The sequence below is a fragment of the Eucyclogobius newberryi genome, unplaced genomic scaffold (assembly GCF_026437365.1).
Source record: "Eucyclogobius newberryi isolate DKJ021-1_F unplaced genomic scaffold, fEucNew1.0.hap1 SCAF_5, whole genome shotgun sequence".
NCBI lineage: Eukaryota > Metazoa > Chordata > Actinopteri > Gobiiformes > Gobiidae > Eucyclogobius > Eucyclogobius newberryi.
In genome coordinates this window covers 444,423-586,727 of record NW_027316167.1, presented here as the reverse complement: position 1 = coordinate 586,727, position 142,305 = coordinate 444,423, and the positions used below count along the sequence as shown (strand labels likewise).

At 51.7% G+C, this 142,305-nt stretch overlaps 3 protein-coding genes and 1 long non-coding RNA gene across 6 annotated transcripts in view; 1 reads left to right on the top strand and 3 right to left on the bottom strand.

Annotated features, from left to right (window-relative positions):
* The window catches only part of tubgcp4 (tubulin gamma complex component 4), a 35,054-nt gene extending 6,483 nt beyond the window's left edge, over nt 1-28,571 (top strand). The window contains exons 6-19 of the mRNA XM_072464861.1: nt 6,828-6,907; nt 7,348-7,549; nt 10,538-10,703; nt 10,848-10,972; nt 11,062-11,112; nt 13,527-13,632; nt 13,770-13,874; nt 16,375-16,504; nt 16,914-16,989; nt 17,083-17,184; nt 21,933-22,067; nt 22,686-22,799; nt 24,416-24,555; nt 28,507-28,571. Coding sequence (XP_072320962.1) covers nt 6,828-6,907; nt 7,348-7,549; nt 10,538-10,703; nt 10,848-10,972; nt 11,062-11,112; nt 13,527-13,632; nt 13,770-13,874; nt 16,375-16,504; nt 16,914-16,989; nt 17,083-17,184; nt 21,933-22,067; nt 22,686-22,799; nt 24,416-24,555; nt 28,507-28,513 — 1,539 coding nt within the window. The 3' untranslated portion in view covers nt 28,514-28,571. The remainder of the gene's footprint in view (nt 1-6,827; nt 6,908-7,347; nt 7,550-10,537; nt 10,704-10,847; nt 10,973-11,061; nt 11,113-13,526; nt 13,633-13,769; nt 13,875-16,374; nt 16,505-16,913; nt 16,990-17,082; nt 17,185-21,932; nt 22,068-22,685; nt 22,800-24,415; nt 24,556-28,506) is intronic.
* Nucleotides 28,572-31,468: 2,897 nt separating this feature from the next.
* tp53bp1 (tumor protein p53 binding protein, 1) lies at nt 31,469-96,581 on the bottom strand. Its single transcript, XM_072465595.1, has 31 exons — nt 96,519-96,581; nt 96,347-96,439; nt 95,500-95,560; nt 95,267-95,460; nt 94,839-94,911; nt 94,712-94,763; nt 94,598-94,647; nt 94,000-94,110; nt 93,608-93,757; nt 89,671-89,767; nt 86,153-86,265; nt 85,622-85,740; nt 81,024-81,215; nt 79,013-80,165; nt 78,308-78,424; nt 78,184-78,267; nt 78,020-78,100; nt 74,488-74,542; nt 74,311-74,418; nt 68,584-68,737; nt 68,344-68,493; nt 68,038-68,243; nt 67,204-67,365; nt 66,409-66,956; nt 66,122-66,313; nt 65,850-66,041; nt 48,919-49,113; nt 48,531-48,625; nt 38,236-38,432; nt 33,639-33,769; nt 31,469-31,697 (listed from the first exon to the last, which is right to left on the bottom strand). The coding sequence occupies exons 1-31, from the start codon at nt 96,579-96,581 to the stop codon at nt 31,522-31,524; spliced, it is 5,364 nt and encodes a 1,787-aa protein (XP_072321696.1). The 3' UTR covers nt 31,469-31,521.
* A 5,424-nt stretch (nt 96,582-102,005) lies between these two features.
* Nucleotides 102,006-103,737, bottom strand: LOC140381691 (uncharacterized). The gene is made up of 2 exons (XR_011931257.1): nt 103,142-103,737; nt 102,006-103,066 (listed from the first exon to the last, which is right to left on the bottom strand). It is a non-coding gene; the product is annotated as an uncharacterized lncRNA (long non-coding RNA).
* Nucleotides 103,738-104,881: 1,144 nt separating this feature from the next.
* On the bottom strand, nt 104,882-124,160 carry map1aa (microtubule-associated protein 1Aa). Of its 3 annotated transcripts, XM_072465789.1 has the most exons (7): nt 124,082-124,160; nt 122,995-123,132; nt 112,728-119,342; nt 110,379-110,642; nt 110,029-110,218; nt 106,742-106,986; nt 104,882-105,132 (listed from the first exon to the last, which is right to left on the bottom strand). In XM_072465789.1, the coding sequence occupies exons 3-7, from the start codon at nt 119,178-119,180 to the stop codon at nt 104,977-104,979; spliced, it is 7,308 nt and encodes a 2,435-aa protein (XP_072321890.1). In that variant the 5' UTR covers nt 119,181-119,342; nt 122,995-123,132; nt 124,082-124,160; the 3' UTR covers nt 104,882-104,976. The 3 variants fall into 3 exon arrangements, 2 of the variants coding, with proteins under 2 accessions (XP_072321890.1, XP_072321891.1); XR_011931256.1 differs by lacking the exons at nt 104,882-105,132; nt 106,742-106,986; nt 124,082-124,160 and adding an exon at nt 107,586-107,662 and having other exon boundaries at nt 109,949-110,218; nt 122,995-123,124; XM_072465790.1 differs by lacking the exons at nt 104,882-105,132; nt 106,742-106,986; nt 124,082-124,160 and adding an exon at nt 107,586-107,662 and having other exon boundaries at nt 109,982-110,218; nt 122,995-123,124.
* Nucleotides 124,161-142,305: the final 18,145 nt, after the last annotated feature.

Sequence of the window (142,305 nt, the reverse complement as noted above, 5' to 3'; positions counted from 1 at the left end):
CAACACTGTCATACCCATGTGCAACACTGTCATACCCATGTGCAACACTGTCATACCCATGTGCAACACTGTCATACCCATGTGCAACACTGTCATACCCATGTGCAACACTGTCATACCCATGTGCAACACTGTCATATCCATGTGCAACACTGTCATACCCATGTGCAACACTGTCATACCCATGTGCAACACTGTCATACCCATGTGCAACACTGTCATACCCATGTGCAACACTGTCATACCCATGTGCAACACTGTCATACCCATGTGCAACACTGTCATACCCATGTGAAACACTGTCATACCCATGTGCAATACTGTCATACCCATATGCATACCCATGTGCAACACTGTCATACCCATGTGCAACACTGTCATACCCATGTGCAACACTGTCATACCCATGTGCAACACTGTCATACCCATGTGCAATACTGTCATACCCATATGCATACCCATGTGCAACACTGTCATACCCATGTGCAACACTGTCATACCCATGTGCAACACTGTCATACCCATGTGCAACACTGTCATACCCATGTGCAACACTGTCATACCCATGTGCAACACTGTCATACCCATGTGCAACACTGTCATACCCATGTGCAACACTGTCATACCCATGTGCAACACTGTCATACCCATGTGCAACACTGTCATACCCATGTGCAATACTGTCATACCCATGTGCAACACTGTCATACCCATGTGCAATACTGTCATACCCATATGCATACCCATGTGCAACACTGTCATACCCATGTGCAACACTGTCATACCCATGTGCAACACTGTCATACCCATGTGCAACACTGTCATACCCATGTGCAACACTGTCATACCCATGTGCAGTACTGACATACCCATGTGCAACACTGTCATATCCATGTGCAACACTGTCATACCCATGTGCAACACTGTCATACCCATGTGCAACACTGTCATACCCATGTGCAACACTGTCATACCCATGTGCAACACTGTCATACCCATGTGCAATACTGTCATACCCATATGCATACCCATGTGCAATACTGTCATACCCATATGCATACCCATGTGCAACACTGTCATACCCATGTGCAACACTGTCATACCCATGTGCAACACTGTCATACCCATGTGCAACACCGTCATACCCATGTGCAACACCGTCATACCCATGTGCAACACCGTCATACCCATGTGCAACACCGTCATACCCATGTGCAGCACCGTCATACCCATGTGCAGCACCGTCATACCCATGTGCAGCACCGTCATACCCATGTGCAGCACCGTCATACCCATGTGCAGCACCGTCATACCCCATATGCAGCACCGTCATACCCCATGTGCAGCACCGTCATACCCCATGTGCAACACCGTCATACCCCATGTGCAACACCGTCATACCCCATGTGCAACACCGTCATACCCCATGTGCAACACCGTCATACCCCATGTGCAACACCGTCATACCCCATATGCAACACTGTTATAATGTCAATCATCCCTGGAGCAATATTTTTTTGTTCATATAACGGCTGTAAATAAGAGTGTTATTATTATTTTTATTAAGAGTAATGTTGTTTGTGCTTCCGAAGAGTGCACACGCTTTTTTGCTCGCTCCGCTTGCTATCGCTGCTTTCCTTATTTATTTTGCTTTTTAATCAGTTTTTGTCTTCCAAACATTTTTGCTTTAGACTTTTTCAAGTAAACCAAGGATTTTAAGAACATTTTTCCAGTTTTAACGACATATCTGACGCCAGCGACATGTCCGGGAGAAGAAGGGAGAAAGACTGTGAACGCTGTCGGAAATATCAACAAGAAATGAATGAGCTGAAAACACAGATATTTGTTTTGGAATCTGAAAAAGTTCTTCACGATACCATTCCTGTGTCAACCGACGGTAAGAAGAGCACACTTTTTACAAGAAAAACTGCTACTTTCAACCTAAACCGCAGTGACTCTGTGTCGTTTCCAAAACTGTCTAAAAAACAGAAAGACCAGGCTGTTTCTTGGAACAAACTTGGAGCAAAGCCTAAACGATATAAAGATAACGTGAAGTCACCTAAAATACAGCTCACAAACAGATTTTTACCACTTTCAGAGATGGAATTAAATGAAAAAAGGAAAGCTGACATGGCCAAAATACAGCGAGGAGGATCTGTGCCAGGAGCCAAGATCACGCAGATTGTTTTAGTTGGGGACGGCGCGATAAGTCACGTGACGCATGAAAAGATAAACACACATTCTTTTCCAAGCGCCACTGTTTCTGAGATAACGTCACTCCTTCCAAATATTATGGCTTAGCATGGAGGAGCTAAACAGCTCCTCCATGCTAGCTGAACAGACTGAAGTTTTGAAAAAAGACTTCTTGAAGTTATTCGACGTGCTTGATAAAATGGAAATCAAAACATTCATAAGTGTACCTCTTCCAAACATCGACAGGAGGATAAACAAGTTTAGCCGGCTTTTTCAGCTGAACACATGGCTGTCCAAAGAGTGTTCCCCGAGAGGACTACACTACATTGAGAACTTCTATCTATTCTGGAAACGAGAGGACCTGTTTAAGAGAAATAGCCCCCACCTATGCAGAGGTGGAGTGAGGGTGCTGACAGAGAACCTGCTCCACGCTCTGAGGCATTGGACTGGGCCTGGACAGGGTCCTGAGCAGATAGTTAGAGAAGAGAGGAATGAGAGAAGAATTCCTGCTCCATCAGCCAGAGACCGAGCCAATGTTTCAACATCAAAAGCACCACAACCTCAGCCTCCACCAAAGGATTCATCAGCAGCTGCTCCACCACCACCAGCAAAGGATTCAGCTCCAGCTGCTCCACATTCACCTCCACCGCCTCCAGCAAAGGAACAATCTTCAAAGGCCTTGGACCCATCTGTGACAAGCCCAACAACATCCCTGTCATCGCCCCTGCCTTCACACTAGCCCTGGGTTCCCCCTGCAACATCTACTCCCACTAAAGATTCATCATTCTCCTTCTCATCTCCACTCTCACCCATGGGCCTTCCCAGCCATTTTGAAAGTCTGATCAAATCAGGCATTAAGATGCCTCCACTCACGCCCAATATAGCAAGGGCTATGTCAATACTTATCAACTCTTCCCTGCACAAGCCGACTACACCAACAAAGGCCCCACCACCCATCCCCCCTCGCCTTTCACCAGGTATCTCCCATAGCTAGGATGCACTGGGTCTCAGCGTTGCCGGGACTTATTGTCACATTAAAAATCAAACCAACCCGGGGCCCTATGTAAAAAGAGCCCCCCCTAGTGCTATTTCTGTAGTCACATCATCACACAGATGGAAAAACAAAATGCGAGTCAGGCCCAATCTGAGAAATATGATTCATATTCCCTGTGAAAAGATAAAGCCCAGTCCCACTGAAACTAGTCTGAAACTTGCTGTGCTAAATGTCAGATCCTTATGTAACAAATCACTCTTAATTAATAATTTTATTTCTTCTTATAATCTTGATTTTATGTTTTTAACTGAAACATGGCTTGACAAAAACACAGGAAATGTAGTTCTGATAGAATCTGCTCCACCCAACTTTAAGTTTGAATCTGAAACACGAGAAAACAAAAAAGGGGGTGGAGTCTGTGCCGTCTTTAGAGATGAAATAATTACCCGCAGGTTGTCTTTTGGGGTGTTTTCATCATTTGAGTATGTATCCTTTAAAATGGAGCTAAAACGGTCTCCATCCATTCTCTTCATTGTTTTATACAAGCCTTCCCAGCACTGCCAAAGTTTTATTGATGATTTTACTGAGATGCTTTCAGTCATATGCACAGACTTTGATGGTTTGGTCATTACAGGTGATTTCAATGTGCATGTTGATAATATTTGTGACAGAAACGCTAAAGAGCTTGATGCTGTCCTTGAAACCTTCAGTCTTACTCAGCATGTGAGAGGCCCCACCCACAGCAAAGGACATAATTACAAAGGGGGTAAATATTTCAAATGTTAATGTGATCGATGTTGCTCTGTCTGATCATTTCTGTGTCTTCTTTGACCTGTCTGTTTCTCCCAAACCTCCGGTTGGTCCTGCAGCTGTTCAGAGGAGACACATAAGTGATGGCACAGGTGCACTGTTTATGGAAATGATAAACTTTGAAAATGTCTCATGTTCTAATGTAAATGATTTGTTGAACTCTGTTACATCTAGTGTTTTGAATGTTCTGGACACCATCGCCCTTATAAAGGCAAAAATAGTTAAAAATAAGCAGAAGGCGCCGTGGAGAAATGATGATTGGGTCAGGGCACAGAAAAGGGAGTGCCACAGGGCCGAACGGAAATGGCGCAAGTCAAAGCTCCAGGTTCAAAAAGAGATTTACAAAGAGAAGCTGAACATGTACAACCTAATCTTATGTAGAACTAGGGAAAGATATTTTTCTGAAATAATTGGAAGCTGCTGTAACAACTCGCGTGTCCTGTTTGCCACAGTAAACAGATTAACAAACCCTCCAGCTCAGCTGCCGTTAGAACTCATTTCCACATCAAGTGTAATGAGTTTGCATTATTCTTTAATGACAAAGTTCAGGGCATTAAAAATGCTATAAATCCCACAATGCAAAAAATTACCCTAAAACCACCAAGACACTTGGAGCTAACTCACTTTGCACCAGTAACTGACAAAACTGTCCATGAGATCAACACCAGTCTGAGTTCATCTACATGCTGCCTCGATGTGTGAGCCTCCAGATTTCTAAAGTCTGTGCTGAACAGTTTGTTAGCACCATTCACTCACATAGTTAACATGTCGCTTCAATCTGGAACATTCTCAATGTCTTTGAAAACTGCGGTCATAAAGCCTCTCCTAAAGAAGAGCAGTCTTGATGCCGCAGTACTGAGTCATTACCGGCCCATCTCTAATCTGACATTTTGGGGCAAAGTCCTTGAAAAGGTTGTTTACCAACAGCTCACAGATTTCCTCTTAATAAACAACTCATTTGATGTTTTTCAGTCAGGTTTTAGACCTCATCACAGCTCTGAGACTGCTCTTGTCAAGGTGACAAATGACATCCGCCTGAACACTGACACGGGTTAGATCTGAGTGCTGCTTTTGACACTGTCGATCATGGGATCCTCTTACAGAGACTAGAGGACAGGGTGGGACCCTCTTACAGAGACTAGAGGACTGGGTGGGCATCACTGGCACTGCCCTAAACTGGTTAAGGTCCTATCTGGAAGACAGGAAGTACTTTGTTGAAATTGGTAGCTGTGTCTCAGACCACATGACCCTGACCTGTGGAGTGCCCCAAGGGTCAGTCCTGGGTCCCCTTCTGTTCAACCTCTACATGCTGCCGTTAGGTCAGCTGATACGCAGTGAAAATGTGTCCTATCACAATTATGCAGATGACACTCAGATCTATGTTTCACTATCGGCAGGTGACTATGGACCAGTAGATTCACTCTGTCACTGCATCCAACAGATCAGTTTGTGGATGCAAAACAACTTTCTCCAGCTGAACTCAGACAAGACTGAAATAATCGTTTTTGGCCACAGAAACAAAGAGAAAGTGTTAGCGGTCACCTCCCAGAGTCTCGCTCTAAAACCTACAAACCAAGTTAGAATTCTGGGGGTAATAATGGACTCAGACTTGAACTTTAATAGCCACGTCAAATCAATAACATCAGCAGCTTTTTACCATCTAAAAAACATTGCCAAAATCAAAAATATAGTGTCAAAACCAGATTTAGAGAGACTTATCCATGCGTTTGTCTCCAGTAGATTAGACTGTAACGGCCTGCTCACTGGCCTCTCCAAACGAGCTGTAAAACAGCTGCAGTACATCCAGAACGCTGCTGCTCGGGTCCTGACTAGAACCAGGAAGTACCATCACATTAGTCCTGTTCTCAGGTCTCTGCACTGCCCCCTGTGGCTCTGAGAAGAGACTTTAAAGCAGCTCTGCTTGTGTACAAGTCTCTCCATGGCCTAGCACCAAAGTACATCTTGGATATGTTAGTGCCATATGAACCATCTCAGACTCTGAGGACCTCAGGGACCGGCCTCCTGCTGGTGCCAGAGTCAGGACTAAACATGGACCGGCCTCCTGCTGATGCCAGAGTCAGGACTAAACATGGACCGGCCTCCTGCTGGTGCCAGAGTCAGGACTAAACATGGACCGGCCTCCTGCTGGTGCCAGAGTCAGGACTAAACATGGACCGGCCTCCTGCTGGTGCCAGAGTCAGGACTAAACATGGACCGGCCTCCTGCTGGTGCCAGAGTCAGGACAAAACATGGGGAATCTGTGTTTCAGTTTTATGCAGCTAAAATCTGGAACATTCTTCCTGAAGATGTGAGACAGGTTCTACTCTGACAATGTTCAAATCTAAGCTAAAAACAGTTTTGTTTAGCTGGTCATGTGACTGAAAGGATTTTTATCTTTGCACTCTTCTCTTTTGTTTGTGATTTTATTAGTTTAGAAAATCAGTTGGATTGATAATTTTTAATTTAGTTAATTTTATTGTATTTCTGTTTCTGTAATTTCTTTGTGATTTGAATGCATTTTTCCTGCTGTGAAGCACTTTGAATTGCCTCGTGTATGAAATGTGCTCTACAAATAAACTTGCCTTGCCTAAGAGTAAACAAGTTTTTTCTACGGTGTTTTTATAAGTCTGTTTATCATTTACTTCAGTACCTATCTGTGTTGCAACATTGGAATTTCCCAATGTTGGGACAAATAAAGGTGATCTTTATCTTATTAAGAAGTCACGATATATCACAATCTGTACTGTGCTGTACGGTGCTGTACTGTGTTCAGACCGTGTTCGGTACTGAACACGGTGCTGAACACGGTACTGAACACTGTCTTTTTCAGATTCACGGCTGTCAGATCCTGGAGACGGTTCACAAACACAGCTGTGGAGGACTTCCAACTGTCCGCACAGCACTGGAGAAGTACGACAACCACACACACATTACACACACACTTTACACACTTCACGCACGCTCAGTTGGTGTAAATGTGTAGTTTGTGCAGCTGTGATCACACATTGTGTTCAGCTGCTGCGCTCTGATTGGTTCTGACCTCTGACCTGACTCTGACCTGTCTCTGACCTGTCTCTGACCTCTGACCTGACTCTGACCCGTCTCTGACCTCTGACCTGTCTCTGACCTCTGACCTGTCTCTGACCTATGACCTGTCTCTGACCTCTGACCTGACTCTGACCCGTCTCTGACCTCTGACCTGTCTCTGACCTCTGACCTGACTCTGACCCGTCTCTGACCTCTGACCTGTCTCTGACCTCTGACCTGTCTCTGACCTGACCTCTGACCTGTCTCTGACCTCTGACCTGACTCTGACCCGTCTCTGACCTCTGACCTGTCTCTGTCCTCAGGATCCTGTGTGTGTGTCATGGCGTCCTGTACAAACAGTTGGCTGCTTGGATGCTTCACGGTTTGTTACTGGATCAACATGAGGAGTTTTTCATTCGTCAGGGCCCCAGCGCCGCCGGCAGCTCCACCAATCAGGACGAAGAAGAGGACGACCTGGGCCTGGGCGGACTCAGCGGCAAACAGCTGAGGGAGCTGCAGGACCTGGTGAGACCGGTGTGAGAGACCCCGGTGTGAGAGACCCCGGTGTGAGAGACCCCGGTGTGAGAGACACCGGTGTGAGAGACACCGGTGTGAGAGACCCCGGTGTGAGAGACCCCGGTGTGAGAGACCCCGGTGTGAGAGACCCCGGTGTGAGAGACACCGGTGTGAGAGACACCGGTGTGAGAGACCCCGGTGTGAGAGACCCCGGTGTGAGAGTGAGAGACCCCGGTGTGAGAGACCCCGGTGTGAGAGACCCCGGTGTGAGAGACCCCGGTGTGAGAGACCCCGGTGTGAGAGACCCCGGTGTGAGTGTGAGAGACCCCGGTGTGAGTGTGAGAGACCCCGGTGTGAGTGTGAGAGACCCCGGAGTGAGAGACCCCGGTGTGAGTGTGAGAGACCCCGGTGTGAGTGTGAGAGACCCCGGTGTGAGTGTGAGAGACCCCGGTGTGAAAGACCCCGGTGTGAGTGTGAGAGACCCCGGAGTGAGAGACCCCGGAGTGAGAGACCCCGGAGTGAGAGACCCCGGAGTGAGAGACCCCGGAGTGAGAGACCCCGGAGTGAGAGACCCCGGAGTGAGTGTGAGAGACCCCGGTGTGAGTGTGAGAGACCCCGGTGTGAGTGTGAGAGACCCCGGTGTGAGTGTGAGAGACCCCGGTGTGAGAGACCCCGGAGTGAGAGACCCCGGTGTGAGAGACCCCGGTGTGAGAGACCCCGGTGTGAGAGACCCCGGTGTGAGAGACCCCGGTGTGAGTGTGAGAGACCCCGGAGTGAGAGACCCCGGAGTGAGAGACCCCGGAGTGAGAGACCCCGGTGTGAGTGTGAGAGATCCCGGTGTGAGGGAGTGAGAGATCCCGGTGTGAGTGTGAGAGACCCCGGTGTGAGAGACCCCGGTGTGAGAGACCCCGGTGTGAGTGTGAGAGACCCCGGAGTGAGAGACCCCGGAGTGAGAGACCCCGGAGTGAGAGACCCCGGTGTGAGTGTGAGAGACCCCGGAGTGAGAGACCCCGGAGTGAGAGACCCCGGAGTGAGAGACCCCGGTGTGAGAGACCCCGGAGTGAGAGACCCCGGAGTGAGAGACCCCGGAGCGAGAGACCCCGGAGCGAGAGACCCCGGAGCGAGAGACCCCGGAGCGAGAGACCCCGGAGCGAGAGACCCCGGTGTGAGTGTGAGAGACCCCGGTGTGAGTGTGAGAGACCCCGGTGTGAGTGTGAGAGACCCCGGAGTGAGAGACCCCGGAGTGAGTGTGAGAGACCCCGGTGTGAGTGTGAGAGACCCCGGTGTGAAAGACCCCGGTGTGAGTGTGAGAGACCCCGGTGTGAGAGACCCCGGAGTGAGAGACCCCGGAGTGAGAGACCCCGGAGTGAGAGACCCCGGAGTGAGAGACCCCGGAGTGAGAGACCCCGGTGTGAGTGTGAGAGACCCCGGTGTGAGTGTGAGAGACCCCGGTGTGAGAGACCCCGGTGTGAGTGTGAGAGACCCCGGAGTGAGAGACCCCGGAGTGAGAGACCCCGGTGTGAGAGACCCCGGTGTGAGAGACCCCGGTGTGAGAGACCCCGGTGTGAGAGACCCCGGAGTGAGAGACCCCGGTGTGAGTGTGAGAGACCCCGGAGTGAGAGACCCCGGAGTGAGAGACCCCGGAGTGAGAGACCCCGGAGTGAGAGACCCCGGTGTGAGTGTGAGAGATCCCGGTGTGAGGGAGTGAGAGATCCCGGTGTGAGTGTGAGAGACCCCGGTGTGAGAGACCCCGGTGTGAGAGACCCCGGTGTGAGAGACCCCGGTGTGAGAGACCCCGGTGTGAGTGTGAGAGACCCCGGAGTGAGAGACCCCGGAGTGAGAGACCCCGGTGTGAGTGTGAGAGACCCCGGAGTGAGAGACCCCGGAGTGAGAGACCCCGGAGTGAGAGACCCCGGAGTGAGAGACCCCGGAGTGAGAGACCCCGGTGTGAGAGACCCCGGTGTGAGAGACCCCGGAGTGAGAGACCCCGGAGTGAGAGACCCCGGAGTGAGAGACCCCGGAGTGAGAGACCCCGGAGTGAGAGACCCCGGAGTGAGAGACCCCGGAGCGAGAGACCCCGGAGCGAGAGACCCCGGAGCGAGAGACCCCGGAGCGAGAGACCCCGGAGCGAGAGACCCCGGAGCGAGAGACCCCGGTGTGAGTGTGAGAGACCCCGGTGTGAGTGTGAGAGACCCCGGTGTGAGAGACCCCGGTGTGAGTGTGAGAGACCCCGGAGTGAGAGACCCCGGTGTGAGAGACCCCGGTGTGAGAGACCCCGGTGTGAGAGACCCCGGTGTGAGAGACCCCGGAGTGAGAGACCCCGGTGTGAGTGTGAGAGACCCCGGAGTGAGAGACCCCGGAGTGAGAGACCCCGGAGTGAGAGACCCCGGAGTGAGAGACCCCGGTGTGAGTGTGAGAGATCCCGGTGTGAGGGAGTGAGAGATCCCGGTGTGAGTGTGAGAGACCCCGGTGTGAGAGACCCCGGTGTGAGAGACCCCGGTGTGAGAGACCCCGGTGTGAGTGTGAGAGACCCCGGAGTGAGAGACCCCGGAGTGAGAGACCCCGGTGTGAGTGTGAGAGACCCCGGAGTGAGAGACCCCGGAGTGAGAGACCCCGGAGTGAGAGACCCCGGTGTGAGAGACCCCGGTGTGAGAGACCCCGGAGTGAGAGACCCCGGAGTGAGAGACCCCGGAGTGAGAGACCCCGGAGCGAGAGACCCCGGAGCGAGAGACCCCGGAGCGAGAGACCCCGGAGCGAGAGACCCCGGAGCGAGAGACCCCGGAGTGAGAGACCCCGGTGTGAGTGTGAGAGACCCCGGTGTGAGTGTGAGAGACCCCGGTGTGAGAGACCCCGGTGTGAGTGTGAGAGACCCCGGTGTGAGAGACCCCGGTGTGAGTGTGAGAGACCCCGGTGTGAGAGACCCCGGTGTGAGTGTGAGAGACCCCGGAGTGAGAGAACCGAGAGGCTGTTTCTGACCCGGTCCTGGTTCTGTTTCAGAGGCTAGTGGAGGAGGAGAACATGCTGGCTCCGTCGCTGCAGCAGTTCTCACTTCGCACTGAGATGTTGCCTTCATACGTTCCCGTGCGAGTCGCAGAGAAGATCCTTTTTGTGGGAGAATCGGTCCAAATGTTCGAGAACCACAACCACAGCCCGTCCAGAGCCGGTCAGTACAACCACAGCCCGTCCAGAGCCCGTCCAGAGCCCGTCCAGAGCCCGTCCAGAGCCCGTCCAGAGCCCGTCCAGAGCATCCTGACCGGCTCTGGGCTCTGCTCTCCTGCTGCCCTTGGACTGTTCCTTGTCGTTGCAGGTTCCATTCTCAAACACAGAGAGGATGTCTTCGCTTCAGAGCTTCACCGACTCAAGCAGCAGCCGCTCTTCAGTCTAGTGGACTTTGAGAACCTCATCGACCACATCAGGAGCACTGTGGCTGAGGTACCCTCCCCAGACGCTTCCTCCACCCCCCTCTCCCCAGACGCTTCCCTGATATCTCTGATCTTCTGTTTTTCTGTTTCTTGCTGCAGCATCTCTGGACTCTGATGGTGGAAGAGGCCGACCTGATCGAGCAGCTCAAGGTTTAGCTCTTCTACAAAATACTGCTTTAGACCTGGTTCAGTCCTGGTTCAGTCCTGGTTTAGACCTGGTTCAGTCCTGGTTTAGTCCTGGTTCAGACCTGCTTTAGACCTGGTTCAGTCCTGGTTTAGTCCTGGTTCAGACCTGCTTTAGACCTGGTTCAGTCCTGGTTCAGTCCTGGTTTAGACCTGGTTCAGTCCTGGTTTAGTCCTGGTTCAGACCTGCTTTAGACCTGGTTCAGTCCTGGTTTAGTCCTGGTTTAGACCTGGTTCAGTCCTGGTTTAGTCCTGGTTCAGACCTGCTTTAGACCTGGTTCAGTCCTGGTTCAGTCCTGGTTTAGACCTGGTTCAGTCCTGGTTTAGTCCTGGTTCAGACCTGCTTTAGACCTGGTTCAGTCCTGGTTTAGTCCTGGTTTAGACCTGGTTTAGACCTGGTTTAGTCCTGGTTTAGTCCTGGTTTAGTCCCGGTTCAGACCCGGTTTAGTCCCTGTTTAGGCCTGGTTTAGTCCCGGTTCAGACCTGGTTCAGACCTGGTTCAGACCTGGTTTAGACCTGGTTTAGACCTGGTTTAGACCTGATTTAGACCTGGTTTAGACCTGATTTAGTCCTGGTTTAGTCCTGGTTCAGTCCTGGTTTAGTCCTGGTTCAGACCTGCTTTAGACCTGGTTCAGTCCTGGTTTAGTCCTGGTTTAGTCCTGGTTTAGTCCTGGTTCAGTCCTGGTTCAGACCCGGTTTAGTCCCTGTTTAGGCCTGGTTTAGTCCCGGTTCAGACCTGGTTCAGACCTGGTTCAGACCTGGTTCAGACCTGGTTTAGACCTGGTTTAGACCTGATTTAGACCTGGTTTAGTCCTGGTTTAGTCCTGGTTTAGTCCTGGTTTAGACCTGGTTTAGTCCTGGTTTAGTCCCGGTTCAGACCTGGTTCAGACCTGGTTCAGACCTGGTTTAGACCTGATTTAGACCTGGTTTAGTCCTGGTTTAGTCCTGGTTTAGTCCTGGTTTAGTCCTGGTTTAGTCCTGGTTTAGACCTGGTTTAGTCCTGGTTCAGTCCTGGTTCAGTCCTGGTTCAGACCTGGTTTAGTCCTGGTTCAGTCCTGGTTTAGACCTGGTTTAGTCCTGGTTCAGTCCTGGTTTAGTCCTGGTTTGGACCTGGTTTAGTCCTGGTTCAGTCCTGGTTTAGACCTGGTTTAGTCCTGGTTCAGACCTGGTTTAGTCCTGGTTTGGACCTGGTTTAGTCCTGGTTTAGTCCTGGTTCAGACCTGGTTTAGTCCTGGTTTAGACCTGGTTTAGTCCTGGTTCAGACCTGATTTAGACCTGGTTTAGTCCTGGTTCAGTCCTGGTTTAGACCTGGTTTGGACCTGGTTTAGTCCTGGTTCAGTCCTGGTTTAGACCTGGTTTAGTCCTGGTTCAGACCTGGTTTAGTCCTGGTTTGGACCTGGTTTAGTCCTGGTTTAGTCCTGGTTCAGACCTGGTTTAGTCCTGGTTTAGACCTGGTTTAGTCCTGGTTCAGACCTGATTTAGACCTGGTTTAGTCCTGGTTTAGTCCTGGTTTAGTCCTGGTTTAGTCCTGGTTTAGTCCTGGTTTAGACCTGGTTTAGTCCTGGTTCAGTCCTGGTTCAGTCCTGGTTTAGACCTGGTTTAGTCCTGGTTCAGACATGGTTTAGTCCTGGTTTAGTCCTGGTTTAGTCCTGGTTTAGACCTGGTTTAGTCCTGGTTTAGACCTGGTTTAGTCCTGGTTCAGTCCTGGTTCAGTCCTGGTTTAGACCTGGTTTAGTCCTGGTTTAGTCCTGGTTTAGACCTGGTTTAGTCCTGGGGTAGACCTGGTTTAGACCTGGTTCGGACCTGGTTTAGTCCTGGTTTGGACCTGGTTTAGTCCTGGTTTAGTCCTGGTTTAGTCCTGGTTTAGTCCTGGTTTAGTCCTGGTTTAGACCTGGTTTAGTCCTGGTTCAGACATGGTTTAGTCCTGGTTTAGTCCTGGTTTAGTCCTGGTTTAGACCTGGTTTAGTCCTGGTTTAGACCTGGTTTAGTCCTGGTTCAGACCTGGTTTAGTCCTGGTTCAGACCTGGTTTAGTCCTGGTTCGGACCTGGTTTAGTCCTGGTTTAGTCCTGGTTTAGACCTGGTTTAGACCTGGTTCAGACCTGGTTTAGTCCTGGTTTGGACCTGGTTTAGTCCTGGTTTAGTCCTGGTTTAGTCCTGGTTTAGACCTGGTTCAGACCTGGTTCAGACCTGGTTTAGTCCTGGTTCGGACCTGGTTTAGTCCTGGTTTAGTCCTGGTTTAGTCCTGGTTTAGACCTGGTTTAGACCTGGTTCAGACCTGGTTTAGTCCTGGTTTGGACCTGGTTTAGTCCTGGTTTAGTCCTGGTTTAGTCCTGGTTTAGACCTGGTTCGGACCTGGTTCAGACCCGTTTTCTGTTCTCAGATCATTAAAGACTTCTTTCTTCTGGGTCGTGGAGAATTGTATCAGGTCTTTATAGATCTGGCTCAGCACATGTTAAAGGCTCCGCCCACTGCCGTCACTGAACACGGTAAGAACATGCTAAATACACAGCAAGAACACAGCAAGAAGACGCTGTTTGGGGCCTAAACTCTTGTTTTAAACAAAGAATTACACCTGTTTCTGTAGAAAAACTGCACCTTTTGTAGAACAGTGTTTGTGTTTCAGATGTGAACGTAGCGTTCCAGCAGGCGGCTCACAAAGTTCTGCTGGACGACGACAACCTTCTGCCTCTGCTGCACCTCACTGTGGACTATCAGAGCAAGGACAAGGGTAAGACTGCTTTAGTCCTGCTTTAGACCTGCTTTAGTCCTGCTTTAGTCCTGCTTTAGTCCTGCTTTAGACCTGCTTTAGTCCTGCTTTAGTCCAGCTTTAGTCCTGCTTTAGTCCTGCTTTAGACCTGCTTTAGTCCTGCTTTAGTCCAGCTTTAGTCCTGCTTTAGTCCTGCTTTAGACCTGCTTTAGTCCTGCTTTAGACCTGCTTTAGTCCTGCTTTAGTCCTGCTTTAGTCCTGCTTTAGACCTGCTTTAGTCCTGCTTTAGTCCAGCTTTAGTCCTGCTTTAGTCCTGCTTTAGACCTGCTTTAGTCCTGCTTTAGTCCAGCTTTAGTCCTGCTTTAGTCCTGCTTTAGTCCTGCTTTAGACCTGCTTTAGTCCTGCTTTAGACCTGCTTTAGTCCTGCTTTAGTCCTGCTTTAGTCCTGCTTTAGTCCTGCTGTAGTCCTGCTTTAGACCTGCTGTAGTCCTGCTTTAGTCCTGCTTTAGTCCTGCTGTAGTCCTGCTGTAGTCCTGCTTTAGACCTGCTTTAGTCCTGCTTTAGACCTGCTTTAGTCCTGCTTTAGTCCTGCTTTAGTCCTGCTTTAGTCCTGCTGTAGTCCTGCTGTAGTCCTGCTTTAGACCTGCTTTAGTCCTGCTTTAGACCTGCTTTAGTCCTGCTTTAGTCCTGCTTTAGTCCTGCTTTAGTCCTGCTGTAGTCCTGCTGTAGTCCTGCTTTAGACCTGCTTTAGTCCTGCTTTAGTCCTGCTTTAGTCCTGCTTTAGTCCTGCTTTAGTCCTGCTGTAGTCCTGCTGTAGTCCTGCTTTAGACCTGCTTTAGTCCTGCTGTAGTCCTGCTTTAGTCCTGCTTTAGACCTGCTTTAGTCCTGCTTTAGTCCTGCTTTAGTCCTGCTTTAGACCTGCTTTAGTCCAGCTTTAGTCCTGCTTTAGTCCTGCTTTAGTCCTGCTTTAGTCCTGCTTTAGACCTGCTTTAGTCCTGCTTTAGTCCTGCTGTAGTCCTGCTTTAGTCCTGCTTTAGTCCTGCTTTAGTCCTGCTGTAGTCCTGCTTTAGACCTGCTTTAGTCCTGCTTTAGTCCTGCTTTAGTCCTGCTTTAGTCCTGCTTTAGTCCTGCTTTAGACCTGCTTTAGTCCTGCTTTAGACCTGCTTTAGACCTGCTTTAGACCTGCTTTAGACCTGCTTTAGTCCTGCTTTAGACCTGCTTTAGTCCTGCTTTAGACCTGCTTTAGACCTGCTTTAGTCCTGCTTTAGTCCTGCTTTAGTCCTGCTGTAGTCCTGCTGTAGTCCTGCTTTAGACCTGCTTTAGTCCTGCTTTAGTCCTGCTGTAGTCCTGCTTTAGACCTGCTTTAGTCCTGCTTTAGTCCTGCTTTAGTCCTGCTTTAGACCTGCTTTAGTCCAGCTTTAGTCCTGCTTTAGTCCTGCTTTAGAACTGCTTTAGTCCTGCTTTAGACCTGCTTTAGACCTGCTTTAGTCCTGCTTTAGACCTGCTTTAGTCCTGCTGTAGTCCTGCTGTAGTCCTGCTTTAGACCTGCTTTAGTCCTGCTTTAGACCTGCTTTAGACCTGCTTTAGACCTGCTTTAGTCCTGCTTTAGTCCTGCTTTAGACCTGCTTTAGTCCTGCTTTAGTCCTGCTGTAGTCCTGCTTTAGACCTGCTTTAGACCTGCTTTAGTCCTGCTTTAGTCCTGCTGTAGTCCTGCTTTAGTCCTGCTGTAGTCCTGCTTTAGACCTGCTTTAGTCCTGCTTTAGTCCTGCTTTAGTCCTGCTTTAGTCCTGCTTTAGTCCTGCTTTAGTCCTGCTTTAGTCCTGCTTTAGACCTGCTTTAGTCCTGCTTTAGTCCTGCTTTAGTCCTGCTTTAGTCCTGCTTTAGTCCTGGTTTAGTCCTGCTTTAGTCCTGCTGTAGTCCTGCTTTAGTCCTGCTTTAGACCTGCTTTAGTCCTGCTTTAGTCCTGCTTTAGTCCTGCTTTAGTCCTGCTTTAGTCCTGCTGTAGTCCTGCTTTAGACCTGCTTTAGTCCTGCTTTAGACCTGCTGTAGTCCTGCTTTAGACCTGCTTTAGTCCTGCTTTAGACCTGCTTTAGTCCTGCTTTAGTCCTGCTTTAGTCCTGCTTTAGTCCTGCTTTAGACCTGCTTTAGTCCTGCTGTAGTCCTGCTGTAGTCCTGCTTTAGTCCTGGTTTAGTCCTGGTTTAGTCCTGCTTTAGTCCTGCTTTAGTCCTGCTTTAGTCCTGCTGTAGTCCTGCTGTAGTCCTGCTTTAGTCCTGCTGTAGTCCTGCTTTAGACCTGCTTTAGTCCTGCTTTAGTCCTGCTTTAGTCCTGCTTTAGACCTGCTTTAGTCCTGCTTTAGTCCTGCTTTAGTCCAGCTTTAGTCCTGCTTTAGTCCTGCTGTAGTCCTGCTTTAGTCCTGCTGTAGTCCTGCTTTAGACCTGCTTTAGACCTGCTTTAGTCCTGCTTTAGTCCTGCTTTAGTCCTGCTGTAGTCCTGCTTTAGTCCTGCTTTCTCTCGTCTCAGATCCAGGCCTGGTCCCGGTTCAGGACTCTTCTCCTCGGGATCCTCCTCAGACTGGTTGGGCCGCTCTGGGTCTGTCCTACAGAGTCCAGTGGCCCCTGCACATCCTGTTCACCCCCGCCGTGCTCGAGAAGTGAGTCAAAGCACTGCGGCGCCCTCCGGTGGTGAGTCAAAGCACTGCGGTGCCCTCCGGTGGTGAGTCAAAGCACTGCGGCGCCCTCCGGTGGTGAGTCAAAGCACTGCGGCGCCCTCCGGTGGTGAGTCAAAGCACTGCGGCGCCCTCCGGTGGTGAGTCAAAGCACTGCGGTGCCCTCCGGTGGTGAGTCAAAGCACTGCGGCGCCCTCCGGTGGTGAGTCAAAGCACTGCGGTGCCCTCCGGTGGTGAGTCAAAGCACTGCGGCGCCCTCCGGTGGTGAGTCAAAGCACTATAGAATCAGAACTGTTTTCTTCATAAATCCTCCTGATACTTCGACCTGAGCAAGTCACAAAGTAAAAGTACACAGAGTATTCCATTGATTCTAACAGTGTTGTGTGTATTTCAGGTATAATGTAGTATTCCGGTACTTACTGAGTTTGAGGAGGGTTCAGTCTCAGCTGCAGCATCTGTGGGCGCTTCAGGTGAGACACAGTACTTCACATACTGCAGTACTTCACATACTGCAGTACTTAACATACTTCAGTACTCAGACTAAAGTATTGTCTCTGTTCCAGATGCAGAGGAAACACCTCAAGTCCAGTCAGACCGACGCCCCCCAGTGGAGACTCCGGAACCACATGGCCTTCCTCATCGACAACCTGCAGTACTATCTACAGGTACTACTACTATAGTACTATCTACAGGTACTACTACTATAGTACTATCTACAGGTACTACTACTATAGTACTATCTGCAGGTACTACTACTATAGTACTATCTGCAGGTACTACTACTATAGTACTATCTGCAGGTACTACTACTATAGTACTATCTGCAGGTACTACTACTATAGTACTATCTACAGGTACTACTACTATAGTACTATCTACAGGTACTACTACTATAGTACTATCTACAGGTACTACTACTATAGTACTATCTAGTACTATGTACAAGTACTACTACTATAGTACTATGTACAGCGTTGGCTTTAGCTTGAGCATAAGCAGGTATCAGTGGTGCCTCTAGTGACCGGAGCACTTGGGGCAATGACCTTCAAACTGGAGGAGTGACCCTCAAACTGGAGGAGTGACCCTCAAACTGGAGGAATGACCTTCAAACTGGAGGAGTGACCCTCAAACTGGAGGAGTGACCCTCAAACTGGAGGAATGACCCCCAAACTGGAGGAGTGACCCCCAAACTGGAGGAATGACCCTCAAACTGGAGGAATGACCCCCAAACTGGAGGAGTGACCCCCAAACTGGAGGAATGACCCTCAAACTGGAGGAATGACCCCCAAACTGGAGGAGTGACCCCCAAACTGGAGGAGTGACCCCCAAACTGGAGGAATGACCCCCAAACTGGAGGAATGACCCCCAAACTGGAGGAATGACCCTCAAACTGGAGGAATGACCCTCAAACTGGAGGAATGACCCTCAAACTGGAGGAATGACCCCCAAACTGGAGGAATGACCCTCAAACTGGAGGAATGACCCTCAAACTGGAGGAATGACCCTCAAACTGAGGAATGACCCCCAAACTGGAGGAATGACCCCCAAACTGGAGGAATGACCCCCAAACCGGAGGAATGACCCTCAAACCGGAGGAATGACCCCCAAACTGGAGGAATGACCCCCAAACTGGAGGAATGACCCCCAAACTGGAGGAATGACCCCCAAACCGGAGGAATGACCCTCAAACTGGAGGAATGACCCTCAAACTGGAGGAATGACCCTCAAACTGAGGAATGACCCCCAAACCGGAGGAATGACCCCCAAACCGGAGGAATGACCCCCAAACCGGAGGAATGACCCCCAAACCGGAGGAATGACCCCCAAACCGGAGGAGTGACCCCCAAACTGGAGGAGTGACCCTCAAACTGGAGGAATGACCCCCAAACTGGAGGAGTGACCCTCAAACTGGAGGAATGACCTTCAAACTGGAGGAGTGACCCTCAAACTGGAGGAGTGACCCTCAAACTGAGGAATGGCCCCCAAACTGGAGGAGTGACCCTCAAACTGGAGGAGTGACCCTCAAACTGGAGGAGTGACCCCCAAACTGGAGGAATGACCCCCAAACCGGAGGAATGACCCTCAAACTGGAGGAGTGACCCTCAAACTGAGGAATGACCCCCAAACTGGAGGAGTGACCCTCAAACTGGAGGAGTGACCCTCAAACTGGAGGAGTGACCCCCAAACTGGAGGAATGACCCTCAAACTGGAGGAATGACCCTCAAACTGGAGGAATGACCCCCAAACTGGAGGAATGACCCTCAAACTGGAGGAATGACCCTCAAACTGGAGGAATGACCCCCAAACTGGAGGAATGACCCTCAAACTGGAGGAATGACCCTCAAACTGGAGGAATGACCCTCAAACTGGAGGAATGACCCCCAAACTGGAGGAATGACCCTCAAACTGGAGGAATGACCCTCAAACTGGAGGAATGACCCCCAAACTGGAGGAGTGACCCCCAAACTGGAGGAATGACCCCCAAACTGGAGGAATGACCCCCAAACCGGAGGAATGACCCTCAAACCGGAGGAGTGACCCCCAAACTGAGGAATGACCCCCAAACTGGAGGAATGACCCTCAAACTGGAGGAATGACCCTCAAACTGGAGGAATGACCCCCAAACTGGAGGAATGACCCTCAAACTGGAGGAATGACCCCCAAACTGGAGGAATGACCCCCAAACTGGAGGAATGACCCTCAAACTGGAGGAATGACCCTCAAACTGGAGGAATGACCCCCAAACTGGAGGAATGACCCTCAAACTGAGGAATGACCCCCAAACTGGAGGAATGACCCCCAAACCGGAGGAATGACCCCCAAACCGGAGGAGTGACCCTCAAACTGAGGAATGACCCCCAAACTGGAGGAGTGACCCCCAAACCGGAGGAGTGACCCCCAAACCGGAGGAGTGACCCTCAAACTGAGGAATGACCCCCAAACTGGAGGAGTGACCCCCAAACTGGAGGAATGACCCCCAAACTGGAGGAGTGACCCTCAAACTGAGGAATGACCCCCAAACTGGAGGAGTGACCCCCAAACTGGAGGAATGACCGCTGTTGTGGAAACTATTCTATAACAAATGACAGAGAAAATGAGGCAAAATATAACCAAGTTGTCTTGTTCAAAAGTGGTTCTTTATTTTAGCTGTGCACAGCCAAAAAAGCTCTCCCTGACATCTGCCGTTCTGTCCCTCCTGATCTGACCAGAGCAAACATTGAGTTCAGCTTATTAAGGCACAACAGGTGCCACATGTGCACAAAACCAGTCTAAACATATTGCAGAGACACACACTCAATGTTGTACCTCATGTGAGACATCCTTGGATCTGCAGCTGTCAGTCTGTTTACCCAGGGACGTCTGCAGACAGAGTCATAATAAGTGTGACCCAGATGTTACACATATGTGACCTAAGTTCTATGGCATCAGGCAAAGACATGACATTTTTACACCACACCCCCAAATGACCCTCAAGGAGGAAGAGCCCAGCTTGATCTTGTAGGTCATAGGTCATTGTATGTATTCTTTTGGGGAATCATTGATCCAGTATTGTGTGTGTGTCTCACCTGACGGGAAAGACAGGTCAATTGGAATGACTGCTTTTATAGTACTAATACTGTAGTACTAATACTGTAGTACTAATACTACAAAGTTTGCACATAAATGTTAGATTGTTCCCATCACCGACCGCATCATAAAAGTCATGTAACTGGTCGTAGGGCGACTTCACGTTGCGGTCGCGTCAATGCTGCTTTTTGTTGTGCTGCACGTGCAGTTTGGTGCGACACGCCACATCTGTCTCTGCATCTATGACCTGCACAACTGCAGCTCTCACACTTCACACTCAGGCTCTTTTTGGGAAACTTAACAGTGTTTTTCACCTGGAAGTCTCTAGAAATCGGACATTTTATTGAAGGAAAATAAAAAGAACGATTTTGCCGTTCGGACACCAGAACGAACGCGTTCACAGTATCGTTCTTCAGCAGTAAAACCGTTCGTTCAGTTCACGTTCAGGCACAACACTGTGTAGTACTATGTGGGTGTAATCCCTCATTGGTCCAGGCGTGTTCCATAGTAGAAAAAGCTTCAGTTGTTTCATCTGGACTCAGTTTGAAAAAATAGACGTTTCGACTCTCATCCAAGAGTCATTGTCAATAAAAGAATTTAGATCGAGAACTCCGATATTAATACTGTTCTGTGGTAAGACCCGCCCATTGGGCGGAGCCTTCCTGAAGTAGAAAGAGTTGTTTGTTTCAACAGAAACTCCCCCTTGTATCTACCGAGCCTATTCAGAATCTTAATGGTCTATTAGAATCCTCTTTGTCTTTGTGAGACCCTGGCTCAACCACCCTGAGGACCTGATTAGCATCTAAATGTCCTTGTCCTGGTCCTCTACCTTTCCAGGGGTTCAGTAACCCATTATAAATAACAGGAAGATTAAACCTTAGCCCTCCATTCCTGTTTAAAGAAGGTCTTTCTTTTTTAACAAAAATAGCTTCCTTGACTCCTCTTTCAAACCATCTTTTCTCCTGCTTAAAACCTTCACCTCACCGTCTTCAAACGAGTGATTAGAGGCTTCAAGATGGAGATGCACGGCGCTCTGAGGTCCTGAACTCCAGTGTCTTCTGTGCTGATAAAGCCTCTTGTGTAGAGGCTGTTTCGTCTCACCTATGTACTGTTCTTTACAGCTTTCTTCACTGCATTGGATCGAATAAACTACATTGCTCTGTTTTTGAGTCGGCAACTTGTCCTTAGGGTGAACCAGTTTTTGTCTTAAAGTGTTTCATGGTTTAAAATAAACAGGGACTTCGTGTTGTCTAAAAATTCTCTGCAGTTTTTCCGAGAGGCCAGACACATAAGGGATAGATAGGGATGTCTGGCCTGTCGGAAATGGAGGGCTAAGGTTTAATCTTCCTGTTATTTATAATGGGTTACTGAACCCCTGGAAAGGCAGAGGACCAGGACAAAGACATTTAGATGCTAATCAGGTCCTCAGGGTGGTTGAGCCAGGGTCTCACAAAGACAAAGAGGTTTCTAATAGCCCATTAAGATTCTGAATAGGCTCGGTAGATACAAGGGGGAGTTTCTGTTGAAACCAACAACTCTTTCTACTTCAGGAAGGCTCCGCCCAATGGGCGGGTCTTACCACAGAACAGTATTAATATCGGAGTTCTCGATCTAAATTCTGTTATTGACAATGACTCTTGGATGAAGTCGAAACGTCTAATTTTTCAAACTGAGTCCAGATGAAACAACTGAAGCTTTTTCTACTGTGTAGTACTAATACTGTAGCACTAATACTGCAGTACTACTGCGGTGTGTGAGTCCTGAAGACCTCTGACCTTCAGTACTACAGTCCTACTCATGTATGCAGTATATGATGCAGTATTTGATGCAGTACTTGTACTTTCAGGTGGACGTGTTGGAGTCTCAGTTTTCTCAGCTTTTGGCTCAGATTAACTCCACTCGAGACTTCGAGAGCATCAGACTGGCCCACGACCACTTTATCAGCAACCTACTGGCCCAGTCCTTCATCCTGCTCAAACCGGTACTAAAGCGGGTCTAAAACAGGATTAAAGCGGGTCTAAAGCGGGTCTAAGGCGGGTCTAAGGCGGGTCTAAGGCGGGTCTAAGGCGGGTCTGAGGCGGGTCTGAGGCGGGTCTGAGGCGGGTCTGAGGCGGGTCTGAGGCGGGTCTAAAGCGGGTCTAAGGCGGGTCTAAGGCGGGTCTAAAGCGGGTCTAAGGCGGGTCTAAGGCGGGTCTAAGGCGGGTCTAAAGCGGGTCTAAGGCGGGTCTAAGGCGGGTCTAAAGCGGGTCTAAGGCGGGTTTAAGGCGGGTCTAAAGCGGGTCTAAAGCGGGTCTAAGGCGGGTCTAAAGCGGGTCTAAGGCGGGTCTAAGGCGGGTCTAAAGCGGGTCTAAAGCGGGTCTAAGGCGGGTCTAAGGCGGGTCTAAAGCGGGTCTAAAGCGGGTCTAAGGCGGGTCTAAGGCGGGTCTAAAGCGGGTCTAAGGCGGGTCTAAGGCGGGTCTAAGGCGGGTCTAAAGCGGGTCTAAGGCGGGTCTAAGGCGGGTCTAAGGCGGGTCTAAAGCGGGTCTAAGGCGGGTCTAAGGCGGGTCTAAGGCGGGTCTAAAGCGGGTCTAAAGCGGGTCTTGTGCTCCTCATGTTTCAGGTGTTCCACTGCCTCAGTGAGATCCTGGAGCTGTGTCACTCCTTTTGTTCTTTAGTGGGACAAAACTCGGCTTTGGACGAACGAGGAGCAGCTCAGCTCGACCTGCTCATCAAGGTAATGACTACTACTACATGTACTACTACTACATGTACTACTACTACATGTACTTCTACTACATGTACTACTACATGTACTACTACTACATGTACTACTACTACATGTACTACTACTACATGTACTACTACTACATGTACTTCTACTACATGTACTACTACATGTACTACTACTACATGTACTACTACTACATGTACTACTACTACATGTACTACTACTACATGTACTTCTACTACATGTACTACTACATGTACTACTACTACATGTACTACTACTACATGTACTTCTACTACATGTACTACTACATGTACTACTACTACATGTACTACTACTACATGTACTACTACTACATGTACTACTACTACATGTACTACTACTACATGTACTACTACTACATGTACTACTACTACATGTACTACTACTACATGTACTACTACTACATGTACTTCTACTACATGTACTTCTACTACATGTACTACTACTACATGTACTACTACTACATGTACTACTACTACATGTACTACTACTACATGTACTACTACATGTACTACTACTACATGTACTACTACTACATGTACTACTACTACATGTACTACTACTACATGTACTTCTACTACATGTACTACTACATGTACTACTACTACATGTACTACTACATGTACTACTACTACATGTACTACTACTACATGTACTTCTACTACATGTACTACTACATGTACTACTACTACATGTACTACTACTACATGTACTACTACTACATGTACTACTACTACATGTACTTCTACTACATGTACTACTACATGTACTACTACTACATGTACTACTACTACATGTACTACTACTACATGTACTTCTACTACATGTACTACTACTACATGTACTACTACTACATGTACTACTACTACATGTACTACTACTACATGTACTTCTACTACATGTACTACTACTACATGTACTACTACTACATGTACTACTACTACATGTACTACTACTACATGTACTACTACATGTACTACTACTACATGTACTACTACTACATGTACTACTACTACATGTACTACTACTACATGTACTTCTACTACATGTACTACTACTACATGTACTACTACTACATGTACTACTACTACATGTACTTCTACTACATGTACTACTACTACATGTACTACTACTACATGTACTACTACTACATGTACTACTACTACATGTACTACTACTACATGTACTACTACTACATGTACTTCTACTACATGTACTTCTACTACATGCACTACTACTACATGCACTACTACTACATGCACTACTACTACATGCACTACTACTACATGTACTTCTACTACATGTACTACTACTACATGCACTACTACTACATGCACTACTACTACATGCACTACTACTACATGTACTACTACTACATGCACTACTACTACATGCACTACTACTACATGTACAACCAAGTAAAGGCTTCTAGAGAGAATATTTATGAATAAATTACAACATTTTAGATTGAATTATATCTGTTATAAAAGCATGTTTAGTCCAGACAAACACGACGACAGGGTTTTAGTCTACGTACTTTGTCCTTCACGTACTTTGTCCTTCACGTACTTTGTCCTCAGGGTTTCCGGAGACAGTCGTCCCTTCTTTTCAAAATCCTGTCGAGCGTCAGAAACCACCAGATAAACTCTGACCTCGCTCAACTTTTACTGCGTTTGGACTACAACAAGTACTACACCTGCAGCGGGGGCACTCTGGGCAGGTAAAAGTACTACAACAAGTACTACACCTGCAGCGGGGGCACTCTGGGCAGGTAAAAGTACTACAACAAGTACTACACCTGCAGCGGGGGCACTCTGGGCAGGTAAAAGTACTACAACAAGTACTACACCTGCAGCGGGGGCACTCTGGGCAGGTAAAAGTACTACAACAAGTACTACACCTGCAGCGGGGGCACTCTGGGCAGGTAAAAGTACTACAACAAGTACTACACCTGCAGCGGGGGCACTCTGGGCAGGTAAAAGTACTACAACAAGTACTACACCTGCAGCGGAGGCACTCTGGGCAGGTAAAAGTACTACAACAAGTACTACACCTGCAGCGGGGGCACTCTGGGCAGGTAAAAGTACTACAACAAGTACTACACCTGCAGCGGAGGCACTCTGGGCAGGTAAAAGTACTACAACAAGTACTACACCTGCAGCGGGGGCACTCTGGGCAGGTAAAAGTACTACAACAAGTACTACACCTGCAGCGGGGGCACTCTGGGCAGGTAAAAGTACTACAACAAGTACTACACCTGCAGCGGGGGCACTCTGGGCAGGTAAAAGTACTACAACAAGTACTACACCTGCAGCGGGGGCACTCTGGGCAGGTAAAAGTACTACAACAAGTACTACACCTGCAGCGGGGGCACTCTGGGCAGGTAAAAGTACTACAACAAGTACTACACCTGCAGCGGGGGCACTCTGGGCAGGTAAAAGTACTACAACAAGTACTACACCTGCAGCGGGGGCACTCTGGGCAGGTAAAAGTACTACAACAAGTACTACACCTGCAGCGGGGGCACTCTGGGCAGGTAAAAGTACTACAACAAGTACTACACCTGCAGCGGAGGCACTCTGGGCAGGTAAAAGTACTACAACAAGTACTACACCTGCAGCGGGGGCACTCTGGGCAGGTAAAAGTACTACAACAAGTACTACACCTGCAGCGGAGGCACTCTGGGCAGGTAAAAGTACTACAACAAGTACTACACCTGCAGCGGGGGCACTCTGGGCAGGTAAAAGTACTACAACAAGTACTACACCTGCAGCGGGGGCACTCTGGACAGGTAAAAGTACTACAACAAGTACTACACCTGCAGCGGAGGCACTCTGGGCAGGTAAAAGTACTACAACAAGTACTACACCTGCAGCGGGGGCACTCTGGGCAGGTAAAAGTACTACAACAAGTAATACACCTGCAGCGGGGGCACTCTGGGCAGGTAAAAGTACTACAACAAGTACTACACCTGCAGCGGAGGCACTCTGGGCAGGTAAAAGTACTACAACAAGTACTACACCTGCAGCGGGGGCACGTAATAATAAGATATAATCACGTGTATAAATATATTTTTATTAGGCCGCCCCAAATCGTCTGTTTGCTGTGACCCGACATGTAACATTTTCAAGTGGGTCGGGCTTCAACAGTCCAGGGGCCAGAGGCTTCAACAGTCCAGGGGCCAGAGGCTTCAACAGTCCAGGGGCCAGAGGCTTCAACAGTCCAGGGGCCAGAGGCTTCAACAGTCCAGGGGCCAGAGGCTTCAACAGTCCAGGGGCCAGAGGCTTCAACAGTCCAGGGGCCAGAGGCTTCAACAGTCCAGGGGTCAGAGGCTTCAACAGTCCAGGGGCCAGAGGCTTCAACAGTCCAGGGGCCAGAGGCTTCAACAGTCCAGGGGTCAGAGGCTTCAACAGTCCAGGGGTCAGAGGCTTCAACAGTCCAGGGGTCAGAGGCTTCAACAGTCCAGGGGTCAGGCTTCAACAGTCCAGGGGTCAGAGGCTTCAACAGTCTAGGGGTCAGAGGCTTCAACAGTCCAGGGGTCAGAGGCTTCAACAGTCTAGGGGTCAGAGGCTTCAACAGTCCAGGGGTCAGGCTTCAACAGTCCAGGGGTCAGGCTTCAACAGTCCAGGGGTCAGAGGCTTCAACAGTCCAGGGGTCAGAGGCTTCAACAGTCCAGGGGTCAGAGGCTTCAACAGTCCAGGGGTCAGAGGCTTCAACAGTCCAGGGGTCAGAGGCTTCAACAGTCCAGGGGTCAGGCTTCAACAGTCCAGGGGTCAGGCTGGGGACACCGGCGCCGCCATGTTTGTTGTGATGACGCTGCTGGGCGTGTTTCCCTCCCAGAATGCAATGCACAAGTCAAATTAAAATGAAGCCACACCATGATAGAGAACGGCATGATCGATGGCGAGGGCAGTGACGCCAACAGTGGCAAATCATCATGTTAAAGGTCCCATAACATGCTAAATCAACTTTTCAGAGCTTTTAACCTTCTTACATTGGACATATATGAAGCACAAATAGCAGAGTGTTTTTTGATTGATTCCCGCAGATTTTAGCTACAGTACAGACTATCTCCTTTCCTCCAATCTCCAAACTGACGGGCGGTGGGGCAAGACTGCGTCATAAGGACAAGCATGCGTCACCATCCCCCCTCTCCACCCCCCTCCCGCCTCCCGCCTGACTCCTGTGTCTCCCTACAAGCCCATTCTGCTTCGATTTACGAGGAAACACGGCTCAAAGAGGCCCAAAACGTCATTGATATCGCACTCTTTACTATTATCACAATGGTGAAGGTTTATGTGGCAGTTGATGCAGCAACCGGGACAATAAACGGAGAGAAGTTCTATCAGATACCGAAAAACCAGGAAATAAGAGCGCGATGGACATAAGACTTTTATATATATAGATATATAGATCAAGATCTATATCTATAATATAGATATAGATAGAGATCGAGAGATCTAGATCGAGAGATCGAGAGATATAGATCGAGAGATCGAGATAGAGATCGAGAGATCGAGATAGAGATCGAGATAGAGATCGAGAGATCGAGAGATCGAGATAGAGATCGAGATAGAGATCGAGATATAGATCGAGATATAGATCGAGAGATCGAGAGATCGAGATAGAGATCGAGATAGAGATCGAGATATAGATCGAGAGAGATATAGATCGAGAGATAGAGATCGAGAGAGATATAGATCGAGAGATAGAGATCGAGAGATAGAGATCGAGAGATATAGATATAGATCGAGAGAGATCGAGATCGAGATCGAGATATAGATCGAGAGATCGAGATATAGTTCAAGATCGAGAGAGATCGAGATAGAGAGATCTAGAGATATATCTATATATATATATATATATATATATATATATATATATATATATATATATATATATATATATATATATATATATATATATATATATATATATATATATATATATATATATATATATATATATATAGATCTATAGATATATCTGTTCTGCGCACGCTGTAGAATTAACACCAGTTTTATTTAGTCTCAAAGTAGACTCTTTCTCACTCACTCGCGCTGAGCGGCGCACGGCGGAACAGACAGCTGTGGGGGACACACGGGTGGGCGGGGCACACACGCTCTGAGACTACGTCACGGGTTGGGCGGGGGAGCCAGATGGCTCTTCACAAGGGTGGGGGCGAATATCAAACCAAGCCGTCTGCATTTCTGGGTTGGTGAGGGGGTCCAAGGTCTGGGTGATATTTCTGAACTCTTATGTTAAGGGTGTTGCACAACACTTATTATTATCAATGATACACTTAGGATAGACTACGAAACGTGAAAAAAAGCATGTTATGGCACCTTTAAAGGACATTATTGGTTTCCTCCTGCTTGATCTGTTTGATACAGCCGCATGTGCGATGTTTGTCCTGTGGGAGGACGGACATGGTTATCAGCGTTATAAAAGATTGTACACCACGCTTTAGGAAAGACCGGGTCGGTGAGTCGGCGAAATATTTGAAAAATCAAAGAATTTTGCGTTTTTTTAAAAACAACATGCTGTTTTATACCGGGTCGGTCGGGTCACAGCAAACAGACATATTATTTAGCTCAGCCTAATACTGACAAACACGAGTTAAACCTGGTTTATCTTCTTTGTGATCATCCATCTCTATATTGTGTTACAGTGTCTGAGGATGGACCAATCACAGCCCAGCGTCTGCACCATGTTCTGTGAATAATAAACACATGAAAACTTCACTCAAATTGAGACTTTGTAGTTTTTACATAAAGAATTGTAGAAAAAGAGTCATTTTCAATCTGTGGCTCTAGAGACCTGCTGACCTCGACTGAGGAGGTCGTGGGACTGAGGAAGTCGTGGGACTGAGGAGGTCGTGGGACTGAGGAAGTCGTGGGACTGAGGAAGTCGTGGGACTGAGGAAGTCGTGGGACTGAGGAGGTCGTGGGACTGAGGAGGTCGTGGGACTGAGGAAGTCGTGGGACTGAGGAGGTCGTGGGACTGAGGAGGTCGTGGGACTGAGGAAGTCGTGGGACTGAGGAGGTCGTGGGACTGAGGAGGTCGTGGGACTGAGGAGGTCGTGGGACTGAGGAGGTCGTGGGACTGAGGAGGTCGTGGGACTGAGGAGGTCGTGGGACTGAGGAGGTCGTGGGACGTGGAAGGACTTTGAGGACTTGGCCCCTCGGTGGCCCCTCGGTGGCCCCTCGGTGGCGTGTGCATGGATGTGTTATGAGCGTGTGCCACTAGTGCCAGAGCGGCGCACACAGAGCTCACATTACGCACAAATCGCATTTATTTGTAATGACAATCTGGCTCCAAGACACCAAACCTGCTCTGATTGGTCAACTTCATTGTGCGCGAGGAAAAGGGCCAAAGACAACATGAGGTGGTCGTGTCCAGAGGCCGGACTCTGTCCAGCTGCTGAACTTATGGCACAAAGAGACGCTTAATGCTGCTGTTCCACACTTCATGAGCCACAGCAGCTCAATGTGTCTGAATGAAAGATCATGAGCTTCACATTTACGCCGCTGGTGTGAGCTGCGGGTCACGAAGAGGCGGAGACGGGGCCCCGGGCCCCTGAGCAGCCTCAGTCAGAGATGAGCGGGTTTTAAGAAATTGTTTCAATTTAACTATCGAATTTGCGTCTTCTCTATCTCTCTCCCCCTCCCTCTCTCTCTCCCTCTCCCCCTCCCTCTCTCCCTCTCTCCCTCCCTCTCTCTCTCTCGATGATGTGGAGGACAGAGGACAGAGGACTGGAGCAGGACTTTGTGGAACCTCCTCCTCATCAACGCAGAAGACCAAGGAGAGGCCACGCCCCCCTCACCAGTGAACATCCAGGGACGGGACAGGCCACGCCCCCCTCACCAGTGAACATCCAGGGACGGGACAGGCCACGCCCCCCTCACCAGTGAACATCCAGGGACGGGACAGGCCACGCCCCCCTCACCAGTGAACATCCAGGGACGGGACAGGCCACGCCCCCCTCACCAGTGAACATCCAGGGACGGGACAGGCCACGCCCCCCTCACCAGTGAACATCCAGGGACGGGACAGGCCACGCCCCCCTCACCAGTGAACATCCAGGGACGGGACAGGCCACGCCCCCCTCACCAGTGAACATCCAGGGACGGGACAGGCCACGCCCCCCTCACCAGTGAACATCCAGAGACGGGACATTGAGAGAGTGACTCACACAAGGACCTGATGTTCATCTGAACCACAAACTGGACTCATAACACAGACTGAACAGGACGAGCCAGAGTCGGCTCCACCTCCTGAGGAGACTCAGGTCTTTTGGAGTGACAGGGCCACTCCTGACAGGGCCATTCCTGACAGGGCCACTCCTGACAGGGCCACTCCTGACAGGGCCACTCCTGACAGGGCCACTTCTGACAGGGCCACTCCTGACAGGGCCATTCCTGACAGGGCCACTCCTGACAGGGCCGCTCCTGACAGGGCCACTCCTGACAGGGCCACTCCTGACAGGGCCACTCCTGACAGGGCCGCTCCTGACAGGGCCGCTCCTGACAGGGCCACTCCTGACAGGGCCACTCCTGACAGGGTCGCTCCTGAAGACCTTCTCCTCCTCTGTGGTGCATCAGCTCCTGTAGGTGTGGTCATCACAGAGGAAGAAGCTGGACACAGCTCTGTCCTGGACTGTCCTCTGGACTCGGTGCAGGAGGTGGGGGACAGGAGGGTCCTGGCTAAACTCACATCTATGCTGGACCATGAGTGTCGCCCCCTGCAGGACACTCTGTCCCCTGCAGGACACTCTGTCACCCCTGCAGGACACTCTGTCCCCTGCAGGACACTCTGTCACCCCTGCAGGACACTCTGTCACCCCTGCAGGACACTCTGTCCCCTGCAGGACTCTGTCCCCTGCAGGACACTCTGTCCCCTGCAGGACTCTGTCCCCTGCAGGACACTCTGTCCCCTGCAGGACTCTGTCCCCTGCAGGACACTCTGTCCCCTGCAGGACACTCTGTCCCCTGCAGGACTCTGTCCCCTGCAGGACACTCTGTCCCCTGCAGGACACTCTGTCCCCTGCAGGACTCTGTCCCCTGCAGGACACTCTGTCCCCTGCAGGACTCTGTCCCCTGCAGGACACTCTGTCCCCTGCAGGACTCTGTCCCCTGCAGGACACTCTGTCCCCTGCAGGACACTCTGTCCCCTGCAGGACTCTGTCCCCTGCAGGACTCTGTCCCCTGCAGGACACTCTGTCCCCTGCAGGAGACTCTGTCCCCTGCAGGACACTCTGTCCCCTGCAGGACTCTGTCCGCTCTGGAGAGCAGCTTCAGTGACTGATCCACCCTCGCTGAAGGAGACGTTTCACACGTCTTTCCTTCTGCTGATGTCAGACTTTAGAACAAACACTGTTCGTCCTGAACACTCACAATTCTGTCATATGTGTAATTACTGTTGTGATTCATGTGAAATGGTATTTATTTATTTATTTATTTGTCATTGGGAGTTTTTATTTATTTATAGGAGATCTTCTACTGAGAGTGTTTTTCAGACTTCCTATAAGTGATCTGTTCTTTTCTTCTGGATCTTCCTGCGTTGCAACAATGAAATTTCCCCATGTGGGTCAATAAAGGAATATCTTATCTTAAAAAAAAGAAAAGGCAGAGTTTGAGTTTAAAACAGGTTTATTCAAATATTTACAGCCACTTCATGCTCCGGTTTAAGACGATGACGACAAAGACGACGAATCGAGTCCAAACCAAGACCCAGAGAAGTCCAGAGTCTCTCCACAGACCACACAGTCAATGATCCAGTCCACTGAGACCTGAGGCAAGTCCAGACCAGAGACCGGACCAGAGTCCAACACCAACACGTCAGCAGAGTCAGCGTCGAGTTCTGATGAAACAAGAGGAACAGATCCACTTTCATAATATCTTTGAAGAGCATTTTAATAACTTCCTTTGGGTCATTAATCTCACACTTTGTCTTTTTAATTTCCTGTTGCATTTGAGTTCTTTATTTTCAGCATGTTTAGTTTGTTGTAAATCATTTCAGTTTTTCCGCCTTTATTTCTTTTTGGCGACAGCAATAACTCTGCCCCTCAAACCTGCTTTAGCTGCATCCCAGAGAATGGGAGGAGAAACTTCACATTGTCACACGTAAATGTCAGTGCTGTCCCCAGAATTTTCCTCCAAGGACAATTTGATGTACATTCATTATTTCCAAAGGTACAAGCACCATAAACACACTATTACATGAGTCCTCTGGACACTCACACTGACCCTCTGGACTCTCACACTGACCCTCTGGACTCTCACACTGACCCTCTGGACACTCACACTGACCCTCTGGACACTCACACTGACCCTCTGGACACTCACACTGACCCTCTGGACTCTCACACTGACCCTCTGGACTCTCACACTGACCCTCTGGACTCTCACACTGACCCTCTGGACTCTCACACTGACCCTCTGGACACTCACACTGACCCTCTGGACTCTCACACTGACCCTCTGGACACTCACACTGACCCTCTGGACTCTCACACTGACCCTCTGGACACTCACACTGACCCTCTGGACACTCACACTGACCCTCTGGACTCTCACACTGACCCTCTGGACTCTCACACTGACCCTCTGGACACTCACACTGACCCTCTGGACACTCACACTGACCCTCTGGACACTCACACTGACCCTCTGGACACTCACACTGACCCTCTGGACTCACACACTGACCCTCTGGACTCTCACACTGACCCTCTGGACTCTCACACTGACCCTCTGGACACTCACACTGACCCTCTGGACTCTCACACTGACCCTCTGGACTCACACACTGACCCTCTGGACTCTCACACTGACCCTCTGGACACTCACACTGACCCTCTGGACACTCACACTGACCCTCTGGACACTCACACTGACCCTCTGGACTCTCACACTGACCCTCTGGACACTCACACTGACCCTCTGGACACTCACACTGACCCTCTGGACACTCACACTGACCCTCTGGACTCACACACTGACCCTCTGGACTCTCACACTGACCCTCTGGACTCACACACTGACCCTCTGGACTCTCACACTGACCCTCTGGACTCACACACTGACCCTCTGGACACTCACACTGACCCTCTGGACTCACACTGACCCTCTGGACTCACACACTGACCCTCTGGACTCTCACACTGACCCTCTGGACTCACACACTGACCCTCTGGACACTCACACTGACCCTCTGGACTCACACTGACCCTCTGGACTCACACACTGACCCTCTGGACACTCACACTGACCCTCTGGACTCACACTGACCCTCTGGACTCTCACACTGACCCTCTGGACACTCACACTGACCCTCTGGACTCACACACTGACCCTCTGGACTCTCACACTGACCCTCTGGACTCACACACTGACCCTCTGGACACTCACACTGACCCTCTGGACTCACACTGACCCTCTGGACTCTCACACTGACCCTCTGGACACTCACACTGACCCTCTGGACTCACACACTGACCCTCTGGACTCTCACACTGACCCTCTGGACTCTCACACTGACCCTCTGGACTCACACACTGACCCTCTGGACACTCACACTGACCCTCTGGACTCACACTGACCCTCTGGACTCACACACTGACCCTCTGGACACTCACACTGACCCTCTGGACACTCACACTGACCCTCTGGACTCACACTGACCCTCTGGACACTCACACTGACCCTCTGGACTCTCACACTGACCCTCTGGACTCACACACTGACCCTCTGGACACTCACACTGACCCTCTGGACACTCACACTGACCCTCTGGACTCACCGGTCAGGTCATCAGGGGCCTGGGTCAGGGCGGTGCCTCCTCCCAGTTGGACCAGTTGAGACCAGAAGTCGACCTGGTCTTTGAGGAGCAGCAGCACTCGCAGCGACTTGAACGGCGAGCAACGGGAGCGCCTGAAACACACGAGAGTCTGGTGGGAGGGAGGACGCCCGAGAGTCTGGTGGGAGGGAGGGAGGACGCCCGAGAGTGGTGGGAGTACGCCCGAGAGTCTGGAGGGAGGACGCCCGAGAGTCTGGTGGGAGGGAGGACGCCCGAGAGTCTGGTGGGAGGGAGGACGCCCGAGAGTCTGGTGGAAGGGAGGACGCCCGAGAGTCTGGTGGGAGGGAGGACGCCCGAGAGTCTGGTGGGAGGGAGGACGCCCGAGAGTCTGGTGGGAGGGAGGACGCCCGAGAGTCTGGTGGGAGGAGGACGCCCGAGAGTCTGGTGGGAGGACGCCCGAGAGTCTGGTGGAAGGACGCCCGAGAGTCTGGAGGGAGGACGCCCGAGAGTCTGGTGGGAGGGAGGACGCCCGAGAGTCTGGTGGGAGGGAGGACGCCCGAGAGTCTGGTGGGAGGGAGGACGCCCGAGAGTCTGGTGGGAGGGAGGGAGGACGCCCGAGAGTGGTGGGAGTACGCCCGAGAGTCTGGAGGGAGGACGCCCGAGAGTCTGGTGGGAGGACGCCCGAGAGTCTGGTGGGAGGGAGGACGCCCGAGAGTCTGGAGGGAGGACGCCCGAGAGTCTGGTGGGAGGACGCCCGAGAGTCTGGTGGGAGGGAGGACGCCCGAGAGTCTGGTGGGAGGGAGGACGCCCGAGAGTCTGGTGGAAGGGAGGACGCCCGAGAGTCTGGTGGGAGGGAGGACGCCCGAGAGTCTGGTGGGAGGGAGGACGCCCGAGAGTCTGGTGGGAGGGAGGACGCCCGAGAGTCTGGTGGGAGGAGGACGCCCGAGAGTCTGGTGGGAGGACGCCCGAGAGTCTGGTGGAAGGACGCCCGAGAGTCTGGAGGGAGGACGCCCGAGAGTCTGGTGGGAGGGAGGACGCCCGAGAGTCTGGTGGGAGGGAGGACGCCCGAGAGTCTGGTGGGAGGGAGGACGCCAGAGAGTCTGGTGGGAGGGAGGACGCCAGAGAGTCAGGTGGGAGGGAGGACGCCCGAGAGTCTGGTGGGAGGACGCCCGAGAGTCTGGTGGGAGGGAGGACGCCAGAGAGTCAGGTGGGAGGGAGGACGCCCGAGAGTCTGGTGGGAGGACGCCCGAGAGTCTGGTGGGAGGGAGGACGCCAGAGAGTCAGGTGGGAGGGAGGACGCCAGAGAGTCAGGTGGGAGGGAGGACGCCCGAGAGTCTGGTGGGAGGACGCCCGAGAGTCTGGTGGGAGGACGCCCGAGAGTCTGGTGGGAGGGAGGACGCCCGAGAGTCTGGTGGGAGGGAGGACGCCCGAGAGTCTGGTGGGAGGGAGGACGCCAGAGAGTCAGGTGGGAGGGAGGACGCCCGAGAGTCTGGTGGGAGGGAGGGCGCCCGAGAGTCTGGTGGGAGGGAGGACGCCCGAGAGTCTGGTGGGAGGGAGGATGCCCGAGAGTCTGGTGGGAGGGAGGGCGCCCGAGAGTCTGGAGGGAGGGAGGGAGGACGCCCGAGAGTGGTGGGAGGACGCCCGAGAGTCTGGAGGGAGGACGCCCGAGTCTGGTGGGAGGACGCCCGAGAGTCTGGTGGGAGGGAGGACGCCCGAGAGTCTGGTGGGAGGGAGGACGCCCGAGAGTCTGGTGGGAGGGAGGACGCCCGAGAGTCTGGTGGGAGGGAGGACGCCCGAGAGTCTGGTGGGAGGGAGGACGCCAGAGAGTCAGGTGGGAGGGAGGACGCCCGAGAGTCTGGTGGGAGGGAGGACGCCCGAGAGTCTGGTGGGAGGGAGGACGCCCGAGAGTCTGGTGGGAGGGAGGACGCCCGAGAGTCTGGTGGGAGGGAGGGAGGACGCCCGAGAGTGGTGGGAGTACGCCCGAGAGTCTGGAGGGAGGACGCCCGAGAGTCTGGTGGGAGGACGCCCGAGAGTCTGGTGGGAGGGAGGACGCCCGAGAGTCTGGTGGGAGGGAGGACGCCCGAGAGTCTGGTGGAAGGGAGGACGCCCGAGAGTCTGGTGGGAGGGAGGACGCCCGAGAGTCTGGTGGGAGGGAGGACGCCCGAGAGTCTGGTGGGAGGGAGGACGCCCGAGAGTCTGGTGGGAGGGAGGGCGCCCGAGAGTCTGGAGGGAGGGAGGACGCCCGAGAGTCTGGTGGGAGGGAGGACGCCCGAGAGTCTGGTGGGAGGGAGGACGCCCGAGAGTCTGGTGGGAGGGAGGACGCCAGAGAGTCAGGTGGGAGGGAGGACGCCCGAGAGTCTGGTGGGAGGACGCCCGAGAGTCTGGTGGGAGGGAGGACGCCAGAGAGTCAGGTGGGAGGGAGGACGCCCGAGAGTCAGGTGGGAGGGAGGACGCCCGAGAGTCAGGTGGGAGGGAGGACGCCCGAGAGTCTGGTGGGAGGACGCCCGAGAGTCTGGTGGGAGGACGCCCGAGAGTCTGGTGGGAGGGAGGACGCCCGAGAGTCTGGTGGGAGGGAGGACGCCCGAGAGTCTGGTGGGAGGGAGGACGCCAGAGAGTCTGGTGGGAGGGAGGACGCCAGAGAGTCAGGTGGGAGGGAGGACGCCCGAGAGTCTGGTGGGAGGACGCCCGAGAGTCTGGTGGGAGGGAGGACGCCAGAGAGTCAGGTGGGAGGGAGGACGCCCGAGAGTCAGGTGGGAGGGAGGACGCCCGAGAGTCTGGTGGGAGGACGCCCGAGAGTCTGGTGGGAGGGAGGACGCCCGAGAGTCTGGTGGGAGGGAGGACGCCCGAGAGTCTGGTGGGAGGGAGGACGCCCGAGAGTCTGGTGGGAGGGAGGACGCCAGAGAGTCAGGTGGGAGGGAGGACGCCCGAGAGTCTGGTGGGAGGGAGGGCGCCCGAGAGTCTGGTGGGAGGGAGGACGCCCGAGAGTCTGGTGGGAGGGAGGACGCCCGAGAGTCTGGTGGGAGGGAGGGCGCCCGAGAGTCTGGAGGGAGGGAGGGAGGACGCCCGAGAGTGGTGGGAGGACGCCCGAGAGTCTGGAGGGAGGACGCCCGAGTCTGGTGGGAGGACGCCCGAGAGTCTGGTGGGAGGGAGGACGCCCGAGAGTCTGGTGGGAGGGAGGACGCCCGAGAGTCTGGTGGGAGGGAGGACGCCCGAGAGTCTGGTGGGAGGGAGGACGCCAGAGAGTCAGGTGGGAGGGAGGACGCCCGAGAGTCTGGTGGGAGGGAGGGCGCCCGAGAGTCTGGTGGGAGGGAGGACGCCCGAGAGTCTGGTGGGAGGGAGGACGCCCGAGAGTCTGGTGGGAGGGAGGACGCCCGAGAGTCTGGTGGGAGGGAGGGAGGACGCCCGAGAGTCTGGAGGGAGGACGCCCGAGAGTCTGGTGGGAGGACGCCCGAGAGTCTGGTGGGAGGGAGGACGCCCGAGAGTCTGGTGGGAGGGAGGACGCCCGAGAGTCTGGTGGAAGGGAGGACGCCCGAGAGTCTGGTGGGAGGGAGGACGCCCGAGAGTCTGGTGGGAGGGAGGACGCCCGAGAGTCTGGTGGGAGGGAGGACGCCCGAGAGTCTGGTGGGAGGGAGGGCGCCCGAGAGTCTGGAGGGAGGGAGGGAGGACGCCCGAGAGTCTGGAGGGAGGGAGGACGCCCGAGAGTCTGGTGGGAGGGAGGACGCTTGAGAGTCTGGTGGGAGGGAGGACGCCCGAGAGTCTGGTGGGAGGGAGGATGCCCGAGAGTCTGGTGGGAGGGAGGGCGCCCGAGAGTCTGGTGGGAGGGAGGACGCCCGAGAGTCTGGTGGGAGGGAGGACGCCCGAGAGTCTGGTGGGAGGGAGGACGCCCGAGAGTCTGGAGGGAGGGAGGGAGGACGCCCGAGAGTCTGGAGGGAGGGAGGACGCCCGAGAGTCTGGTGGGAGGGAGGACGCTTGAGAGTCTGGTGGGAGGGAGGACGCCCGAGAGTCTGGTGGGAGGGAGGATGCCCGAGAGTCTGGTGGGAGGGAGGGCGCCCGAGAGTCTGGTGGGAGGGAGGACGCCCGAGAGTCTGGTGGGAGGGAGGACGCCCGAGAGTCTGGTGGGAGGGAGGACGCCCGAGAGTCTGGTGGGAGGGCGCCCGAGAGTCTGGTGGGAGGGAGGATGCCCGAGAGTCTGGTGGGAGGGAGGGCGCCCGAGAGTCTGGTGGGAGGGAGGACGCCCGAGAGTCTGGTGGAAGGGAGGACGCCCGAGAGTCTGGTGGGAGGGAGGACGCCCGAGAGTCTGGAGGGAATACTCTCACATTCATGTGCATATCACTGATGTAAATAGTGTTCATTTTACCATTATTATTAGTATTATCTTGTCTTACGCTGTTTTTATTTTATTTTATCTTTGTTTTCCCTCCATTCCTTATTAAGACAATAAGAGTTTGTGTTTCTAAGAGTTTTCTGTCCTTTTCCTCTGAATCTACTTGTTTTGCAACAATGAAATTTCCCCATGTGTGGACAATAAAGGAATATCTTATCTTATAAATATATAATATGGATCCAAAACAAGAGGTGAGTGTTACAGGTGTGCACTGACCACTCCCTGACTCCGCCCTCTGGCCCCGCCCCCGCTGGCAGCAGGTAGTTCCTGTAGTTGAGGAGCTGGTCGTCTCTGCAGCAGTCTCTGACCCACAGATGAGACACACAGGGCACAGCGCTGACCACACACAGCAGGTACGTGCGGTTACAGCAGTGTTGGTCAGCGATGAGGAGAGACTGGTACGCCGCCTCGCACTGGACAGAGGAGAGACGCTGTTGTGACCAACTGATGGTCGTGAGGCGGTTGTGAGGCGGTCGTGAGGGGCGGTTGTGAGGGGCGGTCGTGAGGGAGGCGGTCATGAGGCGGTCGTGAGGGGCGGTTGTGAGGGAGGCGGTCGTGGGGCGGTCGTGAGGGGCGGTCGTGAGGGAGGCGGTCGTGGGGCGGTCGTGAGGGAGGCGGTCGTGGGGCGGTCGTGGGGCAATCGTGGGGCGGTCGTGGGGCGGTCGTGAGGGGCGGTCGTGAGGGGCGGTCGTGAGGGAGGCGGTCGTGAGGGGCGGTCGTGAGGGAGGCGGTCGTGAGGGAGGCGGTCGTGAGGGGCGGTCGTGAGGGGCGGTCGTGAGGGAGGCGGTCGTGAGGGGCGGTCGTGAGGGGCGGTCGTGGGGCGGTCGTGAGGGGCGGTCGTGGGGCGGTCGTGAGGGGCGGTCGTGAGGGAGGCGGTCGTGAGGGACGGTCGTGAGGGGCGGTCGTGAGGGGCGGTCGTGAGGGGCGGTCGTGAGGGGCGGTCGTGAGGGGCGGTCGTGAGGGAGGCGGTCGTGAGGGAGGCGGTCGTGAGGGAGGCGGTCGTGAGGGGCGGTCATGAGGCGGTCGTGAGGGAGGCGGTCGTGAGGGAGGCGGTCGTGGGGCGGTCGTGAGGGGCGGTCGTGAGGGGCGGTCGTGAGGGGCGGTCGTGAGGGGCGGTCGTGGGGCGGTCGTGAGGGGCGGTCGTGAGGGAGGCGGTCGTGAGGGAGGCGGTCATGAGGGGCGGTCGTGAGGGAGGCGGTCGTGAGGGAGGCGGTCGTGAGGGGCGGTCGTGAGGGGCGGTCATGAGGCGGTCGTGAGGGAGGCGGTCGTGGGGCGGTCGTGGGGCGGTCGTGAAGGGCGGTCGTAAGGGGCGGTCGTGGGGCGGTCGTGAGGGGCGGTCGTGAGGGGGCGGTCGTGAGGGGCGGTCGTGAGGGAGGCGGTCGTGAGGGAGGCGGTCGTGATGACCGGTCGTGAGGGCCGGTCATGAGGGGCGGTCGTGAGGGGCGGTCGTGGGGCGGTCGTGAGGGAGGCGGTCGTGGGGCGGTCGTGAGGGGCGGTCGTGAGGGAGGCGGTCGTGAGGGGCGGTCGTGAGGGGCGGTCGTGAGGGGCGGTCGTGGGGCGGTCGTGAGGGGCGGTCGTGAGGGAGGCGGTCGTGAGGGAGGCGGTCGTGAGGGGCGGTCGTGAGGGGCGGTCGTGAGGGGCGGTCGTGAGGGAGGCGGTCGTGAGGGAGGCGGCCATGAGGGTCGGTCGTGAGGCGGTCGTGAGGGGCGGTCGTGAGGGGCAGTCGTGGGGCGGTCGTGAGGGGCAGTAGTGAGGGAGGCGGTCGTGAGGGGCGGTCGTGTGGGGCGGTCGTGAGGGGCGGTCGTGAGGGAGGCGGTTGTGGGGCGGTCGTGAGGGGCGGTCGTGAGGGGCGGTCGTGAGGGGCGGTCGTGAGGGAGGCGGTCGTGAGGGGCGGTCGTGAGGGGCGGTCATGAGGGGCGGTCATGAGGCGGTCGTGAGGGGCGGTCGTGAGGGAGGTGGTCGTGGGGCGGTCGTGAGGGGCAGTCGTGAGGGAGGCGGTCGTGAGGGGCGGTCGTGAGGGGCGGTCGTGAGGGGCGGTCGTGAGGGAGGCGGTCGTGGGGCGGTCGTGAGGGGCGGTCGTGAGGGAGGCGGTCGTGGGGCGGTCGTGAGGGGCGGTCGTGAGGGAGGCGGTCGTGAGGGACGGTCGTGAGGGACGGTCGTGAGGGGCGGTCGTGAGGGAGGCGGTCGTGAGGGAGGCGGTCGTGAGGGTCGGTCGTGAGGCGGTCGTGAGGGGCGGTCGTGAGGGGCGGTCGTCAGGGGCGGTCGTCAGGGGCGGTCGTGAGGGGCGGTCGTGAGGCGGTCGTGAGGGGCGGTCGTGAGGGGCAGTCGTGGGGCGGTCGTGAGGGGCAGTAGTGAGGGAGGCGGTCGTGAGGGGCGGTCGTAAGGGGCGGTCGTGAGGGAGGCGGTCGTGAGGGAGGCGGTCGTGAGGGAGGCGGTCGTGAGGGGCGGTCGTGAGGGGCGGTCGTGAGGGAGGCGGTCGTGAGGGAGGCGGTCGTGAGGGGCGGTCGTGAGGGGCGGTCATGAGGCGGTCGTGAGGGGCGGTCGTGAGGGAGGCGGTCGTGGGGCGGTCGTGAGGGGCGGTCGTGAGGGAGGCGGTCGTGGGGCGGTCGTGAGGGGCGGTCGTGAGGGGCGGTCGTGGGGCGGTCGTGAGGGGCGGTCGTGAGGGAGGCGGTCGTGGGGCGGTCATGAGGGGCGGTCGTGAGGGAGGCGGTCGTGGGGCGGTCGTGAGGGGCCGTCGTGGCCGTCAGTAGTGAGGGAGGCGGTCGTGAGGGGCAGTCGTGAGGGGCGGTCATGAGGCGGTCGTGAGGGGCGGTTGTGAGGGAGGCGGTCGTGGGGCGGTCGTGAGGGGCGGTCGTGAGGGAGGCGGTCGTGAGGGGCGGTCGTGAGGGGCGGTCGTGAGGGGCAGTAGTGAGGGAGGCGGTCGTGAGGGGCAGTCGTAAGGGAGGCGGTCGTGAGGTGAGGGAGGCGGTCGTGGGGCGGTCGTGAGGGGCGGTCGTGAGGGAGGCGGTCGTGGGGCGGTCGTGAGGGGCGGTCGTGAGGCGGTCGTGAGGGGCGGTCGTGAGGGGCGGTCGTGAGGGAGGCGGTCGTGAGGGGCGGTCGTGAGGGAGGCGGTCGTGAGGGAGGCGGTCGTGAGGGGCGGTCGTGAGGGGCAGTTGTGAGGGAGGCGGTCGTGAGGGGCGGTCGTGAGGGGCGGTCGTGAGGGAGGCGGTCGTGGGGCGGTCGTGAGGGGCGGTCGTGGGGCGGTCGTGAGGGGCGGTCGTGGGGCGGTCGTGGGGCGGTCGTGAGGGGCGGTCGTGAGGGGCGGTCGTGAGGGGCGGTCGTGAGGGTGAGGGGCGGTCGTGAGGGGCGGTCGTGAGGGACGGTCGTGAGGGGCGGTCGTGAGGGGCGGTCGTGAGGGGCGGTCGTGAGGGAGGCGGTCGTGAGGGTCGGTCGTGAGGCGGTCGTGAGGGGCGGTCGTGAGGGAGGCGGTCGTGAGGGAGGCGGTCGTGAGGGGCGGTCGTGAGGGGCGGTCGTGAGGGAGGCGGTCGTGAGGGAGGCGGTCGTGAGGGGCGGTCATGAGGCGGTCGTGAGGGAGGCGGTCGTGAGGGGCGGTCATGAGGCGGTCGTGAGGGAGGCGGTCGTGGGGCGGTCGTGAGGGGCAGTAGTGAGGGTCAGTCATGAGGGGCGGTCGTGAGGGGCGGTTGTGAGGGAGGCGGTCGTGGGGCGGTCGTGAGGGGCGGTCGTGAGGGGCAGTAGTGAGGGAGGCGGTCGTGAGGGGCAGTCGTGGGGCGGTCGTGAGGGGCAGTCGTGAGGGAGGCGGTCGTGAGGGGCGGTCGTGAGGGGCGGTCGTGAGGGGCGGTCGTGAGGGAGGCGGTCGTGGGGCGGTCGTGAGGGGCGGTCGTGAGGGAGGCGGTCGTGGGGCGGTCGTGAGGGGCGGTCGTGAGGGAGGCGGTCGTGAGGGACGGTCGTGAGGGACGGTCGTGAGGGGCGGTCGTGAGGGAGGCGGTCGTGGGGCGGTCGTGATGACCGGTCGTGAGGGCCGGTCATGAGGGGCGGTCGTGAGGGGCGGTCGTGAGGGCCGGTCATGAGGGGCGGTCGTGAGGGGCGGTCGTGGGGCGGTCGTGAGGGAGGCGGTTGTGGGGCGGTCGTGAGGGGCGGTCGTGAGGGAGGCGGTCGTGGGGCGGTCGTGAGGGGCGGTCGTGAGGGGCGGTCGTGAGGGGCGGTCGTGAGGGGCGGTCGTGGGGCGGTCGTGAGGGGCGGTCGTGAGGGACGGTCGTGAGGGGCGGTCGTGAGGGGCGGTCGTGAGGGGCGGTCGTGAGGGAGGCGGTCGTGAGGGTCGGTCGTGAGGCGGTCGTGAGGGGCGGTCGTGAGGGAGGCGGTCGTGAGGGAGGCGGTCGTGAGGGGCGGTCGTGAGGGGCGGTCGTGAGGGAGGCGGTCGTGAGGGAGGCGGTCGTGAGGGGCGGTCATGAGGCGGTCGTGAGGGAGGCGGTCGTGAGGGGCGGTCATGAGGCGGTCGTGAGGGAGGCGGTCGTGGGGCGGTCGTGAGGGGCAGTAGTGAGGGTCAGTCATGAGGGGCGGTCGTGAGGGGCGGTTGTGAGGGAGGCGGTCGTGGGGCGGTCGTGAGGGGCGGTCGTGAGGGGCAGTAGTGAGGGAGGCGGTCGTGAGGGGCAGTCGTGGGGCGGTCGTGAGGGGCAGTCGTGAGGGAGGCGGTCGTGAGGGGCGGTCGTGAGGGGCGGTCGTGAGGGGCGGTCGTGAGGGAGGCGGTCGTGGGGCGGTCGTGAGGGGCGGTCGTGAGGGAGGCGGTCGTGGGGCGGTCGTGAGGGGCGGTCGTGAGGGAGGCGGTCGTGAGGGACGGTCGTGAGGGACGGTCGTGAGGGGCGGTCGTGAGGGAGGCGGTCGTGGGGCGGTCGTGATGACCGGTCGTGAGGGCCGGTCATGAGGGGCGGTCGTGAGGGGCGGTCGTGAGGGCCGGTCATGAGGGGCGGTCGTGAGGGGCGGTCGTGGGGCGGTCGTGAGGGAGGCGGTTGTGGGGCGGTCGTGAGGGGCGGTCGTGAGGGAGGCGGTCGTGGGGCGGTCGTGAGGGGCGGTCGTGAGGGGCGGTCGTGAGGGGCGGTCGTGAGGGAGGCGGTCGTGAGGGGCGGTCGTGAGGGGCGGTCGTGAGGGGCGGACGTGAGGGAGGCGGTCGTGAGGGGCGGTCATGAGGCGGTCGTGAGGGAGGCGGTCGTGGGGCGGTCGTGAGGGGCAGTAGTGAGGGTCAGTCATGAGGGGCGGTCGTGAGGGGCGGTTGTGAGGGAGGCGGTCGTGGGGCGGTCGTGAGGGGCGGTCGTGAGGGGCAGTAGTGAGGGGCAGTAGTGAGGGAGGCGGTCGTGAGGGGCAGTCGTGAGGGGCGGTCGTGAGGGAGGCGGTCATGAGGGAGGCGGTCATGAGGGGCGGTCATGAGGGGCGGTCGTGAGAGGCGGTCGTGAGAGGCGGTCGTGAGGGAGGCGGTCGTGAGGGGCGGTCGTGAGGGGCGGTCATGAGGCGGTTGTGAGGGAGGTGGTCGTGGGGCGGTCGTGAGGGGCGGTCGTGAGGGGCGGTCGTGAGGGAGGCGGTCATGAGGGAGGCGGTCATGAGGGGCGGTCGTGAGAGGCGGTCGTGAGAGGCGGTCGTGAGGGGCGGTCGTGAGGGAGGCGGTCGTGGGGCGGTCGTGAGGGGCGGTCGTGAGGGGCGGTCGTGAGGGGCGGTCGTGAGGGAGGCGGTCGTGAGGGGCGGTCGTGAGGGGCGGTCGTGAGGGGCGGACGTGAGGGAGGCGGTCGTGAGGGGCGGTCATGAGGCGGTCGTGAGGGAGGCGGTCGTGGGGCGGTCGTGAGGGGCAGTAGTGAGGGTCAGTCATGAGGGGCGGTCGTGAGGGGCGGTTGTGAGGGAGGCGGTCGTGGGGCGGTCGTGAGGGGCGGTCGTGAGGGGCAGTAGTGAGGGGCAGTAGTGAGGGAGGCGGTCGTGAGGGGCAGTCGTGAGGGGCGGTCGTGAGGGAGGCGGTCATGAGTGAGGCGGTCATGAGGGGCGGTCATGAGGGGCGGTCGTGAGAGGCGGTCGTGAGAGGCGGTCGTGAGGGAGGCGGTCGTGAGGGGCGGTCGTGAGGGGCGGTCATGAGGCGGTTGTGAGGGAGGTGGTCGTGGGGCGGTCGTGAGGGGCGGTCGTGAGGGGCGGTCGTGAGGGAGGCGGTCATGAGGGAGGCGGTCATGAGGGGCGGTCGTGAGAGGCGGTCGTGAGAGGCGGTCGTGAGGGAGGCGGTCGTGAGGGGCGGTCGTGAGGGGCGGTCGTGAGGGGCGGTCATGAGGCGGTCGTGAGGGGCGGTCGTGAGGGAGGCGGTCATGAGGGAGGCGGTCATGAGGGGCGGTCGTGAGAGGCGGTCGTGAGAGGCGGTCGTGAGGGGCGGTCGTGAGGGGCGGTCATGAGACGGTCGTGAGGGGCGATTGTGAGGGAGGCGGTCGTGGGGCGGTCGTGAGGGGCGGTCGTGAGGGAGGCGGTCGTGGGGCGGTCATGAGGGGCGGTCGTGAGGGAGGCGGTCGTGGGGCGGTCGTGAGGGGCCGTCGTGACCGGCAGTCGTAAGGGAGGCGGTCGTGAGGGAGGCGGTCGTGAGGGAGGCGGTCGTGGGGCGGTCGTGAGGGGCGGTCGTGAGGGAGGCGGTCGTGGGGCGGTCGTGAGGGGCGGTCGTGAGGCGGTCGTGAGGGGCGGTCGTGAGGGAGGCGGTCATGAGGGAGGCGGTCATGAGGGGCGGTCGTGAGAGGCGGTCGTGAGAGGCGGTCGTGAGGGAGGCGGTCGTGAGGGGCGGTCGTGAGGGGCGGTCATGAGGCGGTCGTGAGGGGCGGTCGTGAGGGAGGCGGTCATGGGGCGGTCGTGAGGGGCAGTAGTGAGGGAGGTGGTCGTGAGGGGCAGTCGTGAGGGGCGGTCGTGAGGGGCGGTCGTGAGGGGCGGTCGTGAGGGAGGCGGTCGTGAGGGAGGCGGTCGTGAGGGGCGGTCGTGAGGGGCGGTCGTGAGGGGCGGTCGTGAGGGAGGCGGTCGTGAGGGAGAAGGTCGTGAGGGGCGGTCGTGAGGGGCGGTCGTGAGGGGCGGTCGTGAGGGAGGCGGTCGTGAGGGAGGCGGTCGTGAGGGGCGGTCGTGAGGGGCAGTCGTGGGGCGGTCGTGAGGGGCAGTAGTGAGGGAGGCGGTCGTGAGGGGCGGTCGTGAGGGGCGGTCGTGAGGGAAGCGGTCGTGTGGCGGTCGTGAGGGAGGCGGTCGTGGGGCGGTCGTGAGGGGCGGTCGTGAGGGGCAGTCGTGAGGGGCGGTCGTGAGGCGGTCGTGAGGGGCGGTCGTGAGGGGCGGTCGAGAGGGGCGGTCGTGAGGGGCGGTCGTGAGGGAGGCGGTCGTGAGGGAGGCGGTCGTGAGGGGCAGTCATGAGGCGGTCGTGAGGGGCGGTCGTGAGGGAGGCGGTCGTGGGGCGGTCGTGGGGCGGTCGTGAGGGGCGGTCGTGAGGGAGGCGGTCGTGGGGCGGTCATGAGGGGCGGTCGTGAGGGGCGGTCGTGAGGGGCGGTCGTGAGGGGCGGTCGTGGGGCGGTCGTGAGGGGCGGTCGTGAGGGGCGGTCGTGAGGGAGGCGGTCGTGAGGGAGGCGGTCGTGAGGGAGGCGGTCGTGATGACCGGTCGTGAGGGCCGGTCATGAGGGGCGGTCGTGAGGGGCGGTCGTGAGGGAGGCGGTCGTGGGGCGGTCGTGAGGGGCGGTCGTGAGGGAGGCGGTCGTGGGGCGGTCGTGAGGGGCGGTCGTGAGGGGCGGTCGTGAGGGGCGGTCGTGGGGCGGTCGTGAGGGGCGGTCGTGAGGGAGGCGGTCGTGAGGGGCGGTCGTGAGGGGCGGTCGTGAGGGAGGCGGTCGTGAGGGAGAAGGTCGTGAGGGGCGGTCGTGAGGGGCGGTCGTGAGGGAGGCGGTCGTGAGGGAGGCGGTCGTGAGGGGCGGTCGTGAGGGGCAGTCGTGGGGCGGTCGTGAGGGGCAGTAGTGAGGGAGGCGGTCGTGAGGGGCGGTCGTGAGGGGCGGTCGTGAGGGAAGCGGTCGTGTGGCGGTCGTGAGGGAGGCGGTCGTGGGGCGGTCGTGAGGGGCGGTCGTGAGGGGCAGTCGTGAGGGGCGGTCGTGAGGGGCGGTCGTGAGGCGGTCGTGAGGGGCGTTCGTGAGGGGCGGTCGAGAGGGGCGGTCGTGAGGGGCGGTCCTGAGGGAGGCGGTCGTGAGGGGCAGTCATGAGGCGGTCGTGAGGGGCGGTCGTGAGGGAGGCGGTCGTGGGGCGGTCGTGGGGCGGTCGTGAGGGGCGGTCGTGAGGGACGGTCCTGAGGGAGGCGGTCGTGAGGGAGGCGGTCGTGATGACCGGTCGTGAGGGCCGGTCATGAGGGGCGGTCGTGAGGGGCGGTCGTGGGGCGGTCGTGAGGGAGGCGGTCGTGGGGCGGTCGTGAGGGGCGGTCGTGAGGGGCGGTCGTGAGGGGCGGTCGTGAGGGAGGCGGTCGTGAGGGAGGCGGTCGTGAGGGGCGGTCGTGAGGGGCGGTCGTGAGGGAGGCGGTCGTGAGGGAGAAGGTCGTGAGGGGCGGTCGTGAGGGGCGGTCGTGAGGGGCGGTCGTGAGGGAGGCGGTCGTGAGGGAGGCGGTCGTGAGGGGCGGTCGTGAGGGGCAGTCGTGGGGCGGTCGTGAGGGGCAGTAGTGAGGGAGGCGGTCGTGAGGGGCGGTCGTGAGGGAAGCGGTCGTGAGGGAGGCGGTCGTGGGGCGGTCGTGAGGGGCGGTCGTGAGGGGCAGTCGTGAGGGGCGGTCGTGAGGGGCGGTCGTGAGGCGGTCGTGAGGGGCGGTCGTGAGGGGCGGTCGAGAGGGGCGGTCGTGAGGGGCGGTCGTGAGGGAGGCGGTCGTGAGGGAGGCGGTCGTGAGGGGCAGTCATGAGGCGGTCGTGAGGGGCGGTCGTGAGGGAGGCGGTCGTGGGGCGGTCGTGAGGGGCGGTCGTGAGGGAGGCGGTCGTGAGGGAGGCGGTCGTGAGGGAGGCGGTCGTGATGACCGGTCGTGAGGGCCGGTCATGAGGGGCGGTCGTGAGGGGCAGTCGTGAGGGAGGCGGTCGTGAGGGGCGGTCGTGAGGGGCGGTCGTGAGGGGCGGTCGTGAGGGAGGCGGTCGTGGGGCGGTCGTGAGGGGCGGTCGTGAGGGAGGCGGTCGTGGGGCGGTCGTGAGGGGCGGTCGTGAGGGAGGCGGTCGTGAGGGGCGGTCGTGAGGGAGGCGGTCGTGAGGGGCGTTCGTCAGGGGCGGTCGTCAGGGGCGGTCGTGAGGGGCGGTCGTGAGGGGCGGTCGTGAGGCGGTCGTGAGGCGGTCGTGAGGGGCGGTCGTGAGGGGCAGTCGTGGGGCGGTCGTGAGGGGCAGTAGTGAGGGAGGCGGTCGTGAGGGGCGGTCGTGAGGGGCGGTCGTGAGGGAGGCGGTCGTGGGGGAGGCGGTCGTGAGGGAGGCGGTCGTGAGGGGCGGTCGTGAGGGGCGGTCGTGAGGGAGGTGGTCGTGAGGGAGGCGGTCGTGAGGGGCGGTCGTGAGGGGCGGTCGTGAGGGGCGGTCGTGAGGGAGGCGGTCGTGGGGCGGTCGTGAGGGGCGGTCGTGAGGGAGGCGGTCGTGGGGCGGTCGTGAGGGGCGGTCGTGGGGCGGTCGTGGGGCGGTCGTGAAGGGCGGTCGTGAGGCGGTCGTGAGGCGGTCGTGAGGGGCGGTCGTGGGGCGGTCGTGAGGGAGGCGGTCGTGGGGCGGTCGTGAGGAAGGCGGTCGTGGGGCGGTCGTGAGGGGCGGTCATGAGGGGCGGTCATGAGGCGGTCGTGAGGGGCGGTCGTGAGGGAGGTGGTCGTGGGGCGGTCGTGAGGGGCAGTCGTGAGGGAATCGGTCGTGAGGGGCGGTCGTGAGGGGCGGTCGTGAGGGGCGGTCGTGAGGGAGGCGGTCGTGGGGCGGTCGTGAGGGGCGGTCGTGAGGGAGGCGGTCGTGGGGCGGTCGTGAGGGGCGGTCGTGAGGGAGGCGGTCGTGAGGGGCGGTCGTGAGGGAGGCGGTCGTGAGGGGCGGTCGTCAGGGGCGGTCGTCAGGGGCGGTCGTGAGGGGCGGTCGTGAGGGGCGGTCGTGAGGCGGTCGTGAGGCGGTCGTGAGGGGCGGTCGTGAGGGGCAGTCGTGGGGCGGTCGTGAGGGGCAGTAGTGAGGGAGGCGGTCGTGAGGGGCGGTCGTGAGGGGCGGTCGTGAGGGAGGCGGTCGTGAGGGAGGCGGTCGTGAGGGAGGCGGTCGTGAGGGAGGCGGTCGTGAGGGAGGCGGTCGTGAGGGGCGGTCGTGAGGGGCGGTCGTGAGGGAGGCGGTCGTGAGGGAGGCGGTCGTGAGGGGCGGTCGTGAGGGGCGGTCGTGAGGGAGGCGGTCGTGGGGCGGTCGTGAGGGGCGGTCGTGAGGGAGGCGGTCGTGGGGCGGTCGTGAGGGGCGGTCGTGGGGCGGTCGTGGGGCGGTCGTGAAGGGCGGTCGTGAGGCGGTCGTGAGGCGGTCGTGAGGGGCGGTCGGCACCTGCTGGTGGTTGAACTCCTTCAGGACGATTCCTCCTCCGCTCTGCAGCTGAGACTCAGTGTAGTGTTTATTATATGGTCCAGTCTGAACCAGCTCTGAAACGAGGGTGAGAGAGAAGGGAGCGACATTCAGCACTCGCCACACTGAGCTGCACGTGACACTTATGACATCACAGCTGAAGTAACCGTGGTGATCGTGTGACTTCCTCGCTTTTCTTTGTCTTGAGTTTTTAATACATGAGCAACACAAAAACTCCCAAATTCCTAAAATATTTCAAATTGAATTGGCTCCATCGTCGTCAACGACACGTCGTCGTTGCGTCGTCATCATCATCATGGCGTCATCGTGGTCGTCATGGCGTCATCGTGGTCGTCATGGCGTCTCTTACCTTCGTCCTCTTGGCGGTTGCTGAGTCGATCTCGCTCTGACGACGCCGTCAGCAGGAACACAAAGCCCTCAAACAGCGCTGCGTTTTGTGGGCGTGGCCCATGGGTGGTGCTAAGGTCACATGATCTAGGGCCGTGGTCAAATGAGGCATGGGATGGGTCGCTGTCCGAGGTGTTGAGCGCTGACACCTGCTGGACTGAAGAGAGAACAGAGTTATGAGCTGAACACTGGAGTTTAGAGTTTCATCTGGAAACATCGAGTCTGGTTTAATATCCTACTCTGAGTAAGCCCCGCCCACAGGTCATGTCATGTCATTCTAATGTTGTTTTAGGCCATGACATGTCACGGAATTAATATCTTTGTTGTTCTCCTGTGCAGATGGGATAAGAATATGAGGTCCTGATTATACTGAATATCTACTGTCCGGCGCCTCTTAATCATCAATTAATGCGTCAGGACCGGATTCAGTGTGGAAATGGTCTTTGATTAAACCTCTGAAGAGATGGAACCGTCACAGACGTGATAGTCTGGTCTATCTCTTTTTGAGCTGATTTGGGTTGTGATTATGTTATGTTTGTTACCACCTATAAAAGGTGTACTTTGTAACTTGTAAAGTTAGGTAGGGACAGAACGAACTTGTCTTAGGGAAAGTGAGGGTGTTTATCCACTGTGCACGTGAATAAACTTCCACCTTTTGAGAGAGACCGAGAGACTCTGTTTCTGCTTCAAGTTATTGTCTGGTTACTCTTTACTTGATCATTGTTTACAGGAAACTGCCGTAACAACCATCAGCCTCCTATTGTAACCTGACTGTCGCTCCCTCCTCACTGAGTACCAGGATGCTCCGGCCGTCCGCTCCAGGGTTTCAAGACACTGTTATAATATAACAGTGTCTTTAAACCCTATGATCAACCTTGATCATATGTGTTTAAAGAGGATTCTCTCTGAACAAAGATCATCTCTTGAACTCTTTCTCACCTCACTGTCTTTGAGTGGTTTGTGTGTTTATCAAAGCCAGACGCGTCATGAGCAACAAACTCTAAGTTTTAAGTGTTTCACAAGATCAAATACAGTCTTAAGAGTTCAAATGACAAACAGAAAACTAGAAGTCTTTAAGATGAAGCTGCACGACGCTCTGTGGTCCTGAACTCCAGTGTCTGACGTGTGAGACAGTCTCACTATGTGGCTCTTTAGTCTCACTATGTGGCTCTCTTTAGTCTCACTATGTGGCTCTTTAGTCTCACTATGTGGCTCTCTTTAGTCTCACTATGTGGCTCTTTAGTCTCACTATGTGGCTCTTTAGTCTCACTATGTGGCTCTTTAGTCTCACTATGTGGCTCTTTAGTCTCACTATGTGGCTCTTTAGTCTCACTATGTGGCTCTCTTTAGTCTCACTATGTGGCTCTCTTTAGTCTCACTATGTGGCTCTTTAGTCTCACTTTGTGGCTCTCTTTAGTCTCACTATGTGGCTCTTTAGTCTCACTATGTGGCTCTTTAGTCTCACTATGTGGCTCTCTTTAGTCTCACTATGTGGCTCTTTAGTCTCACTATGTGGCTCTTTAGTCTCACTATGTGGCTCTTTAGTCTCACTATGTGGCTCTCTTTAGTCTCACTATGTGGCTCTTTAGTCTCACTATGTGGCTCTTTAGTCTCACTATGTGGCTCTTTAGTCTCACTATGTGGCTCTCTTTAGTCGCACTATGTGGCTCTTTAGTCTCACTTTGTGGCTCTTTAGTCTCACTATGTGGCTCTTTAGTCTCACTATGTGGCTCTTTAGTCTCACTATGTGGCTCTCTTTAGTCTCACTATGTGGCTCTTTAGTCTCACTATGTGGCTCTTTAGTCTCACTATGTGGCTCTTTAGTCTCACTATGTGGCTCTTTAGTCTCACTATGTGGCTCTTTAGTCTCACTATGTGGCTCTCTTTAGTCTCACTATGTGGCTCTTTAGTCTCACTATGTGGCTCTTTAGTCTCACTATGTGGCTCTTTAGTCTCACTATGTGGCTCTTTAGTCTCACTATGTGGCTCTCTTTAGTCTCACTATGTGGCTCTCTTTAGTCTCACTATGTGGCTCTCTTTAGTCTCACTATGTGGCTCTTTAGTCTCACTATGTGGCTCTTTAGTCTCACTATGTGGCTCTTTAGTCTCACTATGTGGCTCTTTAGTCTCACTATGTGGCTCTTTAGTCTCACTATGTGGCTCTCTTTAGTCTCACTATGTGGCTCTCTTTAGTCTCACTATGTGGCTCTTTAGTCTCACTATGTGGCTCTTTAGTCTCACTATGTGGCTCTTTAGTCTCACTATGTGGCTCTTTAGTCTCACTATGTGGCTCTTTAGTCTCACTATGTGGCTCTTTAGTCTCACTATGTGGCTCTTTAGTCTCACTATGTGGCTCTCTTTAGTCTCACTATGTGGCTCTCTTTAGTCTCACTATGTGGCTCTCTTTAGTCTCACTATGTGGCTCTCTTTAGTCTCACTATGTGGCTCTTTAGTCTCACTATGTGGCTCTCTTTAGTCTCACTATGTGGCTCTTTAGTCTTACTATGTGGCTCTCTTTAGTCTTACTATGTGGCTCTTTAGTCTCACTATGTGGCTCTTTAGTCTCACTATGTGGCTCTTTAGTCTCACTATGTGGCTCTTTAGTCTCACTATGTGGCTCTCTTTAGTCTCACTATGTGGCTCTCTTTAGTCTCACTATGTGGCTCTTTAGTCTCACTATGTGGCTCTCTTTAGTCTCACTTTGTGGCTCTTTAGTCTCACTATGTGGCTCTTTAGTCTCACTATGTGGCTCTTTAGTCTCACTTTGTGGCTCTTTAGTCTCACTTTGTGGCTCTTTAGTCTCACTATGTGGCTCTCTTTAGTCTCACTATGTGGCTCTCTTTAGTCTCACTATGTGGCTCTCTTTAGTCTCACTTTGTGGCTCTTTAGTCTCACTTTGTGGCTCTTTAGTCTCACTATGTGGCTCTCTTTAGTCTCACTATGTGGCTCTTTAGTCTCACTATGTGGCTCTTTAGTCTCACTATGTGGCTCTTTAGTCTCACTATGTGGCTCTTTAGTCTCACTATGTGGCTCTTTAGTCTCACTATGTGGCTCTTTAGTCTCACTATGTGGCTCTTTAGTCTCACTATGTGGCTCTTTAGTCTCACTATGTGGCTCTTTAGTCTCACTATGTGGCTCTTTAGTCTCACTATGTGGCTCTTTAGTCTCACTATGTGGCTCTTTAGTCTCACTATGTGGCTCTTTAGTCTCACTATGTGGCTCTTTAGTCTCACTATGTGGCTCTTTAGTCTCACTATGTGGCTCTCTTTAGTCTCACTATGTGGCTCTTTAGTCTCACTATGTGGCTCTCTTTAGTCTCACTATGTGGCTCTCTTTAGTCTCACTTTGTGGCTCTTTAGTCTCACTTTGTGGCTCTTTAGTCTCACTATGTGGCTCTCTTTAGTCTCACTATGTGGCTCTCTTTAGTCTCACTATGTGGCTCTTTAGTCTCACTTTGTGGCTCTTTAGTCTCACTATGTGGCTCTCTTTAGTCTCACTATGTGGCTCTTTAGTCTCACTATGTGGCTCTTTAGTCTCACTATGTGGCTCTCTTTAGTCTCACTATGTGGCTCTCTTTAGTCTCACTATGTGGCTCTCTTTAGTCTCACTATGTGGCTCTTTAGTCTCACTATGTGGCTCTCTTTAGTCTCACTATGTGGCTCTCTTTAGTCTCACTATGTGGCTCTTTAGTCTCACTATGTGGCTCTTTAGTCTCACTATGTGGCTCTTTAGTCTCACTATGTGGCTCTTTAGTCTCACTATGTGGCTCTTTAGTCTCACTATGTGGCTCTTTAGTCTCACTATGTGGCTCTTTAGTCTCACTATGTGGCTCTTTAGTCTCACTATGTGGCTCTTTAGTCTCACTATGTGGCTCTTTAGTCTCACTATGTGGCTCTCTTTAGTCTCACTATGTGGCTCTCTTTAGTCTCACTTTGTGGCTCTTTAGTCTCACTTTGTGGCTCTTTAGTCTCACTATGTGGCTCTCTTTAGTCTCACTATGTGGCTCTTTAGTCTCACTATGTGGCTCTTTAGTCTCACTATGTGGCTCTTTAGTCTCACTATGTGGCTCTTTAGTCTCACTATGTGGCTCTTTAGTCTCACTATGTGGCTCTTTAGTCTCACTATGTGGCTCTTTAGTCTCACTATGTGGCTCTTTAGTCTCACTATGTGGCTCTTTAGTCTCACTATGTGGCTCTTTAGTCTCACTATGTGGCTCTTTAGTCTCACTATGTGGCTCTTTAGTCTCACTATGTGGCTCTTTAGTCTCACTATGTGGCTCTTTAGTCTCACTATGTGGCTCTTTTTAGTCTCACTATGTGGCTCTCTTTAGTCTCACTATGTGGCTCTCTTTAGTCTCACTATGTGGCTCTCTAGTCTCACTTTGTGGCTCTTTAGTCTCACTTTGTGGCTCTTTAGTCTCACTATGTGGCTCTCTTTAGTCTCACTATGTGGCTCTCTTTAGTCTCACTATGTGGCTCTTTAGTCTCACTTTGTGGCTCTTTAGTCTCACTATGTGGCTCTTTAGTCTCACTATGTGGCTCTCTTTAGTCTCACTATGTGGCTCTCTTTAGTCTCACTATGTGGCTCTTTAGTCTCACTATGTGGCTCTTTAGTCTCACTATGTGGCTCTTTAGTCTCACTATGTGGCTCTTTAGTCTCACTATGTGGCTCTTTAGTCTCACTATGTGGCTCTTTAGTCTCACTATGTGGCTCTTTAGTCTCACTATGTGGCTCTTTAGTCTCACTATGTGGCTCTCTTTAGTCTCACTATGTGGCTCTTTAGTCTCACTATGTGGCTCTCTTTAGTCTCACTTTGTGGCTCTTTAGTCTCACTATGTGGCTCTTTAGTCTCACTATGTGGCTCTTTAGTCTCACTATGTGGCTCTTTAGTCTCACTATGTGGCTCTTTAGTCTCACTATGTGGCTCTCTTTAGTCAAACTATGTGGCTCTCTTTAGTCAAACTATGTGGCTCTTTAGTCTCACTATGTGGCTCTCTTTAGTCTCACTATGTGGCTCTTTAGTCTCACTATGTGGCTCTTTAGTCTCACTATGTGGCTCTTTAGTCTCACTATGTGGCTCTCTTTAGTCTCACTATGTGGCTCTCTTTAGTCTCACTATGTGGCTCTTTAGTCTCACTATGTGGCTCTTTAGTCTCACTATGTGGCTCTTTAGTCTCACTATGTGGCTCTTTAGTCTCACTATGTGGCTCTTTAGTCTCACTATGTGGCTCTTTAGTCTCACTTTGTGGCTCTTTAGTCTCACTATGTGGCTCTCTTTAGTCTCACTATGTGGCTCTTTTGTCTCACTATGTGGCTCTTTAGTCTCACTATGTGGCTCTTTAGTCTCACTATGTGGCTCTCTTTAGTCTCACTATGTGGCTCTTTAGTCTCACTATGTGGCTCTCTTTAGTCTCACTATGTGGCTCTTTAGTCTCACTATGTGGCTCTTTAGTCTCACTATGTGGCTCTCTTTAGTCTCACTATGTGGCTCTTTAGTCTCACTATGTGGCTCTTTAGTCTCACTATGTGGCTCTCTTTAGTCTCACTATGTGGCTCTTTAGTCTCACTATGTGGCTCTTTAGTCTCACTATGTGGCTCTCTTTAGTCTCACTATGTGGCTCTTTAGTCTCACTATGTGGCTCTTTAGTCTCACTATGTGGCTCTTTAGTCTCACTATGTGGCTCTCTTTAGTCTCACTATGTGGCTCTTTAGTCTCACTATGTGGCTCTCTTTAGTCTCACTATGTGGCTCTCTTTAGTCTCACTATGTGGCTCTTTAGTCTCACTATGTGGCTCTTTAGTCTCACTATGTGGCTCTTTAGTCTCACTATGTGGCTCTTTAGTCTCACTATGTGGCTCTCTTTAGTCTCACTATGTGGCTCTCTTTAGTCTCACTATGTGGCTCTCTTTAGTCTCACTATGTGGCTCTCTTTAGTCTCACTATGTGGCTCTCTTTAGTCTCACTATGTGGCTCTCTTTAGTCTCACTTTGTGGCTCTTTAGTCTCACTTTGTGGCTCTTTAGTCTCACTATGTGGCTCTCTTTAGTCTCACTATGTGGCTCTCTTTAGTCTCACTTTGTGGCTCTTTAGTCTCACTTTGTGGCTCTTTAGTCTCACTATGTGGCTCTTTAGTCTCACTATGTGGCTCTTTAGTCTCACTATGTGGCTCTTTAGTCTCACTATGTGGCTCTTTAGTCTCACTATGTGGCTCTTTAGTCTCACTATGTGGCTCTTTAGTCTCACTATGTGGCTCTTTAGTCTCACTATGTGGCTCTTTAGTCTCACTATGTGGCTCTTTAGTCTCACTATGTGGCTCTTTAGTCTCACTATGTGGCTCTTTAGTCTCACTATGTGGCTCTTTAGTCTCACTATGTGGCTCTTTAGTCTCACTATGTGGCTCTCTTTAGTCTCACTATGTGGCTCTTTAGTCTCACTATGTGGCTCTCTTTAGTCTCACTTTGTGGCTCTTTAGTCTCACTATGTGGCTCTCTAGTCTCACTATGTGGCTCTTTAGTCTCACTATGTGGCTCTTTAGTCTCACTATGTGGCTCTCTTTAGTCTCACTATGTGGCTCTTTAGTCTCACTATGTGGCTCTTTACAACTTTTCTTCACTGCATGATAAATATCTGAGAATGACTCAAAAACATATTCTACAATGGAACCGTGCTGGACGAATTGACAGACGGGGAGAGACACAGAGACAGAGACAGAGACAGAGACCTGCACCAGTGAAACACATTTTCACTGAAACTAAAGAGATTTACCACTAACCCAACTACTTCACTCTGGAGACACAACACAAAGAGTTCAAGAGTTCAAGAGTTCAAGAGTCCTGGTCCTGGTCCTGGTGCTGGTGCTGGTGCTGGTGCTGGTGCTGGTGCTGGTCCTGGTCCTGGTCCTGGTCCTGGTGCTGGTGCTGGTCCTGGTCCAGTTTAGTTATTTTGTTGAAGTTTGATAATTCAATGTAAAAATGTATCATCGTTTCATCTGAACTCTGTTTTCGACTCTGATCCAAGAGTAAGTGCACAAAGGTCAGACCCAAAGTCATTGCTTCTTAAAGAGGATGTTACGTTCCACATGTGAGTGTGATGCATCATGGGAAAGCTTAGGCCTTCTAGTTTCTGCAGATGTGCACATGTCACACTGTCAGGGCTTCAGAACTCACACTACAGAAGCACAAACATGAACAAAACATCCTTTTTTTAGTCTCGTCTGAATATTGTCCATTTGTAAAGGTCCTAAAGACAGACTTCATTGTGTTTATGCTGTTCACTGCACATGCTGTTGTCATGACAACAACTGTGTACAGTTTCACATCTCTAGAACAGAAGCATTTTGGTGCTTTGACCTTTTTGTATCAAAAAGTATATTCAAGTGATCCAAATATGGGCCAAACTGTTTTATTACAGTTTTAGCTCCTTTATGATCATAAAACATACATGTTGATGTTTTGTAGAACCACTAATACTATTATAACTGCTAAAAATAGAATAGGGACAATTCTGTGTGAATAAACCCTTAAGCTGAACAAATCTGAACACGTTGCTCCAGCCGCTTTGGGCGCCTCGGGCGCTCAAAGCGTCGAGAGCGTATGAAAACGCACCAATCGCACCGCAAAAACGAAGAAATGGCGCCGCGGGAAACGCACTACGCGCTCGACGCGCGTTTACATAGACTTTGAATGTAAACTGGACACTTCGGCCGCCGCGGCGTGGAGGCCCCTTTAGTCCTGTCTGCTACGCCACTGTTAGCAGTAGCTAAGGACTAAAAACAAAGATGTATGCGCGGGTCGGAAGCGGCGCATTTTTTTACTCCGGAGGCTGTAAAAAACAAACCCGTGGACAGAAAAAATCGTGGATGGTCTCATTCTGTAGGAAACAGTCTGAGGAAGAGATCGATGCCAAACACCATCTTATAAGTCAAACAGGTCATTTGTTATAAATATCTGGAAATGTGAAAACTTCAGTAAAAATACAAGTGTATATTGTTGTTCATGTTCTTTATGGACAAACTGAGACAAGAATGAACAGAATTAAAGCCGTTTCCTCCGTCATAAACACAAACAGGACATGAGTTTGTCAAAGTTGAGACTTTCTCACAAACTATTGGCAATTGCTTCTTGGGGCAAATTATTCAATGTAAATCAATGACATATTTGTTTTGTTGAGAAAATAATCTTTAAAATGATGTATAACTTATGGTATTGACCAGGAAATAAAAGTGATGATGTAAGAGAATATTTCAGATATAGAAACTGCACTGGCCTCAAGAGGATGTGACAGGAGCATGTGACAGGAGCATGTGACAGGAGCATGTGACAGGAGCATGTGACAGGAGCATGTGACAGGAGCATGTGACAGGAGCATGTGACAGGTGGAGCATGTGACAGGTGGAGGATGTGACAGGTGGAGGATGTGACAGGTGGAGGATGTGACAGGAGCATGTGACAGGTGGAGGATGTGACAGGAGCATGTGACAGGTGGAGGATGTGACAGGAGCATGTGACAGGTGGAGGATGTGACAGGAGCATGTGACAGGTGGAGGATGTGACAGGAGCATGTGACAGGTGGAGGATGTGACAGGAGCATGTGACAGGTGGAGGATGTGACAGGAGCATGTGACAGGTGGAGGATGTGACAGGAGCATGTGACAGGTGGAGGATGTGACAGGAGCATGTGACAGGAGGAGCATGTGACAGGAGGAGCATGTGACAGGAGGAGCATGTGACAGGTGGAGGATGTGACAGGAGCATGTGACAGGAGCATGTGACAGGAGCATGTGACAGGAGCATGTGACAGGTGGAGGATGTGACAGGTGGAGCATGTGACAGGTGGAGCATGTGACAGGTGGAGCATGTGACAGGTGGAGGATGTGACAGGTGGATGTGACAGGAGCATGTGACAGGAGGAGCATGTGACAGGAGGAGCATGTGACAGGAGGAGAATGTGACAGGTGGAGCATGTGACAGGTGGAGGATGTGACAGGTGGAGCATGTGACAGGTGGAGCATGTGACAGGTGGAGGATGTGACAGGTGGAGGATGTGACAGGAGCATGTGACAGGTGGAGGATGTGACAGGAGCATGTGACAGGTGGAGGATGTGACAGGAGCATGTGACAGGTGGAGGATGTGACAGGAGCATGTGACAGGTGGAGGATGTGACAGGTGGAGGATGTGACAGGAGGATGTGACAGGTGGAGGATGTGACAGGAGCATGTGACAGGAGCATGTGACAGGAGGAGCATGTGACAGGTGGAGCATGTGACAGGTGGAGCATGTGACAGGTGGAGGATGTGACAGGTGGAGGATGTGACAGGTGGAGGATGTGACAGGAGCATGTGACAGGTGGAGGATGTGACAGGAGCATGTGACAGGTGGAGGATGTGACAGGTGGAGGATGTGACAGGTGGAGGATGTGACAGGTGGAGGATGTGACAGGTGGAGGATGTGACAGGAGCATGTGACAGGAGCATGTGACAGGTGGAGGATGTGACAGGAGCATGTGACAGGAGCATGTGACAGGAGCATGTGACAGGAGCATGTGACAGGAGCATGTGACAGGTGGAGGATGTGACAGGTGGAGGATGTGACAGGTGGAGGATGTGACAGGAGCATGTGACAGGTGGAGGATGTGACAGGAGCATGTGACAGGAGCATGTGACAGGTGGAGCATGTGACAGGAGCATGTGACAGGAGCATGTGACAGGAGCATGTGACAGGAGCATGTGACAGGAGGAGCATGTGACAGGAGGAGCATGTGACAGGAGCATGTGACAGGAGCATGTGACAGGAGCATGTGACAGGAGGAGCATGTGACAGGTGGAGCATGTGACAGGTGGAGGATGTGACAGGTGGAGCATGTGACAGGTGGAGGATGTGACAGGTGGAGCATGTGACAGGTGGAGGATGTGACAGGTGGAGGATGTGACAGGTGGAGGATGTGACAGGTGGAGGATGTGACAGGAGCATGTGACAGGTGGAGGATGTGACAGGTGGAGGATGTGACAGGTGGAGGATGTGACAGGTGGAGGATGTGACAGGTGGAGGATGTGACAGGTGGAGGATGTGACAGGTGGAGGATGTGACAGGAGCATGTGACAGGTGGAGGATGTGACAGGTGGAGGATGTGACAGGTGGAGGATGTGACAGGTGGAGGATGTGACAGGTGGAGGATGTGACAGGAGCATGTGACAGGTGGAGGATGTGACAGGTGGAGGATGTGACAGGAGCATGTGACAGGTGGAGGATGTGACAGGTGGAGGATGTGACAGGTGGAGCATGTGACAGGTGGAGGATGTGACAGGTGGAGGATGTGACAGGTGGAGGATGTGACAGGTGGAGGATGTGACAGGAGCATGTGACAGGTGGAGGATGTGACAGGAGCATGTGACAGGTGGAGGATGTGACAGGAGCATGTGACAGGAGCATGTGACAGGTTAATCTTTTGTGCTGCTCAGAATCTTCTGTCTTTGAGAGTGGTCCTCAGTGATGAGGGAGCTGCAGTCAGGTTATCAGGCGGTCCCGCCCGGTGGACCCCTCCTGGACGAATGAGGTATTACACCCACTCAATGTCAAACAATGAAAGAATAAAAACAATTGAAGCCATTTTGAAAAAGTTTAAAATTCATTCAATGAAATTCTTACAAATCATTAAAAATCTGTGACAAAAACAGAATCAGATTTTACACAATGTGAAATAATTTAAGTAATAATAAAGAAATAATTTTCTTAAAAGACAAACATTTGAAACATTAGTGTAAATCCACAGCAGCATGACCACGCCCTTCAAATATGACCACGCCCTTCAAATATGACCACGCCCTGACCACGCCCTTCAAATATGACCACGCCCTTCAAATATGACCACGCCCTGACCACGCCCTTCAAATATGACCACGCCCTGACCACGCCCTTCAAATATGACCACGCCCTTCAAATATGACCACGCCCTGACCACGCCCTTCAAATATGACCACGTCCTTCAAATATGACCACGCCCTGACCACGCCCTTCAAATATGACCACGCCCTGACCACGCCCTTCAAATATGACCACGCCCTGACCACGCCCTTCAAATATGACCACGCCCTGACCACGCGATTCAAATATGACCACGCCCTTCAAATATGACCACGCCCTTCAAATATGACCACGCCCTGACCACGCCCTTCAAATATGACCACGCCCTTCAAATATGACCACGCCCTTCAAATATGACTACGCCCTTCAAATATGACTACGCCCTTCAAATATGACCACGCCCTGACCACGCCCTTCAAATATGACCACGCCCTTCAAATATGACCACGCCCTGACCACGCCCTTCAAATATGACCACGCCCTTCAAATATGACCACGCCCTGACCACGCCCTTCAAATATGACCACGCCCTGACCACGCCCTTCAAATATGACCACGCCCTTCAAATATGACCACGCCCTGACCACGCCCTTCAAATATGACCACGTCCTTCAAATATGACCACGCCCTGACCACGCCCTTCAAATATGACCACGCCCTGACCACGCCCTTCAAATATGACCACGCCCTGACCACGCGATTCAAATATGACCACGCCCTTCAAATATGACCACGCCCTTCAAATATGACCACGCCCTTCAAATATGACCACGCCCTGACCACGCCCTTCAAATATGACCACGCCCTTCAAATATGACCACGCCCTTCAAATATGACTACGCCCTTCAAATATGACTACGCCCTTCAAATATGACTACGCCCTTCAAATATGACCACGCCCTTCAAATATGACCACGCCCTGACCACGCCCTTCAAATATGACCACGCCCTGACCACGCCCTTCAAATATGACCACGCCCTTCAAATATGACCACGCCCTGACCACGCCCTTCAAATATGACCACACCCTGACCACGCCCTTCAAATATGACCACGTCCTTCAAATATGACCACGCCCTGACCACGCCCTTCAAATATGACCACGCCCTGACCACGCCCTTCAAATATGACCACGCCCTGACCACGCGATTCAAATATGACCACGCCCTTCAAATATGACCACGCCCTTCAAATATGACCACGCCCTTCAAATATGACCGCGCCCTGACCACGCCCTTCAAATATGACCACGCCCTTCAAATATGACCACGCCCTTCAAATATGACTACGCCCTTCAAATATGACCACACCCTTCAAATATGACCACGCCCTGACCACGCCCTTCAAATATGACCACGCCCTTCAAATATGACCACGCCCTGACCACGCCCTTCAAATATGACCACGCCCTTCAAATATGACCACGCCCTGACCACGCCCTTCAAATATGACCACGCCCTGACCACGCCCTTCAAATATGACCACGCCCTTCAAATATGACCACGCCCTGACCACGCCCTTCAAATATGACCACGTCCTTCAAATATGACCACGCCCTGACCACGCCCTTCAAATATGACCACGCCCTGACCACGCCCTTCAAATATGACCACGCCCTGACCACGCGATTCAAATATGACCACGCCCTTCAAATATGACAACGCCCTTCAAATATGACCACGCCCTTCAAATATGACCACGCCCTGACCACGCCCTTCAAATATGACCACGCCCTTCAAATATGACCACGCCCTTCAAATATGACTACGCCCTTCAAATATGACTACGCCCTTCAAATATGACCACGCCCTTCAAATATGACCACGCCCTGACCACGCCCTTCAAATATGACCACGCCCTGACCACGCCCTTCAAATATGACCACGCCCTTCAAATATGACCACGCCCTGACCACGCCCTTCAAATATGACCACGCCCTGACCACGCCCTTCAAATATGACCACGCCCTGACCACGCCCTTCAAATATGACCACGCCCTGACCACGCGATTCAAATATGACCACGCCCTTCAAATATGACCACGCCCTTCAAATATGACCACGTCCTTCAAATATGACCACGCCCTGACCACGCCCTTCAAATATGACCACGCCCTGACCACGCCCTTCAAATATGACCACGCCCTGACCACGCGATTCAAATATGACCACGCCCTTCAAATATGACCACGCCCTTCAAATATGACCACGCCCTTCAAATATGACCACGCCCTTCAAATATGACTACGCCCTTCAAATATGACCACACCCTTCAAATATGACCACGCCCTGACCACGCCCTTCAAATATGACCACGCCCTTCAAATATGACCACGCCCTGACCACGCCCTTCAAATATGACCACGCCCTTCAAATATGACCACGCCCTGACCACGCCCTTCAAAAATGACCACGCCCTGACCACGCCCTTCAAATATGACCACGCCCTTCAAATATGACCACGCCCTTCAAATATGACCACGCCCTGACCACGCCCTTCAAATATGACCACGCCCTGACCACGCCCTTCAAATATGACCACGTCCTTCAAATATGACCACGCCCTGACCACGCCCTTCAAATATGACCACGTCCTTCAAATATGACCACGCCCTTCAAATATGACCACGCCCTGACCACGCCCTTCAAATATGACCACGCCCTGACCACGCGATTCAAATATGACCACGCCCTTCAAATATGACCACGCCCTTCAAATATGACCGCGCCCTGACCACGCCCTTCAAATATGACCACGCCCTTCAAATATGACTACGCCCTTCAAATATAACCACGCCCTTCAAATATGACCACGCCCTGACCACGCCCTTCAAATATGACCACGCCCTGACCACGCCCTTCAAATATGACCACGCCCTTCAAATATGACCACGCCCTGACCACGCCCTTCAAATATGACCACGCCCTTCAAATATGACCACGCCCTGACCACGCCCTTCAAATATGACCACGCCCTGACCACGCCCTTCAAATATGACCACGTCCTTCAAATATGACCACGCCCTTCAAATATGACCACGCCCTGACCACGCCCTTCAAATATGACCACGCCCTGACCACGCCCTTCAAATATGACCACGCCCTGACCACGCCCTTCAAATATGACCACGCCCTGACCACGCGATTCAAATATGACCACGCCCTTCAAATATGACCACGCCCTTCAAATATGACCACGCCCTTCAAATATGACCACGCCCTGACCACGCCCTTCAAATATGACCACGCCCTGACCACGCCCTTCAAATATGACCACGCCCTGACCACGCGATTCAAATATGACCACGCCCTTCAAATATGACCACGCCCTTCAAATATGACCACGCCCTTCAAATATGACCGCGCCCTGACCACGCCCTTCAAATATGACCACGCCCTTCAAATATGACTACGCCCTTCAAATATGACCACACCCTTCAAATATGACCACGCCCTGACCACGCCCTTCAAATATGACCACGCCCTTCAAATATGACCACGCCCTGACCACGCCCTTCAAATATGACCACGCCCTTCAAATATGACCACGCCCTGACCACGCCCTTCAAATATGACCACGCCCTGACCACGCCCTTCAAATATGACCACGCCCTTCAAATATGACCACGCCCTTCAAATATGACCACGCCCTGACCACGCCCTTCAAATATGACCACGCCCTGACCACGCCCTTCAAATATGACCACGTCCTTCAAATATGACCACGCCCTGACCACGCCCTTCAAATATGACCACGTCCTTCAAATATGACCACGCCCTTCAAATATGACCACGCCCTGACCACGCCCTTCAAATATGACCACGCCCTGACCACGCGATTCAAATATGACCACGCCCTTCAAATATGACCACGCCCTTCAAATATGACCGCGCCCTGACCACGCCCTTCAAATATGACCACGCCCTTCAAATATGACTACGCCCTTCAAATATGACCACGCCCTTCAAATATGACCACGCCCTGACCACGCCCTTCAAATATGACCACGCCCTGACCACGCCCTTCAAATATGACCACGCCCTTCAAATATGACCACGCCCTGACCACGCCCTTCAAATATGACCACGCCCTTCAAATATGACCACGCCCTGACCACGCCCTTCAAATATGACCACGCCCTGACCACGCCCTTCAAATATGACCACGTCCTTCAAATATGACCACGCCCTTCAAATATGACCACGCCCTGACCACGCCCTTCAAATATGACCACGCCCTGACCACGCCCTTCAAATATGACCACGCCCTTCAAATATGACCACGCCCTGACCACGCGATTCAAATATGACCACGCCCTTCAAATATGACCACGCCCTTCAAATATGACCACGCCCTTCAAATATGACCGCGCCCTGACCACGCCCTTCAAATATGACCACGCCCTTCAAATATGACCACGCCCTTCAAATATGACTACGCCCTTCAAATATGACTACGCCCTTCAAATATGACCACACCCTTCAAATATGACCACGCCCTGACCACGCCCTTCAAATATGACCACGCCCTTCAAATATGACCACGCCCTGACCACGCCCTTCAAATATGACCACGCCCTTCAAATATGACCACGCCCTGACCACGCCCTTCAAATATGACCACGCCCTGACCACGCCCTTCAAATATGACCACGCCCTTCAAATATGACCACGCCCTGACCACGCCCTTCAAATATGACCACGCCCTGACCACGCCCTTCAAATATGACCACGTCCTTCAAATATGACCACGCCCTGACCACGCCCTTCAAATATGACCACGTCCTTCAAATATGACCACGCCCTTCAAATATGACCACGCCCTGACCACGCCCTTCAAATATGACCACGCCCTGACCACGCGATTCAAATATGACCACGCCCTTCAAATATGACCACGCCCTTCAAATATGACCGCGCCCTGACCACGCCCTTCAAATATGACCACGCCCTTCAAATATGACTACGCCCTTCAAATATGACCACGCCCTTCAAATATGACCACGCCCTGACCACGCCCTTCAAATATGACCACGCCCTGACCACGCCCTTCAAATATGACCACGCCCTTCAAATATGACCACGCCCTGACCACGCCCTTCAAATATGACCACGCCCTTCAAATATGACCACGCCCTGACCACGCCCTTCAAATATGACCACGCCCTGACCACGCCCTTCAAATATGACCACGTCCTTCAAATATGACCACGCCCTTCAAATATGACCACGCCCTGACCACGCCCTTCAAATATGACCACGCCCTGACCACGCCCTTCAAATATGACCACGCCCTTCAAATATGACCACGCCCTTCAAATATGACCACGCCCTGACCACGCCCTTCAAATATGACCACGCCCTGACCACGCGATTCAAATATGACCACACCCTGACCACGCGATTCAAATATGACCACGCCCTTCAAATATGACCACGCCCTTCAAATATGACCACGCCCTTCAAATATGACCACGCCCTTCAAATATGACCGCGCCCTGACCACGCCCTTCAAATATGACCACGCCCTTCAAATATGACTACGCCCTTCAAATATGACCACGCCCTTCAAATATGACCACGCCCTGACCACGCCCTTCAAATATGACCACGCCCTGACCACGCCCTTCAAATATGACCACGCCCTTCAAATATGACCACGCCCTGACCACGCCCTTCAAATATGACCACGCCCTTCAAATATGACCACGCCCTGACCACGCCCTTCAAATATGACCACGCCCTGACCACGCCCTTCAAATATGACCACGTCCTTCAAATATGACCACGCCCTGACCACGCCCTTCAAATATGACCACGCCCTGACCACGCCCTTCAAATATGACCACGCCCTGACCACGCGATTCAAATATGACCACGCCCTTCAAATATGACCACGCCCTTCAAATATGACCACGCCCTTCAAATATGACCACGCCCTTCAAATATGACCACGCCCTTCAAATATGACTACGCCCTTCAAATATGACCACGCCCTTCAAACATGACCACGCCCTTCTAAAAGTCCAGTTTACCAGATCCACGGCGCCCTCTCTTGGCAGCAGGAATCCGGTCACAGCTGCTTTTCCTCTTGGAGCCGAGGTTTGGACTGAGACCGGGACCAGGACCGGGACCGGGACTGGAGCGTGGGACTCGGGGCGACCTCGTGGGCGTGGTTAGACCAGACAGAGCTGCACGACGCTTCCTCTTCCCCTCCACCAGGTTATCTACAAACAAACACAAGATTATTATTATTATGACTGACTCTCGGGGTAGGACTCGAGGTAGGACTCGGGGTAGGACTCACCCAGGCTGATGTCGGAGGCCTTGCCCAGGCCGGTGCAGGGCTGGTAAGGTCCCAGGCTGTGTCTCTCTCTGAGCCGGTTTCCCTGGTCCAGACTGAGGATGACAGAACCTCGAGGAAACCACACTCTGTGTTCTCCTCGCTCCACACAATACTGAAGCTGCAGCTCCTCCAGCTTATGGGCCTTCACCACGCCTGAGAGGACCAGGAGAGACCAGGACAGGCCTGTGTTTAGACCCGCTTTAGACCCGCTTTAGACCCGCTTTAGACCCGCTTTAGACCCGCTTCACCTGTGCAGTAGGTCTGGTCCGGGTTCAGGGCCGTCACTTCGGTCTCCAGAGGAATGGGGTCACACAGAAGAATGTCTCTCGCCCAAAGCTCACACTCGTATCCGTCGTCGAAGCGAAGTCTGAAGCGATTTTCTCCCGGTGTGACCTCCGGACTGGCCCCGGGCCCCGATGAGGAGGGCCCTCCCTGGATCCCGAAGTCCTGGATGATCCGGCCGGAGTAAAAGTACCCGTTTGAGGACCATTTGGCCACAACTCTCAGACCCACGAAACTGGAGCCAGACGAGGACTGAGGGTCAGGAGAAGACCCAGCCGAGTCCGAGCCCGGGTCCTGAGAGCCCGGGTCCTGAGAGCCCGGGTCCTGAGAGCCCGGGTCCTGAGAGCCCGGGTCCTGAGAGCCCGGGTCCCGAGAGCCCGGGTCCCGAGAGCCCGGGTCCCGAGAGCCCGGGTCCCGAGAGCCCGGGTCCCGAGAGCCCGGGTCCCGAGAGCCCGGGTCCCGAGAGCCCGGGTCCCGAGAGCCCGGGTCCTGTGCCAGACCAGCAGGGGGCGCTCTGAAGGGAGAGGGAAAAGTCTTACTTTCAACAGTTTCTCACTCGTAATTTTTACTTTTTATAAAACCAAAATCACAACGGAACAAAATGTCCCGGGTGTCCAGTCCCGTCCCCGGGGGTGTCCAGTCCAGTCCAGTTTCCGAAGAGAACCAGAGGAAACACAGCTTTAAAGATGGCAGAGGCTCCCCACTTACCTGGGGAAGGGGCGGGGCTTATCAGTTCAGGTGTGTGGAGGGGAGGGGCTTACCTGTGGGGGGAGGAGCGAGATGGAGGGCGCCCCCTTCTGGCTTTGCCTCTGGGACTGACTGAGCCAGAAGCAGAGATGCTCCGGCTGCCTCTAGCTCCGCCTCCTCCTCTAGCTCCGCCTCCTCCTCTAGCTCCGCCTCCTCCTCTAGCTCCGCCTCCTCTCCTGAGGCCAGTGTGAAAGGGAGGAAAGAGTGGAAGTGAGGAAACAAGAGAAGGAGGAAAAGCAGTGAAAAGGGACTTAGTGAAGTTTGAAAGAGTTTCAGGCAGAAAGAGGTGAAACTGTCTCCCACTGTGTCAGATGCCCTCCCTGTGGGTCAGATGCCCTCCCTGTGGGTCAGATGCCCCTCCCTGTGGGTCAGATGCCCTCCCTGTGGGTCAGATGCCCTCCCTGTGGGTCAGATGCCCTCCCTGTGGGTCAGATGCCCTCCCTGTGGGTCAGATGCCCCTCCCTGTGGGTCAGATCCCCTCCCTGTGGGTCAGATGCCCTCCCTGTGGGTCAGATGCCCTCCCTGTGGGTCAGATGCCCTCCCTGTGGGTCAGATGCCCTCCCTGTGGGTCAGATGCCCTCCCTGTGGGTCAGATGCCCTCCCTGTGGTTCAGATGCCCCTCCCTGTGTGTCAGATGCCCTCCCTGTGGGTCAGATGCCCTCCCTGTGGGTCAGATGCCCTCCCTGTGGGTCAGATGCCCCTCCCTGTGGGTCAGATGCCCCTCCCTGTGGGTCAGATGCCCTCCCTGTGGGTCAGAAGCCCTCCCTGTGTGTCAGATGCCCCTCCCTGTGTGTCAGATGCCCCTCCCTGTGTGTCAGATGCCCCTCCCTGTGGGTCAGATGCCCTACCTGCTGGCCTTGGCCCCCCTGCTGGCCGGTGCGAGGAACGCGGGCCTCTCGCCGGACGTGGTCCCTGTGGCGGAGCTGGACGTGGTCCCTGTGGTGCAGGTGGATGAACTGATGTCGGCCAAGTCTCCAGAGGTCAAAGAACTGGACCCAGTCCGACTGGGGGACACGTCCAGGACCTGGAACTGGACCATGGGCTCGTCCGATTCCTGAGAGAGAGAAGACCACTGAAGCCGGTCTGAAGCCGGTCTGAAGCCGGTCTGAAGCCGGTCTGAAGCCGGTCTGAAGCCGGTCTGAAGCCGGTCTCACCTGGGTCACAGTGCGGCTCACTTCTTTGCCGTCGTCGTAGTAAACGTCAGTGATGATGCGTGTGACCGTCGTGCGCACTTCCTGGACGGTGTGCACGTGACGGCGGAGGGCGGGGCCTACTCTCTGAGGAGGCGGAGTCTCCATGTCAGTCTGGAACAAGTGAAAGCAACAATCGACCTTTAAACGACCTTTAAACACACGTTTACAGATGAACCAAACGTTTGTGGACTTTAAATGCACCTTTTCCAGGCTGTCGGCTGCTGCAGGTGCATTCTGGGACGGATTCTTTCCTCCATTCCCACTGGCTGTAGAGTGTGACGTCACTTCCTGTATGAAGGCGTCCGATTGGCTGTTTTGAAAGGAGTTCCTCTGAGGCGACGTAAACAGAGGACTTCTGCAGGACAAAGAAAAAAAAGGATTATATATGTGCTGGAAATGTCGGCCCTTGTCGGAGAAAAAGAGCATTTTACTTTTTTTCCCCAAATTTGTGATTTTTGTTTTTTTGCATTATGTGAAAGTTGAAGATATGGACCAGCCATTCGATGTATCAGATAACAGTATTTGCAGCATTAAAGGCATAAATAAAGCCGTTTAAAGTGTGGTGTTTTCGGGCGCTCTCTGGACGTGCAGAGTGGGTGTGACCGCATTTCCATATGAACAGCTGCGCTATTGTAGTCAGCCAATGGGCTGAGCCGCCAGCCGCATGGCTACTTGATAAGCAGCAACACAGGGACACGCAACACACGCTGTGTAACATCAGTTGAAAAATGGATCCTTCTGCTATCGCTTTGGAGCTTAACCGCGGCTGTTACAGCTCCACGCTTTTGGATTATTTCTACGAAAAGTCCGCTTATCCAGATGACTATCTAAGTTCTGAAGATGAGGTCACAGATGACGAACGTGACTGCATCCAACTGGAAAACATCCCTAGTCTACGGCTGACCTTAGACCAGGAGGAAGATGAGGAAGAAGCGGCCGGACACGCCAAAGAGCTGGAGCGTGAAATAACAAACGGTAATGCAGAATAAATGGCATCACAAACACGCTTGAAAGTGCCTGTTTTGGTGTGCTGTTCTGCTCGTGTTTGTGTTGCGAGTGCCTGTTTTGGTCTAAACCTGGTCTAGACCTGGTCCAGGGCCAGGTCAAAACCTGGTCAATCTGAACTGTTCTGTGAAGCGTGTTATTCCCATATTACTGTCAACCCTAATCCTTTTTCCCCCTTTTCAGAATTGGCAGAGACACCATGACTGACATAACTAAACACTATGAGGAAAATGGAGCAGCACCACGATTGAGGAAGAAGCGTGCACAGCCACTGCCACATTCACGCAGGTTCATCAGCCATGAAGTCATCCACACCGTTGTAGAGTTTATCCAAAACTTTGCAGAAGTCCATTCCATCATGCTGCCGGGCCGACATCCTGGCCATAAGGACTGGCATGTGAAGCTCCCAACCCATGTGACTAAGGTCTCAGTTTGGCGTCTCTACGTGAAGTCTGCTAAGGAGCGTGGTAAGTGTAAAACATTATTTTGGTGATTTTCGTGTTTTAAAGTATAATTAACCATAAGCAACATCTGTTTTTTAGGTGAGCCTGCAGTTTGTAAATCAAGCTTCAGATCACTGTGGAAACAGCTTCTCCCACACATCAGAAGCTGCAGGCCACGCACAGATCTCTGTTGGCAGTGTCAGAGCAACAACGAGCAGCTGATACGAAGTGCAAATGTCCCAGATGAAAGAAAATCTGAAGTTGTCCAGAAGCAAGTGCATCATCTTGCCCTTGTGCAAAATGAGAGGACTTTTTACAACACTTTGATTGCTGCCTGCAGACTGACAACAGAATCTAATGTGCTGTCTTTGGACCCTCACCGCCAGCAAGCAAAGACATCAGGATGCATTACAGCTTCCACTTTGCACAGCAGGTACTAATAATAGTGCAAATGCAGAATAGCAATTATAGAGACATATACGTCTTAATCAAATGTCATATGTATTAATCTAATCTCTTTTATCTCTCTCTCTCTCTCTGTCTACTACAGATACACTTTCCCTCAAACCCTCTGCAGCCGGGGCCAATGTATTTCCTGACTCCACGAAAATGTGGCCTTTTTGGTGTCTCCTGTGAAGGGATGCAGAAGCAGGTCAATCCTGATCGATGAAGGCATGTCGTCAAGTAAGGGAAGCAATGAAGTCATAAGCTACATGCATCATTTCTTCAACAACTTCAGTGTGGCGAGCGTACATGAAGACATATATCTGTAACCCTTATTTCTTGTGGCTCACCAGTCTCTGAGGCAGTGGGTATTGCGGGTTACAGTTGAGTTTATAATGTTGTGGGTTTTCTGTTATTTTCCTGTGCTAAAATAGACCAACACGGCAGGACAGTGTTTGAGCAGCCGTCTCTTTATTTCAACTCGACTTCCTGTGCGTCAACAAAAAGGGTTGTACTGAAACAACATACAGAATAAATGTTCCCAAAATAAAATAAGTGCAACACACTATAATCAAATAATACATTCCCCAAGTAAATCAAACAGAAATTAATATTAAATAAAATCATATGTTACAGTCTTCCCCTGCCACAAAATGAAATGTCCCCATTTCAAATAGGACACTCATAACCTTAAGCACACAGTAGAATAATCACCAAAACACAATACGAACAGTACTATATGTGTAAAATTAGGCCGCACACATACAGCACTAGAAACATCAGGGAGTAACATATCAAGTGACAAAGTCCCTGTATCTATTTGGCCGGCAAACCCTGCGACCAGAACGGGACACAACAGGGCGTGCCATGGGGGAGGATGGAGGGGACACACTGGGCTGGGAAACAGGGGAGAATGGAGGAGAAACAGAGGGAATAGAAGAACAAGGAGAAGGCGGAGCACCTGGAGTAGCCTCTCCTGCAGGTGCAACTTCAGGCTGCCTACACCGAGCAGGCACATGAGGTGGAGTAGGAGGTAGAAAAGGTAGAGCCCCAGACAAAGCTGTAAGGTAAGGAGCTACTGAGGGTGTAATAGTCAGTCCGGATGAAAATGTCCTGTCCATATTCTCAACAGGCTGCAAAGCTCCTTTGAATGCTTTGAGTCTATCGTGGTGTACAATCCATGTCCGTGCATGTGCTTTCTTAGGATCCGTTACCTCATAAGTCACACCTGGACGACCGACTTGTGTCACATGTTTCAAAATGACAAATGGTCCTTTCCACCTGGGAGCCAGTTTATTCATTTTGTTAGCAGGGTCATCAAGAAGAACAAGGTCCCCCGGCTTATGCGGATGAAACACAACTTTCTTGTCATAGTGGAATTTTTGACGCAACTTACTGAGTGTGGAATTGTGAGTCGCATCCACAAACGCGTGTGTCAAACGTGACGTCAGGTAAGAGGCATAAGCTGCAGGCGTACCTGGTGTAGGTGAGGTCACAGAGGGACTACAGTTCAAGATGACGTCCAGTGGCAAGTTTGGTTCCCTGCCGTGCACAAGAAAGAATGGGGAAAACCCTGTGCTAGAATGTACACTGGAGTTGTATGCGAGTTCCACTTGTGGGAGAAACTGGTCCCACTCACCCCCAGTTTGAGCAATGTACTTAGAAAGTTGGTCCTTCAGAGTCCTGTTCAGTCTCTCCACCACGCCATCCGACTGGGCGTGGTGCGGGGTGGTGCGTGTTTTGGTTATCCCCAGTAACCTTCAAAGTGTTTCACAAGGTCAGATTCAAAGTGTCTACCCTGATCTGTGTGAATTGACTCGGGCAACCCGTGTTGTCTGACATAGTCCTCAAAAATGCATTTTGCTACCGTAACGGCACGTTGGTCTTTCAGTGGAAATAGATTTGCATAACGTGTAAAATAGTCTGACAACCAAAACATACCTATTGCCCTGAGATGTAATAGGTAGTTCAGTGATATCAGCAGCTACTTTTTGAAAAGGTCGGTCAGCCTGAATAGACTGCAGTGGAGCGCGTTCATGTGGTACTGGAGAACCTCGTTTTTGACAAGGGAGGCACTGAGAACAAAAAGCGTGCACATCACGTGTCATAAAAGGCCAATAACAGATACGCCTAGCTCTCTGTAGTGTGCGTTCTGCGTCCAAATGTCCACTTAACTGATTACCATGTGAAGCTGACAAGGCTTTGGGGAGAAGTACTTTTGGTAAAACCACTTGAAAGTTTACAGATGAGTGAGGACTTCGTTTTGACTTTCTGCAAAGAATCCCTTGTCTCATAGTAAGGTTAGGAAACTCATGCCATAGTTTTCTCAACAAAGGGGAGGAGTACCTCAGCCTACCAATAGGGGGCCTACACGTACTATCATTCACCCATGAAATAACTGTACTGAGACATTCATCACTCTGTTGTTGTTGTTTCAATTGTTCAGAGTCAATAGATAATGTGTCGCCAATGTCCTGAGTAATGTTGTTAGTGTTGGTGTCTGGGGCAGCCACAGTAACACACTGCTCCGCTTGGTCAAGTCTTTCTGTACTGGGGCGTCTGGACAAAGCATCAGCATTTGCGTGCTGTTTACCTTACCGGTGCACGATAGAATAGTCATAAACGTCCAACTCAAGTATCCATCGGCTGCGTCTGCCTGTGGGATCATTGTCAACGGCAGTTTTCTTTAGGCTCAGCAGAGGCTTATGGTCTGTGATCACAAAAACCCGGGGCTGGGAGGAGTTCGGGGAGGCCATGGAGGAGGACTATCGGTCGGCCCCAAAGCAATTCTGGCAAACCGTCCGGCGCCTCAGGAGGGGGAAGCAGTGCTTCACTAACACCGTTTACTGTGCAGGTAGAGACCTGCTGACCTCGACTGGGGATGTCGTCGGACGGTGAGGACCTCCTTAATCCCTCAGTCACGTCTTCTGAAGAGGAAGCAGAGACTGAGGACTCAGGGGCTGACTCGTCCATCACCCGAGCTGAAGTCACTGAGGTTGTTGGCAAGCTCCTCTGTGGCTCCTCTGTGGCTCCTCTGTGGCTCCTCTGTGGCTCCGGGATGAGTTCCTGAAGATCTTAAGTCCGGTCCCTGTCTGACAGGAGCAGGAGCTGTGGTCACTGCAGTAAGTCAGACCTGTTCCCAGTGAGGGACTCCTCAGGGCTGCGCTTTGTCACCGGTTCTGTTCATAGTTTTTAATGGACAGAATTTCTAGGCGCAGTCAAGGGTCGGAGGGTGTGGTCAGGGGTCAGAGGGTGTTGTCAGGGGTCGGAGGGTGTGGTCAGGGGTCAGAGGGTGTTGTCAGGGGTCGGAGGGTGTGGTCAGGGGTCAGAGGGTGTTGTCAGGGGTCGGAGGGTGTGGTCAGGGGTCAGAGGGTGTCCGGTTTGGGGACCACAGGATCTCATCTCTGCTGTTTGCAGACGATGTTGTCCTGATGGCTCCATCAAACCTGGACCTGCAGCTGCACTGGGACGAGAGGGAAGCGTCTGGGATGAGAATCAGCTCCAAATCAGAGGTCATGGTTCTTAACCGGAGCAAGGTGGCTTGCCCTCTCCAGGTGGGTCTCGGCGCCTCTTTGTGCCGTTTTGGGCCTCGTCGTGCCACTTGGGTCTCCTTGCCCCAAGTGGAGGAGTTCAAGTATCTCGGGGTCTTGATGGAGCGTGTGATTGACAGTTTGACTGTTGTGGTGAAGAAGGAGCTGAGTCCAAAGACAAAGGTCTGGATTTACAGGTCATTCTACGTTCTGACCTCACCTAAGGTCATGAGCTGTGGGTAATGACCCCTGGGCGCCTCCCTGGGGAGGTGTTTCAGGCATGTCCCACCGGGAAGAGGCCCCTGGGAAGACCCAGGACACGCTGGAGGGTCTATGTCTCTCGGCTGACCTGGGAACGCCTCAGGATCCCCCCGGAGGAGTTGGAGGAAGTGTCTGGGGAGGATGAAGTCTGGGAGTCCCTGCTTACACTGCTGCCCCCGCGACCCGGCCCCGGAGAAGAGGAAGAAGATGGACGTACGTGTATAGACTGAACATGAGGGTCTGACCTGAGCGCAGGGGCGTGGTCAGGAGCCGCAGGGGCGTGGTCAGGAAACGCAGGGGCGTGGTCAGGAGCCGCTCGGTGAACCTGGCGCACTCGGCTGAACACAGACGGACTTAGAGCAGAGGAACAGTTACAAACACGTCCAACAGGAAATGACACGCTTAAAGCCTTAAAGTCTGACCTGTGAGAGCTCCTGGACATGGGACGAGCAGAGGGGTCATCACTGAGAGAGGGCCCTGAGGGGGGAGAGGAGGGAGGGAGGAGAGGGGGAGGGAGGGAGGGAGGGAGGGAGGGAGGGAGGAGAGGAGAGGAGGAGGGAGGGAGGAGAGGAGAGGAGGAGGGAGGAGAGGGGGAGGAGGGGAGGGGGAGGAGAGGGGGAGGGAGGGAGGGAGGGGAGGGGGAGAGGGGGAGGAGAGGGGTAGGGAGGGAGGAGAGGGGGAGGGAGGGAGGAGAGGGGGAGGGAGGGAGGGGAGGGGGAGGGAGGAGAGGGGGAGGGAGGGAGGAGAGGGGGAGGAGAGGGGGAGGGAGGGAGGAGAGGAGAGGAGAGGGAGGAGAGGAGGGGAGGGGGAGGGAGGGAGGGAGGGAGGGAGGAGAGGAGAGGGGGAGGGAGGGAGGAGAGGAGGAGGGAGGAGAGGGGGAGGGAGGGAGGAGAGGAGGAGGGAGGAGAGGGGGAGGAGAGGGAGGGAGGGAGGGGAGGGGGAGGGAGGAGAGGGAGGGAGGGGAGGGAGGGAGGAGAGGGGGAGGGAGGGAGGGAGGGAGGGAGGGAGGGAGGGAGGGGAGGGGGAGGGAGGAGGAGAGGGGGAGGGAGGGAGGAGAGGGGGAGGGAGGAGGGAGGGAGGAGAGGGGGAGGGAGGAGAGGGGAGGGAGGGGAGGAGAGGAGAGGGGGAGGGAGGGAGGGAGGGAGGAGAGGGGAGGAGAGGGAGGGAGGAGAGGGGGAGGGAGGGAGGGAGGAGAGGGGGAGGGAGGAGAGGAGAGGAGGAGGGAGGAGAGGGAGGGAGGAGAGGGGGAGGGAGGAGAGGAGAGGGGGAGGGAGGGAGGAGAGGAGAGGGGGAGGGAGGGAGGAGAGGGGGAGGGAGGAGAGGGGGAGGGAGGGAGGAGAGGAGAGGGGGAGGGAGGGAGGGAGGAGAGGGGGAGGGAGGAGAGGAGAGGAGGAGGGAGGAGAGGGAGGGAGGAGAGGGGGAGGGAGGAGAGGAGAGGGGGAGGGAGGGAGGAGAGGAGAGGGGGAGGGAGGGAGGAGAGGGGGAGGGAGGAGAGGGGGAGGGAGGGAGGAGAGGAGGAGAGGGGGAGGGAGGGGAGGAGAGGAGGAGAGGGGGAGGGAGGAGAGGGAGGGAGGGAGGAGAGGGAGGGAGGGAGGGAGGAGAGGAGAGGGGGAGGGAGGAGAGGGGGGAGGAGAGGGGGAGGGGGAGGGAGGAGAGGGGGAGGAGAGGGGAGGGGGAGGGAGGAGAGGGGGAGGGAGGGAGGAGAGGGGGAGGGAGGAGAGGGGGAGGGAGGGAGGAGAGGAGGAGGGAGGAGAGGGAGGGAGGGAGGAGAGGGGAGGAGGGAGGGGAGGGGGAGGAGAGGGGGAGGGAGGGAGGGGAGGGAGGGAGGAGAGGGGAGGGAGGGAGGAGAGGGGGAGGGAGGGAGGAGAGGGGGAGGGAGGGAGGGAGGGGGAGGGAGGAGAGGGGGAGGGAGGGAGGGAGGGGGAGGGAGGGAGGGAGGGGAGGAGGAGGAGGGGGAGGAGAGGGGGAGGGAGGGAGGGGAGAGGGGGAGGGAGGGAGGAGAGGGGGAGGGAGGAGGGAGGGAGGGAGGGAGGAGAGGAGGAGGGAGGAGAGGGGGAGGGAGGGAGGGGGAGGGAGGAGAGGAGGAGAGGGGAGGGAGGGAGGAGAGGGGAGGGGAGGGAGGAGAGGGGAGGGAGGGAGAGAGGAGAGGGAGGGAGGGAGGGAGGAGAGGGGAGGAGAGGGAGGGAGGAGAGGGGGAGGGAGGGAGGGAGGAGAGGGGGAAGGGAGGAGAGGAGAGGAGGAGGGAGGAGAGGGAGGGAGGGGGAGGGAGGGAGGGAGGGAGGAGAGGAGAGGGGGAGGGAGGGAGGAGAGGAGAGGGGAGGGAGGAGGAGGGGGAGGGAGGAGAGGGGGAGGGAGGGAGGAGAGGAGGAGAGGGGGAGGGAGGGGAGGAGAGGAGGAGAGGGGGAGGGAGGAGAGGGAGGGAGGGAGGAGAGGAGGAGAGGGGGAGGGAGGGGAGGAGAGGAGGAGAGGGGAGGGAGGAGAGGGAGGAGGGAGGAGAGAGGAGAGGGAGGAGGGAGGGAGGAGAGGAGAGGGGGAGGGAGGGAGGAGAGGGGGAGGGAGGAGGGGGAGGAGAGGGGGAGGGGGAGGGAGGAGAGGAGGAGAGGGGAGAGGGGAGGGAGGGAGGAGGAGGAGGAGAGGGGGAGGGAGGGAGGGAGGGAGGGAGGAGAGGGAGGAGAGGGAGGGGGAGGGGAGGGGAGGAGAGGGGGAGGGAGGGAGGGGAGGGGGAGGGAGGGAGGAGAGGGGAGGGGGAGGGAGGGAGGGAGGAGGGGGAGGGAGGGGGAGGGGGAGGGAGGGAGGGAGGAGAGGGAGGAGGGAGGGAGGGGGAGGAGAGGGGGAGGGAGGGAGGGGAGGGGAGGGAGGGAGGAGAGGGGGAGGGAGGGGAGGGGAGGAGAGGGGAGGGGGAGGGAGGAGAGGGGAGGGAGGGAGGGAGGAGGAGGGAGGAGGGGGGAGGGGGAGGGAGGAGAGGGAGGAGAGGGGGAGGGAGGGAGGGAGGGAGGGGAGGGAGGAGAGGGGGAGGAGAGGAGGGAGGGAGGAGAGGGGAGGGAGGAGAGGGGGAGGGGGAGGGAGGGAGGGGGAGGGAGGGGGAGGGGGAGGGAGGGGGGAGGAGGAGGGAGGAGAGGGGGAGGGAGGGAGGAGAGGAGGAGGGAGGGAGGGAGGGAGGGAGGGAGGGGGAGGGAGGAGAGGGAGGAGAGGGAGGGAGGGAGGGGAGGGGGAGAGGGGGAGGGAGGAGGAGAGGGGAGGAGGGAGGAGAGGGGGAGGGAGGAGGGGGGAGGAGAGGGGGAGGGGGAGGGAGGAGAGGGGGAGGGAGGGAGGGAGGGAGGGGGGGGAGGGAGGAGAGGGGGAGGAGAGGGAGGGAGGGGAGGGAGGAGAGGGGGAGGGAGGGAGGAGGGGGGAGGGAGGAGGGAGGAGGAGGGAGGAGAGGGGGAGGGAGGAGGAGAGGAGGGGAGGAGAGGGGGAGGAGAGGGAGGGGGGAGGGGAGGGGGAGGGAGGAGAGGGGAGGAGGGGAGGGAGGGGAGGAGGAGAGGGGGAGGGGAGGAGGAGAGGGGGAGGGAGGGAGGGGAGGAGGAGGGAGGAGAGGGGAGGAGGGAGGAGAGGAGGAGGGAGGAGAGGGGAGGAGGGAGGGAGGGAGGGAGGGGGAGGGAGGAGAGGGGGAGGAGAGGGGAGGGAGGGGAGGGGGAGAGGGGGGAGGGAGGGAGGAGAGGGGGAGGGAGGGAGGAGAGGGGGAGGGAGGAAGGGGAGGAGAGGGGAGGGGGAGGGAGGAGAGGGGGAGGGAGGAGGAGAGGGGGAGGAGGGAGGAGAGGGGGAGGGAGGGAGGAGGAGGAGGGAGGAGAGGGGGAGGGAGGGAGGGAGGAGAGGGGGAGGGAGGGAGGGAGGGAGGAGAGGGGGGAGGGGTTGTTAACCAGGAGAACGTTGTGTTTGAAACTATGGCCCTTGACCTGGGGTTACGGCTCTTACTCTGCAGACTGAAGCGCTCGCTGCTGCCCTCTTCCACTGGAGTCACCAACTTCATCCTCAGGCTCAGTTTCCCATCAGCCCTTCTGTGACGATGTCACTGCCCTCTGTGACGATGTCACTGCCCCTCTGTGACGATGTCACTGCCCTCTGTGATGATGTCACTGCCTCTGTGATGATGTCACTGCCCTCTGTGATGATGTCACTGCTGGCCGAGTTCACCTCTGCATTTGAAAAACAAATGTTTAGCACTTTAAGGGCCGTTATCTGAGAGATGGACGTGGAACTGACCAATGGGAGTGCTGTGTCTGAGCGACTGCTTTAATTGGCTGATGATAGGGGGTGTGGCACTGACAGACGGACCAATCAGCTCGCCCTCTTTAGGCAGCGTGAAGTGGAAGGACATATCTGAAAACACAAGCAGAGCCGAGGTCCAAACAGTTTATGGAAACAGAAGTAAAGGCCCCGAGCGGCACGACGAGGCCCCTGACCGAAGCGGGCGCCGTGTCGGGTTCACACTCCAGACGTACATTTGACTTGTGAACAACACTCGGGAGGTCGCACCATGTGACCTCGGGAGGTCGCAACATGTGACCTCGGGAGGTCGCAACATGTGACCTCGGGAGGTCGCAACATGTGACCTCGGGAGGTCGCAACATGTGACCTCGGGAGGTCGCACCATGTGACCTCGGGAGGTCGCAACATGTGACCTCGGGAGGTCGCACCATGTGACCTCGGGAGGCCGCACCATGTGACCTCGGGAGGCCGCACCATGTGACCTCGGGTTTAGCGCGACAGACGCAATAAAAGCAGCTTTTGTCTTTAGCCCAATATGGATCATATTAGAATCAGGCTCATCCTGTGCAATAAAACCATCTGAAATATGAACAAATAACTTTTGTTTTGGTTTATTTTGTGGCTGTAAAGTTACATACTGTGCCTTTAAAATCAAATAAAGTAAATATTGTCACATTGATATAGATCTAAAGGTCTCACCTCCAGAACTGTCCAGACTCTTTGACGCTTCGCTCTTGTTGCCATGGGATCCTCGTCCTTTTACTTCAGGCGTCGACATCTGACTTTGGGACAATGCCAAACTCGCCTCCTTCTGCGCCTCCTTCTGCGCCTCCTTCTGCGCCTCCTTCTGCTCTCCTGCGGCTCCAGGATCCACACTTTTACCCGGGCTTGTGTTCTTTTGGCTTTGACATGAAGGCACTGTTTCCTCTGGTACGGATCCGGTGCTCCGGCTGTTAGCTTTAGCGCTTGGGCTGTTAGCTTTAGCGCTTGGGCTGTTAGCTTTAGCGCTTGGGCTGTTAGCTTTAGCGCTTGGGCTGTTAGCTTTAGCGCTTGGGCTGTTAGCTTTAGCGCTTGGGCTGTTAGCTTTAGCGCTTGGGCTGTTAGCTTTAGCGCTTTGGCTGTTAGCTTTAGCATTGTCTTGGCTTACATTTCTCGCAGTTTTCTCATGATCTACAGTTAAAACTTTAGTCTGGGATCCTGCCTCAGACTTGTGTACGGATGCGGCGCTCCGGCTGTTAGCTGTAGTGCTTTGGCTGTTAGCTTTAGCGCTCTGGCTGTTAGCTTTAGCGCTCTGGCTGTTAGCTTTAGCGCTCTGGCTGTTAGCTTTAGCGCTCTGGCTGTTAGCTTTAGCGCTCTGGCTGTTAGCTTTAGCATTGTCTTGACTCAAACTGGGCGCGCTCTTTGCATTCTTGACCTTCACGTGACATTCCGGGCTGCTCGAGTTAGACTTTGGTCCTTGTTTCGATAGGTCAGGCTGGTTTTTGGCTTCTTGGCTGAACCTGCCGTTGCTTTTTTGACTTCCCACATTTAGCTCCTCCTCCTGCGCGACCTTTTGACCCCGAGGTGAGAGTTTGAGTGAGTTCTGTGAGTTTGAAGCGGGTTTTGGGAGTGCGGTTTCGTGGTCCAGCTGCTCAATCTGCGTGGCCTCCTCGTCTTGGTCCTGGGCCTCGGTGATGCACAGGTTGAGCGAGGCTTGAGAGAAGGGTGTAGGTGCTGGTGTAGGTGCTGGTGTAGGTGCTGGTGTAGGTGCTGGTGTAGGTGCTGGTGTAGGTGCTGGTGTAGGTGCTGGTGTAGGTGCTGGTGTAGGTGTAGGTGTAGGTGTAGGTGCTGGTGTAGGTGTAGGTGTAGGTGTAGGTGTAGGTGCTGGTGTAGGTGTAGGTGCTGGTGTAGGTGCTGGTGTAGGTGCTGGTGTAGGTGCTGGTGTAGGTGTAGGTGTAGGTGCTGGTGTAGGTGCTGGTGTAGGTGCTGGTGTAGGTGCTGGTGTAGGTGTAGGTGCTGGTGTAGGTGCTGGTGTAGGTGCTGGTGTAGGTGCTGGTGTAGGTGCTGGTGTAGGTGTAGGTGTAGGTGCTGGTGTAGGTGCTGGTGTAGGTGTAGGTGTAGGTGTAGGTGTAGGTGTAGGTGCTGGTGTAGGTGCTGGTGTAGGTGCTGGTGTAGGTGCTGGTGTAGGTGTAGGTGTAGGTGCTGGTGTAGGTGCTGGTGTAGGTGCTGGTGTAGGTGCTGGTGTAGGTGCTGGTGTAGGTGTAGGTGTAGGTGCTGGTGTAGGTGCTGGTGTAGGTGCTGGTGTAGGTGTAGGTGCTGGTGTAGGTGCTGGTGTAGGTGTAGGTGCTGGTGTAGGTGCTGGTGTAGGTGTTGGTGTAGGTGTAGGTGTAGGTGTAGGTGCTGGTGTAGGTGCTGGTGTAGGTGCTGGTGTAGGTGTAGGTGTAGGTGCTGGTGTAGGTGCTGGTGTAGGTGTAGGTGTAGGTGCTGGTGTAGGTGCTGGTGTAGGTGCTGGTGTAGGTGTAGGTGTAGGTGCTGGTGTAGGTGCTGGTGTAGGTGTAGGTGTAGGTGTAGGTGCTGGTGTAGGTGCTGGTGTAGGTGCTGGTGTAGGTGTAGGTGCTGGTGTAGGTGTAGGTGCTGGTGTAGGTGTAGGTGTAGGTGTAGGTGCTGGTGTAGGTGCTGGTGTAGGTGTAGGTGTAGGTGCTGGTGTAGGTGCTGGTGTAGGTGTAGGTGTAGGTGTAGGTGCTGGTGTAGGTGCTGGTGTAGGTGCTGGTGTAGGTGTAGGTGCTGGTGTAGGTGTAGGTGCTGGTGTAGGTGTAGGTGTAGGTGTAGGTGCTGGTGTAGGTGTTGGTGTAGGTGTAGGTGTAGCGGAGGCTTTGGGAGACGACACAGACGTGTTCTGACTTTGGGTCGCGACGAACACGTCCTGAAACACAGTGTAAGTCGTATTATTAGACCAAAACTCACCAAAAACTTGAGCAAAACTGACCTCCTCCTCCTCCACCGACCTCTTCCTCCTCCACCACCGACCTCCTCCTCCTCCTCCACTGACCTCCTCCTCCACTGAGCTGCTCCTCCACCTCCACTGACCTCCACTGACCTCCTCCTCCTCCTCCTCCACTGACCTCCTCCTCCACTGACCTCCTCCACTGACCTCCTCCTCCTCCACCGACCTCCTCCTCCTCCACCAGTGACCTCCTCCTCCACCAGTGACCTCCTCCTCCTCCTCCACTGACCTCCTCCTCCACTGAGCTGCTCCTCCACCTCCACTGACCTCCACTGACCTCCTCCTCCTCCTCCTCCACTGACCTCCTCCTCCACTGACCTCCTCCACTGACCTCCTCCACTGACCTCCTCCTCCTCCACCGACCTCCTCCTCCTCCACCAGTGACCTCCTCCTCCACCAGTGACCTCCTCCTCCACCTCCACTGACCTCCTCCACTGAGCTGCTCCTCCTCCTCCACTGACCTCCTCCTCCACTGACCTCCTCCTCCACCGACCTCCTCCTCCTCCACCAGTGACCTCCTCCTCCACCAGTGACCTCCTCCTCCACCTCCACTGACCTCCTCCACTGAGCTGCTCCTCCTCCTCCACTGACCTCCTCCTCCACTGACCTCCTCCACTGAGCTGCTCCTCCTCCTCCACTGACCTCCTCCACTGAGCTGCTCCTCCACCTCCACTGACCTCCTCCTCCACCGACCTCCTCCTCCTCCACCAGTGACCTCCTCCTCCACCAGTGACCTCCTCCTCCACCTCCACTGACCTCCTCCACTGAGCTGCTCCTCCTCCTCCACTGACCTCCTCCTCCACTGACCTCCTCCACTGAGCTGCTCCTCCTCCTCCACTGACCTCCTCCACTGAGCTGCTCCTCCTCCTCCACTGACCTCCTCCTCCACTGACCTCCTCCACTGAGCTGCTCCTCCTCCTCCACTGACCTCCTCCACTGACCTCCTCCTCCTCCTTCTTGCTTCTCATGATGTTTATGAAGCTTTATAAATCAGAACTTTCAAGGGAAAAATATCTAAATTATATCTTGACATTTCCAATCTGGACAAATACTAAATATATTGGATCTTGTTTTGACAGTGGGACGTTTTTTCATAACGTGTCAATAGTTATTCATAAAGTTTGCACATGTGTAGAGTAGAAGTAAAAGAGTTTTAAAAGTCAAATAAATATGAATGATATGGATTTGAAGTGGGGCCCCTGGAGGGTCCTGAAGTGGGGCCCCTGATGAAGCAGTCCTCCACTGAACATCTGCCAGTGAGTCACAGGAAAAGCTGAATGTGTTGAACTTGGATCATCTGGAATAAGATATTAACCACATGCTCCTGTCACATGCTCCTGTCACATGCTCCTGTCACATGCTCCTGTCACATCCTCCACCTGTCACATGCTCCTGTCACATCCTCCACCTGTCACATGCTCCTGTCACATCCTCCACCTGTCACATCCTCCACCTGTCACATCCTCCACCTGTCACATGCTCCCGTCACATGCTCCTCCTGTCACATGCTCCCGTCACATCCTCCACCTGTCACATGCTCCTGTCACATCCTCCACCTGTCACATGCTCCTGTCACATCCTCCACCTGTCACATGCTCCTGTCACATCCTCCACCTGTCACATCCTCCACCTGTCACATCCTCCACCTGTCACATCCTCCACCTGTCACATGCTCCCGTCACATCCTCCACCTGTCACATGCTCCCGTCACATCCTCCACCTGTCACATGCTCCTGTCACATCCTCCACCTGTCACATGCTCCTGTCACATCCTCCACCTGTCACATCCTCCACCTGTCACATCCTCCACCTGTCACATCCTCCACCTGTCACATCCTCCACCTGTCACATGCTCCACCTGTCACATGCTCCTCCTGTCACATGCTCCTCCTGTCACATGCTCCTGTCACATGCTCCTGTCACATGCTCCTGTCACATGCTCCTGTCACATCCTCCACCTGTCACATCCTCCACCTGTCACATGCTCCTGTCACATCCTCCACCTGTCACATGCTCCTGTCACATCCTCCACCTGTCACATGCTCCTGTCACATCCTCCACCTGTCACATGCTCCTGTCACATCCTCCACCTGTCACATCCTCCACCTGTCACATCCTCCACCTGTCACATCCTCCACCTGTCACATCCTCCACCTGTCACATCCTCCACCTGTCACATGCTCCACCTGTCACATGCTCCACCTGTCACATGCTCCACCTGTCACATGCTCCTGTCACATGCTCCTGTCACATGCTCCTGTCACATGCTCCTGTCACATGCTCCTGTCACATGCTCCTGTCACATGCTCCTGTCACATCCTCCTGTCACATCCTCCACCTGTCACATGCTCCTGTCACATCCTCCACCTGTCACATCCTCCACCTGTCACATCCTCCACCTGTCACATGCTCCACCTGTCACATGCTCCACCTGTCACATGCTCCTGTCACATGCTCCTGTCACATGCTCCTGTCACATGCTCCTGTCACATGCTCCTGTCACATGCTCCTGTCACATGCTCCAGTCACATGCTCCTGTCAGTCACATGCTCCAGTCACATGCTCCTCCTGTCACATGCTCCTCCTGTCACATGCTCCTGTCACATGCTCCTGTCACATGCTCCTGTCACATGCTCCTGTCACATGCTCCTGTCACATGCTCCTCCTGTCACATGCTCCTCCTGTCACATGCTCCTCCTGTCACATGCTCCTGTCACATGCTCCTGTCACATGCTCCTGTCACATGCTCCTGTCACATGCTCCTGTCACATGCTCCTGTCACATGCTCCTGTCACATCCTCTTGAGGCCAGTGCAGTTTCTATATCTGAAATATTCTCTTACATCATCACTTTTATTTCCTGGTCAATACATAAGTTATACATCATTTTAAAGATTATTTTCTCAACAAAACAAATATGTCATTGATTTACATTGAATAATTTGCCCCAAGAAGCAATTGCCAAAAGTTTGTGAGAAAGTCTCAACTTTGACAAACTCATGTCCTGTTTGTGTTTATGACGGAGGAAACGGCTTTAATTCTGTTCATTCTTGTCTCAGTTTGTCCATAAAGAACATGAACAACAATATACACTTGTGTTTTTACTGAAGTTTTCACATTTCCAGATATTGTCAAGTAAACTAAGTTTTCTTCTCTGACGATGGTCAGGATGAAGCTCGTCCAGAACAAATGACCTGTTTGACTTATAAGATGGTGTTTGGCATCGATCTTTTCTTCAGACTGTGTCCTACAGAATGAGACCGTCCACTGTCCTCGGGTTTGTCCTCTACAGCCTCCGGGGGGAAAAATGCACCGCTTCTGATGCGCGCATCTATCTTTGTTTTTAGCCCTTAGCTAATGCTAGCGGTGACGTAGACGACTTTGATTGACATATTATTCTAGCCAATAAGAATAGCTTTCGAATGGTGGGTGGGACTTAGGGCTTCTTCACACAGACTCGTCTCTATTCACCTGCGTAATGACAGTCAGACCCAAGATTTTTCGGCAGGAGGCGACTAGATTTGACGTTTTCTTATTTTATTAGCCTTTTGGACGCGCATTTTGTTAGTTATATGTGTTATATCAATAGAAAATATAAAATAAAAATATTATAATTTTTTTTTTTTTAACATCTATATGTGAAATTCATGGTAAACTCATATTGACACATTTTCACATTCATTGTTTTTAGCAGTTATAATAGTATTAGTGGTTCTACAAAACATCAACATGTATGTTTTATGATCATAAAGGAGCTAAAACTGTAATAAAACAGTTTGGCCCATATTTGGATCACTTGAATATACTTTTTGATACAAAAAGGTCAAAGCACCAAAATGCTTCTGTTCTAGAGATGTGAAACTGTACACAGTTGTTGTCATGACAACAGCATGTGCAGTGAACAGCATAAACACAATGAAGTCTGTCTTTAGGACCTTTACAAATGGACAATATTCAGACGAGACTAAAAAAAGGATGTTTTGTTCATGTTTGTGCTTCTGTAGTGTGAGTTCTGAAGCCCTGACAGTGTGACATGTGCACATCTGCAGAAACTAGAAGGCCTAGAGTCTTACTAGAGTCTCTCATATCATAGTCTGACTAAGACGTGTTTTTGGACAAAACTTACATAAAAATAATATCCATAATGTAGATATTTTAATTCATTTTCTCTGACTTGTTCCCATTGGGGGTCGCAAGTGACTTTGGGCCTTAGGCGGGTTCAGCCTGGACAGGGACCTCAGTTTGACCTCCCACACTCATAGGGAGGCGAGAGCTCCAACTGCTCTGCCCCATATGTCATCTCGTCTAAGCACAAAAGTCACGCACTTGTGAGAGGTCGGGCTGCGACGGCACAGACAGGGGGCGCTGTGTGGAGGAGGCGGGGCCACTCTCTCTGCGCTCTGATTGGCCCGTGGGAGGAAGAGACGTGTCCATTGGCTCGTCACCTGAGACACAAAAACATGAATTCGGGTTAGAAGTGTCTTTGTGATGTTTTTGTACCAGATTTGGAAAAAAGAAACGTGTGATTTATTACAGTCTGAGTCTAATATATAAGTGAGTGTGTGTGTGTGTGAGAGAATATTATATATATATTTAATATATATATATATATATATTCTGAGATACTGTATATCTGAGATGAGTCACTTCCTCATTAGACTCAGACTGTAATAAAACATGGATCTATTATGAATAAAACCCACATCGTTTTGAAGATTAAACTAAAGTGTCTTCTCGTGTTAAAGCAGCAGCTGCACTGCCCCCTGGTGGAGGAGGATTCAAAGTGTGTGGAAAAGTAAACATTTGATTTGGATCTAGTGTTTTCAACACGATGAAGGAGAAAGAAAAGTTTTGTACCGTTTGGAGACAAATCTGTGGGTGAACTCGGGACGAGCATCGGAGTGAAGGGGTCACAGGGGTCACAGGGGTCACAGGGGTCAGGGGTCGGAGCCACCACGTCCACCGAGCCTCTGCAACACAGTGTTACACACACACACACACACACACACACACACACACACACACAGTGTTACACACACACACACACACACAGTGTTACACACACACACACACACAGTGTTACACACACACACACACAGTGTTACACACACACACACACAGTGTTACACACACACACACACAGTGTTACACACACACACACACAGTGTTACACACACACACAGTGTTACACACACACACACACACAGTGTCACACACACACACACACACACAGTGTCACACACACACACACACACACAGTGTCACACACACACACACACACACAGTGTCACACACACACACACACACAGTGTCACACACACACACACACACAGTGTCACACACACAGTGTCACACACACAGTGTCACACACACACACACACACACACAGTGTCACACACACACACACACACAGTGTCACACACACACACACACACAGTGTCACACACACACACACACACAGTGTCACACACACACACACACAGTGTCACACACACACACAGTGTCACACACACACACACACACAGTGTCACACACACACACACACACACAGTGTCACACACACACACACACACACACACACAGTGTTACACACACACACACACACACACACAGTGTTACACACACACACACAGTGTTACACACACACACACAGTGTTACACACACACACACACACACACAGTGTTACACACACACACAGTGTTACACACACACACACAGTGTTACACACACACACACAGTGTCACACACACACACACACACAGTGTCTCACACACACACACACACACAGTGTCTCACACACACACACACACACACACAGTGTTACACACACACACAGTGTTACACACACACACACAGTGTTACACACACACACACAGTGTTACACACACACACACAGTGTTACACACACACACACAGTGTTACACACACAGTGTTACACACACACACACAGTGTTACACACACACACTGTTACACACACAGTGTTACACACACACAGTGTTACACACACACACACACACACAGTGTTACACACACACACACACACACACTGTTACACACACAGTGTTACACACACACACACACACACACACACACACTGTTACACACACAGTGTTACACACACACACAGTGTTACACACACACACACACACACACACACAGTGTTACACACACACACACACACACACACTGTTACACACACACACACACAGTGTTACACACACACACACACACTGTTACACACACAGTGTTACACACTGTTACACACACACTGTTACACACACAGTGTTACACACTGTTACACACACACTGTTACACACACAGTGTTACACACTGTTACACACACACAGTGTTACACACACACAGTGTTACACACACACACACACACACAGTGTTACACACACACACACACACACACTGTTACACACACAGTGTTACACACACACACACACACACACACACACAGTGTTACACACACACACACACACACACACACACAGTGTTACACACACACACACACACACACACTGTTACACACACACACACACAGTGTTACACACACACACACACACTGTTACACACACAGTGTTACACACTGTTACACACACACTGTTACACACACAGTGTTACACACTGTTACACACAGTGTTACACACACACACACACACACAGTGTTACACACACACACACACAGTGTTACACACACACACACACAGTGTTACACACACACACACACACAGTGTTACACACACACACACACACAGTGTTACACACACACACACACACAGTGTTACACACACACACACACAGTGTTACACACACACACACACACAGTGTTACACACACACACACACACAGTGTTACACACACACACACACACACAGTGTTACACACAGTGTTACACACACACACACACACACAGTGTTACACACACACACACACAGTGTTACACACACACACACACACAGTGTTACACACACACACACACACAGTGTTACACACACACACACACACAGTGTTACACACACACACACACACACAGTGTTACACACACACACACACACACAGTGTTACACACACACACACACACACAGTGTTACACACACACACACACACACAGTGTTACACACACACACACACACACAGTGTTACACACACACACACACACACAGTGTTACACACACACACACACACACAGTGTTACACACACACACACACACACAGTGTTACACACACACACACACACACACAGTGTTACACACACACACACACACACACAGTGTTACACACACACACACACACACACAGTGTTACACACACACACACACACACACAGTGTTACACACACACACACACACACAGTGTTACACACACACACACACACACAGTGTTACACACACACACACACACACACAGTGTTACACACACACACACACACACAGTGTTACACACACACACAGTGTTACACACACACACAGTGTTACACACACACACAGTGTTACACACACACACAGTGTTACACACACACACAGTGTTACACACACACACACACACACAGTGTTACACACACACACACACACACAGTGTTACACACACACACACACAGTGTTACACACACACACACACACACACAGTGTTACACACACACACACACACACACAGTGTTACACACACACACACACACACAGTGTTACACACACACACACACACACACAGTGTTACACACACACACACACACACAGTGTTACACACACACACACACACACACACACACACACACACACACACACACACACACACACACACAGTGTTACACACACACACACACACACACAGTGTTACACACACACACACACACACACAGTGTTACACACACACACACACAGTGTTACACACACACACACACAGTGTTACACACACACACACACAGTGTTACACACACACACACACACAGTGTTACACACACACACACACACACAGTGTTACACACACACACACACACACACAGTGTTACACACACACACACACACACACAGTGTTACACACACACACACACACACACAGTGTTACACACACACACACACACACACAGTGTTACACACACACACACACAGTGTTACACACACACACACACAGTGTTACACACACACACACACAGTGTTACACACACACACACAGTGTTACACACACACACACACACACACAGTGTTACACACACACACACACACACACACAGTGTTACACACACACACACACACACAGTGTTACACACACACACACACAGTGTTACACACACACACACACACACACAGTGTTACACACACACACACACACACACACACAGTGTTACACACACACACTGACACACAGACTCACTGGGACAGGCTGTTCTGCACGAGCGTCCTCTGCACACTTCCTGACAGATGCAGCAGAGCCAGAGAGTGTGAGGGGGTGGAGCCAAGCTGCGCCGCACCTGAACAGAACAGAACTTTATTTAAACACGACAAACACGCGACGCCAGGTGAAACACGCAAAGCCAGACGAGACGCGCAACACTAGATTAAGATAAGCCTTTATTTGTCCCACAGTGGGGAAATTCCAGTGTTGCAACACAAAGTAGGTACAGAAGTAAACAACAACAAAAACAGATAACTTAAAGAAAACTTTAAAAAACACTCCTGATAGAAAAGCTCTAATAAAAAACATGGGTATGACAGTATTGCACATGGGTATGTCAGTATTGCACATGGGTATGTCAGTATTGCACATGGGTATGCAGATGCAGTCATTAAACCTCTTCTGAAAAAGCCTCATCTAGATCCCGACCTATTTCAAATCTTCCCTTCGTCTCTAAAATCCTTGAAAAAGTTGTAGTAAAACAGCTTTGTCGCCACCTGCAGGACAATAACTTATTTGAAGTTTTCCAGTCAGGGTTCAGAGCCCACCACAGCACTGAAACTGCACTAGTTAAAGTCACAAATGATTTGTTATTAGCCGCTGACGATGGACTGGTCTCAATCCTGGTTCTGTTGGACCTCAGCGCAGCGTTTGACACCATCGACCACAACATTCTACTGCAGAGGTTAGAATGTGATGTAGGTGTTGGAGGAACAGCCCTCAGCTGGTTTAAATCCTATCTATCTGATAGGTTCCAATTTGTTAATGTAAACCAGAGCTCCTCACCAAGCTCTAAAGTAATTTACGGTGTGCCACAGGGTTCGGTACTCGGTCCAATTCTGTTTACTCTTTATATGCTACCATTAGGCAACATTATCAGAAAGCATGACATTAACTTCCACTGCTCTGCAGATGACACTCAGCTGTATTTATCAATGAAACCTGATCAGAGCGATCAAGTAGACAGACTTAGTACTTGTGTGAAGGAGATAAAAACCTGGATGACACTAAACTACCTGCTTCTTAACCCTGAAAAAACCGAGGTCATTGTGCTGGTCCTAAGCATCTACGAGACGCTCTATCTGAGCAGATAGTCACACTGGACAATGTCAGTGTAGCCTCCAGTTCTACTGTAAGAAACCTCAGAGTCTTATTTGACCAGGAGCTCTCATTTAAAGCTCATATAAATCAAGCTTGTAAAACAGCCTATTTCCATTTGCGCAACAAGAGCCAAAATCAGAAGAATCCTGCCTAAAAGTGATGCCGAAAAACTTATCCATGCATTTGTAACGACTAGATTAGACTACTGTAACTCCCTGCTTGCAGCGTGTCCTAAAAGCTCCATAAAAAGCTTTCAACTGGTTCAAAATGCAGCAGCAAGATTACTAACAGGAACAAAAAGAAGAGAGCACATTACGCCAGTGCTGGAGTCTCTTCACTGGCTCCCCGTCGAGTCCAGAATCAAATTCAAAATTCTACTCTTGACCTACAAAGCCATAAATGACATGGCCCCATCCGACCTCAAAGATGCTATAGAACCATATCATCCAAACAGAGCTCTTCGCTCTCAGAATGCCGGCCTTCTGGTGGTGCCAAGAGTCTCTAAAAGTACTGTAGGAGGTAGAGCCTTCTGGTGGTGCCAAGAGTCTCTAAAAGTACTGTAGGAGGTAGAGCGTTTAGCTACCAAGCTCCTGTGTTATGGAATCAGCTCCCGACCCATGTTAAATATGCTGACACAGTCTCTTCATTTAAGTCCAGGCTTAAAACGTTCCTCTTCGAAATCACTTATGGTCAGAGTAGTTAGGAACAGAAAGATAAACCCACAGCTTCAGCTACGCTGCCCTAGGAGTAACTGTGCTGGGGGAAGTATGACAGCTTGAGCACTATCCTCTTCTTCTTCTGACTACTTATGCTATCAAACAATATTTATTTTTTGATTCCACTTGCAAACTGTTCACCGCCTTCTTTTCTTTCTCTCACTCCTGAGGACCTGTGGACCCAGATGCCCCTCTCCTGGTGAAGTGGTCCCTGCCCTGTGTGGACGGTCCCTCATCTGCCTGAAGAGTGGGTCCAGCTCCAGTCTCCTTGTGTCCGTCTGTGAGAGTGGGATCTCTCCTTCACTGGAACTCCTCCAGGTTTCTACGCTTTTTTCCCAAAGAGGTTTTTTTTGTAGTTTTTCCTGGCCGAGAAGGAGAGTCTAAGGACAGAGGACCCTGGGACATCGTCCCTCGCCACCACAGACATTGTTGATTCATTTCTCCCTGTGGCCCTCAGAGGCAACTGTTGTGATTTTGGGCATTACAAAAATAAATTGATTTGATTTGATTTGATGTCAGTATTGAACATGGGTATGTCAGTATTGAACATGGGTATGTCAGTATTGAACATGGGTATGTCAGTATTGAACATGGGTATGTCAGTATTGAACATGGGTATGTCAGTATTGAACATGGGTATGTCAGTATTGAACATGGGTATGTCAGTATTGAACATGGGTATGTCAGTATTGAACATGGGTATGTCAGTATTGAACATGGGTATGTCAGTATTGAACATGGGTATGTCAGTATTGAACATGGGTATGTCAGTATTGAACATGGGTATGTCAGTATTGAACATGGGTATGTCAGTATTGAACATGGGTATGTCAGTATTTGTTGTAGAGTCTGACAGCAGCAGAAGGACAGACCCATCCTCGCTGTGTGAAGGAGACGTTTCAGTCACTGAAGCTGCTCTCCAGAGTGAACAGAGTGTCCTGCAGGGGACAGAGTGTCCTGCAGGGGACAGAGTGTCCTGCAGGGGGGACAGAGTGTCCTGCAGGGGGGACAGAGTGTCCTGCAGGGGGGACAGAGTGTCCTGTAGGGGGCGACACTCATGGTCCAGCATAGATGTGAGTTTAGCCAGGACCCTTCTGTCCCCCACCTCCTGCACCGAGTCCAGAGGACAGCCCAGGACGGAGCTTTGTCCAGCTTCTTCCTCTCCCTCTGTGATGACCACACCTACAGGAGCTGATGCACCACAGAGGAGGAGAAGGTCTTCAGGAGTGGCCCTGTCAGGAGTGGCCCTGTCACTCGAAAAGACCCTAGTCTCCTCAGGAGGTAGAGCCACCGGTGCAGGAGAGCAGTGCTTCACAAGCATTGTCAGCATTAGCAGAGGGAGCCACATACACTGCTATCACCATCACATGTGAGAACTCCAGGGCAGATAATATGACCTCAAGCCAAAAACCAGCAGTTCAATGTCTTTGTTGCACAGCTGCTTCTTCACTGTGCAATGATCAGGTTTGCAGTAGCTCTCATTTACAAACACAGCCAGGCCGCCTCCCTCTTCTTCTCGCACTCGCTCGTTCTGTCGCCCGTAGCAGATGAAAGTTGTCCAAAACAATGATACAATCCGACATTTCTGATAACTAGCTCGGGGGGGGCCCGGGGCCAGCGCACATTGCAAACGACGAAAACACGCAGTAATCCAGCGGAATAAACTTGAATCAAAGCGGGTCCAGTGTATGTCTGCGAGCCCCGCCCGTACAAGTGAAAGTACAACAATATTTACAAAAATACAATAGAGCACAAAAAGTATGACAGAGAGCGTTGCACCGAGCAGCCGGCTCTCACCAGCGCCGGGAGTGAGTGATTATACTAGATTCCTTTAGAAAAAAAGAAAAACATTAAAGTCTTGGGAAATAAATACTTAAACTGGATTTTAATTGTTTATGTTAAAAAGCATATTACACCTAAAATACCCCAGAATACAGTAAGTTGCTTACAATTTGTTCAAAATATCTTTAAAATGCTAAATATTTGTTTGTGATAATGTATAAAAATGTCTCTTGCCCCTTGGTGTTGGCAGTTGCACATTTCTGGATTAATATCGGATTTTTTGGACAAACTGATGGTTTTATAATGAATGTTTGGACCTGGTTTATCAAAGAGGTCCTCCTGAGATGACATCATCTCCTCCTGGTCCTGGTCCTGGTCCTGGTCCTGGACTTGAGAGTGAAGGAGAGACTGGACACAGACCCGAGGACTTGGTCTGGACTGGGTTATAGGAGACTCACAGGACTGACCTAAAGCACAGGACCAGATCAGAACACAGTCCAAAACTACAGACAGATTATGCAGAAAAGTTGACCAAAGTGAATCAGATTTATTAATTTTATTACATTTAAGTCTAAAATATGAGGCTAAATTAGAATGTTTGGGCCAATTATCAGTCACATACAAAAACAGTTCCAGAGGGTAAACAATATCTAATGAACCTGCTTTCCATTTTTCAGAGTTGATCAGTTGATCATCCTGAATGACAAACCTGTTTGGACGGGGTCTGGTCCTGCTCTAGTCCTGCTCTGGTTCTGGACTGGTTCTGATCCAAAGTCCTGGCTCTGGCTCAGCTCCAGGAAGCCGAACTGAGAGGCTCCTTCTGTGGACACAACACAGGTCAGAACAGAGGCTTCACGGGCAGGGGGCGGGGCCAGGAGGCGGGGCCAGGTGTGCAGACAGCCCCACCTCTCTGTGTTTAAGGTCCATCCTGACTGGACAGTCCTCATCGTTCTATAAAGTCTAACGTGTGTCATTTATGGACATGAAGGTCGTTTCATTCTGAGGTCGTCCGTGGCGATGGTCAGACGCCAGAGCCCAGAATGCACCGCTCTCTCTGCTTCACTCCACTTCATATTTGATTACACGCTTGTTCCACGCTCTGAGCCATCAGGAAATGCAATCGACAACGCTCCCGTTAACATTAGCATCGGCGTTAGCATCGACGTTAGCATCGACGTTAGCATCGACGTTAGCATCGACGTTAGCATCGACGTTAGCATCGACGTTAGCATCGACGTTAGCATCGACGTTAGCATTAGCTCAGGGCATAAACGGCCCACAGAGTGTGATTGGGATGGTTTGGTTACCGTGGTGAGCCTGCGCTTCTTCTTGAGCGTCCATCTCTTCAGAGCGACTCCTGGACCAAGCACAAAGTGTAAGAAAAGGTTCTGCAGCGTTTAAGTGACAATAATGTTACACACTTTGTCTCCGAGACGTCCAACACTTCACTCGCCTCAAAACTGGGGTTCATTTCTGCTCAGAACACACACGTTATGTCAGAACGCAGAAAAATTATCGGGATTAAGTACAGCTCATTTGCATATTCACCGTGGATCAGAGGCTGTGATTGGCTGCTGCTCTGAGAAGTGCAGCTGCTGGAGACGGGCAACGAGATCAGCTCCTGGACACAACATAAAACATGTTACAGGTCTAAACCAGACTCCCTCTCTGGAGACACACTCTCACTCTCTGGAGACACACTCTCACTCTCTGGAGACACACTCTCACTCTCTGGAGACACACTCTCCCTCTCTGGAGACACTCTCTCCCTCTCTGGAGACACTCTCTCCCTCTCTGGAGACACTCTCTCCCTCTCTGGAGACACTCTCTCCCTCTCTGGAGACACTCTGGACACTCTCTCTGGACACTCTCTCTGGACACTCTCTCTGGACACTCTCTCTGGACACTCTCTCTGGACACTCTCTCTGGACACTCTCTCTGGACACTCTCTCTGGACACTCTCTCTGGACACTCACCAGCACGGGGCTGGGCGCTCGCAGGTTGCTCAGTCTCCTGCTCAGTAGAGCTATGTAGCTGCTCTCTGGGTCGTCCTCGATCCCGGTGCTGTCAGGCTGAGAGTCCTCCACGATCAGGCAGGGCGGGTCTGAGTGTGGCAGGCTGGACTCCAGACCGCTCAGACCTCCAGGTACTCCTCCAGGTCCAGGTACTCCTCCAGGTCCAGGTACTCCTCCAGGTCCAGGTACTCCACTGGGTACTCCACTGGGTCCAGAGGCCATAAGGCTCTGGAGGTCAGGGTGGGGTGAAGTGGGCTGAGAAGAGGAACACGCAGAGGTGGGAGATGACTCTGGAACCTTTGACATAATCGACCTTTGAACTCCTCAAACTCCTCCCATGGACGTGTGAGTGACAGATCAGATCACACTGTGGACCAGCTGCTTAAATATAATGTGCCTGGATTTGCCTTTGATGTTTTTTACTCTTCTGCTTTGTTCCTTTTGTTCTGGTCCTGTTCTGTTTATTTACTCCGTTTAAAAAACTGAAGGAAAAAGATTTTAATAAAAATAAAAAACATTAAAAATTAGCTCAAAAATAGACAGAAACATCTGGTATATATGTTATTTTGGCACATTTTATGGTCTTGCTGACTCTCATCTCATCTCCCTGACACCATCAGTCACTCACTTCTCCACGACACCGGGCGCGGAGACAAACACGGCCGAAGAAAGGGCGTCTGCGGCGGCTACAGCAGCGTTAGCCGTGCCGCTGTTAGCACGTTAGCTCTGGAGCCTCAGCTACAGCGGCTCAGTGGCACCGCGGCGCTTTAGTTCTTGTGTTCGGGCGTCAGAGGAGCAACTGCTCCGGTTCCATTTAGATCCAGAGCTCCAAAAAAATCACAGCCGAGAACAAGCACTCACAGGCGGCTGCATCTGCGTCAGCGCTCCCGGTGTTAGCACGTTAGCTGCAAGTGACGACGCACCGTAAAATATCACTGCGAACAGGTTAAAAATCAAATAAAACCTTGTCTAAACCTTGTCTAAACCTTGTCTAAACCTTGTCTAAACCTTGTCTAAACCTTGGTAATGGAGTGTTCTGACCGGGAGACACCGAGGCTCGCTCTGATCTCTGCCCGGGAAACAGCAGCTCTGGCTCGGGCTCTGCAGCGCGTCCTGCCGCTGTGAGCTCCACGGCTGAACAATAAAACAATTATTTGAAGTAAAATCCCCGCGTAAAAAGCCGTTCGGTAAATGCGGTAAAAGCCCTTCACACGGACGCGTTCTTCCCCTGGATCTCTGGTTCGGAGCCGGTAGTTCCCGGTTCTCGCGCCGCCATGACGCGCTCCTCCTCAGACACAGAACTCCCGGCAAAACTCACACCCGCCGCTCTGATTGGCCAAACGGGTTCTAGTGGGCGGCTCGGACGCTGCTGATTGGTGGAGCGGGTTGAGCCCCAGCACAAGGTCCAGTTAAAGGTCCCCCTCACTGCCCCCCCTCACTGCCCCCCTCACTACCCCCCCTCACTGCCCCCCTCACTACCCCCCCTCACTACCCCCCCCTCACTGCCCCCCTCACTACCCCCCCCTCACTACCCCCCCTCACTGCCCCCCTCACTACCCCCCCCTCACTGCCCCCCTCACTACCCCCCCTCACTACCCCCCCTCACTGCCCCCCTCACTACCCCCCCCTCACTACCCCCCCCTCACTACCCCCCCTCACTACCCCCCCCCTCACTACCCCCCCTCACTGCCCCCCTCACTACCCCCCCCTCACTACCCCCCCTCACTACCCCCCCCTCACTGCCCCCCTCACTACCCCCCCCTCACTGCCCCCCTCACTACCCCCCCCTCACTACCCCCCCTCACTACCCCCCCTCACTGCCCCCCTCACTACCCCCCCCTCACTACCCCCCCCTCACTGCCCCCCCTCACTACCCCCCCTCACTACCCCCCCCTCACTACCCCCCCTCACTGCCCCCCTCACTACCCCCCCCTCACTACCCCCCCTCACTACCCCCCCCTCACTACCCCCCCTCACTGCCCCCCTCACTACCCCCCCTCACTGCCCCCCTCACTACCCCCCCCTCACTACCCCCCCTCACTGCCCCCCTCACTACCCCCCCCTCACTGCCCCCCTCACTGCCCCCCTCACTACCCCCCCCTCACTACCCCCCCTCACTACCCCCCTCACTGCCCCCCTCACTGCCCCCCCTCACTACCCCCCCTCACTACCCCCCCTCACTGCCCCCCTCACTACCCCCCCCTCACTGCCCCCCCTCACTACCCCCCCTCACTGCCCCCCCCTCACTGCCCCCCTCACTACCCCCCCCCTCACTACCCCCCCTCACTGCCCCCCTCACTACCCCCCCCTCACTACCCCCCCTCACTGCCCCCCCCTCACTACCCCCCCTCACTACCCCCCCTCACTGCCCCCCTCACTACCCCCCTCACTGCCCCCCTCACTACCCCCCCTCACTACCCCCCCTCACTGCCCCCCCTCACTACCCCCCCTCACTACCCCCCCTCACTGCCCCCCTCACTACCCCCCCTCACTACCCCCCTCACTGCCCCCCTCACTACCCCCCCCTCACTGCCCCCCTCACTACCCCCCCCTCACTACCCCCCCCTCACTACCCCCCCTCACTACCCCCCCTCACTGCCCCCCTCACTACCCCCCCCTCACTACCCCCCCCTCACTACCCCCCCTCACTGCCCCCCTCACTACCCCCCCCTCACTACCCCCCCTCACTACCCCCCCTCACTACCCCCCCTCACTGCCCCCCCTCACTACCCCCCCTCACTACCCCCCCTCACTGCCCCCCTCACTACCCCCCCTCACTGCCCCCCTCACTACCCCCCCTCACTACCCCCCTCACTGCCCCCCTCACTACCCCCCCCTCACTGCCCCCCTCACTACCCCCCCCTCACTACCCCCCCCTCACTACCCCCCCTCACTACCCCCCCTCACTGCCCCCCTCACTACCCCCCCCTCACTACCCCCCCCTCACTACCCCCCCTCACTGCCCCCCCTCACTACCCCCCCCTCACTGCCCCCCCTCACTACCCCCCCCTCACTGCCCCCCCCTCACTACCCCCCCCTCACTACCCCCCCTCTCTTTCTTCTCTTTCTTTCTTTGTTTTTATTAAAGGAGATCCAAGCTGCAGGAGCAGCTTCACACGCTCTCTTTCAGGCACAAACTGCGCATGTGCAGGACGTGACTCTCACAAAGTCATTTTACAATCAAAGCCTCGTTTACATTTATAATAATGTTATGTTAATGAGCACAGTGCAGATATGTTAATGAGCACAGTGCAGATATGTTAATGAGCACAGTGCAGATATGTTAATGAGCACAGTGCAGATATGTTAATGAGCACAGTGCAGATATGTTAATGAGCTCAGTGCAGATATGTTAATGAGCTCAGTGCAGATATGTTAATGAGCACAGTGCAGATATGTTAATGAGCACAGTGCAGATATGTTAATGAGCACAGTGCAGATATGTTAATGAGCACAGTGCAGATATGTTAATGAGCACAGTGCAGATATGTTAATGAGCTCAGTGCAGATATGTTAATGAGCTCAGTGCAGATATGTTAATGAGCACAGTGCAGATATGTTAATGAGCTCAGTGCAGATATGTTAATGAGCACAGTGCAGATATGTTAATGAGCACAGTGCAGATATGTTAATGAGCACAGTGCAGATATGTTAATGAGCTCAGTGCAGATATGTTAATGAGCACAGTGCAGATATGTTAATGAGCACAGTGCAGATATGTTAATGAGCACAGTGCAGATATGTTAATGAGCACAGTGCAGATATGTTAATGAGCTCAGTGCAGATATGTTAATGAGCTCAGTGCAGATATGTTAATGAGCACAGTGCAGATATGTTAATGAGCTCAGTGCAGATATGTTAATGAGCACAGTGCAGATATGTTAATGAGCACAGTGCAGATATGTTAATGAGCACAGTGCAGATATGTTAATGAGCACAGTGCAGATATGTTAATGAGCACAGTGCAGATATGTTAATGAGCACAGTGCAGATATGTTAATGAGCTCAGTGCAGATATGTTAATGAGTAAGTACATCAAGGACAAGGCTCCTACAGAGGACGTGCTCAGTGAATGTCTCAGGCAATGATGAACAGAGGATGATGAGGTGCTGGAGGGACCATCATGGGAGGACACGCCCCTACATGGAAGGACACGCCCCTACATGGGAGGACACGCCCCTACATGGGAGGACACGCCCCTACATGGGAGGACACGCCCCTACATGGGAGGACACGCCCCTACATGGGATGTACCACCAGAACATAACAGCGGGTCGGTCAGAAGGACAGAGGACCTGAACACCAGATCAATAGAGGCCCAGATCTACCACACCAGACAAGACCCAAGGTGTAGGCTGTGCAAAGGGGCCCCTGAGACCATCTCGGCACTTGCCACTGGTAAACCACTGTATGTTGTATTAAAGACTAAGAACCCCTGGACCTGGGGTCCCTCACAGCGCCAGTCCTCGCCTTTTATGACATTGCTAAGCCAACTTCTGTGTCCGCTGATGCGGGTTGGGGGCGGTGCTACTTCAACTCTCTGGGGAAATGTGGAAACTAGCCTTTTGCTCCAGACGTCTCACTGAAGCTGAAACTCGTTATGCTCAGTGAAGAAAGAGTGTTTGGGCTTGTGAAAAGTTTGACAAGTACTTGTGTGGCTTAGACCAGACAAGAGACAACCACAGCAAATAACAATGATCGGCAAACCATTGTCAAGTTCATCAGGAGTGGATGGCCTGAATACAAAGACAAAGTGCCACTAAATGGCCGAGTTTACATGAAATACAAACTGTCAGAGAATAATGAGCCCGGTGATACGTGGATGCACAGAGGACACCAAGGACACAAGGTGCAGAGACAGGGCCAGGACTCTACTGAGCTCAAAGACATCGTGCCTCTGTGCCGCACCTGCCAAGAGCAGAGGCACCTGCCAGGAGCAGAGGTACCTGCCAGGAGCAGAGGTACCTGGCAGGAGCAGAGGCACCTGGCAGGAGCAGAGGCACCTGGCAGGAGCAGAGGCACCTGCCAGGAGCAGAGGCACACCCAGCAGAAGGAGCCACTCATCTCAACACCGTTGCCCGATCGACCTTGGAAAAGAATAGGACTTGATCTGTGTGAATACAACAAAAGTAACTACCTTGTAGTTTCTGACTATTCACGTTTTTTGGAAATTCTACAACTGCCTTCTACCACAAGCTTTCAGGTAATACAAAGACTGAAATGCACTTTTGCCCAATTTGGGATCCTGATGAGGTGTGCGGGACAATGGACCTCAGTTTTCCAGCGCGGAATTCAGAGAGTTATCGCGTGAAATGGACTTTAAACATATCACGTCCAGTCCTCACCAGCCTCAGGCGAACGGCCGCGCAGAAAGAGCAGTGCAAACCGCAAAGAAAATCCTCAGGCAGGAGGATCCGCTCATTGCTCTCATGTGCTACAGGTCAACACCTTGTGCCACCACCGGAGTCAGTCCAGCTGAGCTCCTCATGGGAAGGAAAATCAGAACAACTCTCCCCACACTGGAGAAGAATCTTCAACCAAAGTGGCCCAACAAAAAGACTGTTAAGCAGAAAGATGCCACAGAAAAGGCCAAACAAGCTTTCTACTTCAACCGTCGCCATGGGGCCAGACCACTTCCTCCACTGCGTCCAGGAGATGCTGTAGTTGCTAAGCTGGATCAGGAAAAGACTTGGGTGACCCCGCAGTTGTTTCAGGGGAGACCACTACTCCAAGGTCTTACCTTGTCCAACCACCACAAGGAGCAGTGTTTCGTCGTAACCGTCGCCATCTTTATGTGAATAACTCTTCACCATCTTTGCACAGCTACACCTTGGGTCTTGTCTGGTGGTAGATCAGGGCCTCTGTCCCTCAGACCAACTCTTTCTAACCATTGGTAGGATTTTGTTATATCAGCCAACAAAGAACACGAGAAACTAGAGAAATCCCAAGGCCTCAGAGAGGAGCTGGAGAAGGCCTGGAGTGTGAAGGTGTCAGTGGAGCTGTAGTGACCGGAACACTTGGGGCAGTGACCCCCAAACTGGAGGAATGACCCCCAAACTGGAGGAATGACCCCCAAACTGGAGGAATGACCCCCAAACTGGAGGAATGACCCCCAAACTGGAGGAATGACCCCCAAACTGGAGGAATGACCCCCAAACTGGAGGAATGGCTTGGGCAGATCCCAGCAAAGATGTTGGAGATCTTGGTCCAGAAAAGTGCAGTGCTAGGAACAGCAAAGATACTGCGCAGAGCCCTCAAGCTCCCAGGGGCCTCTGGGAGAGGACCCGAGCTTGAAAAAAAGGGACCACCCGCGGAGTGTGGGGTGAGAGTTTATATATACAGTGCAGAGCAAAAGTTTGGACACACTTACTATCATAATTGTAGATTCACACTGAAGCGACAAAACTATGAATTAAAACATGTGGAATTATAAACTTTAAAAAAAGTGTGAAACAACTGAAAACATGTCTTATATTCTAGGTTCTTCAAAGTATCTCCACCTTTAGCTTTGATCCTGCTTCACTCTTGAGCTTCCAGAGGTCGTCACCTGGAATGTTCTTGAAGGAGTTCCACTTCACTCTGCGGAGTGTCCAAACTTATGCTCTGCACTGAACATATGTCATATGCTCATGTCTATATGTTCCAAATAAAGACAAACTGTCATTCTACAACATGTGAAACAAATAATGACAAACACGGATTTAGTCTCATTCATGTTTTTAATATTAGATTAAGATGAAAGGCGTTCTATGATTATTACATTCTTTATATTAGGCTATAGGAGACAAGGAAGGAGGTGAGGAAAGAAAGGAGGCGAGGAAGGAAAGAAGGAAGGAGGTGAGGAAGGAAGGAAGGAGGTGAGGAAGGAAAGAAGGAAGCAACTCAAGAGTTAAGGAGTTAGGTGGGAGGAGTCAAAAAGAGTTAGGAGTTGGATGGGAGGAGTTAGGGGGAGGAGTCAGAAAGTGCAGAAGAAAAGGTGAGACTGAGACTGCGCTGACACGACACGAGTAATCCAAGTCTATGTTCACCAGAAGAGGCTCGGTCACAGGGGTCACAGGGGTCACAGGGGTCACAGGGGTCACAGGGGTCACAGGGGTCACAGGGGTCACAGGGGTCACAGGGGTCACAGAGAGTCAAACGATCGTGTTTCGAACATCTGACATACACGGGGAGGGCATCTGACACACTGCAGTATTGTTGAACCAAAAAGGCCAAACAAGAATAAATAATTTGTGATTTTAATAAATAAAGCGCTTTATTTGTAAATATTTTCTATCTTAATCTTTATTTCATATTAAATGAGGGTCAGGGCTTTTGAAACTGTGTCCTGGACTTTCCCTGTGACCGAGCGTTTTACAGACGTGCAGCCGGAGCGAGCAGAACATCTCAGAACCACACGAGCAGAACATCTCAGAACCACACGAGCAGAACATCTCAGAACCACACGAGCAGAACATCTCAGAACCACACGAGCAGAACATCTCAGAACCACACGAGCAGAACATCTCAGAACCACACGAGCAGAACATCTCAACTATAATAATTGTTATCATCATTGTAACACTATAATAATTATATTATTAATGACGTCGTCTGTTGTGCTTTTCTCAAACACCAGAAGCAAAGAAACATGAGCTAGAAAAGGTCCGCTCCAGTTTCATATTAACTAGATTCATTATCAGTATTTTAAATAAACTCTAACTATGAATTTAAACTATTATTTCAGCAAAGCTAAAGCAAAGATCATGTTTAAATCTGGGACTAAACCAGGACCAGGACCAGGACTAAACCAGGACTAAACCAGGACCAGGACCAGGACCAGGACCAGGACTAAACCAGGACCAGGACCAGGACCAGGACCAGGACCAGGACCAGGACCAGGACCAGGACCAGGACCAGGACCAGGACCAGGACCAGGACCAGGACCAGGACCAGGACCAGGACCAGACCAGGACCAGGACCAGGACCAGGACCAGGACCAGGACCAGGACCAGGACCAGGACCAGGACCAGGACCAGGACCAGGACCAGACCAGGACCAGGACCAGGACCAGGACCAGGACCAGGACCAGGACCAGGACTCAGGTCAGAGCGAGGATTAGTCCAAGACTAAATCTAAACCTATAGGGTTATGATAAATGTTATATTAAACTATTTTTGCAATATCATGTAATTTATATATTCAAATGTTCAAGTCAAGTCCAGGACTAAACCAGGACTAAACCAGGACTAAACCAGGACTAAACCAGGTCTAAACCAGGACTAAACCAGGACTAAACCAGGTCTAAACCAGGACTAAACCAGGACTAAACCAGGTCTAAACCAGGACTAAACCAGGACTAAACCAGGTCTAAACCAGGACTAAACCAGGTCTAAACCAGGTCTAAACCAGGACTAAACCAGGACTATACCAGGACTAAACCAGGACTAAACCAGGACTAAACCAGGACTAAACCAGGTCTAAACCAGGACTAAACCAGGACTAAACCAGGTCTAAACCAGGACTAAACCAGGACTAAACCAGGTCTAAACCAGGACTAAACCAGGACTAAACCAGGTCTAAACCAGGACTAAACCAGGACTAAACCAGGTCTAAACCAGGACTAAACCAGGACTATACCAGGACTAAACCAGGACTAAACCAGGTCTAAACCAGGACTAAACCAGGACTAAACCAGGACTAAACCAGGTCTAAACCAGGACTAAACCAGGTCTAAACCAGGACTAAACCAGGTCTAAACCAGGACTAAACCAGGACTAAACCAGGACTAAACCAGGACTAAACCAGGTCTAAACCAGGACTAAACCAGGTCTAAACCAGGACTAAACCAGGACTAAACCAGGACTAAACCAGGACTAAACCAGGACTAAACCAGGTCTAAACCAGGACTAAACCAGGTCTAAACCAGGACTAAACCAGGACTAAACCAGGTCTAAACCAGGACTAAACCAGGTCTAAACCAGGACTAAACCAGGACTAAACCAGGACTAAACCAGGTCTAAACCAGGACTAAACCAGGACTAAACCAGGACTAAACCAGGACTAAACCAGGTCTAAACCAGGACTAAACCAGGACTAAACCAGGACTAAACCAGGTCTAAACCAGGACTAAACCAGGACTAAACCAGGACTAAACCAGGACTAAACCAGGACTAAACCAGGACTAAACCAGGTCTAAACCAGGACTAAACCAGGACTAAACCAGGACTAAACCAGGACTAAACCAGGACTAAACCAGGACTAAACCAGGTCTAAACCAGGACTAAACCAGGACTAAACCAGGACTAAACCAGGTCTAAACCAGGACTAAACCAGGACTAAACCAGGACTAAACCAGGACTAAACCAGGACTAAACCAGGACTAAACCAGGTCTAAACCAGGACTAAACCAGGACTAAACCAGGACTAAACCAGGACTAAACCAGGACTAAACCAGGACTAAACCAGGACTAAACCAGGACTGGGACTGAAGATCTTCCACTGGGACTTCGTATGATTGAGATTCACGTCTTGTCTTTCTAACGATAGAACTTCAGATTGTTTTGTCTTATTTGAGTAGAACTTTCCACAAACTCTCTTTTAATTTCTTGGACTCTTGAGCACACGTTTGGATTGGACGAGAACCTCCTGAACTCGAGTGAAGTTCTGGCAGGTTCTGGTTGTGGATGTCTCTAGAACTCGATCTTGCAGGCGGGGAAGCTCTCGTCCTGCATGACCACAGTGGAGCTGGAGGCCAGGACCATGACGTTGAGGTCAGTCTGGAGCTGGTGGCTCTGCTGGTACCAGTCCCGGGTCACATCGGTGTCGTGGGTCGGGATCAGAGTCACCTGAGACCAAGAGAAGACCTTTAACATAAAGCTCACCAAACAAATGAAAATCAAACCAAGGTATAAACTCCAAAACAAACTTCTCGGTCCTCGGTCCAGTCCTCGGTCCTCGGTCCAGTCCTCGGTCCTCGGTCCAGTCATCGGTCCAGTCCTCAGTCCTCGGTCCTTGGTCCAGTCCTCGGTCATCTGTCCAGTCCTCGGTCCTCGGTCCAGTCCTCGGTCATCTGTCCAGTCCTCAGTCCAGTCCTCGGTCCTCGGTCCTTGGTCCAGTCCTCGGTCCTCGGTCCAGTCCTCGGTCCAGTCCTCGGTCCTCGGTCCAGTCCTCGGTCCTTGGTCCAGTCCTCGGTCCAGTCCTCGGTCATCGGTCCAGTCCTCGGTCATCGGTCCAGTCCTCAGTCCTCGGTCCTCGGTCCAGTCCTCGGTCCAGTCCTCGGTCCTCGGTCCAGTCATCAGTCCAGTCCTCGGTCATCTGTCCAGTCCTCGGTCCAGTCCTCGGTCCTCGGTCCAGTCCTCGGTCCTTGGTCCAGTCCTCGGTCCAGTCCTCGGTCCTTGGTCCAGTCATCAGTCCAGTCCTCGGTCATCGGTCCAGTCCTCGGTCATCGGTCCAGTCCTCAGTCCTCGGTCCTCGGTCCAGTCCTCGGTCCTCGGTCCAGTCCTCGGTCATCTGTCCAGTCATCAGTCCAGTCCTCGGTCATCGGTCCAGTCCTCGGTCATCGGTCCAGTCCTCGGTCATCGGTCCAGTCCTCAGTCCTCGGTCCTCGGTCCAGTCCTCAGTCCTCGGTCCTCGGTCCAGTCCTCGGTCATCGGTCCAGTCCTCAGTCCTCGGTCATCGGTCCAGTCCTCGGTCATCGGTCCAGTCCTCGGTCATCGGTCCAGTCCTCGGTCATCTGTCCAGTCATCAGTCCAGTCCTCGGTCATCGGTCCAGTCCTCCAGAATCTCTTCCAGTTTCTTTGGCTTCAATAGAAATGTGCCGTGATTATGTTTGTATTTGTTGATGTGTACTTGTTTTTTTATATTTAATTTGTTTCCAGACCCATCATCACATTGAATATGGAAATGGTTTGATCAAATACAATAAAACATCATCTGCAGCAGTTTTATGTTCTTGATTGTCTAATAAATTGGGCCAATAGTTCCAAATACAAAGGAAACATGAGGAGAGACCAGGCACAGCCCTGTCTGACCCCTCTGTCCAGAGTCAGTGGATCTGTCAAGTGACCATTGATTTTAATTCTTGATGTTGGACCATCGTAAAGAGCCTCAATATGTTTTATAATTCTATTTCCTGTGAAATCAAATCATTCATTTCTCCTCTTTTTAATTTCTTGTAGCATTTTAGGACCCCCCTTTATGACGTGATTTTCCTCCAGCAATTTTCATTTTTCCCTTTGTTTCTTTTTTTCTGAGGCTATGTCTATAATTTGTCCTCTCAAGACTGCTTTGGAAGCGTCTCAAAGGAAGCGGAGTCTCATTTTCCTCCAGATAAGTTGTACATTTTGTCCTTAAACAAAGGGTCATTAAGCAGCAGGCATTAAACCTGCTTCAGAGAGTTTAGATCTGGTCTGGGGTGTGGGGTCTCAGGTCTCGGGTCAAGCCCCTGGTCCTCACCTGCAGGTTGGAGCCCCAGCTGGCCTTGGCCTCCAGCAGATGGTCCAGAACTCGGCGGCTGGGTTCTCCACTGGCAGAGTCGTTCCCGCTCACCACGTAGTACGAGGCTCGAACACGCCTGAAGAACTCCTGGTCCACATTTTTAGCACTGCAGTGGTTTGGGATGTAGGCCAAGTCCACATAGACCGGGAACCCAGAACCAGGTCCAGATCCAAGCGAGGGACCAGAGACTGAGCGCTGAGAACCTGACAGAGGACAAGAGACAGAGGGCATTAGGACAAAGCAACAGGAAGTCTGGCCTCGTTCTTCTTCTAAAATCTCCTCCTGCCTCAACCAGAAATGAAAACTTTATGTTTTATTGTTAAAGTCACAGAAGGAAAAACAAGATCAGTCTAAAAGACAAACGCCATGGACACGGTTGAAGAAGAATAAAACAAATGCTCACGTGTTGGCATGGAAATGAAAACTGAGCCGACCCAGAACCAGAACTCTCTCTGGACCGGTCCAGAACCCTCTCTGCACCGGCCCAGAACCCTCTCTGCACCGGCCCAGAACTCTCTCTGGACCGGTCCAGAACCCTCTCTGCACCGGCCCAGAACCCTCTCTGCACCGGCCCAGAACCCTCTCTGCACCGGCCCAGAACCCTCTCTGCACCGGCCCAGAACTCTCTCTGGACCGGTCCAGAACCCTCTCTGCACCGGCCCAGAACCCTCTCTGCACCGGCCCAGAACCCTCTCTGCACCGGCCCAGAACTCTCTCTGGACCGGTCCAGAACCTTGATAGAAAAGGGGAGCGGCATCAGCTTCGGTTCATGAACTCATGTAAAACATGACACAAGAGTTCGTTCCTGCTTTAGTTCTGGTTCTTACTGGTTTTGTTCTAGTTGAGGTTCTGGTTCTTACTGGTTTTGTTCTTGTTGAGGTTCTGGTTTGTACTGGTTTTGTACAATGATGCAGAAACTAATAGTATATATATATATATAGTCCCTTTAATATAAGGGAGTGTCCACAGAGCCGCGGCGCACGGCCGAAACTGCCATGTTATTTTGTGCCGCGGCTCCTGAAACTGCTGCGCTATTTGACCGCGCCGTTTTAGACCCCGCCGGGTTAGGGTTAGGGTTAAGGTTAGCCATGAGGCAATATGGCAGTGCCCGCGGTTCCTGAAACTGCTGGGCCATTTGACCGCGCCGCGGCTCTGCAGCCACGGCCTTAATATAATTAAAATTATCATTAATATCATTCCTGTCCAGATTAACTTTCTTAGTTTTCCTTATTATTAAGTAACTGCTTACATATGTTCTATTAACATCTCTTTCAACTTAATTTACAACATTTTATATCAATTCTTAGTTACAAGGTGTGGTTGGAATTTAGGGAGAATCACTCATGAACCGTAGTGTGTTTCCTACGTGGCAAGCTTCTATGTCATGAACCGTAGTGTGTTTCCTACGTGGCAAGCTTCTATGTCATGAACCGTAGTGTGTTTCCTACGTGGCAAGCTTCTATGTCATGAACCGTAGTGTGTTTCCTACGTGGCAAGCTTCAAGGTCAAACATATTGTCTGATAAGGCCACGCACTGGGGGCTCTATCTCTGAAATACAGAACGTTTTAGACTCCTACTTCCTTCCACCTAAAGCCTTAATGAAATGGTCTCTCAATCTACTTCAAAAAACGACAAGTTTGTGGTGGTTTTGTTTTTTCGTTTATTTTGCCTTCTTAATTCTTTCCTTAATTTTTTTAGCCTCAGCACAGCATAATGCTGTAGTTTTTAATTCTTCATCTTTTTTCTTTGCCTTTTTTTAATCTTTCTTTTCAATTCAATACAGTGATCTCTCGCTATAACGTGGTTCACTTTTCGCGGTCTCGCTGCTTCGTGGATTTGCTTCATGCAGTGTGTTCTGCATTCTGATTGGCTAAACAGTCTCTCCGCGTCTTCTCTTCCTGTGTCAATAACGTTATGGATTCATATGCACACTTACGTTAAACCACTTGCCAAATTGAAGTTTGCGAGGCCGGTGAGAGCGGCGTGTGAGCTTCAATGTTTTATGGAGTATTTCATTGTATAATAACTGTAAAAAAATAAAGGTTTCTACTTCGCGGATTTCGCCCATTGCGGGTTCGTTTTGGAACGTGACCCCCGCGCTAAACGAGGGTTCACTGTAGTACTTTAAACGCTTAATTTTCTCTTTTCCCAATGTTTTAAGTAACTAATTGCTGTTATTCCATATTTAGCGTGCATACATTTTGCATCTCCCTCCAATTCTTCACCTAATTTTGAACAGCAATAACTTTTACAATTACCCATTTAAATGTTCTACATTTATTTATTTTATCTTCCGTCCTATTTTTGTTCCTCTCCGTAGACTAGGCAACACGGTTTTGGACTTCACCGGAAATGTTTTGGTCTCCCTCCACACCACCAGTACAGGTCACTATGAACCTTGGTTAGTTTTTTTGTGTCTTCTGTCAGCTTTTACAGACACAAATGGTTACCTTTAACTTCTGCATCAAAATCAAATACAGATTATTATATGTGATTTCAGGATGATACGTAACAAATTTAATACAATTACTTGTAGGCCCTTTTCCTTCAGTCATCATTAGTAACACACAAATATTCACATTCTCCTGGATAGCTGGAAACACTTTGTAGCTGGGTCTTGCCATCATACACACCACACAATCTTGATTATCAAACAGTTTCTGATGTTTAAATATCCTGATAGACTCACGGATGGTAAGCCATTACTATAAACTTCAGCAAGTTTTATTTTCTTTCCCACCACCTTTGACCAGGTTGTCTCTCATCTGGCTATCCAGTCAGATCTGGTGTATTGCACCACAGTTGCCCACACTCGATTCTGGAAACATAGTTTAAATTGGCAGCAGGAATGTTCTTATCTCACCATTTACCAGGCACATATTGAGTCCATATTGATAGCCCTCTGCTTTCTTTTTCTTTTGGAGTCCGTTATTGTGTCACAAAAGCCTTTGTTATTCTTTCAACCCGATTTTGAGCGTTACTTTCTTTTCTGGTCATCATTAGTCTCTGGAGACATCCACCAGAGACAGGTCACCAGCAGGAGAAGAACCACCACACTCAACACCAGTCCTCCTTTAATTCCCATACTAACGGTTCTATGGTCAAATATTACTTTCCCGGACCTTGTTAAGGTTCTGGTTCTTACTGGTTTTGTTCTAGTTGAGGTTCTAGTTCTTACTGGTTTTGTTCTTGTTGAGGTTCTAGTTCTTACTGGTTTTGTTCTTGTTGAGGTTCTAGTTCTTACTGGTTTTGTTCTTGTTGAGGTTGGACGAGGCGCGCGACATCTCGTCGTCTCTGTCGGAGGTTCTTGAGGCGCGTGAACTCTTCTCCAGATCCTTTTTCTTTGTCGAAGTTCCACTTCGAGGCATCGGCGACTTCTTGCGTCGAGCAGGCGACGAGCTGGACTTACTCGAGCCCTTCGTCAGCTTCTTCTTCTGAAAATGAGACACTATTTATAAAACACCGCCAGGAGGTTAAAGGTCAGACAAATGTGCAAACAAATACATCAGATCCTGAAAGCTGCACTTCTCAAACATAAAGCATTCATGAACCTTGGACACTGGTTCTGGGGACTCATGTACCCCTGAGGAGTACCTTGAGCACTTTGGTCTTGTCGTCGTCAGCTCCGGGCTTCTTCACCTCGGCTTGAGGCACACCCACGTCGGGGTCGACCATGCACACATCAGGGTGCGGCGGGCGTGGCGATAGATCAGATCTGGACACTGGAGGAGGATCGTAGCTGCGAGCCTTCTCCACAGAAATGTAGTCCTCCTCCTCCGACTCGGCGTTCGAGTCCGAGTTTCCAGATTCGTCTGATGTGGGGGGTGTGTCCTCGTTGGCCAGCAGACAGCCGCGCTCCTGAGAGTCAGCAAAGACATCAGGACATTTCACTAGATTCAGCTCATTTTCAAACTTCTGAGGGCCAAAAAGTACATTTGAACAGTTACCAAAACATTGTAATAACACTTCTGTTCTGTTGTAATAACACTTGTGTTGTAACGACACTTGTGTTGTAATAATAATAATAATAAATATAGCCGCAAACGGCGATGATCGGCCCTCGCCACGCCGCCGCCGCAAGAGGAGGGGGCGCTAACGCTTCCCAATTTACCTTTTATTACACCTACAGCTGAAACTGTGACACTGTCGCGTTTTCTCCCTTTTGCTTTACATATGAAGGGAAAAGTTTGCGGCTCCGCCACACAAAGTCCGTGACTCTTTTGATTGTCGACTCCTGAAGATGAGTCTCACCAAATTTCAGATTAATAGGGATAACGCCCTTGGAGGAGTTCGTAAAAGTATAAAGTGTCAGCATGTTCAAGTTTCGGAGATCTGGCGATTTCCCCATTGGAATAACATGGGAGGTTTCTGTCATCGAGGCTACGCCGTAACAAATGTGATATGGGTCTCATTGGCTTTTTTGATCGGGATGCCAAAATGGAATTTTTTTGCCAAATTTTGTAAAATTTCAAAAAAATTAACATTTTACCCTACATATAACACTTTATGTCACTCTGTAGGGGGCGCTTAATTTACTTTACTTAAAATAGGTTTAGGGCAAAGGGTTTGACAACTGATTCAAATTTGACGCAATTCGGATTTTATCTACGTAAACGGCAGCAAATTTAAAATTTGGGAAATTTCCTAAATTGTTGCTACAGTTTACCTAATTTACCAAATGCCCTGGGAGGAGTTCGTAAAAGTATGACATATGGAAAAACTCTCGAGTCATGCTTAGCAAATTTTGATCCAATATGGCCGACATTTGGTTGGGCGGACGGCGTTGCCGTACTAATATTTTTTACTTCTTCTCCATCTACCTCTGCGCCTTCAAGATTCTATTATCAGATTTTTTTTTGGCCATTTCCAATCTCTCAATGTATTTTTGGACATTTGGGGGCACGATTTTTAGAGGTGTGCAAATTTTTGTGACTTTTCGTCAATGTTCACTGGGTGAAAAATGGGGGGGTTGGTCCGGAGAAGAAAGAAGAATTTTCCGATGCGTAAAACAATGTTTCCCATTTTTCAAATATCATAAACTATACATTTTCGGAAAGCGCTCGCGCTTTCCTACCTCATGGTGTGGGTCCCTGGTCACTGACGGGTACTTTCATTCATTTTGAGTGGGCTCTGCCCACTTTGTGTTTTTGGCCCTCTATACAGTAATAATGTTCAATTTTTGCATTACATGTTTATATGAACGGAACGTGCAAGAGATGGAACGTATTCGTGAGCTACTTAGAGCAAACAAGCACTTTACATGGGGAAGACGACCGCCCATGTAAAGCGCTCGTTTAGTACGCACTTTTGCCTTTTACAACGGGCAAAGCAACGGGCATTAGTCTGCACGGGGCGTGCGTGAGGGAGGAGTGCGTTAGTGAGTGTTTGGAAGTGGGCGAGCACTTTGCGCTCGATTTCGTGCGCACCTTCGCAGCCGTGCTTTGCACGTCCTTACAGAACTAATAGGCCTCTCGCCAGCTTGTGGCGCTCGGGCCTAATTATAGAAAATGGTATTGAAAGATTGATTCTTACTTTTATAGTATTTTATACTCTTTACATGTTTATTCAGGCGTGGAGTTTAAATGTATATTTTAGATGCCGACCATAACTCTGGGATAGATATTTATAGAAATATTGCATATATTATATGCATATATTAAATATTGCATATTTTAAAGATGGCATATATTAAATATTGCATATATTAAATATTGCATATTTTAAAGATGGCATATATTAAATATTGCATATATTAAATATTGCATATATTATATGCATATATTAAATATTGCATATATTATAGGGTTAGATCTGGTGGTCAAAGGACATTTTCTTTTGGACTGTGAGACCCCCAGTGGCCGCTGAAGTCAACTACAACAGCATCTGCTAAGCAAAGGTCAGAATCATAAATTACATCTTCTTGACGCGTTTGGCTCCACCCACCTGTGGCGTCTTGATGCTCGTCTGTGCCTCCTCTTCCTCTTCCTCCTCATCTTCCTCGTCATCGCTCACAAACTGCCTCATGCTCGGGTTTATGAAGGACGGCGAGAGGTCGTGTTTGGCCGAGTATCCGGGCGACTTGCGGCTCGACGTTGCTCCCAGTTTGCACTCTTCATCGTCGCTGTCCTGCCGTCCGAAATACTCTGTGCTCTCTCTTCTCTTCTTCTCCCCAAAGCTCAGAGACAGGTCCTGTTTGCTTTGAGGGAACTCGGAGGTGAAGTACGTGGGCGATTTGTGGTCGCTGTAACTCGGCGGTGAGGCTTTCTGGGCGCTGACGTAGGACGCGGCTCCCTCCGTTTTGGACATGGACAGGGGCCTCGCGGGATGCTCTGGCTCCATCTCCACCTCTTCTTCAAACTCCTGACGGTAATGTGGAGGCGAGTTTCCGGGAACCATCATTCCCGTCTTGGACTTCACCTCCCACTCGAAGGTGGACTTGGACTCTTTGGACTCTGCTTTGGTCACGTCGGCAGGTTTAGCGGCGCTGAGCTCCGCCTTCTCTGCACTGGGGGCGGGGTCTTTCACTGGCCCTGGGCTGGTTTTGTGGATGATTTCCCTCATGTACGCGTCTTCAGCCTCCTCTTCCTCCTCGCTTGTGTCCGTCTCCTCAAAATAGTGCTTTCCTTCGGTATCGGGCCGCGGAGACGACGTTATTCCGAACAGAGCCGCACTCGCCGCTTCCTTTTCGGTCGAAACAAATTCCGCTTTCATATCTGTGTAAGAAATTCCACATCTTTCTTGCAAAGATTCCTTGGCTCCAAAACCTTCTGCAGATTCCAATCCAAACTCGTGTTGCTCCTTCAACGCATCTTTCTTTTTCTGTAATTCTTCGGGTGAAAATGAAGGGAATCCACCGTATTTTTCTTGCGATACATCCGCGGTGTAAACTCCGAATTCTCCCATTTTCAGTTTAGAAGTCGCTCCGAGTGCGCTAGTTTCCATCGACGGCAATCCGAACTTCTCTTTGGACGATTCCGATGTGTACAGCCCAAACTCCTCCGTCTTCTCCGGTTTGTAAAAGCACTCAGATTTCAGCTCCTTCACAGTCGTCTGCGTGGAAGATTTAGTCTCTTCTAAAACCTCCAGATAATCATCTTTAACTCGTTCTGAAGTCGGCGAATCGGACGCAGGAGTTTCCAAATCTTCTGCGAAGTGTCGGCTCGTGGTCATGGAGAGCGAGCCAGACGTGGAGGAGGAGTAGCTGTACGCCGAGGACGAAGAGTACGCCGCGGTGGAAGGATACGGGAAACTGGAATCTAATGTGGTTTTAATTTCAGGTGTTTTTTGCTTGTTAAACTCCTCGAAATCGTCTTTTTCTTGACTTTTCATGTCCACTTCAGTCGGCAAAGATGAAGTGGTGAATCCAGAAGAGATGGAAGATTTTTCACTAAAAGCTAGCTTGGTTTCCTTTTCTTTTTGGTCTTGTGAAAATCCAAAATCTTTCATTTTGAATGTATCTGTTGAAGGTTTTCCAAATTCAGCTTCTTTGAGCCCAAATTGGACTTTGTCCTTGTCTTTTTTAGATTCTAAAGATTTTGTTGCTTCGGCTGATTTGACATCTTTATCTAAGCGTTTACCGTCATCTTCCGTGCTACTCTCTGCTTTGTTGTCTACTTTGTGAGAATACCCAAACGCCGAGGAGAAACCACCGTAACTTGAAGCATCTGGTTCAGATTTTTGGTCAAATTTAACTGAAATTCCAAAATCGGATGCAGCCGGTTTGTTTTTCTCTCCAATATTAAAATCGTGATCGTCTTTGCTTGTTTCAGATCTGCTTGCAGTTTCAGATCTGCTTGCAGTTTCAGATCTGCTTGCAGTTTGGTCGGATGTTGGGGACACGGCGGTTTTGCTTGTCATGTCAGTTTTTGTGGTTTCTTGTTCTTTGGATTGAGTTTCCTGAATTCCACTTTTGCTCATGAATTCCACTTTACCAATGATATTTTTATTATCGGACATTTTCTCATCTTTTTCTTTGTTCGTGTCCATTTTCTCTTCTGATTCTGCTTTTCCCTGGCTGTTGTATCCGTATCCCGCAAATGAAACGATAAACTCGGGTCCGCTCGGGTCAAATCCAGTTGGAGAGGGACTTTTGGACGAACTTTTGGACTCACATTTAACTTCTTTTTCAGACATTTCTTTGGCTCCTTTCTCCACGTCTTCCTCCTCCGTCTCCTCCTCCTTCTCCTCCTCCTCCGATTCCGTCTCGACGTCATCGTAATCCTCCTCGTCCTTTGCCGTTAATTTGCGTAAATCCACCTCCAAACTCTGCTGGAATCTTTCGGTTCTGTCAGAACTCAGCGACGTGGCGGACAGCTCCGGTCTGTCGGCCATCGATGGGAAACTTCTCACCCTCACCTCCTCGTAGTCTTTATTGTCGTCCTTCTTAGCGTCATATCTTTCGTCTGTTTCTTGCCTGAAAGAGTCGGATTCCATGGAGCTGTAGCTAAACGTTTTGCCAACTACGTACGGCGTGTCCTGTCGTGTGTAGATCTCAGACTTTTTCACTTTTTCAGGAAAATTGCTCAGCCCAAAACTGACACATTTTTCTTCATCTTTTTTGTTCTCGTTCTCGACAAAATCATCTTCATCATCTGAATGTTTCCGCTTCTTTTCTTTCTTTCCGTTAGAATCCTCGTCCAGAAAACAGCCCTCTTTGGCCTCCATAAGTTTGGCTTTCACCGTCGGCTGTAGCTCCTTCTCGTCGTAGAATTGCTCCTCTTCTTCCTCCTCTTCTGATTCTGATTCGCCAGACGCTTCGAGCGCTCCAATGTAGGACGTGCTGTCGGAGATGGTCACCGATTTTTCGCCTTTTTCCGCTTCGGTTTTGCAGAAGGGCTTGTCATCGGTGGGAGAGGCGAGTTTGACCGTGCTGTCGTCGGGACTCAAACAGCGGTCGTCGCTGTCTCGACTGAAATCCAACCCCGGCATGGAGGGAGAGACTGGCGACTTGGGCATGGAGGGAGAGACTGGCGACTTGGGCATGGAGGGAGAGACTGGCGACTTGGGCATGGAGGGAGAGACTGGCGACAGTGATCCAGGAGAAACGCCCACTTCCTGTTGAGGCTTTGAAGTGAAATCCGGCACATTTTGTTGCTTCGCATCAAATTTAGGAAAATCCGGCTTTGAAACATCTTCTTTTGGTTTAAAAACGTCATATTTAGGGGGGAAACTTTCCACGGCTTCATATTTTGGAGGCGACTCTGGTTTTGTTGCATCCTCTTTCTCTTGTTTTGGTTTAAAATCTGTTTTTGTCATGGACGTTGGCTCGACTTGTTTAGGAGAAGACAGTTTCAAAGTGTCTTCTTTTTCCTGTTCTGGTTTACAATCGTCCAGTTTGAGCAGGAAACTTTGCTCAACTTCATATTTTGGGGGTGAAGCTGGTTTTGCCCAGTCTTCTTTTTCAGATTTTGGTTTGAAATTGTCTATTTTTTGCGTGAAACTTTGTTCTGACTTATATTTAGGAGAGGCGAGTTGCGCAGAGTCCTCTTTGTCTTTTGTCGCTGTGAAGTCGCCGAGCTTTGCAGGAAAACTAGACTCTGCTTGTTTGGGAGGAGAAGACGGCGCGGGACCGTGATCGTATTGAGGAGAGACTGCTTTAGTCAGACCTGATTTTTCAGAAAAATTGTCTACTTTTTCCAGTTCGTCTTTAGATTTTAATTCAAATTCGTTGAGTTTTGGAGGAGAACCAGGTTCGAACACATCTTTCTCCAGTTTTGGTGTTGAAATATCCTCTTTCTTGAAACTGTCGCCTTTGTCTTCTTTCGGTTTAGGCGGGAAATCTTCTACTTTTGGAAGGAAACTTTCTTCTTTCTCTGGTTGTTTTGACAAAAGTATTTCAGATTCTGGTTTTGAAGGCGGACTGGTCTTCCCTGCACTGTCCTTGGCCAGTTGAAAAGACAAATCCTGTTTTTCGACCTTGATTGCTTCGTCTTTTTGCGTTTTTGGCAGGAATCCCTCTTCTTCCAAAGATTTGGGAGTGTGCGTGGGTTTAGCTTCTTGCTCTTGTTTGGTTTTCAGTTCGTATCCTTCCTGAAGTTTTCCCAGTGGAATGTCGACGTTGGGCGTTTCGTCTTCCTCCTCCTCATCCTCCTCTTCCTCTCTACCCCTGGTGTCCATCTCTGGAACTACAGGCTCATCTGACGAAGGAGACTTAAAGCATTTATCATCTTCTAACGAGGACGTGGGCGAAATCGTCCCGGCGGAATGTAAGTAGTCTTTAGCAAGGGCCGATTTGGTGAGTTGGTTGTTTGTTTCCGTTTGCTGTGTCGCCGCGATGTACGACTGGTCTTCGGTTGCGAATGACGAGAGTTTGTCGTATTCTGTGATCGACGTGGCGGAGGAAACGTGCTCCTCTTCCGCTAACGGCGCTGAGATGACGACGGGATATGGCGCTAGCTCCGGCTCCTGCGGCAGAAACGGAAAGGCTTTGGGTTTGGCGTCTTTCAGCTCTTTGACGCCGTGGATTGAGTCGAAACTTCCCGGGATGTCGGGGACACAAACCTCTCCCACGTCGTAGCTCAGGAGTCTGTCCTCCGTCTCCTCGTGGATCTCCTCCTCGTCCGAGATCGTCTGCTCTGTCTCGGAATAACCTGGAATGGTTTCGTCTTGAATGTACGAAAACTGGTCAGACTTCAGCAGCTCCTTCTCCTCTGCTTTTCCTTTGAGCAGCTCCGCCTCCTCGGTGCCCTCCACCTCCGCTTTCTCAATCACATCTTCATCCTCTGAACTCTCGCTCTTCTTCACAAACTTCTCCTCCTTCCTTTCCTCTTTTCCCTTTCTCTGCTCATCCTTCTTCTCCTCCTTCACCTCCATTTTAGGACTCTCCTGTTCACACACTGCGGCGGTTATGCCTTCCTCCTGCTTCAGTGCCTCAAAGTCTTGAGTTAAATCTTCAGGCGAGGAAACAGCGGACCGATCGACTTTCACATCTGCTGCTTTCTGCACTTCATCTGTCACTTTCTTCTTTTTCTTGATGATCTTTTTCTCTGCTCCATCCTCCTTGGCCGCCTTGTTTTTGTCCGTCCTGGGTTTGGCCTGCGTTTTAGCTTTGTGCAGCGTCTTCCTCACCTCCGGAGTGAGCGGCTTCAGGTCGGGTTTGGTGATTTTGCGAAGCTCCGGTTTCTTCTCCTCTTTCACCTTCTTTTTCACCTCTTTCTTCTCGTCTTTTTTCACTTTATCTTTCTTTTCATCTTTGTCCTTTTTGTTTTTATCCTCTTCCTTCTTTTTCAGCTTCTCTTCATCCTTTTTCTTCTCAGTTTTGGAGGCAATCTTGCTCTTCTCCACCTCTGTGTTCTTCTTCTGTTTGCTCGCTTTGGAACTGGGCTTCTCCTTCTTCTCGACTTTATCTTCTTTGGCGATCTCCGGCTTCACTTCCTTCTCCTCCTCCTGACTTGTTGATTCTTTCTTCGGTTTTGGTTTTGGGGAAGACTTCAGACTCTCTTTGCTGTCGGTCCGAGAGCGCATCTTGGTTTGTTTGAGAACGGGAGGAGGTGTCCCAGTCGCAATGTCCTTCTGCGTTGCCACCGGGAATCGCAGAAAGTCCAAATGTTTGAGCTTCTCCAAACCTTCGAATATTTTGTTTTGTGGTGCATTCCCAGGGAACAGCACTCGGACAATCTTTTCCGTTGGTTTGTGCGGGATCCAAACGATGAGAGCCGTCACTGAAGTTAAATATGGAACAGAGATCTCTGCCTCTTTCCCGTTGGCCAGAGTGATCCCTGTTTTGGCCTTGCTGTTCCCGGCCCATTTCTGCATCAAAAACTGCATCTCTTTGCTCTCCTTCACCGGGTTCAGGACGTACATGTCCAGCTTTCCCACTCCCAGTTTGTGGAACAGTGTGATGGGTTCGATAGTGTTGCTGACGACGCGGTGCAGAGGTTCTGGTGTGATTCCTAACTTGTTCAGATACTGCAGAGTCAGCGAAGCCTCCTCTATGCTGCGTTTAGCTTTTAGCGTGGACTCCGGGGTGCGCAGCTTCTCCGGAACGTTAAAGAACACGATGCCCAGCTCCGGGGAGATCAGATTCTTGGTCCAGTCTCCGTTATTGCCCTGGTTTTTCTCCTCCTCCTCCTTCTCGGCAATTTTTCTCTGGAACAAGCCGTTGATTCCCGGTAAGTTGTCGGCTCCGATGTGCGTGAGGAGCACCGAGTCGATCCGATCCAGGTGACGCACCAGTTTCCAGAAGCAGGATTTGCGATCGGAGCCGCCATCGACTAAGATGTTGAAACCATTGACGGCAAAAAGAGCAGAGTCGCCTCGTCCCCCGGGAAAGATGTAGCAGCACGGTTTGGAAAGCTTCAGGAAGCCGCCTGAATTCGGAGGTTCCAGCAACTCAAACGGAGAGGGAACGTCCACCGTTTCCGAGACGTACTCCGTGAATTCCGTAACTCCGTCCATCTCTGCGTTTTGAGGCGTCGATGACGAGTCGGGAACGAGGCGGATTTCCACGTGAGAAGAAAGAGGATCGTTGTTCTGGAGGAGAGAGGTCCACTCGGGGTCGGAAGGAGCAGAGATAGTGAGTTTGACAGGAGCAGAAGACTCAGAGAGGACCTCGTAAACCTGAGAGAAAGAGAAGAGAGAAGAGGAGAGGAGAGGAGAGAGGAGAGAGGAGAGAGAGAAGAAGAGAGAGAAGAGAGAGGAGAGAGAAGTGGAGAGAGGACAGAGGAGAGGAGAGAGGAGAGGAGAGAGGAGAGAGAGAAGAAGAGAGAGAGGAGAGAGGACAGAGAGAAGAGGAGAGAGAGAAGAAGAGAGAGGAGAGAGGAGAGAGAAGACAGGAGAGAGGAGAGGAAAGAAGAGAGAAGAGGAGAGAGAGGAAAGAAGAAAGAAGAGGAGAGGAGGGAGAGGAGAGAGAGGAGAGGAGAGAGAGAAGTGGAGAGAGGACAGAGGAGAGGAGAGAGGAGAGGAGAGAGGAGAGAGAGAAGAAGAGAGAGAGGAGAGAGGACAGAGAGAAGAGGAGAGAGAGAAGAAGAGAGAGGAGAGAGGAGAGAGAAGACAGGAGAGAGGAGAGGAAAGAAGAGAGAAGAGGAGAGAGAGGAAAGAAGAAAGAAGAGGAGAGGAGGGAGAGGAGAGAGAGGAGAGGAGAGAGAGAAGTGGAGAGAGAGGAGAGAGGACAGAGAGAAGAGGAGAGAGGACAGAGGAGAGGAGAGGAAAGAAGAGAGAAGAGGAGAGAGAGGAGAGGAGAGAGAGAAGAGGAGAGAGGAGAGGGAAGAAGAGGGGAAAGAAGAGAAAGAGAGAAGTCAACATTTGCCTATGACAGAAAAGGTTTCAACTGGACACTGTTTTTAAAATTGAGTCATTTTCAATCTGAAGGTTCTGAGCCACATTAGCCCCGCCCACCTGTATACAATGAGATGTTGTACTCATTCAAGCTGCTCCCACCCACCCATGTAACCCCACCCACTTATGTTAACCCCACCCACTCATGTTAACCCCACCCACCCATGTTAACCCCACCACCCATGTTAACCCCACCCACCCATGTTAACCCCACCCACTCATGTTAACCCCACCCACCCATGTTAACCCCACCACCCATGTTAACCCCACCCACCCATGTTAACCCCACCACCCATGTTAACCCCACCCACTCATGTTAACCCCACCCACCCATGTTAACCCCACCACCCATGTTAACCCCACCCACCCATGTTAACCCCACCCACTCATGTAAACCCCACCCAGCCATGTTAACTTTCAGACTGCCAGGAGCACAGGCCGAGGTGGTGGTGTGGCAGTGATCTCACACTCAAGCGACTCATGAGCCCTAAAACTAACAATGCATTTCACTCATTTAAAGCCTCATGTGTCAATCACATGTCCAAATATGAAAAACCAAAAGGAGTTTTGTTCATAGTTATCTACCGACCTCCTGGTCCCTACTCAGAGTTTTTAACAGAGTTTTCTGACTTTATATCAAACTTAGTGTTAGCCTGGGATAAAATAGTTATAGTTGGAGACTTTAATATCCACGTGAACATGAGTGATGACGCTCTCAGTAATGCCTTCAGCGCCTTGTTAGACAGCATTGGTTTCACTCAGAATGTAAATAAACCGACTCACACTCACAAGAACACTCTGGATCTTGTCCTAACGTATGGAACAGAGATTAGTGACCTCATTGTCCTCCCTCAAAACCCTATATTGTCAGATCATTTCCTAATTACCTTTCAGTTTATTCTTAAAGATCATCCAGTCCCACAAAATAAAGTTATAATGAAAAGGACAATAAAGTTCAAAGAAATAATAGTGATATTCAGTGACATGTCATGTGATCCTGCTGAGAACAGCTTTAGTCCAGGGTAAATGACTAATCTGACCACTTGACCATGAATTCTCTGAAGTCTGCACTTGATGTTGCAGCTCTGTTAACCTGTTTCCATCCACCTCTTTGGTCCTGTGCACAAAGGTCAGACCCAAAGTCATTGCTTCTTAAAGAGGATGTTACGTTCCACATGTGAGTGTGATGCATCATGGGAAAGCTTAGGCCTTCTAGTTTCTGCAGATGTGCACATGTCACACTGTCAGGGCTTCAGAACTCACACTACAGAAGCACAAACATGAACAAAACATCCTTTTTTTAGTCTCGTCTGAATATTGTCCATTTGTAAAGGTCCTAAAGACAGACTTCATTGTGTTTATGCTGTTCACTGCACATGCTGTTGTCATGACAACAACTGTGTACAGTTTCACATCTCTAGAACAGAAGCATTTTGGTGCTTTGACCTTTTTGTATCAAAAAGTATATTCAAGTGATCCAAATATGGGCCAAACTGTTTTATTACAGTTTTAGCTCCTTTATGATCATAAAACATACATGTTGATGTTTTGTAGAACCACTAATACTATTATAACTGCTAAAAATAGAATAGGGACAATTCTGTGTGAATAAACCCTTAAGCTGAACAAATCTGAACACGTTGCTCCAGCCGCTTTGGGCGCCTCGGGCGCTCAAAGCGTCGAGAGCGTATGAAAACGCACCAATCGCACCGCAAAAACGAAGAAATGGCGCCGCGGGAAACGCACTACGCGCTCGACGCGCGTTTACATAGACTTTGAATGTAAACTGGACACTTCGGCCGCCGCGGCGTGGAGGCCCCTTTAGTCCTGTCTGCTACGCCACTGTTAGCAGTAGCTAAGGACTAAAAACAAAGATGTATGCGCGGGTCGGAAGCGGCGCATTTTTTTACTCCGGAGGCTGTAAAAAACAAACCCGTGGACAGAAAAAATCGTGGATGGTCTCATTCTGTAGGAAACAGTCTGAGGAAGAGATCGATGCCAAACACCATCTTATAAGTCAAACAGGTCATTTGTTATAAATATCTGGAAATGTGAAAACTTCAGTAAAAATACAAGTGTATATTGTTGTTCATGTTCTTTATGGACAAACTGAGACAAGAATGAACAGAATTAAAGCCGTTTCCTCCGTCATAAACACAAACAGGACATGAGTTTGTCAAAGTTGAGACTTTCTCACAAACTATTGGCAATTGCTTCTTGGGGCAAATTATTCAATGTAAATCAATGACATATTTGTTTTGTTGAGAAAATAATCTTTAAAATGATGTATAACTTATGGTATTGACCAGGAAATAAAAGTGATGATGTAAGAGAATATTTGTAATATGTCTCTAAAAGCACAGTAGGAGGTAGAGCTCCTGTCCATGTTAAAGAGACCGACACAGTCTCTTATGGCTCATGGTCAGGCCAGTTAGGAACAGAAATATAAAACTATACTAAACTATAGTGTCTGTTCATTGTCTTTTCTTCTTCTCCTACAGACACATCCATGACCTGTGGATCCAGATGATCCTGGGAAACGTTCTCTACTCCAGATGAACGGTTCTTCCTCTGCCTGGAAGAACTGGTTCTCCTCCTGAAGAACTGGTTCTCCTCCTGAGTGGCTCCAGCTCCACTTTTCCTGGCCCAGAAGGAGGGTCTAAGGACAGAAGGAGGGTCTAAGGACAGAAGGAGGGTCTAAGGACAGGGGACCCTGGGACATTGCTTAGTCCCTATGAGGCGACGGCTGTTCACTTCCTCTGAGACTGTGAGTTGCTCCAGTGACAGACTTCTTTTGTGATAAATAAGTACTATTCTTAGTGTCAGTAGTAATAGTAGTAGTAATAGTAGTAGTAATAGTAGTAGTAATAGTAGTAGTAATAGTAGTAGTAATAGTAGTAGTAAGAGTAGTAGTAATAATAGTAGTAGTATTTACCTCTGCAGAGTGCAGTATCTCCCTGAGGCGGCTCCCTCCAGTGGCTCCTGTCTGTAACTGCACCTGTCCTCGCTCTGAGCTCTGTCCACTCAGAACCAGCAGCTTCCACTGGGAGGCGTCAGTGAGCAGAGAGCGAACCTGCAGGAACACACAGTCATCTCCCCCTCCTCCTCCTCCTCTCCTCCCCTCTCTCCTCCCCCTCCTCACCTCTCGGTGGGTGGACTCCTCCCCTCTCTCCTCCCCCTCCTCACCTCTCTGTGGGTGGACTCCTCCCCTCTCTCCTCCCCCTCCTCACCTCTCTGTGGGTGGACTCCTCCCCTCTCTCCTCCCCCTCCTCACCTCTCGGTGGGTGGACTCCTCCCCTCTCTCCTCCCCCTCCTCACCTCTCTGTGGGTGGACTCCTCCCCTCTCTCCTCCCCCTCCTCACCTCTCTGTGGGTGGACTCCTCCCCTCTCTCCTCCCCCTCCTCACCTCTCTGTGGGTGGACTCCTCCCCTCTCTCCTCCCCCTCCTCACCTCTCTGTGGGTGGACTCCTCCCCTCTCTCCTCCCCCTCCTCACCTCTCTGTGGGTGGACTCCTCCCCTCTCTCCTCCCCCTCCTCACCTCTCTGTGGGTGGACTCCTCCCCTCTCTCCTCCCCCTCCTCACCTCTCTGTGGGTGGACTCCTCCCCTCTCTCCTCCCCCTCCTCACCTCTCTGTGGGTGGACTCCTCCCCTCTCTCCTCCCCCTCCTCACCTCTCTGTGGGTGGACTCCTCCCCTCTCTCCTCCCCCTCCTCACCTCTCTGTGGGTGGACTCCTCCCCTCTCTCCTCCCCCTCCTCACCTCTCTGTGGGTGGACTCCTCCCCTCTCTCCTCCCCCTCCTCACCTCTCTGTGGGTGGACTCCTCCCCTCTCTCCTCCCCCTCCTCACCTCTCTGTGGGTGGACTCCTCCCCTCTCTCCTCCCCCTCCTCACCTCTCTGTGGGTGGACTCCTCCCCTCTCTCCTCCCCCTCCTCACCTCTCTGTGGGTGGACTCCTCCCCTCTCTCCTCCCCCTCCTCACCTCTCTGTGGGTGGACTCCTCCCCTCTCTCCTCCCCCTCCTCACCTCTCTGTGGGTGGACTCCTCAGTGGGGTTGACTAGGACAACAGTCTCCAGGACATGGCTGCTGAAGGACAGTGTCCTCTGACCTGGAAACAAAACACAAACAATGATGTCTTAAAGACATTTTTCTTTTTCAGAGGTTTTATGAACTGGGGATGAGAGCAAGGAAGGACATGCGGCAAACTGTCGAGAGACAAATCTGGATGAGACACTCGGTCCTTTCCTCGTCTCCTCTCTCCTTCTCTACTTTCTCATTGTCTCCTTGTCTCCTTTCCTCCTTCCTGGTGTCCACAGCTGTTATGTGCTGTGATTTGCCGTTGCCGTGGAGACAATCAGCTGTTCCACTGACCCAGTCTGAGTCCGACGCAATGCAGCATTTCATTGCACCAGCACCACGCCCCCAAAACCAGGTCTGAACCAGGTCTGAACCAGGACTAAACCAGGACTAAACCAGGACTAAACTAGGACTAAACCAGGTCTAAAACAGGACTAAACCAGGTCTAAACCAGGTCTAAACCAGGACTAAACCAGGTCTAAACCAGGACTAAACTAGGACTAAACCAGGTCTAAACCAGGACTAAACCAGGTCTAAACCAGGTCTAAACCAGGACTAAACCAGGTCTAAACCAGGACTAAACCAGGACTAAACCAGGACTAAACTAGGACTAAACCAGGTCTAAACCAGGACTAAACCAGGACTAAACCAGGACTAAACCAGGTCTGAACCAGGTCTGAACCAGGACTAAACCAGGACTAAACCAGGACTAAACTAGGACTAAACCAGGACTAAACCAGGACTAAACCAGGACTAAACCAGGACTAAACCAGGTCTGAACCAGGTCTAAACCAGGACTAAACCAGGACTAAACCAGGACTAAACCAGGACTAAACCAGGTCTGAACCAGGTCTAAACCAGGACTAAACCAGGTCTAAACCAGGACTAAACCAGGACTAAACCAGGACTAAACTAGGACTAAACCAGGTCTAAACCAGGACTAAACTAGGACTAAACTAGGACTAAACCAGGTCTAAACCAGGTCTGAACCAGGTCTAAACCAGGACTAAACCAAGACTAAACCAAGACTAAACCAGGACTAAACTAGGACTAAACCAGGACTAAACCAGGACTAAACCAGGTCTAAACCAGGTCTGAACCAGAGACAGAGCCAGGGTGAACTCTGGCTAAACAGGAGACAGAAAGTATTAAAATAGATGATGTATTGATCCTTTAAGAGTGTTTTACAAAAACATGTTAAACTCGCCCTGATTCAACAGAAGAAGAACTGAACATCCAAAGAAACTAAATCGTGGAACATTTCAATTAACATAAAGTCGGCCAAATTTGTCCATTTCCAAATGAAGTCTGAATGTCATTTTCTCCATATGCCTGATGTCTGTTCCTCTCTCAGTCCAGTCCTTGATCATTGATGATGTTTGTGTCCATTTCTTTGTGATGGACTTTGGTCCAGGGCAAGAGTTTTGAGGCCCTAGTTCATAGTTCATGCTCCTGTTTTATGACATGATCAGGAACAAAAAACACACTTTGGACATTTCGGCGACATTTTGAATGACCCACAATCTGTCCAGAAAAGGACAATGTGAAGTGTCTCCTCCCATTCTCTGAGATGCTCCTCCCATTCTCTGAGATGCTCCTCCCATTCTCTGGGAGGCTCCTCCCATTCTCTGAGATGCTCCTCCCATTCTCTGGGAGGCTCCTCCCATTCTCTGAGATGCTCCTCCCATTCTCTGAGATGCTCCTCCCATTCTCTGAGATGCTCCTCCCATTCTCTGGGAGGCTCCTCCCATTCTCTGAGATGCTCCTCCCATTCTCTGAGATGCTCCTCCCATTCTCTGAGATGCTCCTCCCATTCTCTGAGAGGCTCCTCCCATTCTCTGAGATGCTCCTCCCATTCTCTGAGATGCTCCTCCCATTCTCTGAGATGCTCCTCCCATTCTCTGAGAGGCTCCTCCCATTCTCTGAGATGCTCCTCCCATTCTCTGAGATGCTCCTCCCATTCTCTGGGAGGCTCCTCCCATTCTCTGAGATGCTCCTCCCATTCTCTGAGAGGCTCCTCCCATTCTCTGAGATGCTCCTCCCATTCTCTGGGAGGCTCCTCCCATTCTCTGAGATGCTCCTCCCATTCTCTGAGATGCTCCTCCCATTCTCTGGGAGGCTCCTCCCATTCTCTGAGATGCTCCTCCCATTCTCTGGGAGGCTCCTCCCATTCTCTGAGATGCTCCTCCCATTCTCTGGGAGGCTCCTCCCATTCTCTGGGAGGCTCCTCCCATTCTCTGGGATGCAGCTAAAGCAGGTTTGAGGGGCAGAGTTATTGCTGTCGCCAGAAATAAACAAAGGCAGAAAAAATGAAACGATTTACAACAAACTGAAGCTGCTGAAAACAAAGATCCTCAAATGACACAGGGAATAAAAAAGACAAAGTGTGAGATTAATGACCCAAAGGAAGTCATAAAAAATGCTCTTCACCAAACAAAATATATAGTGGATAAAAATTCTCAAAATTATTAGTTTGGAAGTTTAGAAAACAGCAGGAAAAGAGAACTGTTCAAAAAATATGAGATCAGCAGAATAATGTCATTTTTACCAAAGAAAACCAAATAAAATCATTGTTTGAATCTTTTCACTCCATTTACCCAAAATGAGCCAAGAGCAAAACTAAAAATTAGGTCCTAATTCAAGGTGCAATCAAAAGTCAAACGAACAATAAATCTCCAGGAGCGATGGGTTCAACTGTATAAAGCTCTAAAGACACACCTCAGAGTTGTATAAAGCTCTAAAGACACACCTCAGAGCGGTATAAAGCTCTAAAGACACACCTCAGAGTTGTATAAAGCTCTAAAGACACACCTCAGAGTGTATAAAGCTCTAAAGACACACCTCAGAGTGTTATAAAGCTCTAAAGACACACCTCAGAGTGTTATAAAGCTCTAAAGACACACCTCAGAGTGTATAAAGCTCTAAAGACACACCTCAGAGTGTATAAAGCTCTAAAGACACACCTCAGAGTGTTATAAAGCTCTAAAGACACACCTCAGAGTGGTATAAAGCTCTAAAGACACACCTCAGAGTGTATAAAGCTCTAAAGACACACCTCAGAGTGTATAAAGCTCTAAAGACACACCTCAGAGTGTTATAAAGCTCTAAAGACACACCTCAGAGTGTATAAAGCTCTAAAGACACACCTCAGAGTGTATAAAGCTCTAAAGACACACCTCAGAGTGTATAAAGCTCTAAAGACACACCTCAGAGTGGTATAAAGCTCTAAAGACACACCTCAGAGTGTATAAAGCTCTAAAGACACACCTCAGAGCGGTATAAAGCTCTAAAGACACACCTCAGAGCGGTATAAAGCTCTAAAGACACACCTCAGAGCGGTATAAAGCTCTAAAGACACACCTCAGAGCGGTATAAAGCTCTAAAGACACACCTCAGAGTGTTATAAAGCTCTAAAGACACACCTCAGAGCGGTATAAAGCTCTAAAGACACACCTCAGAGTGGTATAAAGCTCTAAAGACACACCTCAGAGCGGTATAAAGCTCTAAAGACACACCTCAGAGCGGTATAAAGCTCTAAAGACACACCTCAGAGCGGTATAAAGCTCTAAAGACACACCTCAGAGTGTTATAAAGCTCTAAAGACACACCTCAGAGTGGTATAAAGCTCTAAAGACACACCTCAGAGTGGTATAAAGCTCTAAAGACACACCTCAGAGTGTATAAAGCTCTAAAGACACACCTCAGAGTGTATAAAGCTCTAAAGACACACCTCAGAGTGTATAAAGCTCTAAAGACACACCTCAGAGTGGTATAAAGCTCTAAAGACACACCTCAGAGCGGTATAAAGCTCTAAAGACACACCTCAGAGTGTATAAAGCTCTAAAGACACACCTCAGAGCGGTATAAAGCTCTAAAGACACACCTCAGAGCGGTATAAAGCTCTAAAGACACACCTCAGAGTGGTATAAAGCTCTAAAGACACACCTCAGAGTGTATAAAGCTCTAAAGACACACCTCAGAGTGTTATAAAGCTCTAAAGACACACCTCAGAGTGTATAAAGCTCTAAAGACACACCTCAGAGGGTATAAAGCTCTAAAGACACACCTCAGAGGGTATAAAGCTCTAAAGACACACCTCAGAGTGTATAAAGCTCTAAAGACACACCTCAGAGGGTATAAAGCTCTAAAGACACACCTCAGTGTGTTATAAAGCTCTAAAGACACACCTCAGAGTGTTATAAAGCTCTAAAGACACACCTCAGAGCGGTATAAAGCTCTAAAGACGCACCTCAGAGTATGTAAAGCTCTAAAGACACACCTCAGAGTGTATAAAGCTCTAAAGACACACCTCAGAGTGGTATAAAGCTCTAAAGACACACCTCAGAGTGATATAAAGCTCTAAAGACACACCTCAGAGTGTATAAAGCTCTAAAGACACACCTCAGAGCGGTATAAAGCTCTAAAGACACACCTTAGAGTGTATAAAGCTCTAAAGACACACCTCAGAGACACCTCAAAGTGTTATAAAGCTCTAAAGACACACCTTAGAGTGTATAAAGCTCTAAAGACACACCTCAGAGACACCTCAGAGTGTTATAAAGCTCTAAAGACACACCTCAGAGTGTTATAAAGCTCTAAAGACACACCTCAGAGTGTATAAAGCTCTAAAGACACACCTCAGAGTGTATAAAGCTCTAAAGACACACCTCAGAGTGTATAAAGCTCTAAAGACACACCTCAGTGTGTTATAAAGCTCTAAAGACACACCTCAGAGTATGTAAAGCTCTAAAGACACACCTCAGAGTGTATAAAGCTCTAAAGACACACCTCAGAGTGTATAAAGCTCTAAAGACACACCTCAGTGTGTTATAAAGCTCTAAAGACACACCTCAGAGTATGTAAAGCTCTAAAGACACACCTCAGAGTATGTAAAGCTCTAAAGACACACCTCAGAGTGAATAAAGCTCTAAAGACACACCTCAGTGTGTTATAAAGCTCTAAAGACACACCTCAGAGTGTTATAAAGCTCTAAAGACGCACCTCAGAGTATGTAAAGCTCTAAAGACACACCTCAGAGTGTATAAAGCTCTAAAGACACACCTCAGAGTGGTATAAAGCTCTAAAGACACACCTCAGAGTGTATAAAGCTCTAAAGACACACCTCAGAGCGGTATAAAGCTCTAAAGACACACCTCAGAGTGTTATAAAGCTCTAAAGACACACCTCAGAGCGGTATAAAGCTCTAAAGACACACCTCAGAGCGGTATAAAGCTCTAAAGACACACCTCAGAGCGGTATAAAGCTCTAAAGACACACCTCAGAGCGGTATAAAGCTCTAAAGACACACCTCAGAGTGTTATAAAGCTCTAAAGACACACCTCAGAGCGGTATAAAGCTCTAAAGACACACCTCAGAGTGGTATAAAGCTCTAAAGACACACCTCAGAGCGGTATAAAGCTCTAAAGACACACCTCAGAGCGGTATAAAGCTCTAAAGACACACCTCAGAGCGGTATAAAGCTCTAAAGACACACCTCAGAGTGTTATAAAGCTCTAAAGACACACCTCAGAGTGGTATAAAGCTCTAAAGACACACCTCAGAGTGGTATAAAGCTCTAAAGACACACCTCAGAGTGTATAAAGCTCTAAAGACACACCTCAGAGTGTATAAAGCTCTAAAGACACACCTCAGAGTGTATAAAGCTCTAAAGACACACCTCAGAGTGGTATAAAGCTCTAAAGACACACCTCAGAGCGGTATAAAGCTCTAAAGACACACCTCAGAGTGTATAAAGCTCTAAAGACACACCTCAGAGCGGTATAAAGCTCTAAAGACACACCTCAGAGCGGTATAAAGCTCTAAAGACACACCTCAGATTGGTATAAAGCTCTAAAGACACACCTCAGAGTGTATAAAGCTCTAAAGACACACCTCAGAGTGTATAAAGCTCTAAAGACACACCTCAGAGTGTTATAAAGCTCTAAAGACACACCTCAGAGTGTATAAAGCTCTAAAGACACACCTCAGAGTGTATAAAGCTCTAAAGACACACCTCAGAGTGTATAAAGCTCTAAAGACACACCTCAGTGTGTTATAAAGCTCTAAAGACACACCTCAGAGTGTTATAAAGCTCTAAAGACACACCTCAGAGCGGTATAAAGCTCTAAAGACGCACCTCAGAGTATGTAAAGCTCTAAAGACACACCTCAGAGTGTATAAAGCTCTAAAGACACACCTCAGAGTGGTATAAAGCTCTAAAGACACACCTCAGAGTGATATAAAGCTCTAAAGACACACCTCAGAGTGTATAAAGCTCTAAAGACACACCTCAGAGCGGTATAAAGCTCTAAAGACACACCTTAGAGTGTATAAAGCTCTAAAGACACACCTCAGAGACACCTCAGAGTGTTATAAAGCTCTAAAGACACACCTTAGAGTGTATAAAGCTCTAAAGACACACCTCAGAGACACCTCAGAGTGTTATAAAGCTCTAAAGACACACCTCAGAGTGTTATAAAGCTCTAAAGACACACCTCAGAGTGTATAAAGCTCTAAAGACACACCTCAGAGTGTATAAAGCTCTAAAGACACACCTCAGAGTGTATAAAGCTCTAAAGACACACCTCAGTGTGTTATAAAGCTCTAAAGACACACCTCAGAGTATGTAAAGCTCTAAAGACACACCTCAGAGTGTATAAAGCTCTAAAGACACACCTCAGAGTGTATAAAGCTCTAAAGACACACCTCAGTGTGTTATAAAGCTCTAAAGACACACCTCAGAGTATGTAAAGCTCTAAAGACACACCTCAGAGTATGTAAAGCTCTAAAGAAACACCTCAGAGTGAATAAAGCTCTAAAGACACACCTCAGTGTGTTATAAAGCTCTAAAGACACACCTCAGAGTGTTATAAAGCTCTAAAGACGCACCTCAGAGTATGTAAAGCTCTAAAGACACACCTCAGAGTGTATAAAGCTCTAAAGACACACCTCAGAGTGGTATAAAGCTCTAAAGACACACCTCAGAGTGGTATAAAGCTCTAAAGACACACCTCAGAGTGTATAAAGCTCTAAAGACACACCTCAGAGTGGTATAAAGCTCTAAAGACACACCTCAGAGCGGTATAAAGTTCTAAAGACACACCTCAGAGTGTATAAAGCTCTAAAGACACATCTCAGAGTGTATAAAGCTCTAAAGACACACCTCAGAGCGGTATAAAGCTCTAAAGACACACCTCAGAGCGGTATAAAGCTCTAAAGACACACCTCAGAGTGTATAAAGCTCTAAAGACACACCTCAGAGTGTATAAAGCTCTAAAGACACACCTCAGTGTGTTATAAAGCTCTAAAGACACACCTCAGAGTGTTATAAAGCTCTAAAGATACACCTCAGAGCGGTATAAAGCTCTAAAGACGCACCTCAGAGTATGTAAAGCTCTAAAGACACACCTCAGAGTGGTATGAAGCTCTAAAGACACACCTCAGAGTGTATAAAGCTCTAAAGACACACCTTAGAGTGTATAAAGCTCTAAAGACACACCTCAGAGTGTTATAAAGCTCTAAAGACACACCTCAGAGTGTATAAAGCTCTAAAGACACACCTCAGAGTGTATAAAGCTCTAAAGACACACCTCAGAGTGTATAAAGCTCTAAAGACACACCTCAGTGTGTTATAAAGCTCTAAAGACACACCTCAGAGTATGTAAAGCTCTAAAGACACACCTCAGAGTGTATAAAGCTCTAAAGACACACCTCAGAGCGGTATAAAGCTCTAAAGACACACCTCAGTGTGTTATAAAGCTCTAAAGACACACCTCAGAGTGTTATAAAGCTCTAAAGACGCACCTCAGAGTGTATAAAGCTCTAAAGACACACCTCAGAGTGGTATAAAGCTCTAAAGACACACCTCAGAGTGGTATAAAGCTCTAAAGACACACCTCAGAGTGTATAAAGCTCTAAAGACACACCTCAGAGTGGTATAAAGCTCTAAAGACACACCTCAGAGCGGTATAAAGCTCTAAAGACACACCTCAGAGTGTATAAAGCTCTAAAGACACACCTCAGAGCGGTATAAAGCTCTAAAGACACACCTCAGAGCGGTATAAAGCTCTAAAGACACACCTCAGAGTGTATAAAGCTCTAAAGACACACCTCAGAATGTTATAAAGCTCTAAAGACACACCTCAGAGTGTATAAAGCTCTAAAGACACACCTCAGAGTGGTATAAAGCTCTAAAGACACACCTCAGAGGGTATAAAGCTCTAAAGACACACCTCAGAGTGTATAAAGCTCTAAAGACACACCTCAGAGTGTATAAAGCTCTAAAGACACACCTCAGTGTGTTATAAAGCTCTAAAGACACACCTCAGAGTGTATAAAGCTCTAAAGACACACCTCAGAGCGGTATAAAGCTCTAAAGACACACCTCAGAGCGGTATAAAGCTCTAAAGACACACCTCAGAGTGTATAAAGCTCTAAAGACACACCTCAGAGTGTATAAAGCTCTAAAGACACACCTCAGAATGTTATAAAGCTCTAAAGACACACCTCAGAGTGTGTAAAGCTCTAAAGACACACCTCAGAGTGGTATAAAGCTCTAAAGACACACCTCAGAGGGTATAAAGCTCTAAAGACACACCTCAGAGTGTATAAAGCTCTAAAGACACACCTCAGAGTGTATAAAGCTCTAAAGACACACCTCAGAGTGGTATAAAGCTCTAAAGACACATCTCAGAGTGTATAAAGCTCTAAAGACACACCTCAGAGCGGTATAAAGCTCTAAAGACGCACCTCAGAGTATGTAAAGCTCTAAAGACACACCTCAGAGTGTATAAAGCTCTAAAGACACACCTCAGAGTGGTATAAAGCTCTAAAGACACACCTCAGAGCGGTATAAAGCTCTAAAGACACACCTCAGAGTGATATAAAGCTCTAAAGACACACCTCAGAGTGTATAAAGCTCTAAAGACACACCTCAGAGCGGTATAAAGCTCTAAAGACACACCTCAGAGTGTTATAAAGCTCTAAAGACACACCTCAGAGTGTATAAAGCTCTAAAGACACACCTCAGAGTGTTATAAAGCTCTAAAGACACACCTCAGAGTGTTATAAAGCTCTAAAGACACACCTCAGAGACACCTCAGAGTGTTATAAAGCTCTAAAGACACACCTTAGAGTGTATAAAGCTCTAAAGACACACCTCAGAGTGTTATAAAGCTCTAAAGACACACCTCAGAGTGTATAAAGCTCTAAAGACACACCTCAGAGTGTATAAAGCTCTAAAGACACACCTCAGTGTGTTATAAAGCTCTAAAGACACACCTCAGAGTGTATAAAGCTCTAAAGACACACCTCAGAGTGATATAAAGCTCTAAAGACACACCTCAGAGTGTATAAAGCTCTAAAGACACACTTACCCCTTTATTTTTATCAAGTTTTAACTGGCACTTAATAAAACTCCTCCCCTCCTGGTGTGAAAGAAGCCATCACCTGAAGGAGCGACTGGACTGTGCCTCATAGAGACTATTTCTATTCTGAACGTGACTATTGTTTATTCACCTCAATTATGTCCAAAAGAACGGAACAAATCCTCCCAAACTGAATCCACAAAGACACAAGACGACATAAGACCATCTTTACACATAAGGCAGGGCTGTGCTTGGTCTCCTCAGTTGTTTGCTTTGTACTTGGAACCATTGGCCCAATTTATTAGACAATCAAAACATATTCACGGAATCTGCTGATGCCAAACCAGAAATGTCCAAACCTCATATGATGCATTTCCTTCCCCCAAAAAGATGTCACTTTGCCGTAACCGACTTTTGCCGACTGGAAAATGTTTTTTAGCAACTGTCAAAGTGATGCCAAATATTTGTTTTTCTCTTATATCTTATATCAAAAAAGCGCCGTGTTGAATACAACATACAGCATGAGCGCTTCGTGTGAGCAGCAGGCAGCGCTCGGGACGGAAACACAAACTGCTCAACAAAGAACAACCCAAACTTCGTGCTCAAGAAAGCTGCGAGCAGCCCAACCTCAGGGCAGCGAGTCCGCAACGGCGCTCAGCCCGGACACGGCGGCGCTCAGCCCGGACACGGCGGCGCTCAGCCCGGACACGGCGGCGCTCAGCCCGGACACGGCGGCGCTCAGCCCGGACACGGCGCTCAGCCCGGACACGGCGGCGCTCAGCCCGGACACGGCGGCGCTCAGCCCGGACACGGCGGCGCTCAGCCCGGACACGGCGGCGCTCAGCCCGGACACGGCGCTCAGCCCGGTGGAATCGACAGGCTTGTCCGCTGGAGAGTCACCAAGATGAGCGACAAGAAGAACGCCGCCTCCCGGGAGAACGCCAGTAACTTCATTTCATTGGCAAATTATCATTAAATGGGTGGATTTTATATAAAAATGTGGAATTGTTTTTGGCTTCAAAGTTAAAAATAATAAATAAATAAAAATGACCTACTTGAAAAATGTTGGTCGGGTTATAGCAAACACACAATCCATTTATGTCCAATGTCTGGAGACAAACTGTCCTTTAGAAAGACATGTCCTGACCCCCTCTGACCTTTAGAAAGACATGTCCTGACCCCCTCTGACCTTTAGAAAGACATGTCCTGACCCCCTCTGACCTTTAGAAAGACATGTCCTGACCCCCTCTGACCTTTATAAACACATGTCCTGACCCCCTCCGACCTTTAGAAAGACATGTCCTGACCCCCTCTGACCTTTATAAAGACATGTCCTGACCCCCTCTGACCTTTAGAAAGACATGTCCTGACCCCCTCTGACCTTTAGAAAGACATGTCCTGACCCCCTCTGACCTTTAGAAAGACATGTCCTGACCCCCTCCGACCTTTAGAAAGACATGTCCTGACCCCCTCTGACCTTTAGAAAGACATGTCCTGACCCCCTCTGACCTTTAGAAAGACATGTCCTGACCCCCTCTGACCTTTATAAACACATGTCCTGACCCCCTCTGACCTTTATAAACACATGTCCTGACCCCCTCTGACCTTTAGAAAGACATGTCCTGACCCCCTCTGACCTTTAGAAAGACATGTCCTTACCCCCTCTGACCTTTATAAAGACATGTCCTGACCCCCTCTGACCTTTATAAACACATGTCCTGACCCCCTCTGACCTTTATAAACACATGTCCTGACCCCCTCTGACCTTTATAAAGACATGTCCTGACCCCCTCTGACCTTTATAAACACATGTCCTGACCCCCTCTGACCTTTGTAAAGACATGTCCTGACCCCCTCTGACCTTTAGAAACACATGTCCTGACCCCCTCTGACCTTTATAAACACATGTCCTTACCCCCTCTGACCTTTAGAAAGACATGTCCTTACCCCCTCTGACCTTTAGAAAGACATGTCCTGACCCCCTCTGTCCTTTAGAAAGACATGTCCTGACCCCCTCTGACCTTTAGAAAGACATGTCCTGACCCCCTCTGACCTTTAGAAAGACATGTCCTGACCCCCTCTGACCTTTAGAAAGACATGTCCTGACCCCCTCCGACCTTTAGAAAGACATGTCCTGACCCCCTCTGACCTTTAGAAAGACATGTCCTGACCCCCTCCGACCTTTATAAAGACATGTCCTGACCCCCTCTGACCTTTATAAAGACATGTCCTGACCCCCTCTGACCTTTATAAAGACATGTCCTGACCCCCTCTGACCTTTATAAACACATGTCCTGACCCCCTCTGACCTTTATAAACACATGTCCTGACCCCCTCTGACCTTTAGAAAGACATGTCCTGACCCCCTCTGACCTTTAGAAAGACATGTCCTGACCCCCTCTGACCTTTATAAAGACATGTCCTGACCCCCTCTGACCTTTATAAAGACATGTCCTGACCCCCTCTGACCTTTATAAACACATGTCCTGACCCCCTCTGACCTTTATAAAGACATGTCCTGACCCCCTCTGACCTTTATAAACACATGTCCTGACCCCCTCTGACCTTTGTAAAGACATGTCCTGACCCCCTCTGACCTTTATAAACACATGTCCTGACCCCCTCTGACCTTTATAAACACATGTCCTTACCCCCTCTGACCTTTAGAAAGACATGTCCTTACCCCCTCTGACCTTTAGAAAGACATGTCCTGACCCCCTCTGTCCTTTAGAAAGACATGTCCTGACCCCCTCTGACCTTTAGAAAGACATGTCCTGACCCCCTCTGACCTTTGTAAAGACATGTCCTGACCCCCTCTGACCTTTAGAAAGACATGTCCTGACCCCCTCTGACCTTTATAAAGACATGTCCTGACCCCCTCTGACCTTTATAGAGACATGTCCTGACCCCCTCTGACCTTTAGAAAGACATGTCCTGACCCCCTCTGACCTTTATAAAGACATGTCCTGACCCCCTCTGACCTTTAGAAAGACATGTCCTGACCCCCTCTGTCCTTTAGAAAGACATGTCCTGACCCCCTCTGACCTTTATAAAGACATGTCCTGACCCCCTCTGACCTTTAGAAAGACATGTCCTGACCCCCTCTGTCCTTTAGAAAGACATGTCCTGACCCCCTCTGTCCTTTAGAAAGACATGTCCTGACCCCCTCTGACCTTTATAAAGACATGTCCTGACCCCCTCTGACCTTTAGAAAGACATGTCCTGATCCCCTCTGTCCTTTAGAAAGACATGTCCTGACCCCCTCTGACCTTTATAAAGACATGTCCTGACCCCCTCTGACCTTTATAAAGACATGTCCTGACCCCCTCTGACCTTTATAAAGACATGTCCTGACCCCCTCTGACCTTTATAAAGACATGTCCTGATCCCCTCTGTCCTTTAGAAAGACATGTCCTGACCCCCTCTGACCTTTATAAAGACATGTCCTGACCCCCTCTGACCTTTATAAAGACATGTCCTGACCCCCTCTGACCTTTATAAAGACATGTCCTGACCCCCTCTGTCCTTTAGAAAGACATGTCCTGACCCCCTCTGACCTTTATAAAGACATGTCCTGACCCCCTCTGTCCTTTAGAAAGACATGTCCTGACCCCCTCCGACCTTTAGAAAGACACATTTAAATGACAAACAGAATCTCTTAAATATGTGGGCGTGTCCTCCATAAAGAACAATCTTAGAGATAAACTCTCTCTTTTCTCCACTAGAAAGACAGATCCAGACTTGAGTCTGAGTCAAAGGATGAAACTATAAACATGAATGTTTCTCTCTCTGTTCCAGACTCTGATGATGGAATAAAACTATCTCTAGATTTATGTGGAAAGGAAAGAAACCTGACATCTGATTTAAAACTCTACAAGGTGAAATGAGAGCGTTGCTGTTGTGATCCAGAATGTTGTGCTCAATGGTCTTATACTGAGAGTCATGTGGTGCCTGAGGTTCCTGTACAGGTCTTATACTGAGAGTCATGTGGTGCCTGAGGTTCCTGTACAGGTCTTATACTGAGAGTCATGTGGTGCCTGAGGTTCCTGTACAGGTCTTATACTGAGAGTCATGTGGTGCCTGAGGTTCCTGTACAGGTCTTATACTGAGAGTCATGTGGTGCCGGGGGTTCCTGTACAGGTCTTATACTGAGAGTCATGTGGTGCCTGAGGTTCCTGTACAGGTCTTATACTGAGAGTCATGTGGTGCCTGAGGTTCCTGTACAGGTCTTATACTGAGAGTCATGTGGTGCCTGAGGTTCCTGTACAGGTCTTATACTGAGAGTCATGTGGTGCCTGAGGTTCCTGTACAGTTCTTATACTGAGAGTCATGTGGTGCCTGAGGGTTCCTGTACAGGTCTTATACTGAGAGTCATGTGGTGCCTGAGGTTCCTGTACAGTTCTTATACTGAGAGTCATGTGGTGCCTGAGGGTTCCTGTACAGGTCTTATACTGAGAGTCATGTGGTGCCGGGGGTTCCTGTACAGGTCTTATACTGAGAGTCATGTGGTGCCTGAGGGTTCCTGTACAGGTCTTATACTGAGAGTCATGTGGTGCCTGAGGTTCCTGTACAGGTCTTATACTGAGAGTCATGTGGTGCCTGAGGTTCCTGTACAGGTCTTATACTGAGAGTCATGTGGTGCCGGGGGTTCCTGTACAGTTCTTATACTGAGAGTCATGTGGTGCCTGAGGTTCCTGTACAGGTCTTATACTGAGAGTCATGTGGTGCCTGAGGTTCCTGTACAGGTCTTATACTGAGAGTCATGTGGTGCCTGAGGTTCCTGTACAGGTCTTATACTGAGAGTCATGTGGTGCCTGAGGTTCCTGTACAGGTCTTATACTGAGAGTCATGTGGTGCCTCAGGTTCCTGTACAGTTCTTATACTGAGAGTCATGTGGTGCCTGAGGTTCCTGTACAGGTCTTATACTGAGAGTCATGTGGTGCCTGAGGTTCCTGTACAGGTCTTATACTGAGAGTCATGTGGTGCCTGAGGTTCCTGTACAGGTCTTATACTGAGAGTCATGTGGTGCCTGAGGTTCCTGTACAGGTCTTATACTGAGAGTCATGTGGTGCCGGGGGTTCCTGTACAGGTCTTATACTGAGAGTCATGTGGTGCCTGAGGTTCCTGTACAGGTCTTATACTGAGAGTCATGTGGTGCCTGAGGTTCCTGTACAGGTCTTATACTGAGAGTCATGTGGTGCCTGAGGTTCCTGTACAGGTCTTATACTGAGAGTCATGTGGTGCCTGAGGTTCCTGTACAGGTCTTATACTGAGAGTCATGTGGTGCCTGAGGTTCCTGTACAGGTCTTATACTGAGAGTCATGTGGTGCCGGGGGTTCCTGTTCAGGTCTTATACTGAGAGTCATGTGGTGCCTGAGATTCCTGTACAGGTCTTATACTCAGAGTCATGTGGTGCCTGAGATTCCTGTACAGTTCTTATACTGAGAGTCATGTGGTGCCTGAGGGTTCCTGTACAGGTCTTATACTGAGAGTCATGTGGTGCCTGAGGTTCCTGTACAGGTCTTATACTGAGAGTCATGTGGTGCCTGAGGTTCCTGTACAGGTCTTATACTGAGAGTCATGTGGTGCCTGAGGTTCCTGTACAGGTCTTATACTGAGAGTCATGTGGTGCCGGGGGTTCCTGTTCAGGTCTTATACTGAGAGTCATGTGGTGCCTGAGGTTCCTGTACAGGTCTTATACTCAGAGTCATGTGGTGCCGGGGGTTCCTGTACAGGTCTTATACTGAGAGTCATGTGGTGCCGGGGGTTCCTGTACAGGTCTTATACTGAGAGTAATGTAGTGCCGGGGGTTCCTGTACAGGTCTCATACTGAGAGTCATGTGGTGCCGGGGGTTCCTGTACAGGTCTTATACTGAGAGTCATGTGGTGCCGGGGGTTCCTGTACAGGTCTTATACTGAGAGTCATGTGGTGCCTGAGGTTCCTGTACAGGTCTTATACTGAGAGTCATGTGGTGCCTGAGGTTCCTGTACAGGTCTTATACTGAGACTCATGTGGTGCCTGAGGTTCCTGTACAGGTCTTATACTAAGAGTCATGTGGTGCCTGAGGTTCCTGTACAGGTCTTATACTAAGAGTCATGTGGTGCCTGAGGTTCCTGTACAGGTCTTATACTGAGAGTCATGTGGTGCCTGAGGGTTCCTGTACAGGTCTTATACTGAGAGTCATGTGGTGCCTGAGGTTCCTGTACTGTTCTTATACTGAGAGTCATGTGGTGCCTGAGGGTTCCTGTACAGGTCTTATACTGAGAGTCATGTGGTGCCTGAGGTTCCTGTACAGGTCTTATACTGAGAGTCATGTGGTGCCTGGGGTTCCTGTACAGGTCTTATACTGAGAGTCATGTGGTGCCTGAGGTTCCTGTACAGGTCTTATACTGAGAGTCATGTGGTGCCTGAGGTTCCTGTACAGGTCTTATACTGAGAGTCATGTGGTGCCTGAGGGTTCCTGTACAGGTCTTATACTGAGAGTCATGTGGTGCCTGAGGTTCCTGTACAGGTCTTATACTGAGAGTCATGTGGTGCCTGAGGTTCCTGTACAGGTCTTATACTGAGAGTCATGTGGTGCCTGAGGTTCCTGTACAGGTCTTATACTGAGAGTCATGTGGTGCCTGAGGTTCCTGTACAGGTCTTATACTGAGAGTCATGTGGTGCCTGAGGTTCCTGTACAGGTCTTATACTGAGAGTCATGTGGTGCCTGAGGGTTCCTGTACAGGTCTTATACTGAGAGTCATGTGGTGCCTGAGGTTCCTGTACAGGTCTTATACTGAGAGTCATGTGGTGCCGGGGGTTCCTGTACAGGTCTTATACTGAGAGTCATGTGGTGCCTGAGGTTCCTGTACAGGTCTTATACTGAGAGTCATGTGGTGCCTGAGGGTTCCTGTACAGGTCTTATACTGAGAGTCATGTGGTGCCTGAGGTTCCTGTACAGGTCTTATACTGAGAGTCATGTGGTGCCTGAGGGTTCCTGTACAGGTCTTACACTGAGAGTCATGTGGTGCCTGAGGTTCCTGTACAGGTCTTATACTGAGAGTCATGTGGTGCCTGAGGTTCCTGTACAGGTCTTATACTGAGAGTCATGTGGTGCCGGGGGTTCCTGTACAGGTCTTATACTGAGTCATGTGGTGCCTGAGGTTCCTGTACAGGAACCTCAGGCACCACATGACTAGCTGGTGGAAACTCCCTCATCACTGAAGAGGATCTGATTAGCATCGGAATGTCCAGGGCTGAGATGGTTGGAAAGAGGAGTTAAGGAGGCCATTTTTGTTAAAAATGAGAGAGTCCCTCTTTAAACAGGAATGGAGGTTTAAGGTTCAGTTTACTTGTAACATATATATATATATATAATACATAATACATCAACCCTGGTCATAACACAATATATTATATACATACAAGAACCTGTTCAAACGACTTAGAACAGCGGCGTCCAACTCATTTTGGGCTGAATTTCAACGCTCAGACTGAGTCACGGCCGAACATAAGTCAAAAATCAAACAATAAAAAATATTAGAAATAAATAGCTTCAATGGACAAATCTGCAGAGTCCATAATCATGCATTAGCATTAGCATTAACATTAGCATCAGCAGCAGGAACATGGATATGAAAAGTAGATATCACAGACATTATCTTTATAGTTTAATCTTCTCTTAGTGAAAAACTCTTCATGTCGCGACTCAAACGAGGTCATTGGGAAGCGGAATCTCAGCTACGAACGACCAAAGTACAGACAGTTTATTAAAGTGAGAGCAGAACACACTGATCACTGCTACACAACAGCCACGCCTTCCACGCCGTGGGCGGAGCCACGTCATGGTTCATCTGATCCTCACCAACAAACAGAGGCTGAAGCTCTCAAACCTGTAGTGAGGACTTCAGAGAGACAGGGGCGGAGCTACAGGGCAGAGCACAGGGGCGGAGCTACAGGGCAGAGCACAGGGGCGGAGCTACAGGGCAGAGCACAGGGGCGGAGCTACAGGGCAGAGCACAGGGGCGGAGCTACAGGGCAGAGCACAGGGGCGGAGCTACAGGGCAGAGCACAGGGGCGGAGCTAGAGGGCAGCGCACAGAGGCGCAACACGTCTGAAGGAGCAGTTCTCAAACAACAACCCCGCCTCTGTGTGGAGTGGCCACGCCTCTGTGTGGAGTGGCCCCGCCTCTGTGTGGAGTGGCCACGCCTCTGTGTGGAGTGGGCTATGGCTTCTCACCAACTACAAGCCCAGAGCCCCCCCTTCTGCAGATGATAGAAAACTGGCTCAGCAGCTCAGCTCCTTCTACTGCAGATTTGACAGCCCCTCCCCCACTGTGGCCACCTCAGCCAACCCAACCCCGCCCCCCTCACCTCCTCCACCGCTCTCACCTCCTCCACCCCCCTCACCTCCTCTACCCCCCTCACCTCCTCCAACCCCCTCACCTCCTCCACCCCTCACCTCCTCCACCCCCCTCACCTCCTCCACCCCTCTCACCTCCTCCACCCCCCTCACCTCCTCCACCCCTCTCCACCGCTCTCACCTCCTCCACCCCCCTCACCTCCTCCACCCCTCTCCACCCCTCTCACCTCCTCCACCCCCCTCACCTCCTCCACCCCTCTCACCTCCTCCACCCCTCTCACCTCCTCCACCCCCCTCACCTCCTCCACCCCCCTCACCTTCTCCACCCCTCTCACCTCCTCCACCCACCTCACCTCCTCCATCCCCCTCACCTCCTCCACCCCCCTCACCTCCTCCACCCCTCTCACCTCCTCCACCCACCTCACCTCCTCCACCCCCCTCACCTCCTCCACCCCTCTCCACC

Excerpts from the sequence above, each read along its gene's own strand:
- map1aa (XM_072465789.1), bottom strand. The coding sequence starts at position 119,180 with ATGGACGGAGTTACGGAATTCACGGAGTACGTCTCGGAAACGGTGGAC. Across the intron at positions 110,219-110,378 it reads ACAAGACCAAAGTGCTCAAG|AAGAAGAAGCTGACGAAGGG; the intron begins GTACTCCTCAGG and ends TCTCATTTTCAG. Across the intron at positions 105,133-106,741 it reads GCTGGGGCTCCAACCTGCAG|GTGACTCTGATCCCGACCCA; the intron begins GTGAGGACCAGG and ends TCTTGGTCTCAG.
- tp53bp1 (XM_072465595.1), bottom strand. The coding sequence starts at position 96,581 with ATGGCGGCGCGAGAACCGGGAACTACCGGCTCCGAACCAGAGATCCAG. Across the intron at positions 95,461-95,499 it reads TGGACCCAGTGGAGTACCCA|GAGTACCTGGACCTGGAGGA; the intron begins GTGGAGTACCTG and ends CTGGACCTGGAG. Across the intron at positions 94,912-95,266 it reads GAGCGCCCAGCCCCGTGCTG|GAGCTGATCTCGTTGCCCGT; the intron begins GTGAGTGTCCAG and ends TGTTGTGTCCAG.